General features: G+C 32.4%; 6 protein-coding genes, 2 long non-coding RNA genes and 4 pseudogenes across 8 annotated transcripts; 6 read left to right on the forward strand and 6 right to left on the reverse strand.

Annotated features, from left to right (window-relative positions):
• The first annotated feature begins 10,380 nt into the window (after window positions 1–10,380).
• On the forward strand, window positions 10,381–18,030 carry LOC120144965 (annotated as a pseudogene).
• A 9,133-nt stretch (window positions 18,031–27,163) lies between these two features.
• LOC120145296 (BTB/POZ domain-containing protein At1g55760-like) lies at window positions 27,164–28,675 on the forward strand. The gene is made up of 4 exons (XM_039159172.1): window positions 27,164–27,318; window positions 27,484–27,629; window positions 27,718–27,836; window positions 27,904–28,675. The coding sequence occupies exons 1-4, from the start codon at window positions 27,200–27,202 to the stop codon at window positions 28,534–28,536; spliced, it is 1,017 nt and encodes a 338-aa protein (XP_039015103.1). The 5' UTR covers window positions 27,164–27,199; the 3' UTR covers window positions 28,537–28,675.
• Window positions 28,676–28,814: 139 nt separating this feature from the next.
• Window positions 28,815–31,517, reverse strand: LOC120145519 (protein CLMP1-like). Its single transcript, XM_039159344.1, has 2 exons — window positions 31,449–31,517; window positions 28,815–31,313 (listed from the first exon to the last, which is right to left on the reverse strand). Exon 2 carries the CDS (start codon window positions 31,273–31,275, stop codon window positions 28,996–28,998), a length of 2,280 nt encoding a protein of 759 aa, XP_039015275.1. The 5' UTR covers window positions 31,276–31,313; window positions 31,449–31,517; the 3' UTR covers window positions 28,815–28,995.
• Window positions 31,518–41,035: 9,518 nt separating this feature from the next.
• On the forward strand, window positions 41,036–41,743 carry LOC120145696 (leucine aminopeptidase-like). The gene has a single exon (XM_039159465.1). The coding sequence runs from the start codon at window positions 41,036–41,038 to the stop codon at window positions 41,741–41,743; it is 708 nt and encodes a 235-aa protein (XP_039015396.1).
• A 2,549-nt stretch (window positions 41,744–44,292) lies between these two features.
• LOC120145697 lies at window positions 44,293–45,416 on the reverse strand (annotated as a pseudogene).
• Window positions 45,417–47,002: 1,586 nt separating this feature from the next.
• LOC120145520 lies at window positions 47,003–47,343 on the reverse strand. The gene is made up of 2 exons (XR_005518138.1): window positions 47,186–47,343; window positions 47,003–47,088 (listed from the first exon to the last, which is right to left on the reverse strand). It is a non-coding gene; the product is annotated as an uncharacterized LOC120145520 (long non-coding RNA).
• Window positions 47,344–53,786: 6,443 nt separating this feature from the next.
• LOC120145698 lies at window positions 53,787–56,453 on the forward strand (annotated as a pseudogene).
• A 7,907-nt stretch (window positions 56,454–64,360) lies between these two features.
• On the forward strand, window positions 64,361–67,245 carry LOC120145203 (LOB domain-containing protein 4-like). The gene is made up of 2 exons (XM_039159098.1): window positions 64,361–64,605; window positions 66,713–67,245. Exons 1-2 carry the CDS (start codon window positions 64,429–64,431, stop codon window positions 67,022–67,024), a joined length of 489 nt encoding a protein of 162 aa, XP_039015029.1. The 5' UTR covers window positions 64,361–64,428; the 3' UTR covers window positions 67,025–67,245.
• Window positions 67,246–69,033: 1,788 nt separating this feature from the next.
• On the reverse strand, window positions 69,034–69,464 carry LOC120145312. The gene is made up of 3 exons (XR_005518119.1): window positions 69,393–69,464; window positions 69,184–69,324; window positions 69,034–69,079 (listed from the first exon to the last, which is right to left on the reverse strand). It is a non-coding gene; the product is annotated as an uncharacterized LOC120145312 (long non-coding RNA).
• A 3,919-nt stretch (window positions 69,465–73,383) lies between these two features.
• LOC120145699 lies at window positions 73,384–86,896 on the reverse strand (annotated as a pseudogene).
• Window positions 86,897–93,171: 6,275 nt separating this feature from the next.
• Window positions 93,172–93,609, forward strand: LOC120145700 (E3 ubiquitin-protein ligase RHA2B-like). The gene has a single exon (XM_039159466.1). The coding sequence runs from the start codon at window positions 93,172–93,174 to the stop codon at window positions 93,607–93,609; it is 438 nt and encodes a 145-aa protein (XP_039015397.1).
• Window positions 93,610–101,469: 7,860 nt separating this feature from the next.
• LOC120145010 lies at window positions 101,470–102,505 on the reverse strand. Its single transcript, XM_039158925.1, has 2 exons — window positions 102,134–102,505; window positions 101,470–102,008 (listed from the first exon to the last, which is right to left on the reverse strand). Exons 1-2 carry the CDS (start codon window positions 102,392–102,394, stop codon window positions 101,493–101,495), a joined length of 777 nt encoding a protein of 258 aa, XP_039014856.1. The 5' UTR covers window positions 102,395–102,505; the 3' UTR covers window positions 101,470–101,492.
• Between the last annotated feature and the right edge of the window lie 28,337 nt (window positions 102,506–130,842).

A 130,842-nucleotide genomic window follows, 5' to 3' on the forward strand; every position in this document is an offset into this window, starting at 1 on the left:
TTAGAAATATTTCCTGAAAATAAGTAGTAATTATCAAAGGAATTAAGGGGAAAAATGGTCATTTAGCATGAAAGATATTTTTCCCCAATAATATGAATGAATCACGTGGGGGTGGGGGAAAGAGTTATCTGAAAACTCTTTCTTCTTCCTTTCTTCTTCTCCCAACCGTGGAAGCTAGGCAAAGGTAAGGGTTTTCTGATTTGTTAGTTATTTGTTAAATTGAAGGTTAGGTTTTGATCATTAGATGATAACTAAGTTTAAGGAAAGCTTAAGTTTTCTTATAATCAAAAGATGAAGAAGTTATAAGAGATTTAAGAAATGAGTTTTTATATGAAATCATGGAAAAGAGTTGATAAGTTGAATTTGAAGTTAAATTTGACTTGTCATCATGCTAATTAAGGAATATGAAGTGTTAGAATTGTATTTAGAACATATTGAAATTTGAGTATGATTCTTGAATTATATATGAAGGATAGGATTTTGAAGTTATAGATGATTTTCATGAATATAAGTTGATTTAAGTAATGGTAGTTGAGTTTAATGTCATGAAAAAGGGCTTAATATAGAAGTATTGATTGAATGATTGATGATTTTCGGGCTTAAAATACAATTTCTGGGCAGAGGGAACCGATACCCTATGAATGAGAATCAATTCCCCCTCTTGGACGAAAAATTCCAGAATGTCCAGGGGGAATCGATTCCCCCCACCCACCCCTGGGGGAATCGATTCCCCCGAAAGGAAAAATGAAATTTGGTTCAATAATCTGGCTTAAGTTGTTAACATCAAGTTTAAGGTTTAGGCTTCTGATAGTTGTTTTGAAATGTTATAATTATGTAGATATTGAGCCTAAACAAGCTCCGAAATAATAAAGGGATTAGAATTGATTCAAATCAAACAAGGCTAAGGTGAGTGAAATTGTAATTGTACTTATATTATTGAATGAACATTGGCTTGCGATGAGCCAATGATGGAGTTACTATGGTAAGAAGTGACTCCCAAAATGTTATTTGATTGGGATTCTTATATGTGCATGAATACATGAAATGAGTACAAGCTACTATATATGTTACATAATATGCATATGTGATATATGCTATGAGACATGACCAACGTGAAATGAGATAAGCTATGTGATTATATGAAATGATATATGAATATGCAATACGTGATACATGTGATATGATATGAAATGACATATGAATATGTAGTACGTGATACATGTGATATGATATGAAATACATGGTTACACATACATGTGGTATGAGACAGAAGAGAAAGAACAAGTGATGAGAAATGTATTCATAATAAATGCCCATAGTATATGATACGAGAGTTATAGGTATAGTTGGCATGCCAAGATTCGAGGGTTACATATGTCCTATAAGACATATGATAGGTCCTTCGGGACACAGACATCCTTTGGGATGATAGGTCCTTCGGGACACAGATGACATCCTTCGAGATGATAGGTTCTTCGGGACATTTATATGAGCTGTGGTGACAGCATATGTGTGCACAACCTCAGTGTACTCACATACCTTGAGTTCTCAATAATATACATGGGCAATACAATTGAAATATAAATTAAAGTGAAAGTGATGCAAGAAGGTAAGTTTCATGTGTGCATGACTTGGTTATATATGTCATATAAAATATATACATGCATATTGAAATATCATGATCAAATGGTAAGAATGCATATTCATGAATCTACTGTTACATGTTTATTTATTGCCTCACTAAGTCTATGACTTAGCGTGTAAGTGATTTACACGTAGGTACCAAGAAACGAGAAGATCAGTAATAGAAGTGGCAAAGATAGCATCACTACTAGAAGATCAGATCAGAAGTAATCGACAAAGTATGTATTTTGGTGTGTATAGAGGGTTGACATGTAATAAGTCATTAATTATGAGCACTCTGATCAAGTTTGTATTTTGTGGTCTCTTTTATGTAAATTAAAGTATTTTGTTTTAAACAAAATTTTAAATTTCCTGGGGTTTTTTTTAAGTGTCAAGGTTTGAAAAGTCAATGTGACACCTCAGACTCGTATTCGGGTCAGGTACGGGTTGGGGTGTTACAGTCACAATCAGATAGACACTTGAAGTGGTCAATTCTCTAACATGATTGTCTTTCATCTTTGCTATGAGCTAGGATATGTGCCACCTTCAACTAAGGCGATCATTGCTTCTGACAATGTCACAATAAAATGTTAGAAGTTCCGTCCTCTAGTCCTTATGATCTCTCAGACTATCTTCTTTCAAGAAATGCTTCATTGTTCTGGCATCGTTTGTTATTTTCTTCGCTAGAGGCAGAATAAGCCTCATCAGCTTCAATGACCTTTTCACTTGAGATTGTCCTATTTGAAAATGTTTCTCATTTTTCTTTTATTTTAGAAATGTGGAAAAATATTGAATAAAATTAAAAAATGTTGTCATTTTCTACTGGTTCACAATCAAAACAAATTGTAAAACAAGAGTTCACTGAATACCAAATAAGTCAAATTGTCTTTTAATTCTTCAAAAATATACATTTGAAAAGTGTAAAGATTAATGATTATATAAGGCTTAGGCTGACTTGGTAAGGTTGTGTTTCGGGTTAATCTGGGGAGGTAATGTGTTTCAGGTTGGCTTTTTGCGTCCTTGATTCTGACGTTTATTGATCTGATGAAGCAGCCGCCATGCTTCTCTTCTAGAAATGTTCACTAATTCCCAGCCCTCGCGTACGCCTTTGAACTGTGCAATGCTTTATCAAGAGATGTATAATTGTCCTTCTGTACAGTGGTTGATAATATTCATATTTGAGTTATCTTTTTAGGTTTTCAACTCGAATCCTCTTTTTGTTTCAAGACGTCATCTAAAATTATACGTCTTGAACCCTTCTTTTATTATTTTTCCCTATCATGCATTAAAAATTTTAGAAAACTATTTTTTTTTTGCAAATAAAATTAATCTTGAGGGGCGGAATGAAATCTGAAGATAGTCTCCCCGCTTAAAAATCCATGTATGATTAGAAAGAACTTTTCAGGCACGTAATGTAGGCTAGGGCTCATGGTTATGAAAGAAATGGATAAATAGGCCCAAACAAGTGTTTAAGGGTTAACGAACCAAGGATCAATTCGTCCTGTCTTCAATCTTATCTTGCTCGATTTGAATCTGTTCGTGCATATTTTATTCTCTTATTTTCCCTTGGTGTTTCATGATCCCCAGGTGAATTGGTTTTAGATCTTTGAGCCGCCCGTCTTGAAGTATTGGATTTCTTTTCTTTTTTTTATTTCTTTCTTCTCTCTTCTCTCTTTTCTTTTTTCTTTTTTTTTTCTCTTTTTCCTTTTTATCTTTTTTCCTATTTTATGTATTTTTATATCTTTTCTTCTTTCTCTCTGTGTCGTAGACACGATTTGATCTTCGAGCGCTTCTTATCTGGTCTACCTCACAGTATCTTGTTATTTCTCACCTTATTTCATCATGACTTGCTTCTGTAACGAAATCTGGATTGATGATCTTCACTCATTGCGAGCAAATGTCATTCACATTTGCCCCCAGTGTAGAGGGTGATCCTTGGTTAGGATTGAATCAGAAGAAAAAAATATTATAGGCTCAAAATGGGACAACAATGGATATATATATATATATATAAATGAAACAAAACCGTTCACTATCTCATACATAGAAGTCTTTGTAAAAGAGGTATCCCCAGGGGGATGAGTATTCAGGATTAACCTTATTACATGAAAACAATGTAATTAATGCATAATAGAATTATTTTAATGATTTATTTATTTTTTTCTTCTTCTATTTGCCCCCAGTATACCCCAATTATTTAAATTCTCTCGCAACAACTTGATCCACAACACTCCATCTTTTCTTTCTTACAGGAAAGGTCCTCATCATGTCCCCAGATTTATTGAGGTTGGGAAATGAATGTTGGTTCCGTGTCTAGGAAGGGAAAGGTGTGACTTTAAAGTCATTATTCTAAAAAGTTAATGTTATGGAAATGTTATTTCTGTCTGGGAAGGGGTATGAAAGGTTTAATCTTGCCCCTTGTCAAAGATATATAATTAATGAAGTAGTAAAAGAACCTTTAATCCATTCGATATTCAAGGAATTTCAAGATTAAAACTTGATTTATTGCTCATAACCTTAAACACAACATAAGCTAAATTAACAAAATATCTACTAAAGAAAGAACAAAACACGTTCAAACAGGACAAGGCCAGTGCAACAAGGTTTCACGGTGGATGAAAGAATTTCTTGGTAATTGGCCCCTGAATGTCTCATTATGAGTTAAAGTTCAATACTCTAATTCAAACAAAATGCAGGCACTGTTTCTCAGTGCCTCACAATTCTCAATGAGGTACCTTGATCTTTAGATGGTGATAGCGTCACGTCCATATCTTTCAATTTTTCTCTAGGAACGAATGGGGTGACTTCATTTCTCCTCAAACCTTATCATAAGATTCTCCGCGAGTTACCCTCGGAACCCTTGATTAATGCATGTTGGGATGCAATGTATACCATGTAATATACAATGTATATGTTAATGCAAAGATGCACATGCAAATGCAAATTGGGTGTGCAAAATGCGATGCAAATGCAACAAGAAATTGATCCAAAAATAACTGTTCCTAGAACAATTCTCGAAAAACTGACAATGTCTCGGTACGTTGAGGAAGTGAAAATCTAGTCCATCTGCAAGTCGCTAGTTCTACGAGCACCTGGGTATTGCATCATTTTCAAAGCTTCTACTTCATCTCCTACTTCCAGAGATCTTTCGAGCTGGCTTATGATCTTCAACTATTGACTTCAGCGTTGAACCATCTCAAGTCTAACTTGTTACCTCTGCAGGTATACGTTAGACTTCTCAGTAGGTAGATTCTTCATTGACACTACTCGATCTACTACTTCCAGAAATCTTTCAAGCTGGTTCGTGATCTTCAATTGTTGGCTTCAGTGTCGAATCATCTCGAGCCTAACTTGTTACCTCAGCAGACAGGTGCCATGCTCGTCTTCTTAGTAAGTAGACTTTTTCTAGCTACTCTATCTACGTGGAGCATCTTCGAAATCCTACTGATCCCAGAGAAAGGCATTGTTATGGCATTATTTTTCAAGAATCATCTAAATAATCAGTTATTTAAGGATCAATACCTTTGAATGATATGTCATGTTCATGCAAAAATGGAATAAGAGCAGACAAAAAGAAACCAATGTTAGTAGAAACAAAACAAAAATAATCAAGTTAGTTGAAATGACTCAAAGTTGAGACTGAAAAAAAGGCATACAAAGAAAATTAATAATCCTAACCGCATGAGTTCTAGTTCTCCTAGGCTATCCACATTGCTAGCGAGGCATGCTTACTAAATTCTCTATATAAGGTTGGGTCCTAGCAAAGGTTCCCAAGTCATCTTTACAACATGCTAAGGTTGCCCCTGATTCTGGCCTATTACAGACTTACGAATCGGGTTCAGCTTAGGGGATCACATCACTAAAAGTGTACCTCCGATCTAATATCCAGATAGGCAACTTAGGGTGCTTTCCAGAGGTACTTTATCAGACCCACACAAGAAAGCCCAATACTCCTCGTGAGGTGTGACGTTTCTCTCTACTTAGGTAAACCGGGATTAAGCTCGGGTTTATAGCTATGATATGCAACAATCCTAAATATTTCACAAAAGTGTAAGCATTAACCAGAGAAAAATATTTTTCTTTTTGAAATAACATAATGAACTGTAAATTAAAACAAGATCGAACTCATAATTTCTAAAATCATAATATAGGGTAACTAACGTGTCTCGGCTCTCAATTTGTTTTAAAAACAAAAGTCCCCAGCAGAGTCGCGAAGCTGTCGACACTGTTTTTCGTCCGGGTGGGGAAAGACTGATACCGACTCGAGGGTTTTCTCTTTTGAAAATCGTTTTTAAAGGTGAGAGTCGCCACCAATCATTTAAGGTGCGATTGGAACACCGTAAAAATCGGGTGATTTTTAATAAAACATTTTATTTTAATAAAATACCGAGTTTTGAGGTCTGCAAAAAATCTAGAAATCAGATTGGGAATCGGTTACGCGTGGGGAAGGATTAGCACCCCCACAAGCGCCCAAAAATTGGTACCTAGTTGATTATCCTATATTTAAAATCAGAAATTTAAGTTCAATCTTATTTAATTTAAAAATCATTAAGGATACAAAGTTAAAAAATGTATTCGTTTATTGAGACCGATAGCATTCGCCCCCGAGCGTAAATGCGGGAGATCAACTATTGTGACTAATACCGAACATGCCTCGTTTTTTAGAAAACATGATGCGGTTTTGAAAAGGATATCGACCTATTTGGAGAATCACTAGTAGTCACCCCTGAGCGTGATCGCGGGAGATATACTATTAATTCCTTAAATAAGTGAACAGTGTCTTAGAGTTAAATAAAATGCAATCAAATAAAATTTATTCATCCTATTTAACTAAAAGTAAATTAAGGTTTTCTAGCTTAAAGTGTCATATTATGAAAATTAAGGTACATAAGGGCTTAAGTCTAAAAATGTAGGCTCACTATTTTCCCTATTTGATTTAATTAATTATTGAGTCGAATAACTGAGATCGTCCCTCGAGAGTTTACGCGAGAGCCATTTCGAATTATCCCCTAAATTAAGAGTCTAGCTTAAAATCTAAGCTAAAATGGAGTCTCTATTTAACCTATTTAATTATGTCAATATTAAAATTCTAATCGAAGGCGAGGGACTAAAAGGATCAAGGTCTAAAAAACTTAGTTCTAAAAGATTTAAAAGAATAAGGACCTAAAACTACAACTTTTAAAGTTAGGGGACTAATTAAAAATCTAATTAATCTAAGTTATTAAAATTAAAGTTTTTTAGAAGATATTAATTATTAATTAATTTTAAAATTTGAACAATCAATTCGGTATCGGCATCTATTGCGAAAACTCGACTCGAATTACTCCCTAATTAAAACTAGTATGAAATCTTAATTTCTAAGCTTGATTCGAATATTAATTTAATCTAAATCTAAATAAATTAAACTGAAAAGGAAACAATTAAACAATTAAAAAATAAAATATAAAAAAACAGTAAAATAAAAACAACATAAATTAAATTAAAATAAACATAAAATATAAGGAAATAATTGCATAAATATAAAATTACCAAGCCAAAAGAACAATTGAACATGCAAAGGGGCTAAATTAAAATAAAGTAAAATTAAAGCTTACATTGAAATAAAATAAAATAAGAATGACTCAAATGTAAGAAAATAAAAGTCAATAATTAAATCAGAAATAAACATTGAACAAAATGTAGTAGCTAAATCAGAAACTAACAATGACTAAATTAAAATAAAACAAAATAGAATAATAAAATTGCAACAAATTAGAAATGAAAGGTCCAGTGACCAGAATGTAAAAACACGAAAAAATTTGGGGGACTAAAACAGTGAATAAACCAAAAATATAAGCATGCATAGTAAAAGGTAAAATACCAATTGTGGTCCCTATAGGTGACCAGAATGCAAACGTCACGAATCTGGGCTCCGTTTTATCAGGGGATGCTCTGATCGTCATGAAATAGCCAAATACCACTCGAATTTCCCGGGCTCTGATCTGCGCCGTCCGGCTAACCGACCCTCCGAACGTCGGCAAGGCTGACAGAACGGTAAAATGCCCTTTTCTTTTTTTTGTTATTTTTTTTGTTTTGAAAACTAATAAAAAAATAAAATAAAATAAAAATACTAAAAAAATATTTGAACTTTTTTTTACTGCTTTTTATTGATGAATCGAACCGCCCATATTACATTTTTTGTCTGGGTTTATATAGCCCGAATTGTACTTTTTTTCTAGTTTTTTTTCCAACATGTTTGAAATTGTTGGGTGCCTTTGTTGACTTGTGGCTTGTGGATGAAGCGGTGATAGTGGAGAAATCAATGGGTAGGCTCCTTTTTTTACTTTGAAAATTGGTGATTACACGAGGGAAGGGAAGAAAAGAAAATCTTGATAAAAAAATATCATATAAGCTTAAGTTTTTTTTTTTAAAAAAAGAAAAAAGTTATACACAAAATCAACACCAAAATACACTAACGACTGTACAAAATTTAGAAACGAAAAATGACCGAAGAGATTAGCTTCGTGACGGATGAGAAAAATAATAATTCACTATAGATATAGAGATCACAAGATGTATTAAATTTTAGAGTTCAATATATTTTAAAATACTCTTCCTATATCCTACGAAAATATCTATGCATAAACTTCAAAAATTATGATGATATCTCTTTAAAAGAATTATCTCATAATTCTAAAGCTTATGGTATACTACTTATTAAATAAACTTAATCACCAATTAACCTTCGATCAGTAGAATTACAATAAAATTTAACTTAATTTTTAATTAGAATTTGAGTTAATATCTAACGATCTTTCTCCCGACACATTTTATTAGAAAATTAATTTTCGAATCTTCAACAACTTCTATTTTTACGTAAATTAAATATTCGTTAAGGCTTCATCATCAAATCTTCAATAACTTGAATTCTTATGTAATATTTATTAAAATACCGCTAGATCAATTGAAAATTACTCTTCTATAATTAAAAATCTGTTTCAACTAGATAGATTACTTTTAAAATTACATAATTTAAATCATACCTATGGTATTATTTGCTAAGAATTTATAATTAGAAAATTAAAAAAAGAGATTAATATAAAAAAAATTACACATAAATGCAAGATTTAACGTGGTTCGATTTTTTCTACCTCCATTATAAATATAAAGAATATATTTAAAAGATGTCTTATATAAATATAAAGAATAAATTTAAAAGATGTCTTATGTATCCCAAAACTCGATATATATACTTAAAAATTAACAAGCCCTAAAATACACTTTCAATATTTCCCTAAAATAATTATCTATCGTAATTTTAAAGTTAAAACGTATATTTTATTCAAAATATTAAAAATTTATTTACATAAAATAATATTTTTATCAAGGAATGTTTGAGAAATAATACTTTTGTGTTGGATGTATGTAAATAGTAAATTTAAGTATTTTATTTAAGGGTAAAGAACTTAAATGGTCTCCAACTATAATGTATTATTTTATTAAATTTATCGAATATTTAAAGTTATGAAATGATTATTCGACTATGAAATAATATATTTATTGAGCCTTAACTATTAAAAGTTACAAAAATGGTATTCTGGTTATTCATTATGTTCTAGGCTCATCCTTTTTTATTAAAAATTGATGATTGCTTAAGTTATACATTAACATTTTGACTGCGATATGATATTTGTTTGTGATTAAATTTTATTATATAACAATCAACAAGTTAACATTTAGTTTAAAATATCGTCTATTTTTTAACGGAAAATGATGAGTTTGGAACATAATGAATAGTTGGATGACTATTTTATAACTTTTAATAGTCGAATGACTCAACAAAGCAACACTTCATAATTGAAGGATTATATTGTAACTTTTAATAGTCGAGATACTTAATAAAATAATATTCTATATTCAAATTACCATTTACTTTCTTTACCCTTTATTTAAATATATTATATAAAAGTACTAAAAAGGCAAGAATAAAATACTAATTTATATGGGGAGTCTTAGGTCTCCCTCGCTCAAACTGCATAAATACCTCGAAATTGATTCTCTCTCTTATCAGTCTATTAAATCAGGTAATTTAATTCAATAATCCTCATTTTTTCTGCAACTGATCTCAATTCAATGTTAAATTGATTTTTGTTGTTACTGGTTTCTTAGTTCATTCCGAAGGTTTTAGATTTAGTTTTCATAGGTGATTTTCAAGGGATTAGATAGATTTTAGCTTCTCATTATTGGAGTATTATGTTATAATTGGGAGCTAAAAACCCGTTCATTTCTTGGTAATTTTCACTTGAAATGGTGTTTGTGTATTGCTCTGTTATCTTGTATGAGAACTTGATTCACGTGGCAATACCAAACAGGCCGTGCTTGTTTTTCACTGTTTGTGATTGACTAGAATTCTTTGGAAACATGTTTTGTTGTGCTTCTTTGGAGTAAGAAAGAGAGGAACTTTACTAGACTTCGTTTTCACCATCATTCTGCTTCCAAATGAATGTTCTGAAATGGGACTGGAATGTGCTTTTTTTTTTAAATCTTTTGTTTGTTTAACTTGATTGAGGGTGACTTCTCATGTGTAAATATGCAGAGAACTTTGCTTCCCTGTGAAGTTAAGGGGTTTGCTGCATCTATGAATGTTTTCTTTCTTCTCCGAAAGGAAAAGAAAAATATGATAAAATACATTTCAGTCAAGCCGGTATCCATTTTGGATTTGGCATCTATCTTATTTTTATGGTCTCATACACTTGTTTTCTCACTTGTAAGTTTTGTGCACAGGTATTATCATATGGGTTCTAGATCAGTCGAGGATATGATAGAGGCGTCATCTGGGTTCCACTTTTCTGGGTTCCATATGGAAGGTTTGGAGTCGATAAATATTGAGAAGCCTACAACCTCAGCGAGTGCTGAAAGTGTGCATAAACAACCTTTTGTTATTGGTAAGTTTGAGCAAGGGTTGTTAACCTATTACTCACACTTTGTTTTTGATGAAATACTGATTAAAAGTAGATGGTGAAAATATTTGAATAAGAATGCTGAGAAAAAACATGATGGCTGCCTGAGCTCCCCCCAATCCAATCCAAACAACAAATGCTGGATCATTTAGTTTCACTGTGCTCGAGACACTCTCCTTGTGTATAATGTACTTTTCTTCAATCTGTTTGAATTATAGTTCAGAAACTACATACAGGCACTGAACTAGTACTTATTTGGTACTAGTTTTGTTATTACATTGGTTTCTTATATTATATTATGATTTATTTTTCTTTCTGATTTCCATTTTTAACTAACTTGTCCTGTTATTTTGTGAGTTAGGAGTTGCTGGAGGAGCAGCATCTGGTAAGACTACAGTCTGTGATATGATTATTCAGCAACTTCATGATCAGCGTGTAGTATTAGTTAATCAGGTAAAAAAAAATCTAAGTTACAAATCTGGATTTTGTTCAGGGTTACTTAGAGAAAAATATTCAAAGTAAACTTGTAGGTTTTAACTACATGAATTTTCAAAGTTGAGCGATTGAAGCTCTGCAAGGTTTATGGAACTTGAAATGCAGTCTTCCCCATCTCCTGTTCTGGAATTTATTTTCTGCTTAAGTTCGCTTTAAAAATGAGTTTCTGAATGTTTCACTCAGTCTATTGGTTCTTTTGTTAGCTTGGTTTCTTCCTGTCTTAAATTGGTTCTGCATCAGTGGATTATGAATTTGTTGGTCATTATTCATACAACGTAAACAAAGAGAGGGTTGGTTGTCATTTGAATATTATTTTGGAAGGAAATTGTTCAACATTTTCGTCTGAACTATTCTTTTCTTCACTGCTGAAAACAATTGGTCTGGTTTTGGTTAGAGTTTTAACATGAACAATGTGCCAGGATTCCTTTTATCACAATCTGACCGAAGAGGAACTTGCTAGGGTTCATGAATACAACTTTGACCATCCTGGTGAGAATGTTTCTATACCAGAGGTTCAAAATATTAGAAAACCATGACATGCTTAATTGCTATGCTTATTATTCAACACAAACTAATACTCTCTCTCTTTCATCTTTACCTAATGTTCAACACGTGTTTTCTATGTTATGTCTTGGTAACAAGGGTACTCCCTGAAGTTTGTCTTATTTTGAATTTTGTGGCATTTTCTATTATGCACATCTGCTAAAATTTGAAATATTTAATATGTTCTGAGAGAATTCGACTATTATTAATGAGGAAATGCCCAAATGCTTCTTTTCACCAATTGATCTTTAGGAAATGTGAATGTTTTATGCACAAGACATTTGATCCACTTTATGTTTGCTTTGAACTTTATTGATGCAATGTTGCTCCTTTCTTCAGATGCGTTTGACACAGAGAAATTATTAATTCTATGGAGAACTTGAGGCATGACCGAGCAGTAGATATTCCAAACTATGATTTCAAGAGTTATAAAAGTAATATTTTTGCTGCAAGAAGGGTAAGGTCTCATGATGTTCAAATGCATGTTAATATGACATGGACCCATGGTTATTATATCTTGGATATGGACACCTATTGGTTGAAGGGTTCTTCAAAATATCAACTTTAACATGGTACACTGACTCCAATTTTAGATTATCTTTTACCTTCTTAAGTACCTAAATTCAATTATAATTGTTCATATAAACAATGTCCTAGCTTTTAACGTCTTCTAATAAATGGTAGATGTAGAATCTACCCAAACGGTAAACACGTCTTTTCACGGCCCTTAGTTAAATACCTAGAATTCAATTATAATTTCAGGTCATATTTGTTGTTTTTGGACATGTAGAAATTCACATGGTCATAATGTTTCTGCAGGTTAATCCTTCAGATGTTATAATTTTGGAAGGGATTCTCATTTTTCATGATCCTCGTGTCAGAGAGTTGATGAATATGAAAATATTTGTTGATTCAGGTTAAATATTTAAACTTTTTTTCTCAGTTCTTTGGCTGATCATGTAACACCCCAACCCGTACTTGACCCGGATACGAGTCCGAGATGTCACATTAACTTTTAAAAACGATATTCTTACAAAATATCAAAACATTTGAACTCATTTTAAGAAAATACAACCATATTCTATTAAATTATGTTTCAGTATAAAAATTCAAGTCAATAACGTATTTATGAACAGTATTATACGGTATGAACATACTATGAACAGTAATAAATAGTACCATGAAGAGTAATGAACAGTAACGTGAACAGTACCGTGAACAGTACCGAATGCTAAAATTTTTCTAGATTGCTTCAGGGGTATCGATACCCCTGCTACAAGTACCGATACCCTGCTACAGTAACTTCGGCAAAATATGTATAAATTCATAAAAATCTAAGTTTTCATTCGTATAAAATTATCATTTACATATACACATTTAAAACATTACAAAACTCAATCATATGATTTTACAAACCATTTAGAACATATCAGATTCAAAACTTTATTTACATATCAACCACTATAATTATTACAAAATACATACTATTAACTTCTTTTCTGATCTGATCTTTGGAAATGAGATACTGACATGTCTTGTATAACTTTTATCAATCTTCCTTTCTCGGAACCTACGTGTGAAACAATTACACGCTAAGTCGTTGACTTAGTGAGACACATCAAACATATAATAAACCATAGAACATTTCATATAACAAAAATGCATACATGCATATATATATGCAATCATTATCATCATTTATATTTCTATCATATTCATACACTATTATCATTCATATCTCTTCTCTCTTGTTCATATAATCTCTTATGTTCTTATTAAAAATCTTATATCTCATTCTTATAACAAATGCAATAACTCATAACACACATATATCATTTCATACATCATATATATATTACATACATTGTAATAAGGATTATCTCTTTATTAGCCCATGTACATTATTGAGAACTAAAGGTATTCGAGTACATTGAGGTTGTGCACTTATACTGTCACCAGCTCATATAAGTCCCACTGAGTGGCAAAATTGGTCCCGAAGGATATATGTATTTGTCCCGAAGACCGCGTAGACCCTCGATTCTTGGCATGCCAACTATACTTATAGCTCTCGTATCATATAACATGAGCATTATCATTTATAACATTTTTGTATTCATATCATTTCTCTTATAATCACATGTTTCTTCTCTTCTATCACATACTACATGTATGTGTAAACATATATCTCATATGCCTATAACTCATAACTCTTTTATTTCATATCATGTAATACTCTTACAAAGTATCATATCCTCTTATCATGTATTTCATGTCACATGTTCTTGCTTTCATGTAGTCACATAGCTCATGTCAATTAGTCACTTATGTTCACATATCACATTCATATCATATGGTCACATTTCATATAACACTTATATTACATATTCCTATAATTAATTATATCAATATCACATATATCACAAGTGCATTTTCACGTAAGCATGTAAATCATGTAACATATAATAACATACATCAATTTCTATGTACTAATGCACACATAATAATCACATAACATTTTAGGAGTTACTTCTTACCATAGTAACCCCGTCATTGGCTCATCGCAAGCCAATGATTGTTCAATAACCTAAGTACAAATTAAATTGCACTCACTTTAGCCTTGCTTTGATTCGATCCTAATTATTTGATTGTTCCGGAACTTGTTTAGGCTCAATATCTACATAAACATAATTTCCGAGATGATTATCAGAAGCCTAAACCTTATAACTTGATGTTAATAACTTAAGCTAGTTTGATGGACCAAAATTCCAATTTTTCCTTTAGGGGTATCGATACCTCCCCCTAGGGTATCGGTACCCCTATTGAAATCTGTAATTTTTCGTTCAAGAAGGTATTGGTACCTATTGAATGGGTACCGATACTCTTTGCCTAGAAATCACATTTTTAAACCCGAAAATCATCAACTCTTCGCTCAATTTTTCTATTTTAAGCCCATATCATATCATTAAATCCAACTACCGTTACATAAACCAACTTATATTCATATAAATCATCTTTATCTTCCATATCTCATCATGATTCTTAAAATTAAGAATCTTACTAAACTTTCAACTTTGTTATTAAACCTTTCTAACTTCATAAATCTCTTATCCTTAGTGATGACAAGTCAAATTCCTTCTCAAAATTCACTTATTAACTCTTTTCTAGAAATTCTTCTAAAAACCAATTTTCTTTAGTCCTTCATAACTTCTTCATCTTTTGATTTTAAGACAACTTAAGCTTTCCTTAAGCTTAGTTATCATCTAAGGATCAAAACCAAACTTTAAATCAACAAATAATCAATTAATTAGAAAACTTACCTTTGAGCTTGGAGATACGGAAGGAGGAAGAAGAAGAAGGGAGAAGAGTTTGTAGATAACTCTCCCCCCACCCCACGTGATTCATTCTTATCAAGGGGGAAAAATATCTTTCATGACAAATTATCATTTTACCCTTTAATTCCTTTAATAATTACTAATAACTTTCAAGAAATATTTCAAATAAATCATTGAACTATTCAACTATTCTATTTTTATCACCAAATTCTGAAAATTTACGATTTAGTCACTAACTCGTAGTTTGGGATGTTACAGATCACATATGTTCGCACGTTGCATATATCTGGCATGAAATCCTTTTTTTAAAAAAAATTGTCACCTAAATTCCGTTGTACACAATGAATTGTTGTTACCAAACTGGGCAGTTATTACAAGTAAAATTTTCACTGCAGATGCTGATGTACGTCTGGTAAGAAGAATAAGACGGGATACTGTTGAGAAGGGCAGAGATATTGGTGCAGTCCTTGATCAGGTCCAACTATTCTTCACCACTTAGATGGACATGATAAATTTGTTTCCTTGATACAAGAAATATTAGGCAAAATAATTTATTATCTTTTATATTATCATTCTCTAGTGTTTCAGCTTTCTCTTCTTTTTGAGGTGCTAATTTTGGCCGATATTTATATGCATTTAAATTTTAATGCAGTATTCAAAATTTGTGAAGCCTGCTTTCGATGACTTTATACTTCCAACAAAAAAGTACGCAGATATTATCATTCCCCGTGGGGTAGATAATCATGTGGCAATTGATTTGATTGTGCAACATATAAGGACAAAGCTTGGCCAGCATGAACTCTGTAAAATCTACCCAAACTTATATGTCATTCAATCAACTTTTCAGGTATAACATCTTTGTTTTCTTCAATTAACCAAGGGTGTAATACTTTTTCTGCATGTATTGATCCCCATCGGCTACTTGAAAAAGTTTCATGTACATTTGTTAAAAGAACATGGTTTTTTTTTAATTTATGCAGATAGGTGGCATGCATACCCTCATTCGTGATGCTCAAACGACAAAACATGACTTCGTTTTTTATGCTGATCGGTTGATCCGTCTGGTGGCTATATTTTGGTTTAGATGCAATTTTGTCTTTGTTAATGTAATGGCACAAAAAATCCCTTTTGGTTTCTCAGTCATTTAAGGTAATCTGTTCTAGGTTGTTGAACATGGCTGGGGCATCTTCCATTTACAGAAAAGCAAGTGATCACGCCAACTGGTAAGTGGATGTTACTATGTCTGATTCTGAGCATTATGAAAAATATGATTTTTATTTCGGTTTATCACACCATTATTATGTTCTTTTTGCTGCATCGTTTTTACGCTTTGTTAAGGTTTTTTGTCTGTTAGATATGGTGGTATAGATTTGTTATCTGACATCATCTGATTCTAAAGTTCTCCAAAATTGAATTTTTGACTTCCTAATAGAGTTTAGCATGGATGATTGCTAGTTGCTTCTGCAATGTTCTAAGTTGTCATGGTTCTTAAATTCATTTTCTTACCCAAAGCTAATTAGTCATAATTATTAATATTGGTGCTACCGTGGATGCAGGGTCTGTATATACAGGTGTAGATTTCTGTAAAAGATTATGTGGTGTTTCTGTTATTAGGAGGTACAACTCTGGTCTCAAATATTAAGGCACTGGATCAATTATTTCATGGCTTGCATGATTTTGAGCTTTCTTGGGGATATTTGAAGGAGGTGTTGTATTTCTAAAGAGCTAAATCATAGGGAGTGATGGTCAGAAATTAATCAGCGATGACTGTTGGTGGAAAATTCATTACGTTGTGGTGATGTCATAGGTTACTGTGGTTAAGTGATTGCAATTGCTTTTCCATTAAAATTTGAATCTGTCATGGTTTTTAATTATTGATATATGTACCACATACTCTCTATATACTTGAACATTATTTTAAACCATTAGCTACTGATATCCTGAAAATAAACTAAACTAAACTAAACTTCTAGTGGTGAGAGTATGGAGAACGCTTTGCGAGCATGCTGCAAAGGTATAAAGATTGGCAAGATTCTCATTCACAGGGAAGGTGACAATGGTCAGCAGGTTTGTACACCCAACTGCCTTCCAGAAGCCAAAAGTTGTTTTTTTTTTGTTTCTTTTCTCACTTCATTCATGCTTCAATGATTGAATAGCTTATTTACGAAAAATTACCGCAAGACATCTCAGAGAGGCATGTTTTGCTACTGGATCCTATCCTAGGCACAGGTTCGTTTCTGCTCATGGTTGATAACCATCTCCTGTTATCCACCCATTATCTCCAGTTTCTCAATTTCGAGTACCATTTGGTTACTTGCTTGATGACTTAGTCACAGAGTCTAAGAGCTAGTAGCTTGTTCTGGACATTATTATTTAACTCAATGTTATAGTCCTGTCGTTTAACATCCGGATAACTATTCTACAGGCAATTCAGCTGTTCAAGCCATTTCGCTACTCATAAAAAAGGGTGTACCCGAGTCCAACATCATATTTCTCAATCTCATATCTGTAAGTTATTGTCGGTACAAGCCAATTTGAATAGATTACTCTCTCTCTCTCTCTCTCTCTTTCTTCTCTTAAAATAATTTATATTTAATCACCAGGCACCTCAGGGTGTACATGTAGTGTGCAAAAGCTTCCCAAGAATAAAGATTGTGACATCTGAGATTGATATCGGTTTAAACGAAGATTTCCGTGTTGTCCCTGGTATGGGCGAGTTTGGTGACCGATATTTTGGGACGGATGATGATGATATAACCAACAAGTGGTGGCATCTACGCAATTGTCCGATCAGAGCAGCTGAACTTTCAAAACCCGGATGATGTATTGGTCAGCAGGATGATTCAGCTAAGCATGTATTTTATCATAACGAGCTTGGAAACAATTTTGACTTGATCAGACCTAGAGTTCCCATCGTTGAATTATCATCATCACTATTGTTTGCCTTATTCCCCCCCCCCCTAAAATCTTAGGAGTCGCACACTGAAGCTGCCATTTGCATAATCTCTATCATCTGATCATAGTACTTGAAAAGAGTCGACTGCCATAGAAAACTAGAGGCCAGAGGAGTTAAGATGCAGGCACAAGTAGTTTTTAAGAAGCCTTATCTCAAAAATAGCTTAAATATATTTACATTATACCATTTTTTTTATCCAAGTACGACTTTTTTTTGGTCAACGTAGATACTTCTAAAGTATTCACTTTTTTCATCTCGGTACTAAAGTATTTTTTAGGTCAAATTAGGTACTTGAAGTATACGATTGTTTTTGTCTAGGTACCTAAAAGTTGACACATGTATTGATAAAAAAATATTTTAGATACCTAGATCAAAAAAGTTAATACTTTAGGTACTTAAATAAAAAATATATATTTTAGGTATTTATTTTTGAATTAAGCCTCTATAGAATGATAAATTACAATATACTGAATCGTGTATTTTTATTCAGATATTTGCAGAAATTTGACTTTTTTTTATGTATTCGGATATTCTAATTACTGTACTGTTAACTTTCAGATATCCACCATCTGTGCTTGCTTTACTTTTGTAGATAATTATTCGGAATCGGTATTTATTATTCGAATTCGTTTTATTTTTGTAAATAATATATTTCAATACATTCTGTTTTTTCTTCTTCTTTAAATCATTGTAAATTGATTCATTTGATTATATATAGCTGATTAGGTAAAATTAATCTACTCTGATCAAGGGTGTTTAATGAGTGAAGAGTTCGTGAATTGTTTGAATTCGATTCGGTCAAAGTTCGGTCCATGTTTGATTCGAATCGAGTCGATTTGAATTCAAGCATGACTCAACACCTTAATGAAGCCATCGATCCTTGTCAAAAAAGATACGTACGGCATTGGTTTAAACAGTGGTGAATGAGTGTTCTCTATTCAACGTATGAAGGGCAAGTTGATATGCATACGTGTGTGTCATCCTCACGTAATATTAATCTTCTGAATGTTGGCTTATAAGCCAATATCATATGATAGAAAGTCGGAGAAAGAGACTAATTATGAACTTTTAAGACAAAAAGTTACTTCTAAGCTAATCTTAATCATTTAACTCCAAGTCCTAATTCGTCATGAAATTATTTATATCTTAGTTTTTTTGGTAAATTACGTATTTAGTGCATAAACTATCAGTTTTAGTTTGTTTTAGTATATAAACTTTCAGTTTTTTCAAAATCATACCTAAATTTTAGTTTTTATTTCGTTTTAGTACATCGCCGTTAAAAACTTTAGTTTTTTTTCATTTGAATACCCCATTCAAAATTGATAATTTATATACTAAACACATTAAGTTTTTAACGACATGTACTAAAATGAAATAAAAAAACTAAACATTCGGTATGATTTTAAAAAAATTGAAAGTTTAGATACTAAAACATACTAAAACTGATAGTTTAGTATTAAATGCATAATTTATCTGATTATGTTTGCGTGTTAATATAGTTATAGTTAAAATGATAGGATTATTGAATAATGAAAAGAAATAGAATCAGAATGTGATAATCATGAATTATATCTAAACTTGTAATAATAAAGAGTGTATATAAAGTCGAGTAATCGAAGGGAGAAGTGTATGGGTGTCATTGTTCAGACATTAATAGATGTTTATTGAAAGCTTAACTTTCAAGAAAGGAACAGAAAATGTTTCTTGCAAGCTTAAGAGATTCTCGAAGTTCATGTGCCCCGCGCACCTCATACCTTTCTTGTCTCCCCTAATCTATAATAGAGTGTGAAGGGAAAACATTAATATAAAGGGTAAACTACTTATTTAATACTTAAACTATTAGTTTTGATACGTTTTAATACATAAACTTCCATTTTTTTAAAACATACCTAATATTTATTTTTGTTTCATTTTAATATACACTTTTAAAAATTTTATTTTTTCCAAACTTAACGTTAAATTTTCACAAGGGTACTAAAATGAAATAAAAATTAAATTTTAGTAATGATTTTTAAAAAAATTAAAAGTTTAGATACTAAAACAAATAAAAACTAATAATTTAAGTACTAAATGCGTAATTTATCCTAATATAAATTAGAAATAAACAAAGGAATAAAAATTTCAAAATATAAATTCGTCACTCTCTCTATTGGTTAAAGTGACTAATTCCATAAATATTAGAAGTATTTTTTATATTATACTTTTATTTTTTAAATATATCATTTTACTTATATATATATTTTTAAGAGTAAACTACGGTGATCACTAAATTATTGTCTATTTTTATTTTGATCATTGAAGTTTTGATTTGATCAATCAGATCATTCAACTATTTAAATTTCAATCAAGTCACCGGTGTAATTTTAATGGAGGTGATGATGTGTCAAATAATAAAATTGATTTAATTATACATTTGGTTCTCATACTAATATATTATATCAATTTAGTCCTATTTTAATTTAATTTTAAAAATTAACCTTCTAATCCGAAGGATTGGTTTTTATACATGATTGGAGAGTTTATTTTAATTAATATTAATCCTTTAATTGAATAAGTTTTCCCACTAATCAGACTGTGACACACATGTCATCACCTGTATAAGGAAAAACAACTGATAAAATGAATGTGCTACCTAGGAGATTCAAACCTCAATGTCACTGGCCTTGCCTCAACCACTGAATTGAATGATCTATTAGATATTAATTTGCAAACTCTTTTATATATTGTATTTCATATTATTTCACACACATACATATATATTAAATTATAGTTAATACAAGATTTAAAAATAAAAATGATTTTAATAATTTTATACTTTTAAATTAAATTATTTTTTTGAAATTTTTTTGAAATAATTTATATGAAATATATTAAAAAATTATATTAAAAATCCATATAGTGAATCAAAGTCATAAAAACAACTTAAATCATAAAACAAATTTATAATCAGAATCTTAATTTTCTTTCTTCAAAACAATTTTAGAATTTATCATTTACTTTATATTTACAATTGTTTAAAAATAATTTTCAAAAAAATAATTTGATTTTAAAATATAAAAATATTACACTCATTTTTTAAAATATTAAGTTAATATGTATATATATATATATATTATTAGATTTATTTCAATAATTTAATATATGTGTGTAAAATAAACTAAATTTTATATATATAGTTTTCAACTTAAATGACAAATTGGATATTTAGTCTAGTGGTTTAGATGTGCCCAATAGCTCCTATGGTCCTTGGTTTGAACCTCTCAAGCAGCACTTTCAATCATTTATTTTCCCTTACATAGGTGTTGACACCTATGAATTAGAATGTTAATTTTAAAAAATTAAAAATTATGACTAAATTGATCAAATATGTAAATATTGAGGATCAAATATATAATTATTCAAATTTTATTATATGTCAATTTTGTTAACTGATACATCATCAACTTCATTAAAATTTAATAACAAGTGGTTTGACTGACGTGTTTAAATATTAGATGGTGTGATTGATAAAATCAAAACATTGATAGTCAAAATAAAAGGAGACAATAATTTAGTGGTCACCCATGTAATTTACCCTACTTTTAAACCCTTGAAAGACGTGACTAACTAAGCACGATTTTATAAAAATGAAAAAGAAATTTACATTTATCGATTAAGATGTCACATAGGGTAATGATGCGTTGTATCAAACTCATATTTCAAAAAAGCACAGTTGATAGGATATGTTTTACTGTATAAATGAGTGCTACTTCAATGAATAATTTTATAAAAAGTATATTTTCATAAATAATTTTGGGTTAATTATATGACTGATAACTTACGTTTGTTTTTGTCTACTTTTTCACTTATTTTAAAAATATAATATATGAAATTTTTATTTTTGTTTAATTAAGATGTGGCCACCACGAGTTAATGTCGTTAAATATTTTAATATAATCACATATTTTGTCCCTATATTTTATATATTCTCTCAATTTATTCCTACTTTTAATAAATTAAAATAAATTTAATCCTTCAATCGAATGATGTCATGTATCATTGGTACCACGTGTCACCATTCGATTGGAGGACTAATTTTTCAAAATATTGGTGGATGATAAATATATTAAATTAAAATAAAGTTAACTCTCCAACCGAATGGTGATACGTAATACCAATGACACGTGGTATCATTTGGTTGAAGGATTAAATATATTTTAATTTTTTAAAAGTATAACTAAGTTGAGAGAATATAAATAATATGGACTAAATGTGTGATTATACCAAAATACCACATCACCTTATATGTTAACTGTTAACGACAATTAACTCGTAATGACAACATCTTAGTTAAATAAAAACGAAAGCCATCATGTCATAATTAAATATGAACGAAAATGATCATATATTAAGTTTATATATCTATAGTTAATGTTAGGCTCGAAATGATCAACCGAAAATCGCCAAGAGGGAGGTGAATTGGCCTTTAAAAATCTTTGGTGTGGAAGCAATAAAAGATAAGAGTTAGACACAAGATATATAGTGGTTCGAATTTCTCAACCAAAGTTTACATCCACTACCTTAGCTCCACACTAAGGATTTTCTAATAAATTCACTAATTTGTTATTTCTTTTTCTAGGCTTAAGAGTAACATTTACAATTCTCTAGATTTTCAAGATTAAACTAGAACCACTCCCCTTTTCAACAAATAATAACTTGTGTAAACAAGAAGACCTCTCTATGTAGGTGTCTAAAAGGATTAAACTCACAAGAATAAGAACAAAAGATATGCAATTAAGCTCTATACACTTATATACAAAAGAAAAATGAAGGATATAAGAATGAACTCTTTTCTCTTGATCTCTAAACTTGGATAGGTGTAATTACCTTTTTTTAATTGTCCTTGGGTTGTTTTTATATGATGGAATGAGTTTGTCACCGTTTCTAACTGTTGGGGATGTTTTGGAGCCGTTGAAGCCTTTAATCCCCTCAATTTTAGCATTTCTGCATGGTGGCTTTTGAAACCCTCTTGAAAAAATGTGACTGTTGGAACATGGGGTTCTGAAACCATACAGGGGTTTAAAAACCAGTCAAGGGAGTTCGAAACCAAGTACAATGGATTTCGAAACCAGGAAATGAGGTTTTGAAACCAAGTTGAAATTTTTGAAACTTTGAACATTCTACCTCAAAGGTTTCGAAACCTTACACCAAAAATTGAATATTTTGACTTATTTTGAGTTTCTAAACATACTCTAAAATGTAGATCAAGTAAAAAATACTTGGAAAACATTTTTTAAGTTTCGTAGACTTTAAATTATTTTTGAATCATTTGAAAAAATTCAATTAAGTCCAAACACACACACACACATAATTTGTTTTTTAATATTATAATATTCAGGGATGAACGTATGATTTTATGTCAATGATATAAAGTTTTAGAGAATTATATTAGTAACTTAAGAGGTGCAAAATTCTAAAATTTAAGAGATACAAAATTAAAATTATCACTGATTTTTTTAAAACTCCTAAACTATATATGAATCTAAAATTTTTAGAGGATGTAACTGTAATCTTGACTCCATCTATAATAATAGATCTAAATTGATAATGCCATTTATATTTATTGTGGAAATGATAGTGCAATTTTATTATTATTGTTATTATTTATTTGGTAAAGCACATAAATGGCTCCTGGATTATATGATATTATTTTATTGAGTCTTCTAACTATTAAACGTTACAAAATAGTCCACTGACTATAAGATGTTGCTTTGTTGAATCCTTTGACTATTAAAAGTTAAAAAATGACCACCCTACTATTCATTATGTTTCAAATGAATCATTTTCCGTTAAAAAAATTAATGATATTTTGAGATGTATGTTAATATGAGGTATGAGATATGATAGTCATTTGAAATTTTGGGATAAGATTTTATCATATCTTAGACAACAAGTTAACATCAAATTTTCCGTTAAAAAATTAATGAAATTTTGAGACGGATGTTAATATGAGGAATGAGATATGGCAGTCATTTGAAATTCTAGGATCAAAGTCTATCATATCTTAGACAACATATTAACATCCAACTCAAACTGCCATCAAATTTTTAACAGAAAATGACAAATTTGGAATATAATGAATAGTCAAGTGACCATTTTGTAACTTTTAATAGTCGGGGGACTCAACAAAGTAATATCCTATAGTCGAATGACTATTTTGTAACTTTTGATAGTCAATGAACTCAACAAAGTAACAACCTATAATTGGAGGACCATTTGAATGTTTTTACCCTTATTTATTTTGTGACACAATTAGGACCCAAGAAAATCTAATCTATGAATGGCCCCCATAAATGAATTGAGTGCACAAGAGGATCTAATTTTCATATGCCAAAGCATTGGATTGGAATAGGATAGGAGGATACAACTAATTTTCACTTGGCCAAGCATTGGATTAGAATAGAACTTTCACATGGAAAAGCATTCAATTATAATTGTATCAGAGGATTTAATTAGCACATGTCAAAGTATTAGATTAGAATACTATAAGAGGTTATAACAAACTTTCACATGCCAAAGCATTAGATTTGAATACTATAAGAGGTTATAACAAACTTTCACGTGCCAAAGCATTAGATTTGAATTGTATCAAAGATCCAAATATTTAGTCCTATGCTTAATCCACAGAATTCATTTTAGTCCTATACTTTTCAAATAAGAAAAATGTAATTAATTTTTAAAATAAAACAGATTTTTTTTTTGTTAATTCCGAGTTCAATTAAATTAAATAGAGTGGTATTAATTTGAAATATGATACACCATGTTTTCAATTTATTATAATTTAACCCGACTTATTTTATTTAAATTGTTAGGTATGGTTCATAAATATACCGGTAAAGATGACAGAGGATGGGGTGGAGTGAGCGAAGCGAACGTCATCTGTCCTTACAAAGAAAGTTTCGTAGTGGGGTTTATGATTATGTTGGTTGGGGGTGTAGGGGCTGCGCCCCGCGGTACGGTACATGGTTATTTTTTTAAATATGTACCAGAGTTTATTTATTATAAAAGGAGATGTAACCTAAACCTATGAGACATTGAATTGAATAAAATTCTAGCGCCGCCTAAGGCACCGAGGACGTAAGCACATTGCTGAATCTCGTTAAAATTCTTGTGTTCTTTCTGTTTTATTTACCCGATTATTCTACAATTGACTTGAGTCAACATGCAACATTACTTAAAAATGCCCCATCATAATTTAAACAACAAATTTTCAATTATTACTAATTCAACGAATTTTTATCTTATAACAAGAATTTCACCTCATTGAATTCTAGGTCTAAACTTTATTTTATATACAAAAGTCTCTTATTTTAATTTAGGTTTCAGTTTGACTTCAAATTTAATCGAACTCGAGTAATTAAATTTAAATGAAAAATGATATTTGAAATTAATCAAATTCAAAACATATTATATCTCAAGTTAAACTCAAATTGATATTTTTGAAGTTAGGATGAATTTGAACTTATCACTATTTAACTTGGCTCCTAATGTAATTGGGAGAGACATACTCCTAAAGAGAGAACACATGTTTAAAACTTAGCACAATGTCCTAAAACTAACATGAAAAGAATGCACAAGTACAAAATAATCCGACTTGATTAATTTTTTTAAAATTTTAAGTTATTCGAGTGGTTTGAGTCAACTTAAATTCTTAGATTCTTAGATCAAATTTTAAGTTCGATTTGAGTTTGAATTTATAAAGTTTAAATAGCCAAGAAAACTAAAATTAAAATAATATTGTTTTGATCTCTAGCTAAATAGTTTGATTGTTTTATGGTTTGACTCGTTATTTTTTTAATTCTCCCTTCCGTTTAAGTTCAGTTTTAACCAAATTTATATCGTATGCTCCTCAATCACTGTAGAATACTTGTGTGGCTTTAATTCTTCTTTTGGATGAAATTTTTTTCTCGTTAATATCTCAAGTTTTGTATGGTTTCCTTGTTTCTTCAATTTATGTTCTTTTTAAGTATATTTTTAATTAAATTTAAACTACCCTGTCTCTTTCATCGAAAAATACTATATAACTTCAATTCTTCCTATTTAACAACACAATTCCTATTTTTTTTAATTTAGTTTTTCAATTTTATATTTTATTCAATTTAATCATATAACTAAAACTCTTTAAAAATTATCTTCCTAGTAGTTCCTTTACTCTTTCATATTCTCGTCAATACTTTATTCTTAAAATATCTTTTCGTTAAATCACATAAATGGTCCTCTGACTATTAAAAGTTATAAAATGGTCCTCTGACTATAGGAAGTTGTTTTGTTGAGTCCACTGACCATTAAAAGTTACAAAATTATCACCTGACTATTCATTATGTTCCAAACTCGTCTTTTCTTATTAAAAATTTGATGACAATTTGAGTTGTACATTAACCTACAGAATGAGATATGATAAAATTTAATCTCATAATTTCAAACGACTATCATATCTTAATCAACATGTTAATGTCCAGCTCAGACGATCGTTAATTTTTTAACCGAAAAAATGAGTTTGGAACATAATAAATAGTCGATGGATCATTTTGTAACTTTTAATAGTCAAGGGACTCAACAAAACAACTCCCTATTATCGGGGATCATATTTTAATTTTTAATAGTTAAGAGCCTCAATAAAACAATATCTTATAGTCAAAGACCATTTGTGTACTTTATCCATATATTTTTTTAAAAATATTATACATATATTATATAATTTTAGATGATATTTAATTTATTAAATAATATTATAAATCTTACTTTTATATATATATAATATGAAAAAATTATTTAAATCAGAACAAATTACTATTATAACACTATAAATAATTTATTTTTTAAATTTAAACAAAAGTTCAAAAAGAAATATGTTTAATTTAATTCTATCTTAATTTAATTTTATAAATTCAACTCAATTTTAAAACTTTTAAAAAAAATTTAAATAATAAAATAATACTAAAACATTTTCCACCTAGCTCTATCCACGTCCAGTTCACCGATAAATAATCCCCACGTTTACCTCCTGTCTCTCCACCTTGGATAGATATTCTCAAAATGCAATTAATGTTTCACCAGATCTTCTTTTCTCTCTCCCTGAGCCAGTACGATCTTTCTTCAACCTTTGAAGCATCTAAATAAATTATCATACTTGAACCACACTACACTACTTCTCTCTTGTCTGTCATATTTGCAGACCGGACAGAAAAGAGACGTGTTTTTCAGGTACAAGAAAGACAGGAGACCATTTCTTGGATTGCATCCATGAGATCACGTCTCTGGGTTTGCCTAGGATGGCTCACTCTGCTTACCGAGTTGAAACCATTGCTCGTCTCGCTCAGTGGAGGATTGATGATCTTCCCTCCTGCACTTACCGCCAGTCCGATGCTTTCAAGATCGGCTACTGGAACTGGTCCGTCAAGTCACATTCTTTATTTCCCATTACGAAGATTCATAACCAAAACTAATTCGGATAAAAGACCTTTTAGTTGTTACTGTTCTTCTGAGATTCCTGGAGTGTGTGTGTGTGTTTTTTTATTGGAACCATGTTCTTATACTTTTTTTTGGTGGATTTAAGGCATTTGACGGTGGAGAAGAACAGAGTGCTGTATGTTAAACTATACCCAGAATTCTCAAATCTAACGAGAGATAATCCCCCCATTGCATCCTTCATAATCCAGGTTGTCTGCTCATCTGGAGATCGAAAATCTTTCACTCATCCAGGTAATATTTTGATAAGTGTATAAATTTAGATGATTCATAGTCTTTCATGCTTATTTTTGTTTTCCAATTCTGTCGTTTCTGATTGTAGAAATAACAGACAAGCAGTTGAAGAACAACGACGATTTCATCTGGCCGGTTGAGGCTCCTTTGACTGGGAAATACATTATCGACGTCGAATTTCTTGATCTCAAGACTGCATCTTCGAAAGTAAGAGTCGATCATGCAAAGGATATTACTAAGAATTAGCAGTTGAAAGTTTGGTGTTGATTCACAGGGTGGGGAACCTTGCTCCATTTGGACTGAAGGGTTTACACAAAATCAATCAAATTCAGTAGTTCTTGCATGTCTCGGTCGGACGTTAACACAAGGCATCCACATGGACATCGTTATTAATGCTTCGGATGGGAGCATTGGAGCCCATCGTGCTGTTCTTTCCGCGCGATCGCCTGTTTTCCACAGCATGTTTTCGCATAACCTGCAAGAAAAAGAACTCTCAACCATAAACATATCCGACATGTCGATTGAAGCTTGTCGGGCTTTCCTATGTTTCATTTATGGAAACGTCAAACATGAAGAGTTTCTGCCCCACCGGCTGGCACTTCTCCGGGCAGCTGATAAGTACGATATCTCGGACTTGAAAGAGGCATGCCACGAGAGTCTGCTAGAAGATATCGATACAAAGAATGTCCTCGAGAGACTCCAAAATGCAGTTTTATTCCAACTTCCAAAACTTAGATCCAGTTGCCTGCAATATCTTGTGAAATTTGGCAAGATATATGATATTCGAGACGATTTTAGTACTTTCATGCAATTTGCAGAAAGGGAGCTGATAGTTGATATATTCAACGAAGTTCTAAATACCTGGAAAGGATTCCAAGATTCCACCAATGGTAAACAACAAAGTTAAGCATGTTCAAGTCGGCAGTACTCATAGCATCAACAACGATTATAGCGAGCAGGATCATATTTGTAAAGATGATTCTTTTGTTCATATGGAAGTCATGTGTCCATGAACATATACATATATGGAATTGATGTGCACACATGTAAAGTATTGGGTTTCATTTGGCAAGAACATGCTTATCCGTGTAATCAAAATTTAAGTAATGTTTGGAGCCTTGTATTTCATTCATGTCAAATTCATGAACTCGTGACATATAGTTGCATAGGTGAAAACCTCAATAGTATCCAAATAGTGTTTTATTTATAACCCAAAAAAGGGTTACTTTAAAGGTTAAAACAGAAGCCTTTAAAACCCAAAATCTTTCAGGTACACCACTCACCAATATTGGACTCAAATATCCCATTTGAAAGGGAAAATCTCAAACGCGCTCCCATTAACCAAGCATCAGAGAGATGGAAGATATCAGTCTTCAGATGTTTGACTGACCTCACTGCTCTCGGCTTCACCCACACCTTTCTTTTCGTCTCCTTCGACGGAATCTCCATTTGAGCAATGGTTCTTCAAGATTGTAGAAATGTCTGCTTCAGAAGCTCCAGCCAGCTTGAAGCGCTCAACGGCGGTATCTAGATTTCTTTTCCAACCATCCATTCCTAATTTGCATTCAACTTGGGATCGTTCAAAGAGCATGTTGCCCCAGAAAAGATGTATCTGCGATCTCATCACAGCTGCTTGTTCAGCTGCCTCCTCAGGTGAAAGCTCACCTTCTACAACAGTTCCAGGTTTCTTCCTCATCTTCAACAAATCATCCTTCTTGATCAAATTGGAATCTTTCAACTCATTTGCTCTATGCTCCTCCAACTTCTCCCACATTTCTGTAGTTGCTTTCATCTTCTCTTCAGCACTGTCGAAAAGTTGAAATGTCTCAGCAGGATCCCAGTTTGAGAGATCTATTTTCTTTGCAAGTGCAAAAGACCAGTTAAGTTTGGCCATTTCAAATTGCTGCTGTCCCAGTGCCAGAAGCCCTTCATAAAAGTCCGGCTTGATTAAGAGTGCTTCGGCATACTTCTCCCTGGCCAAAGAATACTTTTCCCTAACCCAGTCATAAGCAACTTGAAGTTGTGCCGACACTACCTCCTTCCCAGTGGACTCGTCTAGGGGGATACGTTTCCTTGCGGCACACATATGAACATTTCCCCAATTAAAGAAGGCTAACGCAACCACCTCTTGGAATTTGGCAGCAGCTTTGTCAAAAAGGTTTTGAGCTTCTTCACTAGTAACTGTCTCCTCTAGAGCCTCCGAACAGAGCTCCATTCCAAGCTCATGCAAGTCGATATGAGCATCAGGATCAATACCTACATGGGTGCGGAAAAGCTGAGCAAACTCAAAAAGCCAATCATCCATTTCCACTTCCTTGCACTCCGGATCTTCTGAAGCCCCTACTTTTTCCTTTGAAGCTTCTTTCTCTATCGTTTCAATCTCAGTATCAACACCTTCTGACACACAATCACCATGAGACAAGTGAGACCCGATTTCATCAGCCTTGGCCCCTTCACTCACCAAAGGCTTCTCCTCATCCTCTTCTGGTAATGGTGGCTCCTGTTCTGGACTCACCTCAACAATGTGCAATCTCAACATACCAAATCCACCAGTTTTATCTGCTTCTGGTTCCGACGAAATATGAGCATCTACAGAAGACTCCGCCAACCTGAGTTCTGTCGTGCAGGTAATAGTAACTAAATCTCCATCACTATCCTTATATTTGATCAACACTGACTTGGATGAAGGAAAACGCTTGCTCACAACCTCCCTCAACACTTTGAAGCTACAATTAACTGGCATTTGGGAAAGCCTTATGTCATGATCATAAACAAGTTTCAAAGGCCGCCACTGAATTGCTGCCTGCTGAACCTGCCCATGAACAGAAGATGAAACCAACTGTTCTCTCGGGCCACCCTTATTCAGATTATCAGTTGCTTTCGAAGAACCACTCGAGGGCTTCAGCGCAAGTCTTGGAAACTGGGCTTTTTTCTCAGTACCATTTTCAGCTGCATTCCTTTGGATCTTCTCCAGCTTATTATTTGGTGATCCAACTGATCCTCCTGGAGGCGATGATGCTTTCTTAGGCACCGGGCGAGCAGGTAAGCAAGGCCCAAGCCCAGCAATTGGGGCACCACGAACAGCAGAAGCCCCAAGTGCAGCCGGGGAGGGACGGCTCCGGAGGTCTTGCTGAGCCTCTTGGCGAGGACCCAATGTAGTCCTCAGTCTCCTTGCAATCTCCAAAGCATCCTTGTGATTGGGGTCAGCCCCCAACAAAAACTGCATATCTTGCATCGCCATTTCATACTTCCCGATAGCCTCGAAAGCTCTCGCCCTCCTAAGAAGAGCTCGGACAAAGCAAGGCTGAACCTGAAGCGCCATGGTACATTCAGCAATAACAGTATCATAATCAATGGGTTTCATTTGCATCAAGCAAGCAACTCTGTTACTGTGAAAGACAGCCCGGTCAGGGTGGTTTTTGGGGATAAGTTTAAGACCATCATCATAGTATTGAAGAGCAGCCACATAATCCTTAATCTGAAACTTCTTATTGCCTTCTTCTTTTACCTCATGGGCTCTCTTTAAAAATATAGAAGAGTCTAAATCACCACCACCATTAGCATGTGCACTAGTGTTACTAGAATGGTTATCAACAGAAACCTGGTTCGAACCACCCTTCTTTTTTCTACCACCTGATTTCCCCATGTAAGGATAAATAATATCTATGTCTGTTAAGTGTCTCTCTATCGAATTATATTCTTATTCTTATTCAATAAACTACAAAGTAGAAATGTTCGAAACTATAACTTGAGTTACAGGATAGGAGAACCCAAAGATTAGATTTAAGATATAAACAGAGACATATAGAGAAATGGTACTTACATAAAAATACTTAATAAAGCAGTGAGCTTTGGTGCTAGTTGGATTGGGTAATTGAACTGGAATAGTGGGATTGCGGGGAAAGTAAAAATTAAGATTGGATAAACGAAATGGGGGAAATGGAAGGGTTTTTGTTTTGGGTATTGGGATGAACTTGAAACCCTAGAGGTAGAGGTGGAAGAAGATAGTTATCCACCAAGTTAGGGATCAGTTGATCAATTCTTTCGTGGCCGTTAGATTGATTTACTCTTTGTATTGTCCACCTTCTAAAAGTACCACAATTCATTGTATACAGTTATTTTCCCCTCGTATTAGCATGTATAAAACTAGTAAAATGGCTGAGGTAATGTCTTGAAAAAGATAATTTTTAAAAGAGTAAATTGCATGTTTACTTAATTTTATTTTCTTTTTTATTTTACTCATTGTACTTTTAATTTTTTCAATTTACTTACTGAATTTTAAAATTAAACTTTTTTGATCACTCGATCATTTACTTTTTAACACATTCATGACTTGACATATTTTTATTAATTTCGTAATCAATTAACATTTTATTAATATTATTTATATATTTTTCATTGTCCACAACCCAATTCACTTTCCTCACCGTCACCATCAAAACTCTCTCCATCATCTTCTCTTCTCCATTCTAATCTCTCCACCATCTTCTCTTTTTTTATTCCTATTTATTTCTCAAGGTCGATTCAGTGATTGTTTTCTTCACTCCCATTTATTATTTCACTCTCTTTGTTCTCTTATTTGTTTAACAATTTAGTGTTAGAACTTAGAACCAAAATAAATATTTGTTTGTTTCACTGAAAACAGTTTCCGAAAAATGAAATCTGGAAAATGTTTTACAGAAATGTAAATCATTTTTTAGAAAATATTTTCCAGTGTTTGGATGGTACATTGTAAAATGTTTTACACTGTTTGGTTAATTTTTCTGAAAACAATTTTTAGAATATGTTTTTAATAAAGGAGCATACATATTCGATATGTTTTTATTCTTTATTATTTTTAAAGGTTCATTTTTTATATATAATTATATTTTATAAAAATCTGTATTTTTATAAGTACGATAAACTAAATTTTTAAATAATATTAATAATTTATGTTGATTGTGTTATAAATACACTACAATCTTATTGTGATCATCCAAAAGCTCCCCTTCAAAACACGTTGTTTTTTTCTCACCCTCACCAAGTTAGGGATCAGTTGATCAATTCTTTCGTGGCCGTTAGATTGATTTACTCTTTGTATTGTCCACCTTCTAAAAGTACCACAATTCATTGTATACAGTTATTTTCCCCTCGTATTAGCATGTATAAAACTAGTAAAATGGCTGAGGTAATGTCTTGAAAAAGATAATTTTTAAAAGAGTAAATTGCATGTTTACTTACTTAATTTTATTTTCTTTTTTATTTTACTCATTGTACTTTTAATTTTTTCAATTTACTTACTGAATTTTAAAATTAAACTTTTTTGATCACTCGATCATTTACTTTTTAACACATTCATGACTTGACATATTTTTATTAATTTCGTAATCAATTAACATTTTATTAATATTATTTATATATTTTTCATTGTCCACAACCCAATTCACTTTCCTCACCGTCACCATCAAAACTCTCTCCATCATCTTCTCTTCTCCATTCTAATCTCTCCACCATCTTCTCTTTTTTTATTCCTATTTATTTCTCAAGGTCGATTCAGTGATTGTTTTCTTCACTCCCATTTATTATTTCACTCTCTTTGTTCTCTTATTTGTTTAACAATTTAGTGTTAGAACTTAGAACCAAAATAAATATTTGTTTGTTTCACTGAAAACAGTTTCCGAAAAATGAAATCTGGAAAATGTTTTACAGAAATGTAAATCATTTTTTAGAAAATATTTTCCAGTGTTTGGATGGTACATTGTAAAATGTTTTACACTGTTTGGTTAATTTTTCTGAAAACAATTTTTAGAATATGTTTTTAATAAAGGAGCATACATATTCGATATGTTTTTATTCTTTATTATTTTTAAAGGTTCATTTTTTATATATAATTATATTTTATAAAAATATGTATTTTTATAAGTACGATAAACTAAATTTTTAAATAATATTAATAATTTATGTTGATTGTGTTATAAATACACTACAATCTTATTGTGATCATCCAAAAGCTCCCCTTCAAAACACGTTGTTTTTTTCTCACCCTCAGACAGCAGCAGCAGAAAATTATGGCATAATTATACAGATGATAGTGAATCAATTACATCAGTTTTTCTTTGAGCAAGATTCCCAATCAGTAGCTTTTGACAATATTTTCAGAATTTTTGGGGAGGAATGCAGAAAAAATGTTATTTCAAATATTTTGGGGGCTTGTTCAAACAAGTGAATTTATATAATAAGAAGAGGTATATTTACTTCCATCACTAAGAAGGTAAACTTCAAATTGATAATCCGTGAAAAAAATCCAACATAATACCCTTGACTCTACAGAGAAAGAGCACAAACATACCAGTACTCAAGACTAGGCTCAAATGACTTGTCCTCCTCTGCAAGGATAAAGTAAACAAAATCTTCATAACCCAGCTTTCCTTCAATATTACTGGTAAACTTTCTTGGAACCTAAGATAGGATGGAAGCAATAACATGAGTGAAAGTTTCAAACTTGTGAATAAATTAAATCAATCAATGACACATAAAAAGTGATAGAAAAGGAAAGTGGAATAGACAAAGTTCAATTAAATGAAAAGCTTCTGCTGCATATAGAATGTAGTTTGGACCAATGAACAAAAATGGCATCTGACTCAGACAAACCTTAGAAAATATCCTATCAACAATCCGGTAGGTAAGCGCGTGGTTACCATATCTGATAAGGTTCTCATTGTCAATAAAGAAATCATGATCTGTATCCAACTCCCAAATCTTACAGTATATCACGTAAAAGTGCTCATATGAAAAGTACTTGTACATATAGTATAGAAGAATAAAGAGATTGGAATGTGAAAATAATCAGTATCAGATAATGTATTGAGCATGAATAAAAAAACCAATATGAAAGTATCGATACCATTCTTGCAAGGAATTTACAGAATCGAGAATAGGTATCGATGCCGTGGAAGGGTATCGATACTACAAGCATAGAGGTATCAGTACTGTACTTATAGTACCGATACTACTTAAGTTGGAAATTAGAAATTAGTGCTTTATTTAGTTTACATTGGTAAGAATCTTTTCGAGTAATTCGAATTCCGATATTCATTGGATTGTATATTCGTGTAGATATCGATTGAAAACAAAATCTGGATAAGTCAACAGAGTAAGATTTACCGAGGAAGAGAGATAAGAGATCGGTATTGACAAATGAGACCAATGTGAGTACATGATATTATGTATAGGCTATTTTATGGTATTAAGACTTGCGATGAGTCTAATTCCTATATTATATTACATGAGTACAATAATGCACGCATGATATTGAGATGGTGCTTATGTGTACATAAGTATATGGATATGTCTATATGTTAAGTGAATTTCTATACATGATTTACATGAATACCTGTTATGTGAGATGATTCTATGTGATATGCTATATACGACTATAAGCTATGAGAATGTTATATGATCTAGACAAGGATAAGTTATGAGACTATATGAAATGATATGAGTCATATAAGTACATGTATATGTGATGAATTGGTTGACTATGTGAACATGTGAATATATGTCTATGAGAAGACATAAGAACAAGATATAAGCCATGTGATATGTGAATGTGAATCATATGAAAATGTTCTACGTGTAAGTGAACTAAGTGCTTATTTGAATGTGTGAAATGACATAAATGATAATGCTCATGTTATGTGATATGAGAGCTAGAGGTATAGTTGGCATGCCAAGAATCGAGAGTTCTATGTGGTCCTTCGGGATATATATGTAATCATTTGGAACATATATTCGGTTCTTCGGGACACATATTTGTTCATTTGGAATATATATGTGAGCCTTAAGGAGTGGTCATTCGGAACATATATGTGATCCTTCGAGACATTTCTATGTGGTCATTTGGGACAATTTTATGTACCCCTAGTGGGAATTTATACGAGCTGTGGTGACAACATATGTGCACAACCTCAATGTACTCATATATCTTTAGTTCTCGAAAGTATATATGGGCTAATAAAGAGATAAAACAAATACATTGTATGCGATATATATATATGAAATGTATTATAGGATTTATGTGATATTGTGTGTATTGCTTGGTTAAAGGTATGATATGATGGTTACGAATGCTATGTATAAGAGTATATAATTATAAGGAATAATGATAAGATTGATAATAACAAAACTGATGGTACATGAGTATGTAAGCATTTGTGATATGATTTGGTATGATATTATCGTATTTAATGTACATACATTATTAAGTAGTTAAAGTTTCCATTATTCATTTATATGTCTCACTAAGTCAAAGATTTAGCGTGTGAGTGTTTCACACGCAGGATCCAGGACGTCTGGAAAGTAAGGATAAGTAGTAGAGATAACATAACATCATCAAAGATCATATCAGAAGTAAATTAACAGTAGGTTATTTTGTTATTGTAAATAGTGTTGGCATGTACCTTAAAGTTAAATTGTATATACTCTGATAAGCTTTTGTAAAATTTTGATTTAATTTATGTAAATTATTAAGTTTATTCAAATTAAGTCTGAAAATCTCCTTTATTTTATATAAGTAAATAATTTTAAAGGTTGATGTAACACCTCGAACTTGTATTCGGGTCAGATACGGGTTGGGGTGTTACAAAGTCCCTACCTCAAAACTTTATTAATGTCCTCTTCCTCATCTTCATGTAGCATTGCATCAATCAAGTTTCTACGTTTCAACTCCCTAAGAGTAAGGTGGCCATTCTAAGATCTATTTATATAGTAATATATTTTGTATATTACAGTTTCAGCTGGCCATATGAAACAAAAGTTATGTTAACAAATAACATCAGACAAAATGTGCAACATATTTGGCGGTAATAGAGGCAATCTAAACTTGCAAATAATTGAAAAACACAGTAAAAGTTTATGCTAGTTGTTTGAGCGACAATAAACAACCTCTATAATGGGTGAGAGCCCGGAATATTAAGACATATATTCTTTAAGTTGTAATGTATGAGTGAAAGTTCCAAACTTGTGAATAAATTAAATCAATCAATGACACAGAAAAAGTGATAGAAAAGGAAAGTGGAATAGACAAAGTTCAATTAAATGAAAAGCTTTTTCTGCATATAGAATGTAGTTTGGACCAAGGAACAAAAATGGCATCTAACTCAGACAAACCTGAGAAAACATCTTATCAACAATCCGGTAGGTAAGCGCGTGGTTACCATATCTGATAAGGTTCTCCTTGTCAATCAAGAAATCATGATCTATATCCAGCTCACAAAACTTACAGTTGCAAAAGTGCTCATATGAAAAGTACTTGTACATATAGTATAAAAGAAGAGAGAGATTGGAATGTAAAAATAATCAGTATCAGGCAATGTATTGAGCATGCATAAAAAAACAATTATATAAACTTATTCCAAGTCAAGTCTGTAACATCCCAAAAACCGGGCTAGTGACTAAACTAAAAGTTTTTGAAATTTGATGATCAATTTAGGAAAAATTGAAAAGTTTATGAACTTAAATAGGAATATTTTGGTATTGGATTAAATACCAAAGATGGAAGGAATAAAGGGTATTATGGTCTTTTTAGTTTAAAGATATTTTATCTCATTTATTAAGAGATAAGCACGTGGGATTTGGGAGAGTTATCTGGAAGTTATTTCCTCTTGTCTTCTTCTTTTTCTTCTTCTTCCCGTTAGCTCAATTTCAAAGGTGAGTTGAGTATAGCTGTTTATTTCTTGAATTTTTAAGTTGGTTCTTGTTCTTTGGGTGTTATATAAGCTTAAAGAAAGCTTATATAAGATTAAAATAACAAGATAAGAGAATTAGAAAGGAAATTGTAATAAGGGTGTAGAAGTGAATTATTGATATGATATAGTTTTTGAAGTTTTGTTTATAAATTTGACTTGTCGTAAGAAGGATTAAGAAGTCTAAAGTATTAGAAATGAGTTTAGAACATGTTGAAAGTTTAGTAAAATTCTTAATTGCAAGAGTTATGGTGAGACATTGAAAATGATGATGTGTTATAGTGTTAAAAGATGGTTTAAGTATGTATAGTTGAGTTTAATATCATAAAGAGAGTTAAATAAAGGGAGTTTAAGTGAAGTATTGGTAATTTTCGAGTTAAAGAAGTATATTCTGGGTTAGTAGTATCGGTATTGGTTGAGCAAGTACCGATACTACAAGGCAAAATATGTGATAATTATGCATAGGGTATCGATACTGCATGAACAATATTGATACCATAAAGCAAAAGTGGGATAAATCTTCATGGGGTATCGATACTGAAGGGATAGTATCGGTACCATGGGTATCGATACCAATATGGAAGTATCGGTACCATTATTGCAAGGAAATTACATAATCGATAATAGGTATCGATACCGTGGAAGGGTATCAATACTACAAGCATAGAGGTATCGGTACTGTACTTGTAGTACCGATACTACTTATAGTACCGATACTACTTAAGTTGGAAATTAGAAATTAGTGCTTTATTTAGTTTGCATTGGTAAGAATCTTTTCGAGTATTTCGAATTTCGATATTCATTGGATTGTATATTCGTGTAGATATCGATCGAAAGAAAAATCTGGATAAGTCAACAAAGTAAAATTTACCGAGGAAGAGAGATAAGAGATTGGTATTGACAAGTGAGACCAAGGTGAGTACATGATATTATGTATAGGCTATTTTATGGAATTAAGACTTGCGATGAGTCTAATTCCTATATTAGATTGTATGAGTACATTAATGCACGTATGATATTGAGATGGTGCTTATGTGTACATGAGTATATGCATATGTCTATATGTTAAGTGAATTTCTATACATGATTTACATGAATACCTGTTATGTGAGATGATTTTAAGTAATATGCTATATATGACTATAAGCTATGAGAATGTTATGTGATCTATACTAGGATAAGTTATGAGACTATATGTGAAATGATATGAGTCATATGAGTACATGTATATGTGATGAATTGGTTGACTACGTGAACATGCGAATATATGTCTATGAGAAGACATAAGAATAAGATATAAGCCATGTGACATGTGAATCATATGGAAATATTCTACGTGTAAGTGAACTAAGTGCTTATTTGAATGTCTGAAATGACATAAATGATAATGCCCATGTTATGTGATATGAGAGCTAGGGGTATAGTTGGCATGCCAAGAGTCGAGGGTTCTATGTGGTCTTTCGGGATATATATGTAATCCTTTGGAACATATATGCGGTTCTTCGGGACACATATTTGGTCCTTTAGAATATATATGTGAACCTTAAGGAGTGGTCATTTGGGACATATATGTGGTCCTTCGAGACATTTCTATGTGGTCTTTCGGGACAATTTTATATGCCCCTAGTGGGAATTTATACGAGCTGTGGTGACAACATACGTGTACAACTTCAATGTACTCATATATCTTTAGTTCTCGAAAGTATACATGGGCTAATAAAGAGATAAAACAAATACACTGTATGTGATATATATATATATATATGAAATGTATTATAGGATTTATGTGATATTGTGTGTGTTGCTTGGTTAAAGGTATGATATAATGGTTAGGAATGTTATGTATTAGAGTATATAATTATAAGGACTAATGATAAGATTGGTAATAATGAAAATGATGGTACATGAGTATGTAAGCATTTGTGATATGATTTGGTATGATATTATCATATTTAATGTACATGCATTGTTAAATAGTTAAAGTTTCCATTATTCGTTTATATGTCTCACTAAGTCTATGACTTAGAATGTAAGTGTTTCACACGTAGGATCTAAGACGCGGAGACATCATAACATCATCAAATATCATATCAGAAGTAAATTAGCAGTAGGTTATTTTGTTATTGTAAATAGTGTTGACATGTACTTTAAAGTTAAATTGTATATACTCTGATCAACTTTTGTAAACTTTTGATTTAATGTATGTAAATTATTAAGTTTATTCAAATTAAGTCTGAAAATCTCCTTTATTTTATATAAGTAAATGATTTTAAAGGTTGATGTAACACCTTAGACTCGTATTTGGGTCGGATACGGGTTGGGGTGTTACAAAGTCTCTACCTAAAAACTTTATTAATATATTATTCCTCATCTTCATGTAGCATTGTATCAATCAAGTTTCTACGTTTCAACTCCCTAAGAGTAAGGTGACCATTCTAAGATCTATTTATGTAGTAATATATTTTGTATATTACAGTTTCAGCTGGCCATGTGAAACAAAAGCTATGTTAACAAATAACATCAGACAAAATGTGCAATATATTTGGCGGTAATAGAGGCAATCTAGACTTGCAAATAATTGAAAAACACAGTAGTAGTTTATGGTAGTTGTTTGAGCGATAATAAACAACCTATATAATGGGTGAGAGTCCAGAATGTTAAGACATATATTCTTTAAGTTGTAATGCATGACTTTGTTTAAGAGAGTTTAGTTTCAGTCACAATATACACAATATATTTCCATGTAAACCCTCTCATATGCACGTTAAATTGTTAATAATCAGTCCCAAATATAATAAGCAAAATATACGGTTACTCAGGAATCTAGATTAAACTAAGAAAATGATGAATTATTAGAACTTATGCAAATTCATCATCATAAACCTACACATTTTAAAAAATGGAAGCATAGCCATTGAAACTAAAGATTAGGACTGATAAGAACTACGCCGCCAATCTTTTTTACTAAAAATAAGTGACTAACATGATAAACAAGAATATGAATCATGTTTTCTAGGCACCTTATTCTTTCATAAAGAGAAGTGCAAATTTCAACACCATCTCATCAAAGAACAAGTTTGCATTCTTGCTTTAATAATATGCTATATCCATTTTATTAATAGTTTTTAACATAGCTTTATAAACAATCAAACATATTATAAACAAAACTACTTCATCAATGAACCAAGCTGAACTGCATTCGTAGAAATTCCCACAAAAATATATGCATTTACAGGATTTGCAAGTTCAGATCATAGTGGTTACAGGATTTAGTGTAGGAGTTAGTTTGGAAGCAATTCATACAAAGTTCAAATGCCTTAGATATTGTAAAAGGAGGGGGACATATCGAAAAGGTGAAAGAACACCCAAAAATAAAAATAAAAATGAGAGAACATACAAAGGTATTGTTAGATGGCTATCTGTTAGAATGTTGTTAAGACATCATGTGCATATAAAGGTGGTTAGTCTATTAGGTTGGTTAGCTAAGTCAGTTAGTTTGTTAGGTGGTTAGTGGTTAGCTAACCCATTGTTATAAAAGAAGTGTACCAACTAATATAAAGGTACTGCAATTCTTTACTGTGTATATTCTGTCATTCACACTTCCTAACATGGTATCATTCGCCAAAGTCCTGGGAATTTTTGGTTTCACGCTTCTAAACTTTCTTTCTCTCTAGTTCTTCCCTCATGGTGGACAATAGGTCTAGTCAGCAAACTGGTGACTCAGTTGCCATGGATAGTACAAATTCCCCTTCATCTACTTCCATAAAATGGCTCTCTCTACCCTATACTTTTAACAAGAAACACCCTTTCGTTTATACTCAATGCCAGTCCATCCATGCCCGCTCCATTTTCCCATACCAAGACACCCCCGCCGCCCGAATCTGTTACACCTCTCTTCTCAACATTCCTCATGAGTTATCCGCCATTATGTCCGCCAGCCATGTGGAAAGCCGGCCACTAGTTTTCGACGAAGGACATTCGCATATTTTATCGTATGGATTTAATTTGTTATGGAGTTCCAAAACGAGGGTAATCGAGCAGTTTCACATTAACCATCTGATCCTGCCTTATTTGTTCGCTTTTGCGGTTGGGGAGCTAGGATCAAGAGAAGTTGGGCCGAGGACTACAATTTATGTTGAGGCGGTGGATAGCCTTTTGGATGCTGCGGCGAAGGAGTTTGCCGGGACGGAGGAGATGATCATGCAAGGGGAGAAGTTGTTTGGAAAATATCCTTGGGAGAGATTCGATTTGCTTGTTCTACCGCCTAGTTTCCCTTATGGCGGAATGGAGAATCCAATGATGGTGTTTTTAACCCCAACTGTGATTAAAGGAGACGTCAGTGGGGCGCAGGTGGTGGCTCATGAGCTCGCTCATAGTTGGACCGGGAGCTAGATCACTAATCTGAACAACGAACACTTCTGGTTGAATGAGGGATTTACAACATATGCAGAAAAGAGAATTGTTGAAGCTGTGTTCAACTTACTCTGCGGTGATGCGGAGCAAATGTTTCAATGATTGTTGGTGTTTGGTTTGTTTCACATTGTTGTTATAGAATAGGTTTTTCTTTTTTTTTAGAATTTTTTTGTTGAATGTTGATTCACATCAAAAGTTTGCATCGATTCAAGTCGAACGGAGGGAAGCATCGGCACTTCCGATTCAAGTCGAACGGAAGGAAGCATCGGCACTTCCGATTCAAGTGAACGGAAGAAAGCATCGGCACTTCCGATTCAAGTATTCATCTATTCATCAAGAAGGAAAAGTAGAGGGAATGTTAGATTGTTGTCAAAGAGGAGGAAATGAAGAGTAGGGGGAATGCTAGATGGCTATCTGTTAGACTGCTGTTAATACATCACGTGCATGTAAAGGTGGTTAGTCTATTAGGTTGGTTAGCTAAGTCAGTTAGTTTGTTAGATGGTTAGTGGTTAGCTAACCTATTGTTATAAAAGCAGTGTACCAGTTAATATGAAGGTAATGCAATTCTTTACTGTGTATATTCTCTGTCATTCACACTTCCTAACAGGTATCAACTAAAAACAAACCGTATCTTTCCTGAAACTCAGGTGTACTCTATAAGAATTCCAACCCTGGATGAGTTGCCAATAGTTCACGGAGCACAGGTTTGAAGTCATCATGTCAAATTCGTAAGTACGGAAGAAAGTAAGTTTAAACATATAACATTAGACTATCAACAAATAATGTTGTTTAAGCACTCGAAAATGCATAAAGACCTGAGTGAGGTAATTGAGCTCTGGTTGCTTTAATATTGTATATATACTTGGGTTGCCATATCCATGGTCAGCATGTTGCCATTGACCCAATAATCAATAAATGCATCTCTGCAAGCAGTTTAGAGAAAAATATCAGTAAAAGCTACAATACAAAAAGGAAGAAAATGATATTACAGTTGAAAAACAATTACAAGGAGAAGCGATGCCAAATTAGGAGTCAGATTCTAAAATAAAATTTTCATCTATTTATCACTGTTGGTAACAATTTTATATTTAGAACACAGAGTACTCTTACGAGGCTCAATGGGGAGAGCACCAGATTCTCATAATTTTCAAATAAATATCTTAGCAGTTAAAAGAATATGATGCATCTGAGATATAAATATAGCTTTTCCACTTCTATGAACAAGAAACTATACCTTGTAACCACACCAGTGCTATTAACATCAATTTTTCTGAAAAGTGATAGAGAGAAAAATGAAGGCAGCTTGCAGATTTCTTTGGTCACTAGTTTGAATTCTGAAATGTATAGAAAGTAAAAAATGAATATAAGACAAGTTTCAGAAATATATGTTAAAGCACACATGCATTTATCTTACCAAGCAGCTGCAGCCCATCCGGATGCCCATAGAAGAACTGATTGATTCGAAACATGCATTGTTCTTTTAGATCATTTGGAGGCGGACGACCATTTTTGAAGTAAAACTGGAGGTGTTTTCAAGGACAAATGTAACAAGTTAAAGCTGATTTCGGAATAGAAAGGAAAATACAACAGAAAATACAACCAAGAAACCGAGAAAAGAAAATTATAATATCAAATATACAAGATCCAAACCTGAGGTATGAACTCTTTCACAGGCTCGCTAACTACTTTCAGTGGAGAACCTAAGTTTGAAGGACCAGCCCTTTGTTTTGTTATACGAGGGGAACCAGATTCTCGGTGAAAGGGGAGGAGCACTGCCAGCAGGAAACAAGGAAGGTAGAGCATTTCTTATTGCAGTACTTCCGGATGAAAAGGGAGAAGATGAAAAGAGAGATATATGAGAAGACGACCGCCCGTCTCGCCGGTGAGAAGGAGGCCACTGGATCGCTCGATTTTTCAGTGTGGAGCAAGGGACGGGAGAACGAAGTTGTTTTCGACGTGGAGCAAGGGACGGGAAGGAAAATGACTTACCCTTTTCTAAACGGTAAGTCATTTTACCATGTTTTCCTTTAAGTTTTATGTTGACTGTAAACCAAATTACATTGACCGTAAAATGTTTTCCCCCAACCGGACAGACTCTTATTTTCCTTGAAATCTTCATTCTCTTTAAGAGTTATTTTATTATAAATAATGAAAAGTAAATCCCTTAATAAGGGGAAATTATTATATGAAACATGTAATTCTAAATTTTTTAATAGTATGTGACGATTATAAGATAATATATGTTAATAATATTTTTAATCAATTGATAACATACATTGCAAATTCAAATACTTGAATCAGAACTTCTAAAAAAAACATTATTCCTTTAATTACGGAGACTACTTGATGAGTCGAGAGCTTTAATCCTAACTACTTGCTTGATATCTCATCTCTTGAATATTTAAATCTGTGTGTGAGTACAAGTACTATAAATTTAAAGAGTGCTTTATTCAATTGCTCGAGAGTTGAACAAATATGTTTTGTAGTTTAACAAAGTTGAACTGCATATCATCATCCCTCGTCATATCATAATTTAGTGTATGTTTAAGTTCATTCAGGCAGTCCCTTATTCCTCTTAATCTTCCTCGTCATCGGTGTCGACGATTCCGACCCAATTTGTGAATGCGAAAAGAAACTCTTTGAAGCACACCGATCCATTTTTATCCCAGTCCATTTCTTCTGCAAATGCACAGATACACCATACGAGCCTTAACCTTTTGTATGGATTCATAATGTACATGCATTTTGCTGCATAATTTATCTAGCCAAGTATGCACCTAGATGCTCATATGATATGGAAAATGTGAATAATAGAGCTGACCAAATCTTTTCATGGCTAGTTTTCCGGCCGATCGCTCCCCAGATTCATTGACGGCTTGAGCCATCTCGTTCCTGCTGACGAAACCATCCTTGTTCTTGTCTAAGAACACGAATGCTTCCACAAAAGTTTCGAATGTCGCCTCCAAATCCGGCATCCCCATTCTTGATTTCTGGCAATGTCATGGAAGACCAAACTTATAGGGATGCCATTGACTGTGATCTAACAAAGAAACAGTCATAGACGTCCTGAATTTGAGCAGCTGGGTGTGTGTTGTCAACGTGCTAACAAAACATCTGAACAGTGAAAATAACAACCGTATAACCTCAAAAAACAGTGAGAGTGAATCAAGTATTGTGTTAAGGATACAGATTCATGTTCATTAGCATTGTCTTTGAGAAGATAAACCAGGCAAAGAAGTACAATGAACTCATTGAAATTGATTCCCATATCCTTATTGATGTCGCATGCGTTGAAGAGATCGGTTATCTCCTCCTCTGTGAAAGAAACTTGAAGCCGTTGGCAACATTTTTTCAGCTCTTGGTGGTCAATTGCACCATTTGAATCCTCATCTACAAAAACAAAACAAAACACAATGCAACCAAGTGTCTCAAATCATGACAGAAATGAATTGGGGAAGAAAGGGGGCATACCAAACTGCTCAAAAACAGCTTTGCACTTCCTTTAGTTCTCATCGATTTTAGGGAATTTTAAGATTACGGTGTTGAAGGATTTCATTGCAGTTCCTGCAGATGCCCTTCGCTTCATGGCTTCAACCAGTTTAGCTTCTAGTTTTGTTTCAGATGATCTGTCGTTTTCGATTTCGCCTCCCATTTCCAACTAAAAAACAAATGGAAAATGACGGGAGTTTAAAAGCAAAGTTGGATCCTTTTAGTGTTCTGGTACCCTAAAAACAAGTGGAAAATGATGGGATTCAACGACCTTTGTGCCCCCGCCAAAGGCAAACAAGAAAACCAAGTAAGGTTATTAATTGTAAAGAGAGAAAAGAGGAAGAAGAAAGAAGCAAAGACAAAATTAAAGAAGGATGATGAAGAGAAAGAAAGTGGGAGTTGATTTTGTCCATTTTGATCTGAGTTGAAAGAGCACGGTTTATGGTGAACCCACCACGTTTTTGGTTTCGTGACGAATCACCAATCGCCTTCGTTTCTGTTCCATTGTTGCAATGCAGCTACCAAATTATATGCATTGACTTTTTCCCCAAAACACCTATATATCGTTAGCAATCATTTATAAATGATAATCGTGGTAAGATTTTTTTTAAAAATTTTGAATTCGAATAATTACATTTGAGGTTTCGAGTTCGAATAATTATATCTGCTGAACGTGCATTATGTTGTCAATAAGTTAAGAAAATTTTGAATAGTTACTACCTTATAATTACCAAATTATTTACATGCTAATTTTTTTAAACAAATCCAATTAGGGATGGAATTGGATGGCAAACAGGCGGGTCGGATGCGGATACCCCTTCCTTCATCCCTATCCCCACCTAATATTTTCAAATCCACCACCCGCCCACCACCCATGTTGGGGTACATTCTCAAATCTATCCCCACACCCACTATCCAATTGGAGACGTACCCGGCTAGACTCGCCTGACAACATATATCTTTTACAATATTAAGATTTATAAATTAATCTCTAAAATTATATCTAAATTCATAATGGACCAAAATTTAATGGGTACTTAGTGGGCAGGCAGATGTGGGGCGGGCGGATGTGGGACGGATAAGGTCTCAAACCCATCACCCGCTCACTACCCTCGATGGGTACCACTTTCTAAATCCACGAAATGGAGCAGATACGATGTGAAATCCACGAAATTATACCCGTTTATCATCCCTAAATCCGATGCCATCTGATTAATTAAATGCCACCTCATAACCTATTTGTACTAAATACCATAATGATAAACCGTTTGATCATTTAGATACCAAATTGAACATTTCTAAAGTGGAGGTGCCACTTTAGGAAATTTGGTAAACTTTAAAGACCATTTATGACATTATCCTTTTCTCCCCCATTTTGGGTAACTGGTACTATAACGTGTTTTTCTACATTGAACCCTGTGGAATATGTAAACTATCTGTCCAGTCTTTCCAAATGCAAAGCTGAAATCTCATCTTAATATATACAGCAAAACACGTAAACAAACAAAGATACAGCAATGGCAAAATCTGCAGCCCAGAAACCTCGACACACTGCACTCAAAAATAAATCGCGTGCCGAAAACTCTTACACAGCGCACGTTAAGCAATGGCAGCCAGTACAGGGTGGTTTGCCTCTTTCATCAAAATTTGATTCCATCTAGAAAATCAAATAATCTTGTTTTTTCGTTCTATAGCTGGACTCCTGCTCCTTCCAGTGCAGCTGCCTCTTCCAGTCTTCGCTTCTTTTGGACCGAGTTGAAGGCTTCAAGAATATCTCCTTCCTGCCATTCACCGTAATCATCCATTCCCATACCGCATTCCAAACCAGCATTTACCTGTCATGCGAGGAAAAGGATCCAAAAGTGTCATGTGAGGGCTTAGGATGGAGAATGAGAACAAAGAAAGAAGCAGAACTAGGAACCAACACCATACCTCTTTAACAATTTCCTTAACCCTTCGCAATGAATCAAGAACACCAACATGGACTGTGTGGCCATTTCAAATGACACGGATGCAACATCCATTCACTACCTTTCCCTCTGTTACCATACAACCAGCAACACGGCCACTTCCACTGCTGAAAACAGCCCGAACCTCTGCAGAGCCAATTGGAACTTGTTCCTATCAAAAGAGAAGCAGTACATGTCTCTGCTACCTCTGTATTGCTTGGGTTCCAATAAAATTGAAAACATGACTCTGCAAAAATCTTCTTCTTCTTTTCGAGAGAAACCGAAAAGGAGCCCCCCCAATATTATGATTTTTTTTGGGGTTTTTACATCCCCTGTATTACATGCAAAGAAAGAAAATATATATATTGATTTGCTGATTTGGTTGGCTGACGAGGAGAGGGAAACCATCTCCTGTGATAGCTGGTGGTCAGGGTATGGGCTACTGCTGCTGGCGGTATGGCTGTGGGACGGTTGACTGGAGTAAAGATGGCAGGGATTTGGTAAAAAAAATGGTGATTACACCTACTAAAAGTTCTTTTAGACAAGGAAACTCTTCTAACACAAAAATAGTAGGACGATGAAACCAGTTCAGAGAAATAATTAGTCAAAGAAGTAGCAAAAAATGATATGGGCGATGAACACAAGCGAAGCTAAAGAAGAGGAAGGCATTGTTCCTACAACTATCACCATTGTAAAGCGAAAGTGTTCGTCTGAATTAGGAGCAAAAAATGAACAGAAACATTAAAAAAAGAAAAGGGAAAAGGCTTACCTCTATCTTTTATTGGGTAATTGAGCAAAATGATAAAATTGTGAGGTGGAGGTTATAGTTATGGGGGACAAGCAAAACTAAAAACTGAGGTCTGCGAATCTCGACATGTTGTGGGTAATGTCATTGTGTGGTTGATTCTCCGCCTGTCGATTTATTTTCTCTTCGGTTTTCATGTGACAAAGTAAATAACCGACATTTTTTTTTGGATAAACTACATAAATGATCATTTATGTTTGATTAAGTTTTCATTTTTCTTATTGATATGCCAAAAATAACAATTTAGTTATTAATGTTGTGGATTTATAACAAATCGATAATTCATTATTAGCATTTATTACTGTAATAATAAAATATTTATATGATATGTTAAACTGACTGATCTAGTATCATTTGAAAGAAGAGAGAGAGCACAATCCAGGATTTGCAAAATAAGAAGTTTTCATGAGGTAAAACTTTATAGTTTTACACTATGTAGTTGAATCGTTTCCCATATATATAGGGTTAGAGTTCACTTACACTGTATAATTGATAAGTTTTACATTAATTTATAGTCATTAGATTTAAATAAATAAAAGACTTAAATTTAATTAAAATTTATAATAAATAAATAAATATTTCTTTAACTCGCATTAGAATAATATTTTTTTATTTTTAGGGCTTTAGGTTTAGGGTTTAAGGTGCATTTGGTTCGCGGAATGTAAGATTACCAGTGGGAATAAAAGATTAATGAGAATGTTGTATTTTGTGTTTGGTTGGTTTAGCAGGAATGTAAGATTATCGTGTTTGGTTAAAGGAATAAAAGATTATTGGAATGTATATTTGATCAAATTGTCCTTATTATATATTTGTTTTTTTAACAAGTTGGAAAATATGTATATATTTTCTTTAAAAAATTTAAATTCATAAAATTTATATAATTTTTTTATAAAATTGAAAATATAAAAAAGTTTAATGAAAGGGTAAAATTTTATTTTAACCCCCGAACTTCATATAAAATTTTAATTATAGATTTTTTTTTGTAAATCTAAAATAATTTAAGGATAAATTTGAAATTTAACATTCGTAGAATTTTTATTATTCAATGACAGAATAAGAATATTTTTGAAAGAAAAAAATTAAGGGCATTTTAGTCCAAAACGCCGGTAATCCAATAATACCTAAGGAAAGAGAGGTAATGACGTTCTCAGTAATATATCCCAAAAATCCACTATTGGTAATGTAAGATTATCGGGAATGACATTCCTGGCCAACCAAACGGGAGAATGTGGATTCCATTCCCATGTGCTCACATTCCCCCAACAAAACACACCCTTAGGGTTTGAGATTTTGAGACTTAGGGTTTGAGATTTTGAGACTTAGAGTTTGAGATTTGAGATTGGAGTAAAAAATATATTGGTTTACTGTAAGTTAAAAGATATTTATTTATAGATTATAAATTTTAATTAAATTTAAGGTATTTATTTATTTAAATCTAATTATTATAAATTAGTGTAAAACTTATTATATACATAGAGAGAGGGCATAATATGCTTACACTATGTAAAATTAATAAGTTGTACACTAATTTATAACCATCAGATTTAAATAAGTAAATAATTTAGATTTAATTAAAATTTATAATTCATCAATAAATATCTTTCAACACGTAGTAAACAAATATTTCTTTTTATCCAATCTCAAACCTAAACTTTAAACCCAAATCATAAATCCTGAACCCTAAAACTTAAATCTTAAACTCTAACCTTTAAAATATTGTTTTATTGTGAGTTAAAGAAATATTTATTTATGTGTTATAAATTTTAGTTAAAATTAAATAATTTATTTATTTAAATGTAATGATTCTAGATTGGTGTAAAACTTATTAATTTTATGATGTGTAAATGAGTCCTAACTCATATATATTATGTATAAATACTATATATATATATATATATATTATTTTTTTAATATACTAGAACCATGAGGTTCTAGTACCACTGCGAATCATACGATCATGTGCTGTAATTTCTTCTTGACCATTTATCATTGTTTACACACACACACATATATATCCTTTTAAGTGTTTCTTTTGTGCATGAGCAGCGCTTGTTTTGAGTCGTAACTCGTGGAGCATCCTTCAATGTCTTTGGTTTCTTCATTTGTTACTTCTGCAGCGTTGTGAGAAGCTTCAGTTATCGAATTAGAAGCCTTCTTCGTTTTTCTTCTTACTGGGTTGCTTCTTCTCTTTGGGTTTTGTTTCCATCTCTCTTAGTTATAGGCTTTCGGCTTCGTTTGCTTAGGCACGTTCTTCGTCCACCTTCGGTTCTTTTGCTTAAGCACTTTGCTTAATGTTGGTGTTCCAATTCCGAGGAGTCTCTAGTTTCACCTGCTTAGTGACTACTTGTTGACTCATGTTTCGCATTCCGAGTGCTCCAATCTGCATCATCTATTTCAATCATTTCCCCCCTTCTTTTCTAGAGAGCTTCCAGTGTTGCAGTAGAGAATCATCCTCAAGTAAATCATATAACATAAGTTAAATTAATTATTTAATCAAACATTAAAAATATTCTTTATTATTATACCTATTATCTATCGCAGAATAATAATTACTGGTGACAATAAAATATGACAATTAACGTAACGATAAAAGATGATAAAAATAAATTAGAGAATAGACTAAATTAATGTAATATTTAGATGATGAAATTTAATTAAAATTAATTTATAATAATAACTAAATATTAAAAGTTTAATTTATATACTTTTAATATAATAATATCAATATAACACAATGTTTTTTCTCTCTCTCTCTCTTTCTTTCTTCTTCATCAAGATAATAATAGAAAAGTTTTGTATTAATATACAAATCTAACTTCTCCGGACGGCTAAGGTCCATACTTAATTGTGTGTCACTAAATAAAACCCCAAACTAAAATTAAACTCAATTTATATCACAAATAAATACTTAAATTATATTTCCATTTTATTTAGATATTTATAATTTTTTTTTTCAAAATAAACACTTAAATTATCTTTTTGGTCAAAATATGTACCTAAAGTATTTTATGTTAAAATAGTTACATAAACTATTTAAATTTTGTATCTAAGTTCTAAAAAAATTGACATATGACATTAATCAAAGAATACATTATTTAGATAAAAAATTAAATATTTTAATTATCTATTTTGATCGAAAAATATTTTAAATACTTATTTTAACTAAAAAATAATTTCATTTTGATTAAAAAATAATTTAAATATTTATATAAAAATAATATACTTTTATAAGTCTTTAAACTCTCGTATAACTTATTAAGTTGCAACTTCCGTACACGTTGTTGCTCGAGTTCCAAAGTCCTTATGATGATGAAAAGAAGAAAGTGACTTTTAAAGAAAAAATATTTGACTTTTATTATGGGTGATTTGGATGGTTGGCCAATAAACACTGCAAATTATAAAATACTAAAAGGTAATAAACTTAAAATTTTAAATCACATAAATGTAATATAATTAAAAATTTCATAAAATTAAAGCTTTTTATAAAAAAATTGGTAAGATTATTTGATTAAGTTTTAAATATTTTATTATTATTTTAAAAAAAAAATTAAAAAATAAATAATTACATTATCATTGACATGTGAGATATTTTTTTCCATCATTAAAAGTTATCACTATCAATAAAAATGTCAAAATAATGAATATAATTAAAATTTGGACCAATTCAAGAGTAAAAACCTTTTAGGTGTTGACTTAGAATAAATTGAATAATTTAAATACTAATTTTGAAATAAATTTTTTAGAATGTTAACTCAAAAATTGATGATTAATTCAGATATTTAATATTTATTTAAGTTTTATTTAAATAATTTCTTGCTTTTGTATTGAAAAATAGAAACTAGTTTGTCCTTCAAATCTAGACATTGTTGGTTGAAAGTTACAAGGCAACAAATTAAAAAAAGCAGCTTAGAGATTAGGCTGAAGCGCATTAAAGCATTTTAGACTTTTTCTACTTTCATGTTTATAATTCAAAAAAAGTGGGTCGAGAATAATTAAGATCAAAAATAAATTCAACCTGACCTCAATCGGTCAATTTTACACGGAATTCAAGAAGTACTTATCGGTCGGGTTAAGATCCAGTCATAGTCATTTACTCATATACAATATGAACAAAATATGTTTTCTTAAAAAAATATTAATTGTATATGTAGTTATTTACTTATTTAAACATAATTTATAATTAAAAAAAGTAGGTCGAGACATAATTAAGATAAAAAATAAATTCAACCTGACCTCAATCGGTCAAATTTACACGGAATTCAAGAAATACTTATCGGTCGGGTTAAGATCCAGTAATAGTCATATACTCATATACAATATGAACAAAATATGTTTTATTAAAAAAACTATTAATAGTATAGGTAGTTATTTACTTATTTAAACATAATTTATAATTAAAAAAGTGGGCCGAGACATAATTAAGATTAAAAAAAATTCAACCTGACCTCAATCGGTCAATTTTACACAGAATTCAAGAAGTACTTATCGGTCGGGTTAAGATCAAGTCATAGTCATTTACTCATATACAACATGAACAAAATATGTTTTAATAAAAAAATATCAATAGTATATGTAATTATTTACTTATTTAAACATAATTTATAATTAAAAAAAAGTGGGTCGAGACATAATTAAGATAAAAACTAAATTCAACCTGACCTCAATCGATTAATTTTACACGGAATTCAAGAAGTACTTATAGGCCGGGTTAAGATCCAGTCATAGTCATTTACTCATATACAATATTAACAAAATATATTTTATTAAAAAAATATTAATAGTATATGTAGTTATTTACTTATTTAAACATAATTTATAATTAAAAAAAAGTGGTTCGAGACATAATTAAGATAAAAAATAAATTCAACCTGACCTCAATCGGATAATTTTATACAGAGTTCTAGAAGTACTTATCGGTCGGGTTAAGATCCAGTCATAGTCATATACTTATATACAATATGAACAAAATATGTTTTATTAAAAAAATATTAATAGTATATGTAGTTATTTACTTATTTAAGCATAATTTATAATTAAAAAAAAGTGGGTCGAGACATAATTAAGATCAAAAATAAATTCAACCTCACCTCAATCGGGCAATTTTACACAGAGTTCTATAAGTACTTATCGGTCGGGTTAAGATCTAGTCATAGTCATTTACTCATATACAATATGAACCGAATATGTTTTATTAAAAAAATATTAATAGTATATGTAGTTATTTACTTATTTAAACATAGTTTACTTGAAATACATATTAAAATTAATTTATAATTATAAAATTCACATTTTAGATTGTATTCTTCTTTAAATATTAAAATTCAAATTCAATTATCAGGTGTAAGTAGTTTGATGTCGTTTAAGTAAAATATAAAATTCGAGTTTTTGTATATGAAAAAAATCACTATTTGATGATTTACCCATCAAAACTAGATGTTACGAGTCGATCCGAATTAGTAAAGATAAAGCCTTAAAACCGGAAATAAAAAAAATCAAATTCAATTTACATTTTAGAGAAGCTTATAAATTTAGTTTCATATACGGTCGAGATTGAGCAGGTAGTGGGTGCTAATTTACTCTGTTGTTGTTGGTAGTCTTTCGGTCTTTTGTTCTTGGCGTCTTCGGAAGAATTGGATGAGCTTCACTCATTAACATTGAATTGAAGGCTTGAGACTTTCCAGTTTCCAGGAAGTTGTTCCTTTGAAAATATCGAGCTTCTGGCCCTTTTAAAGTACCTTCTTCCTCAGGAACTATCAAATTCAGTGTCTTAAAGGTTCCAATGGCTTCACCACTTTGTCATCTTCATCTTTTCCTGCTCATCTTTATAACCAATCCTTGGATTTTCACAACCGTTGATGCTCAACACAACGTAAGTGTGGGAGATTTTCTATCTGCCGATGGTGAATCCGCGGCATGGCAGTCGCCTTCCGGGGATTTTGCCTTCGGTTTTCGCCCCATTCCTGGCAAAGAACATATGTTCCTTCTCGCAATTTGGTATGCTAAGGTACCAGGGAACACCATCGTGTGGTATGCTAATAGCAATACACAGAGTCCAGCTGCAGCTGTTCGAAATTCGAAGGTGGAGCTTACCGGCACCGGCCGTCTCATGCTTACCGACCCCGGAAACAACGAGCTATGGAGTTCTCGAAGCGCCATTAATGATTCACGAGTATCTCATGCAGCCATGCTTGATACAGGGAACTTTGTGATCGCAAGTGAAAACTCGAGCAACTTATGGGAAAGCTTCAAATATCCAACGGACACCATCTTGCCGGATCAAGAATTGGATGTGATGACACTCTTTTTTCGGCTTTGGCCGAAGCAAATTACAGTAAGGGGAGATATCAACTGTATCTCATGCAGCCATGCTTGATACAGGGAACTTTGTGATCGCAAGTGAAAACTCGAGCAACTTATGGGAAAGCTTCAAATATCCAACGGACACCATCTTGCCGGATCAAGAATTGGATGTTGATGACACTCTTTTTTCGGCTTTGGCCGAAGCAAATTACAGTAAGGGGAGATATCAACTTCGTTTCAACCAGGATCTCTCAGACTTAATCAAATAGACATGTTCACTGAAAAGCCTTACAACACTTATTATACTCTCGGGGCCGGTTCTCAGTTCATCTTCGACGATTCGGGGTACATTCAAATCCGGAATTCTAGTGGAAGAGTACTCAAACTTGCACCGGAAAACGTGGTTTCAAGACCAGACTCAAACTACTACAGGGCAACACTTGGTTTTGATGGAGTTTTTACGTTCTATTCATATCCGAGGAACCCGAGTGGCGGCGGAGGCGGAAGATGGTCCGTCTTGTGGTTTGCGCCGGATGATATTTGCCGGAGATTTGTTGACAATACGGCTGCACTTGGAACTGGACCTTGTGGATATAATAGCATATGTGAACCTATCAATGGAAGGCCTAATTGCACATGTCCCCCTGGATTTTCCTTCTTGGATGAAAAGAATCCATACATCGGCTGCAAACAAGATTACACAAGCTACCCTGAAGATTGCAACACGGATGGATCCACCATAGATTCAGATCGGTTCGAATTCGAGTCGATATCATTTGCGGATTTCCCTTTCAGTGACTATGGAATATTGCAGCCTGCAACTGAGTTGGAATGCAGGCAATCTTGTCTTCTCGACTGTTCTTGTGCGGTTGCAATTTTACAGGATCCAAGTTTAAGTCCTCATGGAACTGGAACTTGTTGGAAAAAGAAATTACCTCTTTCAAATGGGTGGTTTAACAGACAAGCCATTGATAGAACAGCTCTATTTAAGGTACCAAAGTCAAATGGCTCTAGGAAAAGCCCTGACACTCCACAACCTTGTCGTGGAAATCAGAATCAGAATCAAGCTGTTTTGATCCTTTCCGTTCTTTTGGGAACCTCTGCAATCTTCAACTTCATTTCGCTCGCCGCTATCTCTTCGATATGGTTTTGCTTATACCGAAAAAGACTTCGAGATGCGGATGATACCGTTTGTAGCAGAAGAGATTTCGAGACTAATCTGCGTTCATTCACATACAAAGAAGTTGAACGAGCCACAAACGGATTCAAAGAACAGCTAGGGAAGGGGGCTTTCGGCACGGTTTATAAAGGGGAATTGTCATCGATTTACGGAAACTTCGTCGCCGTCAAGAAATTAGAAAAGGTCATACAGGAAGGTGAAAAGGAATTCAAAACTGAAGTGAAGGTGATCGGCCAGACTCACCACAAGAATCTGGTGAGACTGCTTGGATATTGTGATGATGATGAACATAGGCTTCTGGTCTATGAGTTCATGTCAAATGGTTCGTTGTCGAGCTTCCTTTTCGGAGTGCTGAGGCCGAGTTGGCAACAGAGACTGCAAATCGCATCCGGAATCGCCAAAGGCCTCACATACTTGCACGAAGAATGCAGCACACAGATCATCCATTGTGACATCAAACCACAAAACATACTCTTGGATGATAACTTGACAGCCAAGATATCCGATTTCGGGTTAGCAAAGCTGTTGATCAACAACAAAACTCAAACGCTGACCGGCGTACGAGGCACCAAAGGGTACGTCGCACCCGAGTGGTTCAGAAACACCCCGGTCACGGTCAAGGTAGACGTTTACAGCTTCGGAGTGATGCTGTTGGAGATCATATGTTGCAGGAAAAGTGTCGAATTCGTGATGGAGGAAGAAGCGATATTAACGGAATGGGCGTACAACTGCTACAGCGAAGGGATGATCGAGAAGCTTGTCGAAAACGACGAAGAGGCTAGAAAGGATCTCGGGAGATTGGAGATGCAGCTGAAAGTGGCGATTTGGTGCGTGCAATATGAGCCATTGTTAAGGCCATCTATGAGGACGGTGTCGATGATGCTTGACGGTGCAGTCCAGGTTCCATCTCCACCGTGCCCTTTTCCATTGAATTCAATGTCCAAGTCTCTAAAGATAATGGTGTAGCTGATTTATCATTTGTACCAAAGTTTCATTTTCAATAATTTCTTTAGCCTGCAATTTTATTTTCTTCAAGATTCAACGGTGGAATTTCTGTCTTTCATTAGTTGTTTTAATCGGATGATTTAATAAAAATAAGTCACCATCTAAATTATTTTTCCATTTTTTTACTTATGATTGCTCATGAAAAGGTATTTAAAAATCTTTCATCCATGAATTAGAAATTATTTTTTACTGGATTATTATCGGGTAGAGTATTTGATGAATTATTCGTTACTAATTTATTAAGTTTTAAAATAATAAAAACAAAAATTTATATTTATTTATTAGATGAATGAACTTAAACCATTGTATATTTGATTTGTTCATATTCATAAACTAATTTACTTATAAACTTATTTATTTATTTTGATTGTTTGTTTTAAAATTTTTAAAATTTTAAAATATAAAAAGTATAAAGATTAAAAAATTCAATATAAAGAGTACAATTACAATGTGTGCATATTATAAGCATTAATCCTATATTTGATTTATTATAAACAAAATAAGAAAAAAATCATAAAATTATATTTTTAGTGTATATAAAATTATAAAATATTTAAATTTATAATTTTATAAAATCATTGAAATTTTATTTTTTTGGGTAAAAAATCATTAAAACTTTAAAAAGTATAGAAAAGTGTTAAAATAATAATACAAAAAATATAAAACTAAAGATAACAGACTAAAAGAAAAATGAATTAATAAAATACCAGTATTTCTTTAAGTGTAAAACTTTTATTTATATAGAAATGAAATGATATATATGAATCAATTATAACCATTCGATTTTCACTGTAAAATTTAATGATACTTATGCGTCTTGATTATCATTTTTCTTACAACATAAACGTTTTATGATTTTCTTCTGAAATAAATAATCATCAAAACGCTTTCGTGGTATCAGATTTTATGGTAAAAATTAATTTTTTTTATAATATATTTTTTATTAAGCTAAATTGATTATAAAATAATATATATTCTAAATACTCTTAACGTTAAATCGTTAAGAAATGTTAAGTTCATTAGTTCAACAATAATTATCAAAACCAAGCAAAGCTCAAAGGTTTCATTAAGGCAAAAATCGGTTAAGAAAATTTTAAAATTTGGTTATTGGTTAATTGAGTTTGAAATAATATAATTAATTAAAAATATTTAATTATATATATATATATATATATACATATATATATATGTATGTATGTATGTATGTATGTATGAATGTATGTATCTGGTTAGATTCCACTTACATCTAATATAAAACTTTTAGTTTTATACATTTTAAGATCGATGGAATAGGGGAAGTCAAAGACTGATATTAACTTATTGTTTTTTTTCAATGAATATTTTCTCATTTTCTACTGTTAATCTCAACCTTTAATTTTTATCAATCCAACGGCCCTAAAAAGATATAAAACTAAAAGAGTTTTACATAACGTAAGTGGATAATAACCCTATATATATTACATTCAAAACCGTTAATCAAGACTCAACTATTTTTTAAACCATACTAGATCAATTAAACTTGTAATGCCCAATTAAATTATAAACCAAATAAAAAATACATTTACTAAAATCAACAAAAAAAACTTACAACAAATTTTCGATTAATTTATCCAAGGAGAGATGGGTATAGTGGTACATTTGTAAGAGAAATTCTAAGAAGAGGCGGCCAGGGCCCAACTGATCGGGTCTTCCTCGCGACATCCTGCAATTTGGTCAGCAAAACACAAACGGTGACCGGCGTACGAGATAAATGAATTATCATAGTTCCAATTTGGTCATTTTGAATCTTTTGTCTGAACTTGCATGTCATGTTGAATAAAAAGTACAAATAAGTTGATATTACTCGGTTTCTAGCTGGAAACAAGCAGTTTTACAGATTAATTGTTGCCACCACGAGACTCCATATCAGTTGCCATCTTATTTGATTGACATGGTGAAATTTTCTTGTCAACATTCTACACAAAATCCATAATATCTTCTCATTCCTTCACTGTCCTATTCCTGTATACAACTTCTTATGATTTATTGGTTTATACACACATGGTGAACGCCAGACAATGAATATCTTATGCAAAGATTTCCACAAACAAAATCTTCTTTAATATTCAACATTATTTCCCATCTTATCATGCTTTTTGTGTCTACTAAAAACCACTAGTCTGAAAGGGTTTCTTAATTTAAACACCACCATATATATATATATAACCCTAATATAATTAATATCAAACTCCTCAACATTTACCAATGACCAAACTTGGACATGACCTTTGGATAAACACAGCTTATAATATGTTGCAAGAATCACGGGAACTTCTAGTACTCAACCCTTATGAACAAATGGGGTCACTTCATTTTCATGTATAGATGAAGTCGGACCAGGAGCTTAATTCATTCTTGCATCATGCTTGTGTAAGACTGCCACACTACTCGATATGGATATCGAACTCTTAAATAGAATAATCTCTTTTGCTTTTCTTTGTTTAGGTATTTTAAAAGATTTACGTTATTCGAGTTTCAGTAATTTGAGTGTCAGATATGGATGTACGAACCTTTCATATGAATATGGTTTTCTCGGACTAAAGTTTTATATGGTGAATGAGCTTTTAGAATTATCATACCCTTGTACTTATATTTGAACACGTATATTAAATATGGACACTTCAAATAAAATGAAATGTCTTGGAAATATAGTAAATGATTTAGGGTTGACATTCAAATAGTAAATTTGAATGGAAGATGGAAAGATTGTTGGACTGTTAGTTAAAAATCTTTTCAATTTGGACAAAAGGGAAAATTCTAAAAGGAAAAAAGAGCATAAAGGAACATCAAGCACTTGCTTTGTTACTTTCCTGAACCCTCACCATAAAGACAAAGTATTTTAAAATCTAGGGTTTTTAATTTTCTTTTCTCAGCATCTAAAGTTATGGTTACAGACAAATGCATTTAGCTGAGTGTATTTGGATAAAAATAAAATCATCAAATAATGACTGTGATATGGCATTATAATCTGCATTTAAATCCAGATCGTCCACTCTTTAAAGATGAGTTGATCGAAAGGAAATCTTGATGGTACATGAGAATGGCGATGAAAATTATAAAAGTTGCTGCAAAAAAAGAAGAGATTAGGGTAGATCTCTGAGTTGACTACCATCACTGCATTCATAAGAATGTTTTTAGATAATTGACAAGAAAATGTGAGTGCTACACGATGGATGGAATTGACCTTTTTTGTTAGATTCAGTAGATTCTGATGATCTTCCTGCCGTGATCAATGTTAAATTATATTGCCAAAATCCTTTGTTGTCTTCTTGATTAGTATATTGTGGTTGTTGGAGATCCTCAGAGATACTATATATCTTGATCTGCATTCTTATCTGCATATGCATGTGAAACTGGCTTGTTTGATTTACTCGAATTTATTGTTTAATAGTCAAAATTCAAACTCTCATCTTTATTGTCATCTTATAACAATTATATCACCACATCTATAATTTTATTATTATATATATATATATCGTGCCTATTTAGGTCAATATATTGAATTGCAAAACTTTTACTAACGTGTTGATTCAAGTGGTAATTAACTTGAAATCGTTTAAGTAGATTTCGAGTTGATTCTCTGTGCTTGTAAAAAAATCCTCGCTGAGAGACTCACCTGTCAAAACTAGATGTACAACCCAAATTGATCTGAATTAATCAAGGTGAAGTCTTGGAAACCAAAAGGGCAACACAAAAAATTATTATTTTTAAATATAACTTTCAAGATCACATATGAATTTTAACTAACTTAATGTAATACATAGATTTTAATTTCAGATGGCGCTTATCTGATATCTTGTTGATCTTCCTAGCTTTGGACTTTTTGATTGGATTTAGATACGCGATTTGCGTTGGTGGACAGCTTTTTACGTCGCTCGAGTTTGATTTGCAGTTTGTCGGTGGCTTTTTAATAGCTTGATCTCCTTTTGTAGTTTGTTTGTCGATGCGACCATATCTGTTCGTATCTATCTTTGTTCAAGTTTATTGGTTAGATTTTTAATATTTCATTGTATTATCCTTATATGATTTTAAGTTGCTAGTTTTGTTTCAATGATTATATAAATTTTTTGATTTTGTGTTTAATTTACGATTGTGATTGCAAATTTATATTATAATTTAGGATATTTCTTATTTTGAATAAAATTAATTAATTCTATAGAAAAAACAAAATTTCTCATGTTGGGCGAATACTATTAGATGTTACCAAAATTTCAACCGTGGTAAATCAATACCAATTTAGCAGGACCTATTGGTAAATACAGATTTTGTTGTCAAGAACAAAAATCAACGAGGTAATTGTTGGATTAAAATTCATAATTACGAGCACATATGTATGACATACAATGTTATTATATAATATGATACAAAATTAAATGATCAATCATACATTATGTGTTATGAAATTAAAGTATAGATAATATAAGTTCTAACAAACAAAAAAAATCTAACAAACAAAGATTAAAGATAATTTTTTTTTTATTTTTTATTGTTAATTTCAACAGTCCATTTTCATCCATCCTATTAAAGATTGTTGTTAATTCAAATGTGATATTTAAATTTCTGTACTGTTGGTAATATAATGAGAAACAAATTGCAGGCCAGCTCATTTGATTGACCTCTGGGATCCCTTTCATTCAGTCATAATCCAGTCCTTGTTCCTGCTGGGTTATCACTCCATGCTTTGGTCTTTATAGCTTCAACTTTTTGGCTAGTTTTAAGCGTAAAAGAGCATTCTTATAAAATCACATGATTTTACCCTTGAGAGAGAAAGTAGTTCTAGTTTTATTCCATATTTTCACCCCATCAAATGAAGTGGTTAATGCATAATGTATTGTTTCCCATATCTATCTTATCAAGTTATCATTTGCATTCACTATACAGAATGCAAATCACTGCCTAGGGTTTCGCCAGGCAACTTCTTTCATGATTACTGCAACATGTGAGAACAAGTTCAACACATGGTATTTATGATGCAGGGAAAGTTCTTTCAGAATTAATTTTTTAAGTTTAATGACGAAAATAAAAATATAATCAGAATTGATGGATGAAAATGTGGTTTATCCTTTGCTAAGATGTGCCTCATTTCTTTCCCATCGCAACATTGATTTTTCCTTTCCTAATTTTTTTTTTAAAAACATCTCTTCTCATAATTAATATGAATTACTTGTAGGTCTATCAACATTAATTATACTGGGGGGCTATCAATTAAGTTATAAGAAATATGGATCCAAGGTCTTATTTGAAAATTAATTTTTTTTAAATATATTTGATAATTTAAAATAAAAATTATTTATTATTTTTTTAAATAAAAAGTATAGAACATAATAATAGATAAGGATATATTTATCACTTAATGAATAAATGTTTTTTCTTTTTTACTTTTTTGAATATATCATTTTTTAAAATTTATATTTATCAAATAATCTAATTATATCTAATACTTATTTTTTTAGTATTTGTTTTTAGGATAAACTACATGGATGACCTCTCAACTATTTATTCCTTTTCATTTTGAACATTGATGCTTCGACTTAATCAATCAAATCAGTTAGTTATTTAAATACTGCAATCATGTCACTAGTCATTAAATTTAATGGAGTTAGTGTTGTGACAGTTAAAAAAATTGACATAATTATATATTTATACATTCTATCAATTTACTCACCATTTAGTTCAATTAAATAAATTTAATATCCAATTAGATGATGACGTGTCCCATCACCTTATTTGGTCATCAAATCATTTAATGACACACGCCACAATCTAATTGGAAATTGAATTTATTTAATTGAATTATGACTAAGTTGATAGAATATGTAAATATTAAGGATAAAATGTATAATTATGTCAATTTTTTAACTGTTATGTCACCCTATCCATTAAATGTTAATAGCTAGTAGTTTAATTGAGACATATAAATGATTAGGTGGTCTAATTAATAAAATTAAAATATTGATGGTTAAAATAAGAATGAACAATAGTTGAGTGGTCATCCATGTAGTTTACCATTATTTTTAAACACTTGTTTTTTTCATTATCAAACAAGACGCGGCAATGATAGCCTTACTCAATTGTCCTGTCTTTCAAATAAATCAAAAGGCAAATATTTTTTATACAATACTTAAAATATTTATATATATTTTTTGAATTAAATACAATTGTATTTAAACGTATTTGAACTTATAATTGGATGTAGGTACAGTAGTCTTACAATATGGTTATCTAAAACATTATTTTTTATCAAAAATGTTAATATTGGATGTTACTTATAATGTTTAACATTTCTAGTAAAACGTTACCTAAAATATTATTTTTCTACCGGAAATATTAATATTGTGCACTATTTATAATGTTATTTTTTACCGAAAATTAGGTAGTGAAAATAACATTTTCGGTATAAAAAATAATATTTTGTGTAGTAATTTATCGGAAATATTAAAAAATATTAATATTTCCGGTAACATCTTTCCTTAACAGTATATTAAGGCTCCGTACAACATAATTACCCACTTATAATATATTGAAAGTACTAAATAAACAAATATTTTATATATTCCACCTATTATATAAATATACTATATATATTTGTTTTTATCAGCTCAATAAAATATTTTATAAAATCCCCCTGACAGCTTGTTCTAACTTGAAATCAATGCGTCTAGATAAATATCTAAGATTTGAACACAAATTTGTATACGGTCAGTCCAAGAAAATCTAAAATTTCAAACTAATATTACATATATTTTGATAAGTAAGGCTTAACGAGAAAATGAACAATAGTGTGCAAAGGCACTCACTCTCAGTGATGTAACCTGCCCTCCCTCCCCCATGCAAACATAAAATATCTTTGGAAAAGATTTCCACTAATCAAAGTTTGAGTTCATGCATTTTCATATTGTATGATATATAATAAAGTATTTCGATTCCCATCATGTCATTTGCATCATATCACATGAAACTTAGTCTATTTTAGAATTTGGGTAAATTATATGTTCAATACCTAAATTATCAGTTTTAGTATGTTTTAGTACCTAAACTTTTAATTTTTTCAAAATCATATCTAAAGTTTAGTTTTTGTTTATTTTAGTATCTCATTCAAAATTTAATGTTATGTTTTTGAAATAGAAATACTAGAAGAAAAATTTTCATTTTATATTTCATATTTTTATAACTATTGTGGTCCTATAATAATATATGTTATGTTTTTAATTTCGATAAGCTCATACACACTTTGCAAATATAATAATTTATAGGGGAAAACACACACCTTCCTCTTTTATAAGAATTACACTTTTAATTTTATTTTTTATATTTATTTTCAACAGTTTATATTTATACGAATTCAATTTATGCACTAATAATAAGATTTTGTTTAAGTTTAGGTTAATTGATATTATTATTAGTACAACATATTACATATTAAAGGACGTGAAATTAATTATACTTGAATATCCAATATTGTTTATTAATTAAATTGTTTAAAATATATTTTCATCTTTGGAGAAGGGATGAGTTTGGACTTTGATGTCAACCTCATACGCTTATTGCAAATTATTTTACTGCAAATCAATTAAAATTTCAAAGAAAATACCATATATAAATTATTTTATTATTAAACCAATGATTTATTTTCTTTACAAATAGTTATTTTTTTAATTAAAAAATACCACATAAGAATGGACCTAAAGATCTAATGAAAAACGATGTTTTTGTCTAGGAAATCTAGGGCTTTGCTTTTTTGGCCCCCACTAGATTTGGTGTCACATAAGAATCTCTCTATATAACACCCAGCCTCCTTCAACTCTCCCCTCCCCTTCCTACATCTTTTCTTCTCATTGTGGAAAGCTTCTAGGGTTAGTTTGTTCCAGGCTTATCAAGAAGAAGAGGAGGAGGAGGAATGAAGGAGAACGGTAAAAAGCAAGGCGCGTTATCGCCATGCGCGGCGTGTAAGTTACTCAGACGGAGATGTGCACCGGACTGCGTCTTCGCTCCCTATTTTCCGGCTGATGAGCCTCACAAGTTTGCTAGTGTCCATAAGGTGTTTGGTGCTAGCAATGTTAACAAGATGTTACAGGTTCGTTACTCTCTCCACGATCTTATCATTTTCATTTTATTTAAATGAATTCTGTAGCATTTTCTTCCATAGTTTTTAGGGTTTTAGCACAAGATTGCAGGCAGGCAGGCATGCATGCATAAGCACCATGACTGGGAAACAAAGGGTTTTGTCTAATGTTAGTTGGCCAAAAGAGAGGAAATGATTGGGAAAGCAAAAGCATCTTCATCATCTTTCCAAAAAGAAAACTAATTTGGACCTAAAACGTTCATTAGAAAAATTCATAATAAGATACAAATATACAAGAAAAAAAATACATTTTCTTATCATTTTCTCAATTTTTTTTCCAAGGAGACTAATTACTGTTAATTGATTGATTTTTAAAGGTTGACTGTTAATCTTATATTCCTTTATCAAATAGGAAAATCAATATTTTACCAAAGGATTCCTGGCAAATAAAAAGAGGCCAAAAGAAGGATAATGGGTTAAATATAATTTTAACTTTGGCTTTAGCTTTTTAGGAAGGCAGACATGTGAAGAGGTTTAAAGCTTAAGACTCCTATAGTGCTTAGCTTCAACTTTCGTGCCACTTTGGAAACTTTTGAATATTTTAAACCCAACCAAAGTCATGAAATTATTATCATCGTTATTATAGAAAATACATGTAAAAATTAATACTAACCAAGTTATTTCAGTAGTTAAAAAAATAATTGTTACTCTTAAAGAATTTAAATTCGAACATCAGAAACTATATTATATTTAAAGTTTATGATCAAATGATGGAGAGTCTTTCTATCGTTTACAAGCACTATAGATTAATAAAAAAGAACATGTAAATGGAAGCTTTAAAAACATTGGTTTAATTACTTTGATAGTGGCAGGTGTGAAATAATTAGGTCGTAAAAGGACGTGATATACGATGCAAGAAAACACATTTTGAATTATTAAACATTGGTTCAATTACATTGATATTATTGCACAATATGATGTGTGAAGGTGACCTTACTAATAACATATTATATTTAAAAGTCTAAATATATTTTATGTTGTTGGTTAATTGACTAGTTTAAAATTATTAATTTATTCTTATTTTAAGTTGTAATACGTATTATTTTAATATTTTGTTTGTTATTTTACGTAATCTTTAAATTAAATAAAGAATTATTATTTAAGACACTATTATTTCATAAATGGGATTAGGATGGTGATAATTGTCTAAGATTATTTGCGGATTTTTTTACATATGATATACATAACAATAATTTTTAAACAAATTAAAAGTCATTATTAAAAGATTGGACACTCGATTTATAAATTTAAAAACAAATTATTTACCACATCATCAAATATTATTTGTTAAATTAATAAATGCATTTTTATACATGATATTTTTCACTTGCAATAAAACATAATGAAATATGATAAAATCTAGTATATAATATAAATATTATACATTCACGTAAGTATTTCAATAAACCACAAAATAATTGAGAAAATATTAAGATTTTATGTATAATATATACTTAAAATAATATATATTTCTCAACATATATTTTTAATTTATTGGTAACATACATTTTGTAGAAGTAATTACTCGAATTTAAATCATTTAAAGAGATCAATATTTTATTTTGAGTGGTATGTGGTGTATAATTTAGTTTTTGTTCATAATATACACGGACGCAAGCACTGCTTGAACCCAGGTTCTCTAAAAAGAGAAATATTCATTTTAACCACCGAAACTATTTAATAGATTCCAAGAGAATAATATTATATTTTAACGTTAAAGATAGTCAATAAATTTAGATATATAGATATAGATATATAGGTAAATATGGATATAATCTTCTACATTAATTGAACAATTTAACCATACTGGGCAACAATGAAATCTTTGTATCTTGTTATCAAATAATTTTTGGACCACTCAAAAGGAAGACATGCATACGTGTGAAAGCCAGCAACAAAATCTTCATATATGCTTAATAATTTAATATGAAAATCAAGAAAACGAAACTGACCCAAAGTGGGAAATCCGCTCAACATCCAACAAGGGAAAGAAAAAGAAGCTGCAATGATGATTGAAAACGATAGATTTTCCTAAACAAGGATTGGTTAATCTTAGCAGGAACTGCCGGAGCACCAACGAAGTGATGCAGTGAGTTCGATGGTGTACGAGGCAAACGCCAGGGTTCGTGACCCCGTATACGGCTGCGTCGGGACGATTTCGTCGTTGCAACGACAGGTCGATTCTCTGCAAACTCAATTGGCACTTGCTCAAGCCGAGGTGATTCAGATGAAAATGCGCCAATTCGGTTCGACATCGTCGAATCCGAGCAGAGGCTCGGCCGAGAACTTGCCGCCTCATCAGTCCAAGTCCTTTTTTTGTGTGGACGTCGCTGATCAGGCTAACATGGCCGAGTCTTTATGGTCATACTAGAGTGGATTGTGCTGCTTCTTATGCTTTTATGGCTGCTTCCTTTTTCTCACATATATTATATACCTCAGTTCTACCTGACCCAGGTGGATTTGATTAATACAATGATAGTGATCATTATGACCATTAAAATATTGTAAATATACAATTAGGACTTGATTTTCATTATCACTAGCGACCTTTTGTATTGCTTCCTTGTACATGTTCGTTAGTATAACTATGCCTCTCTCTTATGTTCCCCATTATCTATGTATTTTTCATCTTGAAATTAAAAAAAAAATGTGATAGACATATGTTCATGGATGGATCAAGGGAGTATTGGGTTGAAGTTATATCTTTGAAAATGTCAAATCCCAAAATGTAATTTAAGCATTTTCTGTTGACAATTTAATTTTTTTACTCTTAAAACATTATAATTTTAAACTCTCTAAATTTTTAATATAATTTCCTAAATTCACACCTCTAATATAAAATCGTGCATATGTCCTAGCGCGATTAATTTGACATTTTACAAAAGTTGTGGGTCGTTTGTGGAAATTTTTACTTATAGGGAAAACAATATGGCCACTCAATGAATTCTTGAAATATGTAAAGCTAAGTTTTGATCATAGGAGTGATTTAAGAAGAAAGAAATGAAGTGATGATTTTGGCATCAAATGAATAAAATGATTGGACTATTGAACTTGAACCACTGGTGCAAGGCTAATTCACTCAAATATTCCCCTTTCATTTCATAATCTTAGGACCTTTCTTACCATTTCACACCTTTACTCTATTAACAAAGATATATACCACCTTAAAAAATTAGGATATATATAAAATTAACATATGATACACTTTAAATTGGGGTCCTGTTTCGAGGGGTGTTAAAAATATTTTACTTGTATTATTCGATTCGTCGATCAGATTGAAAATTATTAGATATTTTTAGAAAAATAAATTAGAATGAATAGTATATAACCACACCATCACCTGGATCCCTAAAATTATTTCACCAAATCTTTAAAATTCTATGTTTAAATTATGTAATTTAGACTTTTTAAACTTTTAAGTTTATTCGTTTTTGAACTTTTCAAAAATTAAAATTAATAAATTTGTAAAAATAATATAAAATAGGTATTGAATATTTTGTTATTTGAATTAGCGAATCCCCAGATTTTATAAGTATCCGGTTTATAGGTACCCAAAATTTATGTACTAATACGCATATCAATTTTTCCCCATCCGGTTTCAAGGTTTCATCTTGATTAACTCAGACGGGCCCGTGTCGCACACTTTCAGCCGAGATTTTCTGCATACACAAGTTTCGGAATAGACTTTGATTAAGCAATATCGAACTGCTTACCACTTAAATCAATCCCGTTGATCACATTCCAATTATTTTGATACCCGAAAAATATGATACTCGACCCTTTAAATACCCGAGCATACAACCAACGAAGGTTGGCCTAAGTGGAAGGGGCTCTGGTCGCTTAAGCAAGTGGTCTAAGTTCGAACCTTTGTGAATGCAAAAAAACCTTCTTGGGAGAGGTCCCCACCTTTCGTGCCCGACAGTACCTACCTCGGAGGATTAGTCTAAGGCGAAACCTGGGAACACCTTGGGATACCAAAAAAAATACCCGAGCATACAAATAGCCGAAATAAACAACCCTAACTGTGCCATCAAATACTTCTCACAACTAAAATAAACAACTCTAAACCCTTTAAAAAAATCTGAAAGGAAACTGATGACAATTTGATAAACATATTGTCATTTTAACCTTAGCACTGGTAATGTACTTGACAACGAGAGTCGGGAATTTAAGAACCTTTTTGCTTGTACTTCCATATTCGAACAAGGCAACATCATTGTTTGAAGTTTTGAATTTATGAAAAAGAAGTGGGAAATTAATAAAGTGCCTGTAGGGAATAAAAGTAATTCAAGTTTTTGTTAATTGGTGAAGAGTTGTCATCTTCCTTTCTCATTTCTATTTCATCTTCATGTAATTCAGTGTTGTTCCTCGCGAATCTTCCTCGGACTCTAACCCTTCTGTCAGCCAGTGCTTTTCGACATGCATACTGTGTTTGTTCATGAGTTATGATTGATCGTGATAATAAATACCCCTCTGAGAAGAACAACATTCGATGATTTTTGTAGGATATATAAAGAGATGAGAAGAGACCTTAATTGTCTTGTTAAAATTTCTTTGGTTTCTCTTCTTCAAATATCTAAGAATTCTGTCTTTCCTTTCTTCTACTGAATACCGAACAACCTTGTGATTGTTGTCTTGCACCGCCGGCACCATTCGATTGCCTTGAACTCCCTATCAGACGAAAAAAAAACATAGTATTCATAATTTCTATAATCAATGGTTCAGATAAAACCGTATACCCAGTTGTCTCCCATGTTTACTGGCTTGAAATCCTGATGAAGAATCCTATTACATTCTTCTCCAAACTCATCTAAGACATCTTGCAATTGATATCCGCCATCAAAGCCACAACCAGAAGAAACGTTGTTGTCGGGAAAAACAGCTGTTGGGACTGAAGGTGAAAGATTTCTTTGTTCTTGTTGGAAAACGGCGAATCCGCCATTGTCCAAAAACATGGGGAAACTTATTTCTTCACCGCTTGTTGCAGAGCTGGGAGTTGTACCGTGAATGCAGTTTTCTTGGGGGATCAGCAGTGGGTTTTGGAACTGAGTGAAATTATCGGAGAATGAATAATCGGAGGAGAATTCTGGAACAGAAGCCATAGGAAGAAGAAACAGGAGAGATTGAGGAGGGAAATCAAATGATGGGTAAATTTGTTTGGATTGTGGTGTTGTATGATTTTGAGTGCAAGTTTTATAGGGAATATGGAAGTGCACCATTTTCCTTCAAGCTGTTGCGGCTGTGATACTCAAAAGATATTTTCTTTTGAATTGAATTTGAGTCAAATTAGAATAGAAAATTTTTTAACTTGAATTTGAAAAGCCAATTTATTATTCCGATGTTGCGAGAGTTCGATCTAGTCGAGTCGAATGAAAAAAATGAGTTAGTCGAATTTACAAAAGATTTTCTAGAGTTGGATTGAATTAAAAATAGTTTTTCAAATTTATTCAATTCCTTTTAGTAATATGGGCAAGTACAAAGTAATATTTGTTCAAAGATAACTCTCAATCATTTGACAATGAATGCTCAAATCCATGACATTCGTAATACTTGAAACCGAGACTTCAAGGAATAACAACAAATCATTTACTACCCGGAGAATGTCTAATTGATTTGACTTTAAACAATTTTCTCTAACCATATATATATATATATTCCATTTTACATGTATAAATAAAATTTGTAATGTTATTTAATAATTCGAATATCATCTAAAGTCATATAATATATTTATAATGTTATTTTTTAAATAAGGATTTCGAGAAATATTATTGATGGGATATAAATAAGTTAAAAAGTTGGTGGGAATAAAGAATTTGCAAAGAGTAACAATCAAAGGACTAGATTAAATAAAATACAAGGTTGAGAGACTAAATTAAAATGAAATAAGAATTTTGTGTTCAAAAATAGAAAATGAAGTTGCATGCATGTAGTTCGAATTTGATAGAAAAATGGGCTTAAAACGAAGGAGAAATTGAAGAAATAAGCAAATCATGCAAAGTTAAGGGACTTAAATGAAAAATAGAAAAATTTTGTTTCCAAAACTAGGAATTGAATCTAAATAGTGTTCTACAGTGGTTAAGGAGCATGTTGTTCAAATTTAGTCAAAATTGTATTTAAAACGAAGGAGGATTGAAGAAATAAGGAAATCATACAAAATTAAAGGCTAAATGATAAATAGAGTAAAATTATTGTCAAAAATAGGAATTAAAGCTACATAGGCATTCTAGTTTCTGCGGTGATTGAAAACATGTAGTTTAAATTTGATAAAAAAAATAATTAAAATGAAAGAGGATTGAATAAATAAGGAAATTAGGCAAATTTAAGAGGAGCAAATAAAGGAAATTTGATGTCAAAATTGGAATTGAAGCTACATAAGTATTTTATCGTGGTTGAGGATCATGTGGTTCAAATAAAATATCCTTAAAACGATGGACGAGTGAAGAAACAAGGAAAGCATGCAAAATTAGGGATTAAATACAAAAAAGAAAAATTGTTGTCAAAAATGAGAATTGATTCTACATATGTATTCTACGATGGTTGAGGAGCGTGTGGTTCAAATTTGGTAAAAATGAACTTAAAACGAGAGGAATCAAAGAAACAATTAAATCATGTAAAGTTGAGAGACTAAATTGAAAAAAAATATTGTCAACAAATAGGAATTAAAACTTCATAAGTATTACAAATTGGTAACTTGTAAATTGGTTGAGGAGCATGTGGTTCAAATTTGATCAAAAATAAACTTAAAATGAGGAATAATTGAAAAAGAGAAGAAAATCATATAAAGCTAAGGACTAAATTACAAAAACTTAAAATCTATTGTAAAAATTAAAAATTGAAGCTATATCTACATTTTACAGTGATTAAAGAACATATTGTTAAAAAAATAAACTTCAAATAAAAAAGGATTGAACAAACAAAAAAAATTAAGCCCCTGTTTTTCCTTTCTGTTTTTTTAAAGATTAAGGGTTAAATTGATCAAAAATTAAATATAGGGGGCTAAAAATTACTTTTCCTTCTGTTTTTCCTGTCAGGCTAGCAGTTAAGTTGGTTGAATTGAATTAAAAGTAGGGAAGAGACTAAGATTTTCAAATAAAAAACAATACAGAAACTCCATCTCACAAAATTTAAGTATAAGAACTAAATTTTAAATTTTGAAATAGGACAAGGACTCCTAACATATTCAACCCAAATTATTTGGTGTGAATTAATAAATGAATATACTTTTGATATAAATTTTAACTTATTTAATCAAATAAATTTATTATTTTAATTTTGATATAAGATTAAAATTCACGAGAATAAACTTTGGCAGCTGTGATCATGTTCATCTTTCTCTGAAACGTTTCAGGTTAGGCATCAACAAGATGAGAAAAGCTGGTGAAGTTTGGCCAAAAAAATTATATATATTATTCCTATCTTATTTTTCCATTATAGGGCAAAGCTTGGAGGTTCTACATTTTCTTAGCAGTGCAGTGCAGAAATTGTGCGATGCGTCTCTCTTATTTTGGTTTAGGTCGGATCTATGTTAAGAATAATTGTATTATAATATTGCGTAAAGTACACAAATGGTCCATCGATTATAGGGTTTTATTTTATATTAAGTATCTCGACTATTAAAAGTTATAAAATTATATTCCGATTATAGAGTGTCACTTTGTTGAGTCATTTGACTATTAAAAGTTACAAAATGATCATTTGACAATTCATTATCTTATGAACTCATCGTTTTTCGTTAAAAAAATTGACGATTTTCTGTGTTGAACGTTAACTATTGACTGTGATATGATAAAATCCGACCCCGAAATCTCAAACGACTATTATATCTTAATCATCGTGCTAATGTCCAACTTTGACAAATGCTGATTTTTAACGAAAAATTACGAATTTGGAACATAATGAATAATCATGTGATCATTTTGTAACCTTTAACAGTAAAGGAACCTAATAAAGCAACGTTCTATAATTAGAGGACTATTTTATAATTTTTAATAGTTGAGAGAATTAATAAAATAATACTTTATAATTGGGAATCATTTGTGTACTTTACCCTATAATATGATATCTTGTTATGTCGACTAAAGATGTCTTTATAATTGTAGCCTTCGAATTATGATTATAAAAAAATAATGAGTTTAAAAGAAAGTTTCATTCTACTCCGTACATTTAAAGATAAAAATATAAAAAATATAAAATGTTAATAAAAATATGAAATATATGAATATCACACTCCACATGTGTGATAACTCCACACCAATTAGCTTACGCATTTTTTGGGAAGTTATACAGTATAGTATACAATTTTAAAAAAATTATAAGTTTTGTTATTATTTAAATAATAAAATGAGTAAAAAAAATACCTAAAACATCATTATTTCTATCTAAAATATCAATCTTTTTTAACATTTTCAGTAAAGTGGCAACAATAACAAAACCGGTAGCGTTTTATCGATTTTGTTAACAAAACCGATAAAACACCTAATACTAACAAAACGGTAGAAATAATAATATTTCTATTAAATTTTTTACTAATTTTATTATTTAAATAATAATAAAATCGATAACGCTTATTTTAGCCGTATATTAAGACTATCGCACGTTATCATTTACCATTTTTTGGGAATTAATTATTAGGGATTTTTCCTGGGTTACTTAATTTACTCGTTTAAATACCCATTGAGTTAGTTCAATAAGTAATCGGGATGATTTTTCTCATGATTTTCCTTTTGGTTAGCGAATGCTGCGATTTAGCAATCCTTGGAATGATATAAGCAGATCTTTGTTGTCTGCCCCAAAAATCTCTTCAGCCTTGCTCAGAGCTTCCTGAAGAGGAACACTTTTAGCATGCACAAAACATTTGACACTCAACTCTCTGGAATAATATTACCTCTCTCGAGTTTGCTTTTGAGCATTCAGTTCCTTGATGTTTGCCAAAAAGCACTGAACTGTTCATACGAAAGCTGACTCCTTCATTACACATATTTTAATCAGCTTGTGAGGAGCCAGGAACTTTCAAGGACCATAATTTGAAAAAAAGAATAAAGTACTACCTGGCTTGACGAAAGAATTCCTTCCCATCGATTCGAGGACTCCGTGCTGAAATTATTTCAAAAATACAAGAAAACTGGATCAGAACTGGTCATAGACAAACAAAATGAGTTGGACTATCAGGATACCTGGCAGTGAATGCCGTCGAGAAGGAGTGCTAGCCGCGGATGACTGCTGGCTTGACAAGTACCACGAGGGTGAAGTCCCACCATACTGGGGCTTTGTTGGAGAATCTGCACCAGTTCTCTGGGGAGACCCAGCAGCAGAATAACCCCTAGTGGAACCACTTATGGATATAATCTTTGGAGCTTAAGGAGTCAGCCGTGGCGAGACATATGGAGTTCCTACCAATAAGGCATTTTAATGAAGTTTAATATTTTTATGTCAAGATAACACTGACAGTGGAGATAAAGTAATTAACACAGTTCCAACAAAGATGTTCTATTTACCACTAAAATGCATAAGGTGATAACACTGAATGCACCATTACCAAATTGACAAATCTTGAGACAACATGCCAGGAGGATAGAAGAAAGACACCCAAAAAAGAGAGAAAAGTGTTCTTTAGGTTCAAAATGGAGATACATAGATGTGGTAAGAGAATAGTAAGCATCCTTAATACAAAATTAAGAGAATAGTAACCATTACTCACCCCTGCTCTCTAGAGTAGTAGGAAAAGAAAAGTTCTTGCTTTCTTATATTTCGATATTTACCAAAACATTGAAACAAGTTTTCATTTTTTACCATTTCTGGGAAAAGAATAAAAAGGTTGAGAAGAAAACGAGCATTATCATGCTCCTTTTAACATATGTATGTATGTATGTATGTATCATCTATACCATAATATAATTTGGACAAAAGTATCCACAAAATTGTCAAATAACTTAAGCATCCACATATTTTCTGTCAAAATATATATGTATTTTTAAAATACAAATTTATTCATATTTCTTTAAATTTAAAGGTTTTAAATTTCCCACAGGCCAAAGTTTGGAGACAGGCCTAGAGACATTGATGGTGACTACTTGATAAAATATACCCCATATGTTACTAACTAATATTGTTATTTGCAAATGAACTTTTCATGCAACACCTCATCCCCAACTTCAGTTCATTATTGACTTCTAGCCGCAGAACTTTTTCATAAATGATTTTTTTCTTGTTTAGAAATTCTAGAAGTAAGCCTAAATATTTAAACTCAAAGGTTTTTCAAGTTTTCTCTGAAGAGAAGTTAATCCAAAGAAATATTTTAAACATCAAAGGACTAAAATGAAAAGGCACAATGGCGATTTACAAAAAAAAATCTCTAATCATTGTTCTTTAGAAAATATGCGAATTTATATGCTGTTCAATTTCCGATTTTATAACAAGATGTTAATCCATTTCCTACATTGATGCTGGTTCTTTAAGCTCGACCATATGTAGGCATAAACATACTGCAGAAAATTAATAAACCTGTCCAATTACCTTCATCAATTGCGCTTCCCATGTCCATCGAACCATTAGAAGAACGAAGGGATGTGTAGTCATTTATCCCATCATCTACGCGGCAGGAGATATTAACATTGATCAGAATATTGCCAACAAATTAGGAGTTAGTTGTGAAAGGAGGGGGAGATAGGCTATTGTTAAATTTCTGAAGAGAAATCAACCGGTTCAGCTGCCTGTTATATTCTTCTTCTTCTCAAACATCTCAACAAATAGAACCAAACAGAGAAAATGAAGTGCAGATAAAGTCGACCAAAATTTAATTATGAATAACAGAAAAACAATTGAAACATAAAAGGCATAAACAACATGAATGGCTAAATATGGAGATCTTACTGATGCATGGTCATCGGTTAGAGATTGCATAAATTGTCGCTTAAAAGCCTCCAACTGTCAAAAATTAGAATGTGTTATTCTCTAAGCTTCAAATTTCAAAATAAAATATATATTAATGCAATATGTTGCTGTTCCAGTAATTACTGAAAAAAAAGGAGAAACAGACAAGCAAAGAGAAAAACCAACAACCATGATTATAGAAGGAAAAAAAATCAAAAAGTAGAAAAATATTATTTGATTTCTTCAACAAAGGCAAGATGTCCATGAAAGTATTCAAATGTACAAGAAGAATAGCTACCAGATAGAAGCAAAACGTGCTTATATTACATATATTAGGTTGAACCAGAGTGTAATGCTTTAATCAAGAAACTATAATGTAACATACCAATGTTGTTTAGAATGCTAGTGCACTCTTAAGCCTTTAACATCTTCATGTTTCACAGCCAAACATCATTAGGTTTTAGTATCACTTCTAAAATTGAGCACAAACGGACTGGAGTCATAATTGCACATGTGAATGAGTAAATTAGAATAAGCATGCAATTCAAAATTAGAAATGGGTTGCTGACTGCATTTTAAATGTATATGAAAACAGCCAGTAAAACTGCTTGGATAACAAAAGGCCCTGTTTGGAGTCATAATTGCACATGTGAACGAGTAAATTAGAATAAGCATGCAATTCAAAATTAGAAATGGGTTGCTGACTGCATTTTAAATGTATATGAAAACAGCCAGTAAAACTGCTTGGATAACAAAAGGCCCTGTTTATCTCCCAGCAAATGGAGAATATGAAAGAACAAATAACTTTTCTACAATTAACGTTACATATTACACCAGCAGGGTTTTTGAAGTAACAGGATACTTCATCAAGTGAAATAAAGCATTTTGTTAATCCTTTAATCATTATAGGTCCAGCATATTAGAAAACAAGTGAAATAAAGCATTAACAAAATAAAATAATAAAACTAAATAAGGATGAACAAATGATTAAACAATAAAAAATAAATAGAAACCTAAAATAAGTGAAAAGGAAACATTTACACTTGATAAGATAATTATGTAAAAATAACACATATAATATATCTACCAATTATTAAAAATATTAAAATGAATAGAAATATATAAATAATAACATTAAAAACATTTTATTTGAATAGCCCTCGGAAGTGCACTCCAGGTGTTTGAGGTCTTCCATAGATTACTCTAATAATTAACAAACTTTAAATATATTAAAGCATTAAACAAGCATTTATATTTAAAAATACATAAATAATAAAATAAATGTTATTTTTAATAATAATATATACATATGACAATCATTATAAAAACCAAATTTGGTGATATACAAGTGCATGTGTAGATAAAAAGGCATCATTAACAAAAATATAATTTTATATATTATATATTTACATAGAGATATGAGATAAATATGTACATAATAATAATAGTATAAAAAGCGAACAAATAACAAATACAGTGGCCAAATAGGTGATTATACATTTTAGTTTAGGGTTAATTTGAAAGAAATTAAAGTTACAAGGTCTAAATACGAATAGTCGATAAAATTATAAAAGGGGATTAAAAAGTGACATGTGTAAAACTTTGAGGCTAGGAACATAAATAACCCCTAACAAACCAAATTAATTGGAGCAGTGATGGAAATGTAAGCATGGCAACATCAAATGACTAAAAAACATAATTAACCTATATGTTTCAAGACCAAAATATTAAATTACAAACTAAAAATGACTTAAAGAGTAGTTACCCAAAACGCACGGTTCCTATAGGGAAAAACGATGTCGTTTTAAAGCGGGTATAAATGCCATTTTTCATTATTTTTTCCCTTTTTAGAGAGAAAAACTCTATCTTCTCTCTAAATCGTGGCCGTCTATCGGCTGTCTCGACCACCGTCGGCTGTTGCGTCACCACCGTCTCCAGTGGTCGTTTGGGCCCAAAAATTTTGGGCTGGCTCTCCTCGACGTCATGGTCACGGATCCAGGCTCTGTTTAGCATGAAACGTCTTCCAACACCGTTAAATAAGCCATAAACTTTTCAGCTTCAACCTCGTCGATCTGTCTTCTCTATCGTTAGATCTGGCCTAGGTTGGAGTATGTCACTCCCCGGGGCACGATGAACCTCCTCACCGTTCTGATTAGCCAACAGAGGTCCTTAACGTCGGTGGAAGGTTCGGTTGAATGGTAACTTCCCCTCTCCTCGTTTTTCTGCTTTTTTACCCCATCTTCCTTTTTTTTTCAAATGTTCCCCTTGTTATATAAAGTGGTGACTTGGTCTAATGGGATTGATAGGGTTGCTGGCAGAGTGAGTGAGGATTGCACGAGGGTTCGGTTGGTAGTTTGGTTTGGTAGGTTGAATTTGTTAGATTTGATTTTGATTTTTTTTATTTTTATGTTTTGATTTGATTTTTGGTTGGTTTCTTGGAACAAGGGTGTTTGGTTACCGATGATGTGACCGATGACAGTAATAGCAGTGGCGACAGAGGAGAGGCAACACTGATAGCTGGGGTAGCTAGGGTTTTTATGTTTGGGCCAGTTTGTTTTAGGGTTTGTATTGGGCTTGGGGTAGGCTTGGCAATTAGGCCAGTTCTTATTTGTATTTTGGGCTTACTGGTTTGTTTGTAATAATATATATATATATATATATATATATATATATCACAAAAAATGGTGATTACAAGAGTGATTATAAATAATATTTGTTTAAAAAAATTAATCTATTTACAATGTACACATATTCTATAAACTCCACAACTCAAATTCAAAATCTCTATGAACATTAATATTCTCTTTTGCCTCTAAAGTCACTTAATGGGTTTTCATTTTATTTTTATATGTAATGAAATCAAATTGCATTGAATAGTTATAGTACTATACAAATTAGGGTAAAGTACATAAATGGGTTTTGATTATAGAATATTATTTTATTAGATCCATTGACCGTTAAAAGTTATAAAATTATCTCTTGATTATATGAAGTTGCTTTGTTGAGTCCCTCAACTATTAATAGTTACAAAATAATCACTCAACTATTCATTATATTCTAAATTCGTCATTTTCATTAAAACGTTAACGATCATCTGAGTTGGGCATTAACATGGTGAGTGAGATATGATAGTCGTTTGAGATTATGAGATCAAATTTTATCAAACCTCAGTCAACAAGTTAATGTATAGCTCATACTACCGTCAAATTTTTAACGAAAATAGTTTTATATGCTTCGAATCAATAAAATCATACAAAACGCTCCTTTAAAAAAATTAATGAAAAAAGATGATTTTGGAATATAATGAATAGTCGGGTGACTATTTTGTAACTTTTAATAGCCAATGGACCCAATAAAGTAACTCCCTATAGTCAGAGGGCTATTTTGTAACTTTTAATAATCGAAAAACTTAATAAAACAATATCATATAGTTAGGGGACTATTTATATACTTTACCCTAAAAATTAACATTTCATAATTGCTTTAGTTTGATGGTGATTGTTGTCATTCAAAAACTTTGAATTAAAATTTCGCCACGTGAGTCCAATCAATTAAACATAGATTGAGATATCATAATTTTGCGATTTTGAAATATCCTCATTTATCTCTGTCTGTATTATTTTCGCAATTTTTAATCTATTGTATCACCGATGTTTATTGTGCAATAGAATGTGTTACGTATGTAGTAGCAATCAATATGCATACATAAATCAAAGACAGATATCCTTGAAAAGCATATGCATTTGAAATGTTCTGGAGATTTTACCAAATTATGAAGGCATGTTAACTCGATAGTTTGTTATATTTTGATTCCTCATTCATTTAACTCCTACTAATTTAATGATACGAGATGTTAGTAATAGTAGTTAATTTTTATTTTGAATTTTAGATAAAATATCATTTTGACTCCTAAATTTTAGAAGAAATATCATTTTAACCCTTAAATTAGACTAAAGTCTCGCATATTGTCGGCAATCACAATCACATCGGCCAACGTTGTAACACCCTAATCTAGTCCGACCTGAAGACCGAAGGATTAAAGCGTCACACAGGACCACCGAAGTGGCTAACCAATAAATTTTCTTTTAAAATCAAGAAACTATAAAACTATCGTATAAAAACCATCCATTATGATATAAAATAACAACATAAAAATCAAGGTTTACAAATACAAGGTAGCTCCTAATACATCCCAAAATAACAATACTGAGTTTAAAACAAAATAGAGTTACGACTGAAATATAAGGGTCTACAAATAGCACATGCCCTCTAAGAATAACTCAAGACGTACTCTGATGCCTCGGCTAGTCTGGAAGCTGATGGCGATAATAATGCTCCTCAACTGATCACCTAAGAACATGCACACGGAAACACATTCCGAACGCTGAGTTTACAAGCTTAGTGTCACACTAACAATTGTATTGTACTACATGCATTCACTAAATGAGCACGCTAGTTGCATAGGTATGAAAAATAAAGATGCTGATATGAAATGTTGAGGTAGGCATCATGTTATGGAGAAGGGTTCTACATCTCGGAGCGCACACCCCTCTAGCCCACCTAAATACCCTTGGGTATCTGGGTTGAGATCGGGAACTGCATCAGAAACTTACACCCGACCAACTTAGTCCGTCGAGTCTTGGGGCATCTGTACCCAGTTGGCTATTGATGTGCCTTATTACTGACTAGGATATATTTGGACTCTTCTGAACTGAAACAATTGAAATCTACTAAAGTAACTCGGGTGTCTTGGCTATTTCCCGAGCATCAAACAAAGCTAGTTTTATGTTAACCTAATTGTTATTGTTTTTAGCTGCATTTAGGGGTGTTCATTCGGTTAATTCGGTGGCCGAACCGACCGAACTACCATTTTCGAATTAACCGAACTTTTTTTTTCTTTAACCGTTAACCGAACCGAACTTTTTTTCGAAAATATTAACCGAACCGAATAAATTTCGGTTAATTCGGTTAATTTTCGAATTAATCAAATTTTTTTAAAATTTTAGAATTTAATATTTTTTTAATTAAAAAAACCATTTACAATTAATTTAAATAATATCTAATTATAAATAATATCTAATTAATTTGATTCAAACATTTTGCATTTAGTTTTGATATTATTTTAATTAATTAATATTGATTTGGGTTTTAAATGGATTTTAAATGGATTGGGCCTCTTAATATAATTATATTTAAAGGTTAATTCGGTTAATTCGGTTAATTAACCGATTTCGAATCAAATTAACCGTTAACCGAATTCCAAAAAAATCCTTAACCGTTCCCCAACCGAATTAATTCGGTGGCCGACCGAATTAACCGAACTAATTCGGTTCGGTCGGTTAATTCGGTTAAAATCGAATTTTGAACACCCCTAGCTGCATTTATTATTGTTCTCACTTGTAGTTTTATTTCATGGCATTCAAGTGTTATTGGGCTCTTTGATATCGGTACTGACCCCTGAGTATCGATACCCATCCATTGGTATCGATAATGAAATGACTATAATACGCTGAGAAGGAAAGGTAGTATCTATACTCTTAGATCGAGTATCGATACTTCAGTACTAGGGTATCGATACTATCCCAATTACTGATACTCAACCCTATGTATCGATACTCTCATGAGTACCTATACCAAAATTGGCTACTGCAATCTACTAAGTGAACCCGATATCAATATCCCTCATACGAGTATTGATATCCAATAAACGATTATCGATACTTCTAGCCCAAATTTCCTTATTTTAAACAATCTAACAAACATTATCGGTACTGTTCTTCCAGTATCGATACTCAAACTTAGAAATACCATGTTTGAGCACGAAAATGACTACACATCTCACCCAAAAGCCCGACTGAGGCTCCCAAACGTTATTAAAGTTTTATGTACACTAAGAGGGGGTTATAATAGGTCTATAAACATGCTGAAAAACACCAAATACTGAAATCTACCATGAATGTGCTTATATACTTCATAACTTATGCAAAACCAAACAAGCACACATAGTGATCTATAAGTGGTAGAGTTGAGTTATGAGTGTGTTATCTGAACTACTAAGTTTTTACAATTACTCAAAGCTCAACCAAGGGTAAACTTTTCCTTCCCTTTGCTCTTGGAGTTTTCTTCCACTTCTCTTACTAGACAAAGATGAACCACATGAATTATTAATGGGTTTGAGAGTTTAGAAAGAGGTTTAAAACATTTCTAGAGGCTTAAATCTCTAAAAAAATGAGCTAGTTACACTTGGGTTCCTAAACCCCCACTAAAACCCATATTTGGTTACCATGACCAAAACTTCCCATTGAAAGCTTGAATGAAAGCTTGGAATGTAAAGATTAAAGTTCTTACCTTGAAGTTGTTGATTAAGGTTTGAGATACTATAAAGTTTACACATTTTCTTAAGATACTAAGGGAGGCAAAGGAGTTTGAAATGAGAGAAGAAGAAAGAGACAAAAGAATGGTAAAAATGGGATATGAAGGGGTTTCCATACGTGAGATCATCTACTATTAGTGGATATTCATCCTTTAAACTAAAAATGATATAATTGCTCCTTTTGTCCTCTTAACTTTGATCACAACATAAAAATATCCTTTTTATCATCCATTGGGCCCAAGCCCAAACCAATGCTCATTTGAACCAAGCTTCCCTACAAGGCTAATGGGTTTATCTAAAACGCTCTCGGGTTAACCATGAACTATTACACCATGATTCGTGGCGTTACATCTGTCACTGATAATTGTTGGATTCTAAATTTTTCAATTCGTTCATTGCTGACCTCATAAATCATAATAATAAACTTATCATTAATATTCTTTTTAAAATCAAAAATCAAAAATCAAAAATAAAATCAAAAATCTATATCTATATCTATATCTATATATATATCTATATCATTATGAAATGTATAAAATTTTTTATATAATATTGCTATGTTATAATATTTTGTTATGTTTACTATATGTCGAAATTGTCCTCAAGCTTTGACGATATTTAATTTTAAAAAGTTGTGCGAATGTTCGGATTTATTTGGAAACTCAAATTTTGAAAATAAAGATTAGAGTCGTCATCAATCATTCGGGGTTAGGTATGAAGAATACCTATAAAATGACTTTTTAAAAGAAAATTTTAAAATCTTCTTTTTAAAGATGATTTTAAAATATGCGTTTGATTAAAGATTAAAAAACAGGTTCGAGAATCGATTATGTGTGAATAAAAGTTAGCACCTTCCAACGCCCAAATTTAGTATCTAGTCGATAATATGTTGTCTTGATTTTATAATTGATGAGTTTGAAAAATGTTTTAAAATACGACCTTTTCATGGATGTAAATTTATTTAAACTGAGTACACTTTGTTTAAAATCTCAGTTGACTCATTTTGAAAATGACATAGTTTACTCGATTTTTTCTAAATACATCCTTTTGTTTTGAGAAATTAACGTTGAACACCCTTATAATTTATGAATCTATCTCATTAATTCTCTAATAAATTAACATTGCAATTTGTGGTCTCATCCTTTTGTGATTATATATTGACTTTGATCAAGAAATTATGATCGGATCATCGAGGATTATCTGAAGGCCTGCGGAAATAAGTATCAACTCTTCATAGACATACTTCAAGTTATATAATCTTTGTGATTGCAATTATCTTTTGTGTGCTTAGCTAGATTGGATTAGTTAAAAAAAATATACAGTTGAAGTGAATTTATTCTCCAATCAAAATCTATAAACATAAATCATTTAATCAAATTATACTAAATCATGAATAAATGTTTAATTTGTTAAAGCATATCTAAACATCAATCATGAGATGATTGAAATGACATATTTATGTGATAATTTTTTTATAGTACGAGGAATTACCATTAATATTTTTTTTCATTACACCATGTGTGTACCGGCCGTCTAACATGATATTCATATCTAAAACTGAGCCATCTTTGGGGGTAGCTTTTAATTATGGGGTATAGAATTGATAATGGATTAGGTGATGAACTGACTGCATTACTAAAGTGATAAGCTAAAATATAGAAAAGAATTGTAAACAAAATCAAAAAGAAGAGAACGACACAAACACACTCCATTATATAGGGAAAAATATATAAAAAAAAAAGGAAAACTATAGATGTATTGGGTTCGGATTAAAAACGATTTAGAGTAGCATTACTTTAAAATTTTAGTAGTTATAATATTAGTTTTCTTATAAATGAAGCTTTAAATTAAAAATAAAGATTTTATTATATTTATAATGGTAAACTTTATATTTATATTTACTTTAAAATTTCACATCTTGCTGCATAAACAAGTAAAGACAAGCTACGATAAGTTTTTTTGGACAATAATTATAAGATACGACTTTTCTTTGTAGAGGCAAATAATATATTTAACGTGCTCAAGTGTTCTATTGAGGGAAATTTTATCCACGTACTTTTTGAAATTTATGCAATGGCAAGGAGTTGAAGGTTTTATTAAATAATAAGCTGTGATTACAAGATGATATTTGTTTATAATTGTTTAATATATTGATAATACGTACACACTATACAAATATAATTATTCAAATTTAAATCCTCTAAAAGAATAACATTATGATGGAAGATCAATGCATTCATTTACAAGTTTCTTATAATTATTTGTTAACTATTTTTTATAAAGAAAATATTTTTTTACTCGTTCACATTATGAATTGATAAAATTTAATATCCAAGATTTCTAGAATAATGTTTTTAATTAAACATTTGTTTCCATGTACAATATCTCACATTAATCTCCAAAATTAATTGTTGTGTCGGCAGATCACATGTTTTATTTAACTCGATTCTAAATCCTTTCAAGGATTTGCACGACTGTGTGTTTCACTATAATATATGGCCTCTCCAAAAATTAGGTTAAAATTTCAAACATCATATTTATAATGGTAAAGTACGCATTTAGTATCTAAACTTTTAGTTTTGATCCGTTTTAATATCTAAACTTCAATTGTTTTTAAAACCATACCAAACGTTTAGTTTTCATTTCAGTTTAGTATCCCCGCCGTTAACTTAGCACATTTAATATCTGAAGTATCATTTTTAGTATGTTTTAGTATCTAAACTTTCAATCTTTTCAAAACTTAACGATTAATTTTGAACAATGTACTGAAACGAAACAAAAAAATAAACTTTAGGTATGGTTTTAAAAAAATTGAAAGTTTAGGTATTAAAATAGATAAAAACTGATATTTTAGATACTAAACACGTAATTTATCCTATTTATATTAACGTGCGATGCATGTATACATGGTGGATGACGTGGACTGCAATAGGATACAGGTGGAGGGCATCAAACTGAAAAGAAAAGCATCAGAACGAAACGCCAAACAGAAAATTAAAGAAACGACAATCCAATAGAGGAGGGATGGCGCCTTGGCGGCCCTTCTCCCGAAATTTTATCAATTTTATATTGCAATTAGTATTAAGTTAAAGGGTAAATTACGATTTTATGATCTAAACTATCAATTTTACTCTGTTTTAATATCTAAACTTTTAATTATTTTTAAAATCATACCTAAAGTTTTGTTTTTGTTTCATTTTAGTACCCGGTCAAAATTTAATGTTAACTTTTGAATTTTTTTTGAAAGTTTAGGTACTAAACGGACCAAAATTGATAGTCTATCTATTAAAACATATTAGGTTTTTAATGGTGGGTATTAAAATGAAACAAAAACTAAACATTAGGTATGATTTTGAAAAAAATTAAAAGTTTAGATACTGAAACAGAGCAAAATTGATAGTTTAGGTACTTAATGCATAGTTTACCCTAAGTTAAAATATGTTTAGAGAATTAGAGTACATGGATCTTGATCATAATTTAACCTTAATATTATTATATTTTTAAAAATTACAGTAAAAGACTACATATATAGAACCCCACCAACGTCAATGATTGTATCTATATTCAAGAAATATCTTTTAACTTTAACAGTAATCCATTTAAGATATTATTTAACTTTTTAAAATTACAAGATTATTGGAAGAAATAAGTATTGTTTTATGATTTCATTTTGTTTTTAATAACAAAAAAAATAGCTTGTTCAAAAAAAGTTATTCCATTGGGTGGTTTATTATAACTATGTGTTTAATTGAACAAATTATTCAATTAAAAGTTAAAAAATTAATATTAAAAATATAAATTTCAATAATTAAACAGTATGTAATTTATATTCAAACAGTATGTAATTTATGGATTTATTGTATGTTTTAAAATATATATACTTAAATTAAGTATTGTGAAATCATTGAATAATTTTAAGCAAATTTGTTTTTTTGCGGCGTTTTTTTAGTCCTATAGCGGCGTTTTTAAGCGCCGCTAAAACGCTTGCGGCGATATGAAACACGTAGCAAGAAGCGCCGCTAATACCAGCGTCGCTAAAGTTAGCGGCGTTTGCGAACAAAAAATGCCACAATATGTCAAGATCTATTGCGGCGTTTTTGGAACAAACGCCGCAAAATGTCAATATCAATAGCGGCGCTTTTGGAACAAACGCCGAAAAGGTCGATATCTATTGCGGCATCTTTGTAACAAATACCGCAAAAGGTCATATATATAGCGGCGTTTTTGGATACAAACGCCGCAAAATGTCAGATCTATAGCGGCGTTTTTGGAACAAACATCGCAAAAGGTCGATATCTATAACAACATTTTGAAACAAACACCGCAAATATCAGATTTATAGCGGCGTTTTTGGATACAAACGCCGCTAATTACCGAATAATTGATTTTGCATATTTCATTTCTGCTCTATATCACCTAAATTTAATATCATGTAGCTTTATCTAATTAGCAACAACCATACATTTTAATTAAAACACAAGTTATGCAGAAAAATACTTAACAACAAAATAAATTAAAATTTATAATCATTAAAATTAAATGTAATGTAGTTTGACATTGTTCTCTAGAATTTAGTCTAGGTTCTTTCACTTTCAATTAAAAAAGTATTGTTCACTAGAATTTAGTCTTCATTGCTCCTTCGTGGGAAAGGAAGTAAAAAAATAGAGACACCTACACCCTCGTATGTCTTGCATTTTCCAATCAATCTTTACGACGTGAGCATCAAAGTAATCTGATTGGGCTCTCCTCTCTTAAATTCCATAAAGAAACACAAATTAACACAGAGATGGAAAATTATTGAGAGATTTAAGAACAATGAGTGCATCTATTAATCACCTGCAAGCACAACACGAGATTTCCAATGGACACCTTATTACATTCAGAATGCTCAAATGGGATAGATTGCTCTCGTACTGCATTCTTTACATTAACCCATTCATCATCCTCAACCCCATATCGAACAAATCTGACTTGGACTTCCCTCAACAAATAATACATTTTATCAAATAACTTAAATTTTAGGCCCAGTAAGATATAGTGAATGCAATAATATGATCTAACTACTGTAAAGTGCACAACGTAAAGTGCACAACGTAACCGAATGGTAAATAATTCGCCATTAATAAAGTAACTTCAAGACAATCATTTATACCAAGTAGGTACAAATCAATTGCTCTGAACTTGTGGAACTTATACGAATGAAACTGTAAGATATTTCATTGAGTTTGACCAAACAATAAAACATCACTCCTTTTACAACATGACATGGATCTTAGGAGATCGTAATGAATGTTGGTAAAGAAATATGCAATACCTATTGTTTTCCCTTATTTGGTGTTTTTATCATGATTTTAATGGGTTATATAATATAAATTCGCCTAAAAATAGATGAAGCACAGAATACTGAGAATCCAATATTATGCAGGAATCAAACTGACTCACCATCTGCCTTTCTGAACATAGAGTCCAGTGGAACAACATATCTACGGCAAAAACCCTCAGCAGCCTGCAGTAAATAACAAATTTCATATGGGTTAAAACAAAAAGAAAAAAATGCAGAACTCCAATGGAACTGTCAGAATCCTTCTACTACTGAATTATACAACCCAACAAAACAAAACCACTGAACAAAATATCAGACTTCCTTCGGTTAAGCTGAAAAACATTTAGCAAAGCATGATAAGAGGCAACCAAAACCTTTGTAGGATTTCCCTGTAGGTCAAAGGCTTTTGATACAGGAGGTACCCGAACCTTAAGTTCATTCTCTGCTTGCTTAAGACAAAGATTTTCAACAGATATCTGAAATAACAAAAGAAGGCTTGGGTTATGTCACATATAAAAAAATTGAAGCTCTCATGTGGTGTACATGCTCGTACAAGAACTTGCACTAAATTAATAAAGAAAAGGACAACAATAAAAATTAATCTATTGACATTGAGAAATGCATCACACTAAACATTTTACAATTATGAGAAATACATCCCCGTGATACACTTGAGGTATTTCCACATTGGAGGCCTCTAAATTCTAAATTTCCAACTTTGTAAGAACATGGAATAAGGAGGTGTGACCAGTCTGTGCATCCGACCAAAATAACGAGCACGCTCTGTTACCCCAACACAACCTCTAGAGTCCAAGATATTAAAAAAATGAGATGTCTTCAGTAGCTGATCATACCTAGCATGTTATTGATAAAATGTTAACATAAAGAGAAAGTAAATAAGGAGAAAATTAGGAATACGAATCATTGGAACATTTGTAAACATACGCAGGAATTGACAATCCTAAAGCAAGTAATGAACGAGCTTCTTCCTCAAAAAAATCAAAATGCTTTTGAATATGGCCAACACTGGCATGTTCTAAATAATAAGCACTCATTTCCTTCCTGAAAGTACACGATTCAATAGAATAATTATTCACATTGACATAAATGGTAAAGCAAAAGCATTTCCAGCCATTAGGATGCATATATTGATAACTCAATGGGAATAATAAATTAAAGAGGATAATCCAAGTCTGGGTCTCTTGGGAGAATCAATGGGCATCAAACTATGAACCTTCAGAACAACTCTTCGAGCTAAAAGAGGGAGGGAAAAAAAGGTGAAGATTACTCATTTTCCATGAAAAGTAACATAAGTATACGCTCAAGGCACCAATAGCATGAAACTATACAAATTGGAAAACATACATCCACATAAAAAAAGCCACCATTAAAATAGATCATATAATCGGGCTCTCCCAATTGTCCTCGACAAACCGTATATCATGTTCACTAACATCAATACTTGATACAAACATAACATGAAAAGGTTAGAAAATCTTATCACTAACACCAAGATATAAAAATTACAAAAAGAGAATTTAAGAAAACCAAAGAAAAAGCAAGCAAGTCTTATATTATTCGAGCTTTCATTGTTCACAAGCATTATTATATATAGTGTTCATATTGTTCATTTTTATCTCTTCCTTGGCTGATCTTAAACTTTGCAAACAACCAAACACTCTTCTTCTACTAGGGGAATTATTTCTTTGCAAACATATTTTCATCGAAATAAATTGTATGGATGAGATTAACACAAACTACAACAAAGATAGCATTAGACAATTATAGCAATGACTGAATATATAAACACAATTCTGCCATAAACAAAAGCTATTAGCATACAGGCAGTGATGATAATCATTATTGGAGACAGCAAGACAATCATTATTGAAAAGAAAAGGGAAAAGCCAACAAAATTCATAAGAAACAGATGATTTGAAGCGAGAACATAATCCAGAGCAAGGTTTTCTTCTCTTATAATTTACTAACAACGACAAAGAGAGTAAAAACTTAACAGAACAAACTCACCATATTGTTTTTGGTTCAAGTGCCCAAATTCAAACTCTGTGTTTGGTTCAATAATTCGAGGTATCAGTCCATACCTGGAAAGCGTCTTCTTAATCTGCAGCTATGGTTTGAAGTACCTGGAAGCCATAAATGCTGAAGACCCTTCTAATACCCATCTTAATCTGCATGTATCAGTCCTTGCATACAGTAGTGATAGGTGAAGGCACAATTTCATTTGAAGTTCAAATTCGAAGGAAGGAGATGCATTTGCAAGATGAAGCCCCCGTATGATCTCGTAAAATACCCCCAATACGAAAGCAATTACTTTGTAAACCTAATTCACTAAAATAAAGCATAAAACTTTCATTTTTTAGAGAACCCAAAGTCTAAAACCTATTTGAAATTGCGTGAAATGTACAACTAATATGATACCTGGAAATTTGAAAATTTAAAAGGATTCAATTAAAAAGAAAGAAAATGAGAAGAGAGGAACCTGAGAAGATTACAGCAAGTGAGGGAATTAGATGACCAAATAGGGGCTGAAGGGTGAAGTGAAGGAATATCACCACCAAGCATTGTACGTAATGTCGTCTAACATAACATAATCATCAAATATCCATGCATTGGGGTTTTTCGAGGAAGAAGAGGGAAGATAAGGAAAAAGAAGTTCAAAAGAATTAGGGATCGACAAGGAGAAAGTGGGGAAATATAATTATCATTTCGCGCGTTTGCATGAAAAAACGCCACTAATGTACGTGATTTTGTGGCGTTTTTATAACAAACGCCATTATTGTAAACTCTATAGTGGCGTTTTTCCAAAAACAACAGTAATGTATGCGTTTATAGCGACGTTTTTAATAAAACGACAGCACAGTACGAAATTTTAGCGGTGTTTTTACAAAATTGCCACTATATATCTGGCTATCACGGCGTTTTTTTACATAAACGCCACTAAACAACGCTGCTAAAAACCATATTTTTGTTACTAATTGCGGCGTTTGTTTGATAAACGCCGCTAAATTACTTCTATATAGCGTCGTTTATTGGATAAATACCACTGTAAGCAACCCTATTATGGCGTTTGTATAAAAATGCCGCTAAATTACTACTCTATTGCGGCATTTGTTGAAAAAATGCCACTATAAACAACTATATTCCGGCGTTTGAGCTATAAACGCCGCTAAATTACCACTCTATTGCGGCGTTTGTTGAAAAAATGCCGTTAAAGTAGTATTTTTGGCGTTTCGATTGTAAACGCCGCTACATGCTTAAATTTTGTGGCGTTTACCCTAAAAACGCCGCTAAAAATACCGCTACAGAACACTTTTGCTGTAGTGATTATTTTAGTTAAAAGATTTGAATTTAGATATTTGTATCTACAAAGTATATGTATATTGTTAATAATTAAAAATAAACTCTAAACAAATACTACACTGTAATCAAAAAACTTTCACGAGAGAGAATGCGCTAAGTTTTTCTCCGACGAGGCGGTGGCCACCCCTTTCACGAAGCGGTAGCCATCTCCACCATCGTCCCTACTGTTTTTGCTTTCCTTCGACCGCTTCTCTCAAGTTCTCAAAAGTCCAATGCTATGACGTTGAATCCTTTTTCATGTTCTTTGAACAAGGGATTGGTCGGCCTGCTCTGGTGTTTTTGGATTTAGGGTTCATTGGCTTTCATCCCCATTTCTGCTTCTTGATTGATTGGGTGTTCTCTTCTAGTTTTGGTGAGATCGTTTCTTTCTCTACCAGTTGTGATTCCATTCCTGCTTCTAATCGTTTGTTGTTCCGTGCTTGAGTTTGGGTTTACTCTCGATATTAGTTTCATAGTTTTTTTTAGATAGTGTGTGGTTTCAAGTCAGCCTTTGGAGTCAGATTGAGATAGTTTGTTCTGCTCGCTAGATGTTTGTTTTAAAGCCTTAGTGAACTAGTCTTTTGCTTGTTTGAAAATACAGTATGAGGGTCAGTGTTTCAGGGCTTCCTTTGGAACTGCTTTTCGTTTTTTGGATATCTTACCATTCTTTTTCATTGGAAATGTTATGGCAGATTGTGGGTCGCTATGTGAGATTATGTGTGTATACTTTCCAAAGATAAGGAGTCGAGTAGTTTCGAGGTTTGATTTCGTTAATGATGTTGATTCTGATAGTGGTGTTCTCAAGGTTTTAGCATCATCATTTTTGGTTGAGTTTGGCTATTTTCTTGCTCATTGGTGTTGCTTTTAAATGTTGTCATTTGTCCGATCTTGTGTTTGTGTAATGCTTTGTTGTCTCTTCGATTTGATTTATGTGTGATCCTCCGTAGTTTGGGGAGCTGGGTGATATATGCTTCTTGCTCTTGTGGATGGGTATTGTAAAGGGGATGCAGAGTTTGTACTGTTGTTTCCATAATGGATTGGGTGTGATGTGATTTTATTGTTTTACGTTTTGCAAGAGTTGTATTTGATCAGCTGGGAAGGAGTCAACATTTTTGGTTCTTTGGTTATCTGTTTATGTCCTGCTCGAGATTTGGATCAGCTGGGAGACAGTGGGGATCGTTTCCTCAGCTTTGACAGGCGGTGTTTCAATAATCAAGTGATTGAGTTCTCAGGTATGCATTGTCTTGGGTATTAGGAGGTTGTCAGAGATGGTGCTCAGACATGCAGGTTCCCATTCCCGCGTGCTGTTCTTTTTGTAGGATTTAAGGAGTTTGTCGGGTGTATGCAAGTCCTATTCGAGCTCCAAGGCTATTTTATTGGATTAGGGTCAGCTAGTGAGTTTATTTTTCTTAGTGTGTTGCCCTTGGTCAAGTTATGGGTGATTATGCAGTTTCAATTTGTTGTGTAGTTTCATTCCTCGGGAATCATTGTCTGTGTATGTTTCTCAGTGTGTTCTTTATTCTTATTGTCAGATTGTCAGTGGTGGTTGTATTTTGTGTTGGATTGGGGCTTGTGGTAGGGTGGAGGTACGGCCTGAATGTTGTAATAGTTTTATGTGCTTTAATTCTTACCATCTCAAGGTACACTTTTTTTCCTCCATTTAGGATTAGGGAGGTTTTTTAATGAGGTCCTTGAGGTGGTGTACTTTGTTTTTATATAATACAAAGTACCCTCTTTAAAAAAAATACTACACTGTAATCACTATAACCTATTTAAAAAATTGAGAAGATCATACCATAAATTATACATTTATGTCTTCATTAACAAATACTCTTATAATATCATAATTTATTCAAACAAATTGTGATGTTCATGTCATAAATTATACTTTAAGTCAACCAACAACCAGTTGGTCTAGTAGGATGAGACACTAGATCCCTTAAGCAATATTAGGGGTTTGAATTCTGACAATTGTGAATGAAATAAACTGGGTTGGGAGAGTCACTTTTGACTCTGCAGCACCCGATCCAGATTAATCAATCAATAGATTGTATATCGGTGGTTATACAAAAAAATATTATACTTTAATCTCCATTAATTTTAAAACTAAATTTTAATTCTTTTAAATTTTATTATTAATTATATTTTAAATTTTTATTAATTTTAAAATCAAAATTAAACTATTCCTTCAACTTTTATTGTTATATCATACTTCAAATCACTTCAAAACTTTCTGATTTTATTATTTTTTAAATTCATATTAATTTTAATTACAATTCATACCTTTCATCAAAAAGAAATATGAAAACATCAAATACAACTAAACATCAAATACATTTAAATTAAAATATAAAATAGTAAAATCTTCTTGTTTGTCTGCTAATCTGTATTAAAAGTCTGCCTTTTGAATGGATAATTCATCCATTTCTTTATACAATAACTCTATATATAACCCTACGTTTTCCAGCCATTTAAACCCAAAATCTTACCATCTCTCTCTCTCTCTCATCGTCCTCGAAGTACTTGTTGCTGGTAATCCAAAACATATATCTCAATGTTTGTTTCAACGTTCGCTTTCGAGAATTCGACTATGACGATCCACAAGTTAGGCAAGTACTTCTTTTCTCTGCTCTCCATCGTTTCGGCTCTGGCATGGGCGTGGAATTTCTTGCTCCGTTTCTCTTTGTTCCCTTATCAAATACCTTCCGCCGTTGCCGGCGGTGATTTCAAGCTCGGAAGCCGTAACTTCAACTGCAAGCGTGGCTCGGGATATGACGATGATGAAGTTGTCGAATGCGCTATTTGTTTATGCAAGATCGATGAAGACGACGAGATTCGAGAGCTGAGATGCGACCATCTTTTCCATAAAGTTTGCTTGGATAGATGGGTCGGGTACCGGCGTTCCACCTGCCCGATTTGTCGAACTTCTTTAACTCCTCGTCAACTAGTTTCCGGCATGGAAGTCATTCTTTTCAAGTATTGTTCTTTTGATGATTCCAGCCACCGGGAAACATGGTGGCTGCGGTAGATTTAAATACCGCCGTAAATTCACGACGTTAAGAAATAATTAATCGAAGAAAGTTCGAATTTTAAGTTCGTCATGTCTACCTTTGAGAAACTGTGGATCCATTGGCTGAAACTATCCGTTGTGTTAATTCTTCTTCTTCTATTAGCTAGTTAAGACGTTAAGAAATAGGCACCTTGCAGCAAATGATGATATCGTGTTATCGGTATGAATGACGATCGCTGTCTCTGCAAATTTAATTTTTTTATATAATTTAAATATTCTTTTATTTTTTATTAATAATAGTTTTTATTCCTTATTTCTACACCAATTTTGAACTACATGCATCACTTTTAGAAGTCTCAATCAAGTAAGAGTGAGAATGATAATGGGTAGTAGAAATTTAAATATTTACAAATATCTGAATCCATATACTTTTACTTACTAGATTTGAATATTTAATGAATTGAGATATAAAATATAATATTATATAAGCAGTAATTAGATTATTTAGATTTAATCTGAAATATAAACAAATTTAGTTTTTAAAAATATTATGTAGATTTTGATTTCGATATCAATTGTTAAAATATCATTTCATGAATCAAAAAAATTAACTCTTGAGTCGAAAATTGCATTAACGTAAATATAGTATGTTAAATATGATTTTATATGGAAGTGCAATTCTTTAAATTTAGCAAGCAGAATTGGTTAGATTGATATTATCCACCGATATATGATAATGGCATTTTTTATATTTTTTACAATAATTGATGAAAGAAATGAAAAATACATGGAAATATATTAATATAAATTCGAAGTGAATACAAGGTACGTAGTATCTATTTAAAGACTCTCAACTCTTTAACAATGAACATTCATATCCCATGACATACGACTTACTCGAACCTAAAACTTCAAAAAATAATAGCAATATCTTAATCACAAAAATTGTTTGGTTCGTAAAAAATAAGTATATATTTAATTTGGATTTAGCTAAATTTTATATTATTCATATGACTAATGATAATAAATTTAAAACCGATATTGTTCATATAACTTCCAATTTTGTAGCATGTGATTCATGTGTCTTGTGATGATTGGTTTTATTTATTTTTCTATATATAGATATGGCATATTTGATTAAGATTTAGCCTAATGTTGACAAGTTTTAGGATGTGCAATTAATAACTATATGGTTTATTAACTTTGAAAAATCATTTATCTAATGTAATTAAGGGTGAATTTTTTTTAACGATGATGTGATATTATCTTATGGTGACATGTCAACATCAATGTTAATTTTTTAATGATGTACGATTAAAAGGAAACCTACAATGTCAGATATGATTTGAAAAAATAATAGTCGAGTGACCAAAATAAAATTAAAGTGATAGTTGAGTGATTAAATAAATACATAGTTTATCCTTTTATTTAATTTAAGATGTTATGTGAATGTGAGTGAGTAGTTTATTTTTTTTAAATAATTGGTATTTCTTTTAAAATTTTGGGTTGATATTTAAAAAAAAGGATAAACCTAGAAATAAATAAATAAATATTTTTTATAGAAAAAAACACTTTCAATTAAAATAATTATTCTTACATCATTTTATATATAGATTTTATGAGTTTATATATTTTTATACTTTTATCAAATAATTTCGTATCACTCGACTTGTGAACATTAAGAGTCAATTGTTCATTACTTTTCAAACCAATTTTTGGAGTTTTGGTGCCAAAATCAACTTGAGACAATTTTAAGAAAATAAAATTTGGAGTAAAAGATGCTTTTCAATTATATATATAAGTTGGGTCAAGCTTAAGCAAAAAATAATTATCATAAAGTTGATTTTATGTAATGGTTCATTGAATTGGTAAATTTTATTCACACAAATACGTATTTATGGTGAAGACATACATACGTAATAGTGTGTAAAAATTATCATAAAATTGATCTTATGTAATGGTTCATTGAATTGGTAAATTTTATTCATACAAATACGTATTTATGGTGAAGACATACATACATACATACGTAATAGTGTGTAAAAATTATCATAAAATTGATCTTATGTAAGGGTTCATTGAATTGGGCCTAATTTATTTGTTTTTACAATTACGGTCTGAATGTCTAACCCTGTAAATGAATATAATTCGATGAAAGGAGGAGACAAGAGACTTTGCATGTGTAATATTCAGCGTTTGTAGTCAATATGTTTCAGCAAAAACCACTTGTTTAAAGGAACCATTAACGACTCGGCCCAGTAGATTTATGGTTTAACCCTAAATTCTCACCCCACGTGCTGACATCCCTTCCATTTTTGTTTCATCTCTCAAATTCAACACTGATGGCTCATCTAATACTTTAAAACAAAAGCCTGGTCAAGCTCCAAGTCTAACTGGTTCCATAATTCTTTTCATTTTTCTCACGTGGGTATTGAAGAAAACAGTACAGTTGATTATATATATATAGATATGTAAATGAATCGAACGTTCAACGAACCGTTCGTGACCCGTTCAGCGGAGAATTCGTTTATGTTTGTTTATTAGTTAAACGAGTGAACATGAACAAAATTTATAATCGTTTAATTAGATGAAAGAGCGTGAACAATGGACTTGTTCGTTCATTTACGTTCGTAAACGTTTGGTAATTATTTTGTTTATGTTCATTTTGTTTATGTATATGGCTTTACATGGTAATATCTGTATTGATCCAAGAGTATTTCGTATTAACATATCATTATTTTTCTTATATATATATAATATAGGGTAAAGTATACAAATAGTTAACTGATTATAGGGTGTTGTTTTGTTGAGTCATTCAACAATTAAAAGTTACAAAATAATTCCTTTACTATAGGACACTAATTTGTTGAGTCCTCGACTATTGAAAGTTATAAAATTGTCACTTGACTATTCATATTTTCCAAATTTGTCATTTTCTATTAAAAATTGACGAACGTATGAGTTGAATGTTAACTTGCTGAATGAAATATGATAAAATTATATTTTAATGATGCCTATTGACACCGTCATTGCTTTCAAACACTGGCTCACACAAAAATAAACGGAGGGTCGATCAACAAAATACAGCTCAAATTGTTCTAGGACCAAATTTTGTCATATCTCAGTCAATAAGTTAGTATCCAGCTCAGACGAAAGATGAGTTTGAAACATATTAATAGTTGAATGATCATTTTGTTATTTTTAATAGTCAAGGGACTATTTTGTATTTTTAATAATTGGGGACTCAAAAAACTATATTCGATAATCGGAGGACTATTTGTGTACTTCACCCATATAAATAAGTGTATATTGACTATTCTACAAACTTTCTATTTGACTGGAAAACATTCATAATTCTATTTTTACTTAAACCGTATCCTAATTGAACAAAGTGGTAATTTATTAAACTTCATAAAATTGAAAAGCTACATTAATTGGGCTTGAAGTCAGCAACCCAATCTCTATCTAATAAAATAACTACCCAAACAGAATCTGTGCTTGCCTAACTAACTAAAACCCCAACAATTGGGCTTCAAAATTTACTAGATTTACTTTGACCCAAACAATCGAACACGAAATCTTTAAAAATAATAATAGTTTTTTTATTAATTGAGGTCATTTAGTTTGTGCGTACCTGAATTTCGAGTATTTCATACATCTATATCAAAATACTTTTACATTGCAATTTCTAATTTTTTTATAATTATTTGATATTTATATTTTATAATTTTATTTAGTTTTTATTTTCAATATTTTTAAATGAAGATTAAATAAATATTTAGACCTTTATAAAATCCAATTATATCCTCGTATTCAACCAAAAAAAATCAATGAAACCTCTTTCACATTTTTTTGAATAGAAGCTGCTAGTTTTATTAAAAGAATTACAATGAATGCTTACAACTATAATCATAAATCAAACATATAATTAGAATATTTTCATATAACCATTAACACAAGAAACTAGCCCTTTGAGATCATACAATACCGTATAAGGAGAAGGTTAAAAATTAAACCCAAATACTTAAAATAAAGATAAATACGAATATATATGATTGTATCGGTAAACGTATCATAAAAGGGGATGAGAACTACTGAAAGACCACTGACAAACTGCATATAAAAGTCGAGCGACATGAGAACACTATCTACGAACACAATTACGCATCCCAATTCAATCCGAGAGTCTAAAGCAAAGAAGATCACCAGGATAACAAATAAACATTATCTTAATTAGTCGATGTGTCCTCAAATCCAAACATGAGAAAAAGATAAAACAAAAAAGAACGGCCAAACAATCAAAAATATATTAAAAGATAGAAAAAAGTGTCATAAAGACATAGAAAAGTGTACTATAAAGACAAAATTATTAAAAACTAAAACTCAAAAGGGAAGTAAAAATGAGATATAAAAAAATAAACGAAAAATAAGAAATATCGACAGTCGACAACCAACACTAAAATTAGTACCATGGTCGACTAAGCAAATATAAAGAAAAGAGTGACCTTTCACATTATTATTTATAGGAAAATTCTACAATGCTCGACAAGCATTGATGAACACCACTAACATGAGCACCCTTAATTTAATTTATGAAAATTTAAAATTCTAAAGGGTAAACTTATAAATTGGTTAAAAATTTAAAGGTAAATTATTTAAAATAAAAGGTAAACTATATGAGAGATCACCTAACTATTGCCCCTTTTCATTTTGACCACAAGTTTTTAAATTTTGTCAATCAGGTCACTCAACTATTTAAATGCATTCAGTTAAGCCACTTGATGTTAATATTTAACGGAGAAACTAATGTGGCAGTTAAAATATTTGGTCGTTGTTACTTATATATTCTATCAATTTGATCATACTTTAATAAATATAAACTTAACCCTCAAATCAAATAGTGCCATGGGTCACTGCTGTCAAGTGTAATTACTTATATATTCTATCAATTAGGTCATACTTTAATAAATATAAACTTAACCCTCAAATCAAATAGTGTCATGTGTCACTACTGTCAAGTGTAATGACATGTGTCACCATTTGATTGGATGATTAAATTTATTTTAATATATTTTTAATTTAATATATTTTCTCACCAATCAAAGGGTGAGAACTCTAGAGGAAAGAAAATTTTGGAAGCTTAAATGATACCAAGGGAATCAAACATGGGGTTCTTGGGTTGAAGAAGTTAGGCTCAATCATTAAGCCAAAGTAGTTAATTGGTTCAATTTTTATTCTTATCTTAACTTAAAAATAAATTTTTATTTTAACTACAAAAATATATTTTATTTTTATCTTTACTCCAAAAAAATATATTATATTTTAACTGTAAAAACACATGTTATTACACTTGGCACTATTTGATTTGAGTGTTAAGTTTATTTTAATTTATTAATATTAGAACCAAATTGATAGAATATATAAGTAACAATAACCAAATGTATAATTATACCAAATATTTTAACTGTTACATAAGTTTCTCCGTTAAATATTAACGGCAAGTGGCTTAATTGAATGCATTTAAATAGTTGAGTAACCTGATTGACGAAATTTAAAAAAATGATGGTCAAAATGAAAAAGGACAATAGTTAGATTATCACTGGTATAATTTAACCTTTATTTTAAATAATTTACCTTTAAATTTTTAACTAATTTATAATTATATATCGATTTATTTAGAATTTAAAATTTTTATAAATTAAATTAATGATATTCATCGTTAGTGGTGTTTGTCGAACGTGGTAGACTCATCTTTATTTATATATGAATTATTACTTCAATATTGTGAATCAATATTATAATAATCAACCACAATTTTTATCGTTCAAAAGATAACACTAATACAATTTGTGAAATTCAAGACTAAATTAATATAATAAACTAAAAGAGAAAATACTACTTATTTGAGACAATTACAAAAATAAAATTATCCCTTAGACCTTGTATACATTAGTTGTTTCATCTCAATAACTAGTTTATGATAATTTGTATCCTAGTATTACGAGTGCTTGAATAATGAAATTTATTTATTTACTTTTTATCAGCAAAATTATCTTTAATTTTATATGTATAAGTAAATTTTAGGGTAACTACTTATTTGGTCATCCACCTATTACTTAGTTTTAGTATTAGTTATTTTTTTTCAAAATCATACCTAATGTTACGTTTTGATTTTATTTTGATTACTCATCGTTAAAATATTAATGGTGATGCTGACATGTCCATATAAGATAATGTCGCGTCAGTATCACCATTAATTTTTTAACTACAAATGACTAAAACAGAATAAAAATAAAACGTTAAGTATGACTTTAAAATATAATAATCAGATGATGAAAACAAAAATTCAAAAAAAAAAAAATATACGTCACCAAATAAATAGTTTAACCTAAATTTTAACATCCAGCCGACGGTAATGATGATGGAGCTCGCAAATAATATCTGAGTCCTTGGTCATATATTTATATATATCGTGAATCTCAACCTTTAAGCCAATCTAGTCGGGAAATTGTTCTAAAAGTGGCTATATTTAATGTTCGAACGCAATGAAACAATAACTCTACTAATTCCTTGACCACCCAGGAATCTGCATCATCAAGCTGCACACTGGTATGGTCCCATCCCTTTACTCCTTTTGTTATCCGAGTTATCGCTTTTGACTCATAACACTTATTTCATTTGAAACTGAATTAATTCAATTTTAAAACAATTTAACTTAAAAAATAAAGGTAAAGTTGGTCGTTCGATTATAACGTACTGATTTGTTAAATCTTTTGATTATTAAAAATTATAAAATGGTCATTTGACTATGAGACATTGTTTTGTTAAGTCCCGACTATTAAAAGTTATAAAATGGTCATCTGATCATTCATATGTTTCAAACTCATCCTTTTCCATTCAAAAAGTGATTGTTGTCTGAGCTGGACGTTAATCTATTGATTGAGTTGTGATAAAATTTGATTCCAGAATCTCAAATGACTATACAATTCAAACAAATTTTATCATATCCAAGTCAGCAGGTTAACGCCAAGTTTAGACTATCGTTAATATTTTAACGAAAAAAGAGGGGTGTGAAACATAAATAATCAGGTGGTCATTTTATAACTTTTAATAGTAGAGAGACTCAACAAAATAATGTCTTATAATCGAGGACCATTTCAAAGGACGATAGTAGGTTTTATTGGAAATGTTAGGGAAAATATAGGAATTAGATAATTAATTAGGCAAACCAGAGTTGGTTTTATTGGAAGGAAATATAGGGATTGGTATTGGGGGCTAAACATTAAAAGCTCAAACGATGGTAGGTCGAAAGACATTAAAGGCCATGATGAAATTAAATTCCCATTTATTATGGTTAGGTATATTAATGAATTGGTCTAGTAAATAGCCTTTAATTAGCTTTCATGCAGCAACCATAATAAAGCTCATTGTTTGACAAAGTTTAGGTGAATGCAGTTTTCAAACATTTATATGACACAACCATATTTTATTTTAATTTCTTGGTACGTCACTATCCCTTTTTTTTATTTATCATATGCCTGCATTAACTTGAGTGTTGCCTTAATTAAAAATCCATTGGATCCATTTAATTGTTGAGCACTCAAAGTCATGAATTTGATATTAATGTAGTATTATTTTTCCCAATATGTTTAGCTTGTTTCCCTTTCACTTGGATCAGAATCCTTAAATGAATGGCCATGAAATTTAATACAATTATTATAAATAAAATAGTAATCTGAGCAAAATTTTCCTTCCCCTCTCCCAAAGTAGAAATAATTTAAAAATAATAAAAATATACAATATAAAATAAATAAGGATTAAATTCTAATACATCTACCTTATTTACAAAATTATAGTAAATGCATTGAATATCAAAGCTAGAATAACTTGAAATTTTCCCCTCAAATTGATATATTGAGATCAATGCGAGGCTTCTTAGAAAACGGCAATTGAACAAGGGTGTTGCACCTAGGACATCTAGGCTTATGCTTCACTATCATGACATACGATAAGCATCCGGGGCAACCGGCCACAACCGGCGAGGCAAGCAACCTCTCTTGATCCCCACCGGCATCTCGTGAACCTTTGATCGGAGACGAAGAATACAAAGGCGACAACAAGGATGGCTTCCACGATGACGAGGAAGATGGTGATCGCTTTTTGATCGGCTGTTTCTCTACCCTTTCGAGCGCGAATTTTACTTTGTCGAGTGTGCACACGCTCTGATAAGTGGTGGAGGAGGATGAGACTAGTTTCAGTTCTAGGTTAGTCTCGTCGAAAAGGTTTATAAAAGGTTTAGAAGGTGGGAAGTTCAAATCTTGAAGCTTTGGCACTGTTTGATTGATTTGGTGGTTGGTTCCATCTGTTGATTGTGAAGAATTTGATGAATTGCAGCTTTGCAAGTACACCTTACCAGACTGCAACCATTGATAAAAAATAAACTAATGAATCATACTTTATAGAGCAAAAATGAATAAAAAAAACTAAAGGAGAAAACAAGGAAAATAATTCATTTATTCATAGATGAGAATTATCAACATACCTTCAAGTCTAGGCGCTTTTCCCATCCGTTAGGGACTTGAACATCAAGGTTAAGTTCTTCTAATTGATCATTTTTCATAATGATCAAGTCGGAGCCACCGCCTGTACCACCATCACCGGCGCCACCATCGCGGCCTCCGACTCCAAGCAAATCCCTAGTGATCAAAGCCGTTGGTTTTGCTCCACCGGATTCATTCCCCGCCATTCGATCATCCTTGTACCGGCTTAAAACTCTATGTAAATAGCTAACATCGGCAGCCATAGCCAGAGAGGTTTCTTTACAAAGAGGAAGTGAGTGTCGAAATGGTTTTTTTTTCTCCCTCTCTTTTTCTTTTCCCTTTTTTATATAACAAACACTATAGAGATGTATGAGCCATTTATAAGTGTTGAAAGCAAATATTACACTTACTTTGTAAATATCAAAACCGGAAAAAAAATGAAAGCTCATAACTAGAGTTATTAATGAAAAATTAATTAAATTTCAATTCAACAAGAAATAAATTAACCCATTGATTACTTTTTTCATAATTAATTGTGTAATTTATTGTTTTGCATATTTATTTATGGTAAGAGGAAGAGTGAGAAATGGATAGGAATTCGAAAAAATAGGGTAAAGTACAAAATTGATCACATTTGTTTTGGTTTTATAATTTTTTTTATTGAATTAAAAAACATAGTAGTTTGTCACCTTCATTTCGTTTTAATTAAGATATGATCACTGAAGGTTAACGACCGTTAATCCTTTAATGGTTTGCTAACGTGATACGATAAATATATAAAATTAAAGTTACATCATTTCCACATAGATAAAACATGAATTAAGTATTGGTTACTTTCCTTTCATATTTGTACACTTTTGCTCACCAAATTCAAAAAATATAAGTTTTGGTCACTTATGTTAATGTTTTAATAAGATTTAGTCAATTATGTTATCGTTTTATTAAGTTTTGGTCACTTAGATGGTGAATGGCGTTAGTTTGATGATTGTTAGTAAAATGGTTTAATTTTTATTTTAATCCTTACACTTTAGACAAAATAATGATTATGAGTCTTTTTTAAATTCAAATTAGTTTAGGGACAACATTTCAATTTATATATTTTAATAGGTTTTCTTCTCAACCTCATTGTTGTTCATATTCTCCCTGCTTCTTCTTCACACATTTTTGCTCAATTGCTCTATTTTCCTTCTTTCAATGACTCACGTTGCATTTCAAGAATAATGCAAGCTTTTCAACTTCTGATAACAAATAATAATACTATAAGTTCAGAGAAAAATGAGAGGGTACACATCTAGAGATAAAATGAAGCTGGGTAATCTTAATTATACAAACTAAAATTTAATTTCCAAATATTGAGATTGCATAATGCCAAATCCAACAAGGAACAAGAAGACAAATCAATGAATCCAAATAACCCAATAACCATATATCACTCTTCGTAGTGATTTTCCCTTGAAAAAACGCATATGGTGAAACATAATCAATGGATCCAAACACCCCAATAACTAGATCTATTAATTCACCCACTGGACTCAATACAAAATCCATTATCTTCAACGCCGAATCTTTGTTATTGCTCAAGAACAAGCAATTTTTTATTCTAGATCCCTATATAAAGTGTTCGACTTATAAATCACTGTTAACCCTTGCGGCTTAGATCTGTTGCCCTACCGCTATCGCGTCGACCCCCGAGTACCTCATTTTCGCAATGAACCAATCGAACAACTTACCATTAGAGCGAAGCTCCAATACTAAGTGAACATCAATTTAATCTTCCTAAATGTCATGGAGGTTGATGACTTTCAAATACGATGAAACGTTATGGAAGACCTTTCGTGTCACGGGGATTTCGTTGGTTAACAACATGTAGAGATGGAAACCTAGTATTGTGTCGTCAATAACGCCGCCATTGAAGAAGCTCTGCTTTTTTGGCTCGAGGCAGTGGTGTCATCGTGGTAGTTAATCTTTCAGAGTTTTAATGGCGAATTCTTTGCATTTTTCACTATATTCATTACTTTTTTTATACTTTTTCTTACAACCCTAAAACAAAACCTAATATTATCCCTAAACTAATTTGAATTTACAAAAATACCCATAATCAGTATTTTTTCTAAATTTTAGGGGTTACAATAAAAATTAAACTATTTTACTAACAGGTCACATCATCAAGCTAACGACATTCAACGTTCATTTGACCAAAACTTAATACAACAATAACGTAAGTGACAAAAATTTATGATTTTTGAATTTGGGGAGGAAAAGTGTACAAATATGAAAGGAATGTGACCAAAACTTAATCCACATATTATTTACGTGGAAATAATGTAATTTTAATTTTATATATTTACGGAACACTTCAACAAATCGTTAAAGGTTTAGCGGTCGTTAACTTCCAGTGACCACATCTTAATCAAAATAAAAAGAAAATGACCAAATATTATATATATATATATATTGAATTCAGTGAATAAAATTTTATAAAACCGAAGGCGACATTTACCCAACAAAATGGGAAAGCACGCACGTAAATAGTCACATTAATTGCTTCGGGATACAAGAAGACATCGATTAGAAGTAAACTTATACATGTGTGAGTTTGTTCACTTCTTGTAGGAGGTTGTTGACTATGGTTTTTAAAATTCAGATTAAATTTTGATCCATTTGTTTATTTAATAGAAAATATTATGTAGATACTAATTTTTATTTAACTTTTAAAAGCTCATAAATTTAACAATTGATTGGTCTAGTGGGATGAGGTATTAGACTCCTTAAGTAAAATCAGGTGTTCGAATTCTGATGTTTGTGTATGGACCAAACTAGGTTGGGAAGGTTGCCCTTATAATGGACCTATGCAAAACCAGATCTAGATTAATCGGTCAATAGATCAGATACATGTGATTAATTCAAAAAACCTCATAAATTCAAGTCACTCTCTAAATACAAGATTTAGATTCAGTCTAATCCAAGTCAAACAACATAATTATTTCTCTCTTATCCTCTATGCACCTGTTCTGTCAAAATTCTTAAAAATCTGGTCATTGTATATAAACTCTACAAGGTCCTCAAAGTGAACACATAGACCCTAAACACACAAAATGACATATAACGAACGAAATATTACACACTGAAAACCATTCACAACCACATGAGTGTTAGTAATGCTCAATCCCACATTGAGTAAATACATTAGAATTGGATATTTAAGGTTTACATTCTACACTCCCTTGTTGAGTGATAGAGAACAAGGGGGTTTCTCATGCACCATCGCCACCACCGTCTGTCCATATCATCTCGGCTCGTGCTCGTGCTTGTGCTCGTGTTTGTGCTCATGCTCATGGTCGAGGTCAAGTTGAGGTCGTGGCTCGTGACAATACGTGTCTTCAACACGTCCGCACGGATTCTATCTTTTTAGAGAAAATTTGTAAGGAATTTTCACAGAACAAAAGAAATGATTATGAAGGAACATTTCTTCTGATATTTATGGGGTGTATAAGAGGTTTGTTTGAATTCTATAATTTTATAAGGTAACAATTGATTAAATAACTGTATGAATTGATTTTTGAAATAATAATTCAAATGGTCAGTTTTTAATATTAAGCAGAGAAACGTTTTGGATGAAATTGGACTATTTCACAGCCTTGTTCAAGATAAGGAACAAGATGTTAATGGGTCCGGTTACAAGAGTTACATAAATTTATTTTTAGAGTTACAAATGGGTTGGATTTTACAAAATGAATCTGGACGTGTTGAGGGCAGGTTCATTGTGTTATTTCAGCAGTTTCATATGATAAATATCAGGAGTTACAAAGGTTTAAGTTTTTGGAATTAAATCAGAATTTTAATTCTAATTTTTCTTGGAAGTTTTTACCCTGGGCACATCCTATAAATAGAAAACTCATTTCACTCTCAACTCATTCACAATTCACTCTAATATTTCTCAACTCTCTCAAAGCTTTCTAAGCTTCTGAGTCTTTTTGACGATTAGAGGAGCAGTACCATCAACAATCCACTCCGGTTTTAGGTGTACAGAATTTGGAGCAACCGTGCTAACCTCAGGGGACGATACAACTATTGAAGCGGTTATACACATCGGGCAAATTCGTTTCTACGATTTTGGTTGATTCGAATTATTTATTTATTTATTTTCCAGTCAGTGCTAACGGTGTGATTTTACAGTCAATATTACCAACAATATAGAAACAATTCATATACTGCAAATATGGCATTGCCTTTAAGCAAGTTGATTCCCGATCTTTCCAAGCTCAAAGCACTCGATGGAGAGAATTACTGGAGGTGGTCCCAGCGGATACTAATATTCTTCAAGCAGCTTGACCTGGATTACATTTTGCTCAAGCCACCACCTACCATTCTACCGACCAACTCAGTTACCGGAGATAATACCAATGCATTCTAGTCTGATGTCGTCTTAGTCGTTGCTGCTACGACCTTTGCTACTACCGAGAAATACGAGAAGGACAATAAGAAAGTACTAGGACATCTTCTCAGTCACATATGGCTAAAAAATTTGGTATGTTTATTAGAGAAAGAAGTGACAAGGCGATCTAGGATACTCTAGAGAAGAAGTACGGTGCTGACGATGCTAGCATAAAGAAATACATTGTGGGAGAATGGCTCAAATTCCAAATGACGAACGATAAGCCCATAATGGATCAAGTACATGACTACGAGAATCTGGTGGTCAACATCATTACTGAAGGAATGCAATTGTGTGAAGTACTCCTCCAAGCTAATGTCCTCATTGAAAAGCTGCCCATGTCATGGTCTGAGTTTCTCCATTCTCTCAAGCATAAGAAGAGAGATATTTCACTTGAGGAACTGATGGGCCACATGAAAATCGAGGAGGCCAACCACCTAAAGGATAAAGTTACGAGTTCCTTTCCTTTAGTCACATGTTTTTAAATCTAATTTAGTTGAATTTGGTGGTGCATTAGGGCCTAAGTTTAAAAAGGCCATCAAACGAGGAAATCTGAACTAAAAGATGAAATCTCTTAAGGGCACAAATTTTTTAAAAAAAAGGAAATGCCATAGCTGATGTAAAGATGTTCAAGTGTTATATTTGTGGTCTACCCGGTCACAAAGCTTATCAATGCCAACACTGCTCAGACCGCCAGAAAGAAAACAAGCCACATATGCATGTTACAGAGAATGATGATGACATCATTGTTGTGGTGGTTTCCGAAGTCAACCTGGTGGAGAATAGTTATGAATGGTTGGTTGATACTGGCGCTACCAAACACTTTTGTGCAAGGACATATTTTTTCACCAAGTTCGAGGATAGGAACGAGTGTACATGAGGAACTCCAGCAGTTCTGAAGTGCTAGACAAAGGCAAGGTTTTACTCAAATTGGCTTTCGATAAAACTTTAGCCTTAAATAATGTTTTGTATGTTCCTACCTTGCGTAGAAATTTAATAAGTGGAGGCCTTCTGAACAAGGCAAGCATTAAGTTAGTTTTTGAGGCAGATAAACTTGTACTTTCTCGATGATTATATAAGGAAATATTTTCTAAATGGGGGTTTATTTGTCATAGAAACTCAACTTAATGAGAATAAAATACCACTTCTTCTTATATTATTGAATTTGTTTATATGTGGCATTCTAGATTAGGACACATTAACATTCAAGCTTTAAATAAATTGATGAAAATGAATGTTCTCCCTAAACTAGACATGATTAACTTTAACAAATGTGAAATTTGTATAGAAGCCAAGAATGCTAAACCTCACTTTAAAATTGTTTCTAAGAGAAATATTGTATTGTTAAAACTCATTCATACTGATCTAGTTGGCTTTAGAAACACTAAAAGTAATGGAGGAAAACACTACTATATAACATTTGTAGATGATTACTCGAGATACACAAAGGATTATCTCCTTAGAATTAAAGACGAGGCTGAAAACTTTTTTCTTATTTATAAGAAGAAGTTTAGAATCAATTAGATAGAAGAATCAAACGACTTAGATTTGATAGAGGTGGTGAATATGAATCAAATTTCTTAAAAGAGGTGTGTGAGAAGAATGACAAAATTCATGAAACATCAACCCCTTATTTTCCCCAAAAAAAGGTATAGCTGAAAGGAAAAATAGAAATTTAAAAAAGATTATGAACTCATTATTGATAAGTTATGGGTTATCTGATAACATATGGGGGATATTATTCTATCGAAAAATCATATCTTGAACCGAGTACCTCATAAGAAATTAGATTCTACTCCATAAAAGTTATGAAAATGATACACTCCAAATCTACAATACCTAAAAGTGTGAGGGTGTCTAGCTAGAGTGGGATTGTCAGACTTTAAGAAGTCCACCATCGGACCTAAAATTATTGATGCAATGTTCATAAGGTATGCTATAAACAACGCCGCATACATATCCATGCTTCTACATGACTATTCTATTTGTAAGTTGATTGATGTCGTTTTCTTCAAAAAATTCTTTTCCCTTAAAAAACCTAACCTGAATGAAAAAACAAATAGAAAACAATACATTCAGTTCTTCTAGTTTACCTACTAGGTATACTCAAGAAATTGAATTTAAACCTAGAAGAAGTAAAAGACAAAGAACTAAAACTACTTTTGGATCAGATTTCATAACTTCCTTTATTTCTGAGATAAATGATTTAGACTCTCTTTCTAATCCTATAGCTCAAATATTTCTATTAGATGAGGATCCTAAGACTTATGAGAAAGCTATACGATCCATCGATGCTAGTTTATGGAAAAGAGCTATTAATGATGAACTAGAATCGATAATGTCTAATCATACTTGGGAATTGGTTGACTTTCCCAGAGGATTTAGAACTATCAACAACAAATGGATCTTTCAGAAGTAACTAAGGCCATATGGTTCTATTCAAAGGTACAAGGCAAGGCTAGTTGTCAAAGGGTTCACTCAAAAATTCGGTATAGACTTCTTCGATACCTACTCTCTCGTAACAAAAATCTCAACGATCTGAGAATTATTTACTTTAGCCTCCATCAACAAGTTGCAAGTACATCATATGTATATAAATACTGCATTTCTGAACGGAGACTTAGATGATGAGATCTATATGGAGCAACCTCTTGGTTTCGAGATGACTTGCATGGAAAGCAAAGTATGTAGACTTAAAAAGTCGCTTTATGACCTTAAGCAAGCTCCTAAGTAGTGGTATGAGAATTTTCATAGAACTATTCTTAGTTTTGGTTTTGTTATGAATGATTCAGATATATGTGTGTATTCAAGGATGTTTGGTGCTGATTGCGTCATTATAAGTTTATATGTTAATAACATGTTGATTTTCAGTAATAACATTGAGTCCATTAACAAAACAAAATATTTCTTGTCCACTAAGTTTGAGATGGCTAATTTGAGAGAAGTCAATGTAATCTTAGGAGTCAAAGTTACCAAAACTGAAAAGCGATTTTCTTTGAGTCAAGCACATTATATTGAAAAAGGGTTAAAGAAATTCGACAGTTTTGACGTCCTCCCTGTTCGAACTCCTTATAACCTAGCATATATCTCTTTAAGAATAAATGAAGTAACGTTTCTCAAACTGAATATGCTAAAGTGATCGGGAGCCTAATATTCTTAATAAACTATATCGGCCTGATATTACATATAATGTGAGAAGATTTAGTAGATATACCCATAATTTGAGTGGTGAGCACTGATTTTCTCTTAGACGCTTACTCAAGTATTTTAAGGGTACAATAGATTGAAAACTTGAGTTAGTTGGCTATCCTACAATACTGGAAGGATATTGTGACACCAACTAGGTTTCTGACAATAATGAGGTAAGCTCTACGAGTGGGTACATTTTATTTGGGCGAAGCAACAATCTCGTGAAAATTTGCAAAGCAGACTTGTATCACTCGTTCTACCATGGAGTCAGAGTTTATAGCTCTTGATCTAGATGGGCAATAAGCTGAGTGGCTTAGAAATTTGTTAGTAAAAATTCCATTATAGGGAAGACTGACACCTCATATTTTCTTACTATGTGATTCACAAGCTGCGATATGTGTGGCAAAAAGACCCATTCGCACTAGGCATAAATCTAATAGACACTTGATTAGGAAGGAAATACTCTCCTTAGAGTATGTGAAGTCGGAAAGGAACCTAGCAAATCTGTTTACCAAAGGGTTGGGAAAGCTGGTCCTAGATTCGTCGAGGGGGATTGTTTAAAGCATATTAGTTGAGGATTTCATGGTGGATACCCAACTTAGTTATCTAAGTTCAAAGTGGTCAAATGGGTGGATACCCAACTTAGTTATCTAAGTTCAAAGTGGTCAAATGAAACAATGAAAAGACTCATAGCATATATTTCTCCCTGCCTATCCTATGACGAATAGTGTACATGCCCAAGTTGAGCTTAATTGCTCTTAATAAATTCATACACCAGGTTTTGGGTGGTCTTAGTGAGAGACTTGATGAATTTACCGATTTTGGATGAATATATATTCTTAATAAGTTCATAACCCAGAGTTGAGTGGGTAGTCCTAATTGAGAAGGACAAGATGAACTTACTACTAGAAAAATGTTGAGTTTTATGAAAAACTCTTAATGAATCCAAAGTTTGGATGGTCCTAGTGAGAAGGACATATTGAATTCACTGACTAAATAGGTTGAATATTTATTCTTAATGACTTTTTATCCCAGAGTTTGGGTGGTTCATTTATAATGATCTTGTAGAAAGTCACCATAACCTCTGTGAGGTTGAGATATTGTACAAGCTCTTAATTATTTCATAACCCTCTAAGAATGGTTTATAACGAAATAAACATGATGAAATAACCTACGTAAGTGAGAAGGGTTAGCCACATTCTATGAAAAATGTTGGGTCGATTTTCTAGCACACTTACTAGAATCCTGAGGTAAGATGGCCAAATATATACTTTTGTATATATATATATATAGCTTACACATCGAGGACTCATGTAGATAAAGGGGTTAATTGTGTGTTATGAGTTTACCCCTATCTTAGAAAGTTCAAGACTGGTTTCACTTATCTAAAAGAAGGATTGCTCATCATCACTATGTACTAGTTCAAGATACGTTCACTAGTGCTTAAGCAACTAATCTCGTTATTGCTCTTCTGAAAAAATTGTTTTTTAGTTTCAGAAGAATTCTTTCATATTAGTTGGGGAATGTTGGTAATGCTCAATCTCACATTGAGTGAGCAAATACATTGGTATTGTATATTTAAGGTTTACATTTCCCACTCCCTTGTTGAGTGATAGAGAACAAGGGGGCTTCTCATGCACCGCCACCGTCATCAGTCTGTTCGTCCGTTGCGGCTCGTGGTCATTATCGTGGTCGAGGTCGAGGTTTGTGGCTCATGGCAATACGTGTCTTCGACATGTCCACACGAATTATATATTTTTAGAGAAAATTTGTAAGAATTTTTCATAGAATAAAAGAAATGATTGTGAAAGAACATAATTTTAGAAGGTAACAACTGATTAAATGACTATATGTATTAATTTCTGAAATGTTTAGATGAATATGGACTATTTCACAACCTTGTTCAAGATAAGGAATAAGCTATTAATGGGTCAGTTATAAGAATTATAGAAATTTATTTATGGAGTTACAAATGGGTTGGATTTTACAGAATGAATCTGGACGTGCTGAGGGCTAAGTTCATTGTGTTATTTCAACAGTTTCATATGATTAATATCAAGAGTTACAAAGGTTTAAATTTCTAGAATACCCTATACACACCCTATAAATAGAGAGATCATTTCACTCTCAACTCATCCACAATTCACTCTAACAACTCTCAACTCTCTCAAAGCTTTCTAAGCTTTTGAGTCTTTCCGACGATCAGAGAAGTAGTACCACCAACAGTCCACTTCGATTCCGGGTGTACGAAATTTAGAGCGACTGTGCTAACCTCAGGGGACGATACACCTATTAGAGCGGTTACACACATCAGGGCAAATTCGTTTCTAAAGCAGTGGTTTTTTACCACACATTGTTTCAGTTGATTCGAATTATTTATTTATTTTCCAATCAGTGCTAACGTTGTGATTTTACAGTCAATATTATCAACAGTGAGATTTCTAACTTGAGATTTCTAAAATATTTTCATCAACGGAACACCACAATCACGATAAAATTTGAATAATTCCCTAACTAAAAATATTCTTCTCCGTTATTCTCTAACTTATGGATGCCTAGAACTATGGGCTTCTAACTAAAAATCACAAACACGGTAAAATTTGAATAATTCCCTAAGAAATTTTGTAAAGTCTCTCTATTTACTATAGATATGAGTCGATTAATTGTGAATTTTTTGGCGTGTTTAATGAATAGCCAAACATATCTAAGTGTAATACCTTAATTTTGTCCAAACAATTTAAGCTTGATTGAAAATGATCGAAGACTAATTAAAGAAGTTCATGCATGGACATCGAATTGACCAAGTGGTCTCGGTGACATGGATGGAAAATTAGTTCGAGGACCTTTTAAAATTTCACACATTTGATGCTCATTTTAGAATTTAGAGCTCAATTTTTTAACCTTCTCATTAAAAACCAAATACAAAAATATTATTCCAAATCCAAAATAAATATTAAGTGTCCATGGTTAAAGTACCTAATCATGGATCAATACCATTTATTATGGCACAAACCCAAATAAATGACCAAAAAACACATTAGCCCAATCAAATCCCATAACCTAAACCGACTGGAGAGAATCCTTAACCCTAGCTGGACAAGAGCAGTAGCCGCCAGTAATACTTGAGCTCCCCACATGAGAGGCTGCACACTTCATTGGTCCCAGATTTGATTTCCAGCACAACAGTGGTCCCTCCTTACATCTCCAACAAGCTGCCAACCGAGCTCCTTTATCCTCACCAGCATCCATATGTATAAAAGAAAGACAACAAATAGAGGGATTTTTTTTACTTGTTTTGGATATGTAAGAAGGGTTAATATAAAACCCGAATGAACAGAGGTAAAACGAAGGGCGCTTTTCCACTTTCTGTGTATCTCATCTCATCTAGCGATGGCATTTAAACCCGACCCGATCAAATCCGACGGATTTCGATCCGACCAGATTCGATCAGATCGATTTTTCTAAAAAATTTAAGTTCAGATCGGATCGAATTTTTTTAATGTAATGTTCGAATCGGATCGAATTTAGAGTGAAAAAAATACGCCCGGTCCTACCCGAAAAAAATATATAATTAAAGATAATTACAATAATATAGGTTTATATATAATTTTTTTTCAATTAAATCAATATTTTTATTGAATAAAAATAATTTTTTATTATTTCGAATTTCTATGTCATATATTCAAATCGGGTCAGATATCGGGTAAAAGCTCTCTTATTCTCCTATTAGGTGGACCAAAAACCCGATCCACCCAATCAATGCCCATCCTAATCCCATCTCTCGCATTTCTAAAAAATGAAGCAATAGAGTAACAAGAAATGAGTACAATCTCTTCCCCAGTTTTCAAATAGAAACAAAAATAATAAAAAGCAGTACCAAGTATTTGAATGTATCGATTTTCATTCATCCTTTTTTTTAAATTTCGATGCAAAAACCAAAATATAAGAAGCTAGGAGTCGTTTACCTTAGTCGAACTTGGTCTAGCCGGAGTCGGGAAGAGGAGCGGTCGGAGTTAGAATGAGAGTGGGAGAGTTCGTAGGTTCATTTTGGTTGTCTTTTAGGCTTCCTGGTCGTTATTGACGGCATCCGGACCGGCGGAGAAAAGCCGATATACGGCCGCTAGTGGTGGCCGGGTGTTTTGAGGGTGCTTCGGTTTGGGTATTTTAAGGAAAAAGGAAAGGCTTTTAGGTCACTTTGTCCTTGAGGTTGCCTTTTTCGGTCGTTAGGGAGCTGTCAGAGAGGAGAATGGCCAACGCGAGCGGTGGCCGGTGAAAGTTTGGTCCTTTGAGGACCCTCGGTCGAGCAAGGTAGAAGAGGGGCGAGGAGAGCTTAAACAAAAGGAAAGTTTTAGTTTTTAGGGTTTTCTAAGTTTTTACCTGAAATAGAAAACAAGTAAGCATATATATTAAAATTTTGGGGTAAACTACGTTTACATCCCCCTAGTCTTGTCACCGTTTTCCATGTTAGTCACATGTCTCGTGTGTGTTTTAATTCACTGTAAAATATAGATCCTAATTTTGCTATTTTACACTTTCGTTTCATTAGTTATTTTGGATGATAAGTCTAGTATAAAATCACTCTTAAGCCCCTTTACTTCAACCGTATATTTACAAATGTGTCACCTATCTCTTGCTTAAGTTATTTAGGTTAAATCGTGATTTAGTCCCTCTAGTTTCAGCGCCTATTTGTAAAATGAACACTTCTTTTGGGTTTTATCACGTAATGGTCCCCCTACTTTAAGCTTGTTTTTGCATTTCAGTCATCCTCCTCCTCATTTATTTGTTTCAAGTTTGATGCACCATTTCTTTGTTTATTATATTTCGGTCACTGCTTGTTGGATTTGATTGCATTTTATATTCGATCTACATGCACGTTTCATTTTTATATTCGATATTGATGTGCTGAATTGTTGCTTCATTCATTCATTTTTATATATGATTATGTTTTTCTTTATATTTTGTTCTTTCACTAACCACCGACTTTATTTTATCGCTTCTAACTAATATTTGATCTTGTGGTAACCCGATCCGAAATAAGATCCACATTATTACAATTTAAACTAGTTTTTTATTTTATCGCTGACTTTACTAATCCCTAACTATTAATTACTAATAGTTTATTTATTGCACCTAACCTCGAATCGATCTTGTGATGACCCGATCCGAGGTAAGACCCACATTATTATGATTTAGACATTTCTAACTACTAATCGTTAACTCCTGACTTTTATTTTATTTTATTTCTAACGTTACTAACCTCTTACTACTAACTTTTTTATTATTATTTATTTTTATATCACTAATTGTTAACTTTTATTTTTTCATGTTCGAACCATGGTACGACCTTGTGGTGACCCGCCCTAGGTACGACCCGCCTTATTGCGGTCCGAGTTAAAAATTAAAATATTAATTTCTTAATCTTATTTTCTTGTTATTTTCCTTCCAATATTTTAATTTTCAATTTATTATTCAGCCCTTTTATTTTCTAGTATTTACATTTCAGTCTTTTTAAATTCCAACATTTACTTTCCTACTTGTTTTTAATTGAGCTTCATATTATGTTTTATTTCATTTTAGTTTTTCATGTTATTTATGAGTTTTATGTCATTTCCATTACATGTGATTTATTTTATTTGCATGATTAGTCCCTATACTTTTTATTATTTTAGTCCCCTTTAGATGTTGATTTCAGTTTCTGTTATTTATTAATTTTCATTTTAAGTCTCTCATATTATTAATGGTTTTAATGCAGAACAACCAATGTAGATCCGACCTTTAATTTAGATTTTTCGATTTTTATGTATTTGACCCATGTTTTCTTATATTATATGTATAGTGTAACATCACCTATGATTGTTTAAAATGGTAGAATACTATTAATATTTGATAATAATCATCGCCAAGCTTATTTCGTGCTCGTATTAGTTTTCAAGAACGCCTTTTGTAAAATAAGCATGGAAAGTGCAACTTCTTAGAAGTAGCAAGATTCAATACGACATTCGAACGAAGAGTGACATGAAAATAATCGAGTATGCTTTGATAAAAATGAAATCATCATTTTGTTTGAATAATGACAATATGTTTTTTTAGTATGTTGTTTAATTTATTTCTTTTATATTCGATTCATGTTTAATATGAGTTTTAACAAATAACTCGAAATAAATTGACCAATTTTCAATAAAAGGACTATATTTTAAATTTCGAGTCAAATCTACAAAATCCACTATTACGACAACATATAAGTTACCATGTACCAATTTTGGGCGTTGTGGGAGTACTAATCCTTTTCCCCGCGCAACCAACTCCCGAGCCCTTAAAAATGAATCCTTTGTTAACGTAGACTAATTTTTGTCTTTTAAAATGATTTTCTTAAAATTGTTTTTTATAAAAGACATTTTAGGTATTCAAACTACATAACCCAAATGTCGATGGTGACTCTAGATTAAATCAATTTCGAAACCCATCATTTCTTAAAAGTCGAACGTATTATTTTTAATTTGTTTTGAAAAAAACGTTACGACAAAGCAAGATTTGCAAAATATGGATTTAAGTAAGATTAGTAATCCAATCAAAGCACAACAATCCCTTGTTCAAGGACTAGCTTCGTTTGGGATCATTCTCCAAACGAGTTTTTCCATCGCAAAAGCATTTTTTAAACTTTTTAGTTTGAGTCAATAATCACGTTTTAAACGTGAATTTTTAACTGGAAATAAATTGTTTAGGAATGCTTTTGCGATTCAATTAGAATTTCAGGCCAAAAACATTTCCATAAGCATTTCCAAATGGCTCTATAACACATGTGCCTTTATATTAGGTCATGAATTTGAGCTTCTTTTATTTTCTTCAAAATCTGAAAGGTGGGGAAGTCGAGAAGGATGATAAAATTGTATATCTCGATTCTATATTGATAAGATAGAAATTGTAGATCAAAACAACATAAAATTAAAGTTTGATTTGAGTTCAATTTCAAGGAAAATTGGAGAGAAATCAAAATGAGAATAGGAAAGCTGTGAGGCAAGAAATTATTTTGGTATTAGTTATGTCATGAATGATTGCTGACGACGCTCGTACCACAGCGGAGAAGGATTTTATCCATGAGGAAGGAAAAGATCAAAATTTTAGACGAATTTCATAAATAAAAATCCCAAAACACAATGTTTTAGTGGTGACAGTAAACACTTAACAGTCGAATTACTAAAATGAATAAAATAAAATTTCTTGATAAAAATTAAAAGTTAAATGATCAAAAGAAAATTACACAAAAAGTCAAACGACTAAACATATAGTTTAGAAATTAAACTAAAACACAGTTGACCACCTTACAAGGATGTTATGATTTTCATTTTGTAATAGTTGATAAGATAGTAAACGAATTGACATCGTTTTTTTTTATCTTTAGACTTAAAATGTTGATTATTTATAAATTATGGGTTAGATTAATGAAATGTGATATTAAATTTGTAACACCCTAGATCAATACGACACACAGTCGACCGATTTAAGGTGCTGCACAGAACCACCAAAGTGATTGACCAACTTTTTTCTTACTTTCTGAATCTTTAAAATGATAATTATAGCATAAAATAAACTGAAATATAATAACAATTCTTTACACTGAAGAGCTCCAAAATAAAATATTTGCACTTCAAAACAACACATACCACTATACTGAAACTACGACTTAACTGGACAATAAAGTTTACAAATATACATGCCCTTTAAAAATGCTGAGATGTACTCTGAATCTGCACTGGTCTAATCTGGATCTTGGTCTATCTACTGCCCCTCAATTGCTGGACCTACTCACCTGCCCACGAAAACATCCAAATGCTGAGCTAACTAGCTCATCGCCACACTAATAGCAAAAACATATTAACTGCATATTATTGAAAGGTTTAAGCTATCAAATCTAGTGATTTGGTCTGCTTAGTGAGTATACTCGTATACTCACTCTCTATGCTATGGTAAACATCATGGAGTGACTAAGGGATTACTTTATTTCGGAGCACAGGCACCCCTCTAGTTTAACAAGGATATGACTCCCAAAATTCTGCATTGAACACCATACCCCTGATTAACCCACCCCTTGTGAGTGTCAGGCGTCAGCCTTAGTTAGTCAGTTTTAACGGCCTTGCGCCCTACCTAAGGATATATCCGGACTGCATCTATACTTTCGACTTCACTAGCCTTTCTAAAGGAACTCGAGTGTCCAAATCGTTTCCCGAGCATCAAACAAGGCTAGTCTTATTTGTCCCTAATTATTTGTTTCTATGTTTGAATTAAACATCAATTATGTTCTCACTTGTAGTCTTATTTGGTGATATAAAGAAGTGTTGGGGTACCTCGAGCCTAATCCCTCGAAAATTGACTTTTTGACCCAAAACAGACTGAAAGTATCGATACTAGCCAAGAGTATCGATACTCCTGCAAAGGTTTCGATATAAGTACTGATACTTTTAAACATTTTTTCTGCCTAGTTTCGATACTTTCTGGGAGTTTCGAAACTATGACCCCAATTTTGATACTCTTACCTAGAAAACACGATTTTACATAGAAATAAGAACAAGTATCGATAGTAACCCTATAGTATCGATACTCTACTTGCAGAAGTCATAAAAAAAAGCATGAGAAACTCTATTCTTCAATCCCAAAGACCTTAGTGAGGTCCCCAAAAATTCTTAGTCTTATGTGATATTAAAGGAGCATAACTAATGCTTAGAAACATGTTGAAAACATTAAACATAAATTCTACCATGGAAGGCTAATAAACATGCTCATACTCAACTTTCAAGCTAAACTTCTTTCATATGATCCTACAACTGGTATTGAAAAGCTAATAGTGTGTTACTTGGATTCTTTGGATGCTATAACATCTCTCAAACAACTAGGAATTCACCTTTCTTTTACCCTTGGCTTTTGAACTCTCCTCAATCTCTTTCACTAACAAGGTATTTAAAATGAGTTATTTACTCAACTAGAGGTTGAATAAAACTTAACTACATACCCTATAACTCAAATCCTTTCTTAAAATGGCTTGAATCACTTAATTTCTTAAAACCCATAAAAACCCATTGTTGAAAATATAAACCAAATCTTAAGATTAAAGGCTCTAATGGAAGCTTAGGAGCTGAATAATAGGTTTCTTACCTTGGTTTCTTCAATCTAGGCTTAAAATCTCAAGGGTTCTCACCTCTTTATTTAACCTTGGGAGAGGAAATGAAGAAAAGAAAATAAGATATTTTAGGCTGATTATTTTCGTGGAATTTCTGGAGAAGAAGAGGTTTATAGTCCTTAAAACAACTATGGGTAAACTACACTGCTAGTCATTCTTCGTTTAACATACCTTTAAAAACACCATTATCCTTAGCCTATGGGCCAACCTAAGCCCAATATCCTTAAGGATTGTTCTAGTTTAGCTTGGAATATCTAATGGGCTCTATTGACAGGTTTCGGGTTGGCCAAAACTACTTACTCAAAAATCGGGGTATTACAACTCTCCCATCCTAATAGGAAATTTCATCCTCGAAATTTTGACAGGCATCTACTACTAACCTCAACTACTATGACATCTTATTATAAAGGCCGACCACTAAGTTTGTAACATCCCAATAATGGGTCAGTGACTAAAATGTAAATTTTGGAAATTTGGTACTCAATTTTGAAATAGTTAAAAGTTCATGGACTTAAGTAAACAAAAATTAATGTTGGATTAAATAAGAAAGATGGATGAATTAAAGGGGTATTATGGTCTTTTCTCTTAAAGGATATTTTCCCCTTTATTAAGAGGTATCACATGGGTTTTAGGGAGATTTTTCTGAAAGCTGTTTTCTCTTATCTTCTTCTTCCTCCCGTTGGTTCCATCTCAAGGTTAGTTTGATTTTAGTTGTTTATTTCTTTCTAAGTGGGTTTTGATTCTTTGGGTGTTATATAAGCTTAAGGAAAGCTTATATAAGGTTAAAACATCAAGAATGAAGATATATAATGGAAATTTCATTAAGGGTTTAAAAATGAATTATTGATATAAAGAGGTTTTTGAAGTTCTATTGATGAATTTGACTTGTCATAAGTGTGAATAAGAAATTCAAAGTGTTAGACACGAATTTAGAATATGTTGATAAATTGGTAAGATTATTGGCTTCTAAATTTAAGATAGAATAGTGGATATTAAGATGAGTTAAAGTGTTATAAGTGGGCTAGAATAAATGTAGTTAAGTTTAAAGGGCTAAAAGGAGGTTATATAAGAAGAATTAAATAAAGTGTTGGAAATTTCGGGCTAAGAAGCATTTTCTAGGTAAGGGGTATCGATACTACAAGGCAAATTATGAGGAATTGATTTATGGGTATCGATACATGTATGAACAATATCGGTACCATATGAGAGAGGTATCGATACCTTTGTGGAGGGTATCGATACCAGGGAACATCGAAGCTAATTTTGGTATCAGTACCTGGGTAGGGTATCAATACCCTAGCATAGAGGGATCAGTACCCTAAGGATACTACCGATACTATTTAAATTAAAATTAGAGTTTTTACTTGGTCTGCATTAGTATGAATCGTATCAAGTAGTTTGAATCTCAACATTCATTAAATTTCGTATTCGTGTAGATATCGATTGGAAGCAAAGTTCAGATAAACTGTCAGAGTAAGATTTCGAGAGAGGGAACGAGAGCTTGATATTGGTAAGAAACCAAGGTGAGTACATGATGATAAGAATGCATTATGCTATGGAATTAAGACTTGTGATAAGTCTAATTCCTATATTATCTTGCATAAGTATATGAATATAAGCATATAGGGATATGATGCTTAGATGTATCTGAGTCCATGCATATGTTAATGGTAAGTGCATTTCTATATGTGATCTGTGTGAATACATGTATGTGTGAAAATACCTTGTATGTATTACATGTATGCGATTTAGATGAATATAAAAGGATAAAGCACAAAATAAATGAAAAGATATGAACTATATGTGTTACATGATATATGTGTTAGGTGATATATATGACCACATGATAATATGATATAAATTGTGAGATATTAAACTAATGAAATATGTTAAAATGTGGTATGAGTTATGTGATGAGTATCTACGTGTTCATATTTTCATGAGAAGATATGAGAACAAGATAAAAGCCATGTGACATATGATATTAGATATATGATAAGAAGATATGAGACTCCATGTGAGTATTACAAGATAGATGTGATAAAAAACCATGAGCTTATATGTGTATATGAAATAAATATGTGAAAGTGTGAAAACATAAATAATAACACCCATGTTATGTGTTACGAGAGCTAGGGGTATAATTAGCATGCCAAGAGTCGAGGGTTCTATGTGGTCATTCGGGATATATGTGTTCTATGTGGTCCTTTGGGACATAGTGGTCCTTTGGGACAAATTCTACGCACCCCTAGTGGGAATTATACGAGCTGTGGTGACAACATATGTGTACGACCTATATGTACTCACATACTTTAGGTTCTCAGAAGTATACATGAGCTTTAAAGATAATAAATAACTTGCTATTATATTATGTGTGTTCCTTTGTGAAATAGTATATGTGTTATATGACATGTATAAATGATAAGTTCAGGATCATATGATAATAAGGATGAGGATAATAATATGAGTACATATGTGTATGTGTTATATGAGATGATATGTGCTTGTGTATGATATGATATTAGTAATGGTTTATACATTGTTGTGATCTAGAGTTTACATTGTATGTTTATGTCAAGTATATGCTCATATGATGAAAATGAATTAGTGATAATAAAATAAGTAATGATAAGCATGTAGATGATGATTTATGTATGTAGACAAGCATTGTGTTAAATGATATGTGTATGCTTGTATTAATTAGTTATAGTTTACATTATATATTTACATGTCTCACTAAGTCAATGACTTAGCGTGTGAGTGTTTCACACGTAGGTTTCGATGAGCTTATAGATCAATGAGAAGCAAGACAAGTCAGTTCTCCTTACCGAAGGTCAGATCAGAAAATAAATGAATAATATGTATTTTATTATATAAAATCTAATTGTCATGTATTTAAAATAGTAAATTGTACAAGCTCTGAACAGTTTTGTAAACGTTTTGAGTAATTATATGTAAATTATTTAGTATGTTTTAAATTGAGTTTGAATATTTCTCTATTTGATATAAGAAAATAGTTTGAAAAGTTGATGTGACATCTAGGACTCGTATTCGGGTCGGATACGGGTTGGGGGTGTTACAAAGTTAACTATGGTTGTTACTAGAATGAGAATTAGGGTAAGGTTACCTGAGATTTTATTAGTTGTTTTCTCCTTCTCCTGCTCCTCCTGATCTCTAATTGTAAACTGACAGGTTGTTACTATCGACTCTCCACCTGATTCGAACTGAACTGCTTCTCTATCAGTATAACTAGATAAACTACCTCATCTCTTCAATCTTCTACCCCACTGAACGGTCGGAGATGACTACTAGGTCGAGGTTGGAACTACACTTTGAGCCTCTGGACAATCTCCAAGAAAATTATCTAATACCCACAATGATAGCAACCCTAAGCCCCAAACCTACAAACTCTTATGTGCTTCCTACCACAGCAAGAACAATGGGATGAGTAGGCACTCTCGACGATCCTCTAGAACTAGCTACTGGTGCAGTAACCCATGGTCTCATACGCTTACTGGTGTTTCTTCCTCCTCCACTAGCACTCTGGGTTAGTCTGCTAGACTGATCTTATAACTCTCTCGAGCTGATAAGATTCTCTCGACCTTTTGGATGGCTACACAGGTTTTACTGAATCTTTCATTTCTCTGCCTTGACCTAAAGTAGAGCTTTCTTTCACTACGCTCCTTGCCAAAAGTCTCTCTACTACTTTCGTCCGACGAACTAGCTCGACAAATACTCTCGGTGGATTGGTAGCTAAATGAGTCAAGATATCTAATCGAAGACCTTCTCTGAACTTTCGGCAACGATGATACTCTAAAAAAACCAACTCTGAGGCGTATCTACTTAACCTGAGGAACTTCACCTCGTACTCAAATATTGATATGTCCCTTTAGATCAACTGAGTGAAACGATATCACATTGTACCCAAGTGGGCTTCTTCTATATACTTATAGCGAAACTCCTCTAAAAATAAGTCTAAGGTGGGTCGTTCGGGCTTTAATGACATCTTCACTATCTCCCTCCAATCTATTGTGTCACCTTTCAGCAAGGAGATAAAGCACTCCAATATTCCCTCGAGAGTAAGATACAACTGAAGAAAGGTCCTAAGGGCTTCCCTCAACTACTGGTCGGCTACGACTGGGTCATCATCCCCTGACCCAAAGAATTCAATGGTATGGTACCTCTGGAGCCTCTCTACTGGGGTTTCTTGAGGTACTACAACTGAAGGAACGAGCTGGAATAGCTGAATGGAAGGGGTATCAGGTGTTTGAGGAATAGATCTAGCTCCGCTCTCTAGAGTCTGTGACGAACTCAACTCCTGAATCCCTTACTACGGAAAATCTACTCTTATCTCTGCTACGGTATGGACTTCTATCCATATCTAAATATGAGATTGAGAGGAAACAAGAAATTACTACTACTATTGCAGATACAAAAGTACGATTTAACTTTTTAGGGGAATGTATACTTATAAACTCTTTACTGACACTGACCAACACTGACACGCGAACCCTAGGAACGTCAATCCTAATGCTCTAATACCACTAAATATAATACCATATACCATTACGACACACAAACCACTATACTGAAACTAGGACTCAACTGGACAATAAAGTTTACAAATATACATGCCCTTTAAAAATGTTGAGATGTACTCTGAATCTGCACTAGTCTGATCTGGATCTTGATCTATCTACTGCTCCTTACCTGTTGGATCTACTAACCAGCCCACAAAAAATACGAAGGCTTAGCTAACTAGCTTAGTGCTACACTAATAGCTAAAACATACTAAATGCATATCATTAAAAGGTTTAAGCTATCAAGTCCACTGATCTAGTCTACTTAGTGAGTATACTCACTCTTTACACTATGCATCATGGTGCGACTGAAGGATTACTGCATCTCGGAGCTCACGCACCCCTCTAGTCTACATAAGATATGGCCCCTGGAATTCTGCATCGGACACCATACCCCTAACTAACCCACCCCTTGCGAGTGTCAGATGTCAGTCGTAGTTAGTCAGTTTTAAAGGCCTTGCGCCCTACCTAAGGATATATCTGTACTGCATCTATACTTTCAAGTCCACTAGCGTTTCTAAAGGAACTCGGGTGTCTGAATCGTTTCCTGAGCATAAAAAAGGCTAGTCTTATTTATCCCTAATTATTTGGTTTCTATGTTTAAATTAAACATTAGTTATGTTCACACTTGTAGTCTTATTTGGTGATATAAAGAAGTGTCCAAGTACCTCGAGTCTAAATCCCTTGAAAATGAACTTTTTAACCCAAAACAAACTGAAAGTACCGATATTATCCAAGGGTATCGATACTCTTGCAAAGGTTTCGATACTTTATATAAGTACCGATACTTTTAAACATTTTTTCTGCCTAGTTTTGATACTTTATGGGAGTTTCGAAACTATGACCCAAAGTTTCGATACTCTTGTAAAAGTTTCGATACCCTTGCCTAGAAAACACGATTTTACCCAGAAACGAAGAACAAGTATTGATAGTAACCATATAGTATCGATACTCTACTTGCAGAAGTCATAAAAAAAGCATGAGAAACTCTATTTTTCAATCCCAAAGACCCTAGTGAGGTCCCCAAACATACTTAAAGTCTTATGTGATATTAGGTGAGCATAACTAAGGCTTAGAAACATGCTGAAAATATTAAACATAAAATCTACCATGAAAGGCTAATAAACATGCCCATACCCAACTTTCAAGCTAAACTTCTTTCTAGTGATCCTACAACTGGTATGGAAAAACTAATAGTGTGTTACCTTGATTCTTTGGATGCTATAACCTCTCTCAAACAACTAGGAATTCACCTTTCTTTTACCCTTGCCTTTTGAACTATCTTCAACCTCTTTCACTAACAAGGTATTTGGAATTAGTTATTTACTCAACTAGAGGCTGAATAAAACTTAAATACATTCCCTATAACTTAACTCCTTTCTTAAAATAGCTTGAATCACTTAATTTCTTAAAACCCATAAAAACCCATTTTTGAAAATCTAAACCAAATCTTAAGATTAAAGGCTCTAATGGAAGCCTGGGAGACGAAGAATAGGTTTCTTACCTTGGTTTCTTCAATCTAGGCTTAAAATCTCAAGGACTCTCACCTCTTTTTTTAATCGTGGGAGAGGAAATGAAGAAGAGAAGATGAGATATTTTTAGGCTGATTATTTTTGTGGAATTCTATGGAGAAGGGGTTTATAGCCCTTGAAACAACTATGGGTAAACTACACTTCTAGTCCTTCTTCCTTTAATCACCTTTAGAAACACCACTATCCTTAGCCTATTGGGCCAACCTAAGCCCAATATCCTTAAGGATTGGGCTAGTTTAGCTTGAAAATTTAATTGGCTCTATTGACAGTTTTCGGGTTGGCTGAAACTCCTGTCTCGGAAATCTGGGTATTACAAAATCTGTAACAATCCGAATATTTACAAAATAATATTTAATTGAAATTGGACGTTAATTGTGAAAATTGGTGAAATTTAATGACTGAACTAAAATTTATGAAAAGTTATAGGCTATTTTATAAGTTGAAGGAAATTCAGGGACCAAGCCCTGAATTCCTCCAAGGAGTGTCGGCAGGCTTATAATTTAAGCGTGGTTTCTGATTGTAAATCAGAAAACACAATTGAGAATTTGCTCAATTTTCTTTCTCTCGTACCCTTACTTCCAAGCCCGATTCCGAGCCGTTCGACGTCCAATCGTAAAATTGAAACCACCGTTGTGTTCATCATCAAGCGAGGAACAAACCCTTCAAATTAATTGAAGTGAAACGCTGCCAAACGTCGGGAATTTTCAATCAAAGCATCGTCGTTTTTTTTAGCTCTATCGCCGGGAAAAACTTAAATTCACCGCCGATCGTTGTTCCGTTTACGACACCTCCTGCACCATCGTGTTCCTTGTGTCGTTTCGAGTCCGCTGGTGTCAACCTTGTTCGCCGTCGACGGCGGCGCGTGAGGAGGTGGAGCAGTCAAAGATTCGGCCGAGTTGAAATACGAGCTCTCTGCCGTTCAAAAATTTGAATCGATCGTTGTAAGTATCTCGGAATCGCTCAAAATAATTTTTAGAAATTTTTCCGGGAATTTCCGACACCGTGGCACTGTTCACGCGCCGCACGCGCCGCCGCAGGGAGAGTGAGCTGTTGGAAAACCGGTTTGACCAGTTTTGAACCGGTTTGACCGGTTCGAACCGGTTTGACCGGTCTGAACCGGTTTGAACCGGGTTGACCCGACCCAACTGTTGACCCGACCCGACCGTTTAACCGACCCGACCGTTGACCGTTGACCGTGACCGTTGACCGTGACCGTTGACCGTTGACTTTCTTTGACTAAAACTTAAAATGGCTTTGACCGACCCTTAAACGACCGTAAATTTTCCGAGTATACTATCCTGATAGTTTTCGCGTGCCCATCCATTCCGTAGTCCGTTTGCCAATTCAAACCCGAAGATCTCCAATCGCGGTCAAAGTGGTTGACTTTGACTTTTGACCAAGAATCTGAATTTCCGAAAAGTCACTTTATATTTCGACGTCTGATTCCGTTTCCGCAATCGTTTGGCCAAATTCAGACTCGAAATACCCCAAATGATAGTTAAACTCAAAAATGCTTATATACTTAAGAAGACTAGCTTTGAACAATTAAATAGGATTTGAGACTGATGAGATTATTATTGTTTGAAGGTACAAGAGACTCTCCGGATCGTTCGACAGCTCGACCCAGCTCTTCTAGATCAGTTAACCACGTGTGCCAGTATTCACCCGTTCAAAATTGTAGCAGAGCGTGGTGAAACCAGCAATCAGTAAATTTGCTATTTGAACCTATTGTCGAGGTGTGTTCCCTACTTATTATTGAACTGTTTTATGGTTTTAATATGTGGAACACCGAATTCACTATTGTTATGGATGCACCAATTTAATGTGACAATTTATGGATATGGCTGCTATCTAATTTTTGTTTTGAAATGGTATATGATTACCATGTTTTTGGATTTATGGAATTTATGTCACGGTGCAATTGAATTTTGGAATGGAATTACGATGGAATAGCTCTGATCAAGCTAACTGGGCCTAATGTGACTCTTGAGGGCCCAAGATTTCATTAGGTCGGCTTTCCTTGTTGTGTGCTTAGGGTAAGCTATATGGACTTATTGACTTGGGCTTAAGGATCAAGATTCATAGCCTATCCTTAAGTCGACTTTCTTTTGCTATGTGCATAAAGTAAGCTATATGGAAATACTTTTGGGAACTACTGATGGTGTACCAGAAAAGGGTTTAAACTATGATTTCAAAAAGTTAACTCTTTTACGAATTTGTGAGATACTGTACTATGATTTGTACCTATTGTGATTTTATGGAAATGTGGGACACACTGAGCCTAGCTCACCTTTTGAAAATGTTTCCCCTTTCAGCTACTGTTGGTTAGATACCTTGGTTCGAGCACTTGGAGGATCAATATATCTCTTGAAGTAAATCAAATTGTAATTTTTTACTGGCAAGTTGACTTTATTTTGGTGACATGGACCTTATTTTAAAATATCGGATTTTATAATGATAACTTTTTGCTAATACTGCTCGGTTTATTGTGATAGTGAATTTGAAGACAAGTTTTAAATTAAATTATTATTTATTGGTACTATATTTACGAGTTGATTTGATAGTATAATTTGTTTATAATTTCATGTTATTTATAATGTGATTTTATATTGATGGAATAACGGTTTCGAAAAATGTCTTTAATAATCATAATGTGATCCACTAGACTTAGTCGAAACGCATAGGCCGGGTCTAAGGGGTTAAATTTATGGTATCAGAGCTTTTGGTTTTTAACCCTCGGACTGTGTATGAGTCCACATTGAAAATACAGTTTTGAAATATTTTACAAAACGAGTACTAAGGCATGTCACAAAGTTATTAAGATTTTAACTATGTTCGAGACTCCAAGTGCTTATCTAACCTTAAGTTTATCTTCTGTAGTAATCTCGAGATCTACCAAATGAGTGCTAGACGGTCGTCGAACTAGTCGTGGACGAGGTCGAGTAGCTAGATTTTCAGATCCTATTGATGAGATACGAGTAGATCCCCCCTCCAATAGGTGATCCTGCTCCTACACACCAACGAATATGCCACCTACGATGGTATTGGCATGACTACACCGATCATAGGGCGACCGATATTGAGTCAGAGTCTAGGGAGTTGCATTGGATGAGAATTTTAGTAGACAGTTTCTGCAGTTAATATAGGGAGCAGTTAGAGCTACTCGTGTTGTATCTGAGGTTCCTATTTCACAGACGTTGATTGCCAATGGAGTTAGAACTTTTGGGGGACAGCTTGGAGGAATTCCTACTGAAGCAGAAGATTGGCTACAGGATAGAAAGACGCATGGATGGGTTGGACTCAGCAAAGAGATATTTGGGGGCAGTAGATGTAGATGGAAATGCCCACACATGGTGGGAGTCAGTGACCAGTGTTTCTACTGATGTTTGACATGGGATTTCTTCAAGGAGCGCTTTCGGAGCCGATCTTGGGTGAGCGCTACTTAGTCCAGAGACGACAGCAGTTTCAGGACTTAGTTCAGGGTGACATGACTGTTTCAGAGTATGAGATAGAGTTCTTGAAATTGTTAAAGTATGGAATCAGTCTGGTGCCTACGAGAGAGATCGATGTCGTAAATTGCCTTTGGACTCAGACGAGCTACGTAGGCAGGTGGTAGCCATTCAAGATGAGATTTTTGATGTGCTGGTAAGCAGAGCTAAGGATGCTTAGGAGATGGAGGCGTTAGCTTCTGGTAGAGAGCGTGTTGATCAGGAGCGATCTAGGAAATCTTTTGGCCCTACTGAATCATCCGCACAGTCCGGTAAGAGGACTCGTACTTCAGCCCCTCAGAGGAGCAATACACGCTTCAGGCCTACTGTATCATCACCTTCAGCTGTTAGTAGAGGTGGTTCTTCGGTTCCGGTTCTAGTGCCTCAGTGTGACTTTTGTGGGAAACAGCACACGGGAGAGTGTTATAGGAAGACCGAAGCATGTTTTTATTGTGGATCTAGTGGACATTTTCGGGGATTGTCCTCAGCTAGCTTCGTCTGAGCGGATCGCTACCCAAACCCTGTGCGTTCTCAGACTACAGTACAGACTCCAATTAGAGATCGTAGCCAAGTAAAGGCTCGTTTCGCGTCCAGGACAGACAGTAGAGCTCGACCTCAGCAAATAGAGGGCCAACAGTTTTCTGAGGCTAGACAGCAGCTTTGGTTTATGCAACTAGACGTCGTGATGACAGAGATGAGCCTGAGGTTATTGCAGGTACATTTACTATTTATTCTACCTCATACTTTGCATTATTGGACAATGGTTCCACTCACTCCTATGTATCGAGCTCAGTATCTCGAAACCTTCAGATTCCGATCGAGAACACTGAAAAATACTGTACAGTTACAAGTCCAGTAGGACAAGCGATATTAGGGAATAAAGTATTCCGGCGTTGTCCTCTCGAGGTTCAGGGAGAAATTTTTCTCGCTGATCTTATGGAGCTTCCTTTAGAGGAGTTCGATCTAATTCTTGGAATGGATTGGTTGAATAACACAAGGTAAAGCTGGATTGCGAATACAAGCGGGCTACTCTGAAGACTTCAGATGTCGGACTGTTGTGTTAATTGGTGAACGGCGTGGTTATCTCTCCAATATAGTTTCAGCGATGGAAATTGATCGTATGATCCGGAAGGGATATGAGACCTTCATTGCTGTATTTGAACACGGGTGCATTGTCCACGATCGAGGAGATTCGTACAGTTAGCGAGTTTCCTGATGTTTTTCCGGAGGAGTTGCCTGGTTACCTCCTGATAGAGAGGTAGAGTTCGAGATTGAGACTTATCCGGGATCGTCACCTATTTCTATGGCACCTTATCGTATGGCTCCAAGGGAACTTAAAGAGTTGAAAGTCCAATTGCAAGAATTATTCGATCGAGGATTTATCCGACATAGTATCACCATGGGGAGCTCCAGTTCTGTTCGTGAAAAAGAAGGATGGGTCGCTAAGATTATGTATTGACTATCGGAATTGAACAAGAGGACGGTCAAGAATAAATACCCCACTACCCAGGATTGATGATTTATTTGATCAATTGCGAGGAGCTGTATTCTCTAAGATTGATCTTCGTTCGGGGTATTATCAATTGAAAGTTAAAGGATCAGATATTGCAAAAACGGCTATTCGCACTAGATATGGTCATTATGAATTCTTAGTGATGCCTTTTGTTGATGAACGCTCCTGCAGCTTTCATGGATTTGATGAATTGGGTGTTCCGACCATATTGGATCAATTTGTGGTGGTCTTCATTGACGATATTCTGATCTATTCTCGTACTGAGGTAGAGCATGACGAGCATTTGAAGATCGTTCTGCGGACTTTGAGAGAGCATCGTCTATATGCCAAACTAAGCAAGTGTGAATTTGGCTTCAAGAAGTGTCGTTTCTGGGGCATATTATTTCTGTGCGAGGTGTTCAGGTCGATCCAGCAAGATAGAGGCTATATGAATTGGAAACGACCTAAGAACGTCTGATCTGAGATCGCAGCAGTTTCTTGGGCTTGGCTGGTATTATCGACGTTTTGTTGAGGGCTTCTCGATCATTGCTTCTCCTTTGACAAAGTTGTTAAGGAAGAATGTGCCGTTTGACTGGGGCGAGGCACAACAGGAGAGCTTTGAGAAATTAAAGACGGTTTTGACTCAAGCACCGGTGTTGATTCAACAAGAGTCCAGGAAGGATTTTACAGTGTATAGTGATGCTTCACACTCAGGACTTGGCTGTGTTTTAATGCAGGAAGGTAAAGTGGTGGCTTATGCATCCCGTCAGCTGCGACCTCATGAGTGTAATTATCCTACTCACGATTTGGAGTTAGCAGCAGT

Source organism: Hibiscus syriacus, unplaced genomic scaffold (genome assembly GCF_006381635.1).
Source record: "Hibiscus syriacus cultivar Baekdansim isolate YM2019G1 unplaced genomic scaffold, ASM638163v2 tig00110893_pilon, whole genome shotgun sequence".
Classification (NCBI taxonomy): domain Eukaryota; kingdom Viridiplantae; phylum Streptophyta; class Magnoliopsida; order Malvales; family Malvaceae; genus Hibiscus; species Hibiscus syriacus.

What these genes read in the sequence shown, in the direction of transcription:
- LOC120145296 (XM_039159172.1), top strand. Translation starts at nt 27,200, where the DNA reads ATGGCTCACTCTGCTTACCGAGTTGAAACCATTGCTCGTCTCGCTCAG. An exon ending in AAAATCTTTCACTCATCCAG is followed by an intron (nt 27,630 to 27,717) that starts GTAATATTTTGA and finishes TTCTGATTGTAG; the next exon opens with AAATAACAGACAAGCAGTTG. An exon ending in TCAAGACTGCATCTTCGAAA is followed by an intron (nt 27,837 to 27,903) that starts GTAAGAGTCGAT and finishes GTTGATTCACAG; the next exon opens with GGTGGGGAACCTTGCTCCAT.
- LOC120145519 (XM_039159344.1), bottom strand. Translation starts at nt 31,275, where the DNA reads ATGGGGAAATCAGGTGGTAGAAAAAAGAAGGGTGGTTCGAACCAGGTT.
- LOC120145696 (XM_039159465.1), top strand. Translation starts at nt 41,036, where the DNA reads ATGGTGGACAATAGGTCTAGTCAGCAAACTGGTGACTCAGTTGCCATG.
- LOC120145203 (XM_039159098.1), top strand. Translation starts at nt 64,429, where the DNA reads ATGAAGGAGAACGGTAAAAAGCAAGGCGCGTTATCGCCATGCGCGGCG. An exon ending in ATGTTAACAAGATGTTACAG is followed by an intron (nt 64,606 to 66,712) that starts GTTCGTTACTCT and finishes TAATCTTAGCAG; the next exon opens with GAACTGCCGGAGCACCAACG.
- LOC120145700 (XM_039159466.1), top strand. Translation starts at nt 93,172, where the DNA reads ATGACGATCCACAAGTTAGGCAAGTACTTCTTTTCTCTGCTCTCCATC.
- LOC120145010 (XM_039158925.1), bottom strand. Translation starts at nt 102,394, where the DNA reads ATGGCTGCCGATGTTAGCTATTTACATAGAGTTTTAAGCCGGTACAAG. An exon ending in AAAAGCGCCTAGACTTGAAG is followed by an intron (nt 102,009 to 102,133) that starts GTATGTTGATAA and finishes CAATGGTTGCAG; the next exon opens with TCTGGTAAGGTGTACTTGCA.